The 144,179-nt window shown below is 37.4% G+C and overlaps 3 protein-coding genes, 1 long non-coding RNA gene and 1 other non-coding gene across 22 annotated transcripts; 1 reads left to right on the top strand and 4 right to left on the bottom strand.

Moving 5' to 3' along the window:
• Positions 1–46,617: 46,617 nt before the first annotated feature.
• Positions 46,618–49,914, bottom strand: LOC134198786 (uncharacterized). The gene is made up of 2 exons (XR_009972980.1): positions 49,459–49,914; positions 46,618–47,136 (listed from the first exon to the last, which is right to left on the bottom strand). It is a non-coding gene; the product is annotated as an uncharacterized LOC134198786 (long non-coding RNA).
• A 5,368-nt stretch (positions 49,915–55,282) lies between these two features.
• Positions 55,283–61,551, top strand: LOC101744476 (COP9 signalosome complex subunit 8). 13 transcript variants are annotated; one of them, XM_062668243.1, is made up of 6 exons: positions 55,283–55,513; positions 56,028–56,199; positions 56,274–56,344; positions 57,091–57,272; positions 58,098–58,348; positions 58,998–59,256. In XM_062668243.1, the coding sequence occupies exons 2-5, from the start codon at positions 56,146–56,148 to the stop codon at positions 58,346–58,348; spliced, it is 558 nt and encodes a 185-aa protein (XP_062524227.1). In that variant the 5' UTR covers positions 55,283–55,513; positions 56,028–56,145; the 3' UTR covers positions 58,998–59,256. The 13 variants fall into 13 exon arrangements, with proteins under 13 accessions (XP_062524227.1, XP_062524233.1, XP_062524232.1 ...); XM_062668249.1 differs by lacking the exon at positions 58,998–59,256 and adding an exon at positions 61,251–61,551 and having other exon boundaries at positions 55,286–55,329; XM_062668248.1 differs by having other exon boundaries at positions 55,286–55,329.
• Positions 59,096–103,952, bottom strand: LOC100884166 (chitin synthase A). 5 transcript variants are annotated; one of them, XM_038021719.2, is made up of 23 exons: positions 103,806–103,952; positions 88,456–88,560; positions 70,255–70,499; positions 69,162–69,328; positions 68,289–68,616; positions 67,981–68,180; positions 67,572–67,890; positions 67,270–67,490; positions 66,899–67,166; positions 66,561–66,823; positions 65,596–65,806; positions 65,234–65,434; positions 64,757–64,983; positions 64,290–64,457; positions 63,901–64,206; positions 63,590–63,831; positions 63,349–63,505; positions 63,122–63,274; positions 62,624–62,800; positions 61,238–61,405; positions 60,910–61,153; positions 60,201–60,346; positions 59,096–59,619 (listed from the first exon to the last, which is right to left on the bottom strand). In XM_038021719.2, the coding sequence occupies exons 2-23, from the start codon at positions 88,545–88,547 to the stop codon at positions 59,431–59,433; spliced, it is 4,692 nt and encodes a 1,563-aa protein (XP_037877647.1). In that variant the 5' UTR covers positions 88,548–88,560; positions 103,806–103,952; the 3' UTR covers positions 59,096–59,430.
• An 8,154-nt stretch (positions 103,953–112,106) lies between these two features.
• Positions 112,107–140,530, bottom strand: LOC101744621 (chitin synthase chs-2). 2 transcript variants are annotated; one of them, XM_038010652.2, is made up of 24 exons: positions 140,291–140,530; positions 139,987–140,095; positions 134,455–134,699; positions 133,418–133,584; positions 132,519–132,852; positions 131,588–131,787; positions 131,192–131,504; positions 130,423–130,643; positions 129,235–129,326; positions 128,549–128,700; positions 128,212–128,474; positions 126,293–126,503; positions 124,947–125,147; positions 123,423–123,649; positions 122,249–122,416; positions 120,810–121,115; positions 120,306–120,535; positions 118,837–118,960; positions 117,004–117,156; positions 116,298–116,474; positions 114,975–115,142; positions 113,772–114,003; positions 112,928–113,097; positions 112,107–112,305 (listed from the first exon to the last, which is right to left on the bottom strand). In XM_038010652.2, the coding sequence occupies exons 2-24, from the start codon at positions 140,082–140,084 to the stop codon at positions 112,168–112,170; spliced, it is 4,590 nt and encodes a 1,529-aa protein (XP_037866580.1). In that variant the 5' UTR covers positions 140,085–140,095; positions 140,291–140,530; the 3' UTR covers positions 112,107–112,167. The 2 variants fall into 2 exon arrangements, with proteins under 2 accessions (XP_037866580.1, XP_037866581.1); XM_038010653.2 differs by having other exon boundaries at positions 140,391–140,505.
• On the bottom strand, positions 118,462–118,534 carry Mir2779 (microRNA mir-2779). The gene has a single exon (NR_107356.1). It is a non-coding gene; the product is annotated as a microRNA mir-2779 (primary transcript).
• Positions 140,531–144,179: the final 3,649 nt, after the last annotated feature.

Genomic DNA, 144,179 nt, shown 5'->3' with positions numbered 1-144,179 from the left:
GTCGGTCCATCTGGTGTGTGGCCATCTCACACTGCGTTTGCCACTACGCGGTCTCCACTCCAGGATCTTTCTGCCCCATGGGCCATCCGATCATCGCGCTATGTGGCCTGCCTACTGCGACTTCAGCTTGCTAATCCTACGGGCTATGTCAGCAACTTTGGTTCTTCTACGGATCTCCTCATCTCTGATTTGGTCTCGTAGAGAAATACCAAGCATAGCTTTTTCCATAGCTCGCTGCGCGACACTAAGCTTCCTAAAAAGATCTATGGATCTTTTTGGCCACATGGTGATATACATAACAGAATTATATAATACCACTTATTATTTTCTCTGTCATAGGTTACTTTCAAAATTCTCCTTATATTAAATACCTTCCGTGCGTTTCCGATTTAAAATTGGACCATATGTTCTCGTGCGTAAAAAGCGTCTAAGGGAATTCTTCTGACTACCATCTTATGCCAACGATAGTATTCCCTATAGAGTTACATCAGGGGGACGACCGGTCTTGAAACTCATGCCATATCCCTACGATATAAACAATTTCAATCTATGAATGAATTAATAGCGGTATTGGCTTAGAACGCAGCGGCGTCATTAAGTCAGTACGTCAACAAATTTAAATTGTTACTACGTTTTTTTTCCACAAAATAACTTTGGCCTACATGTTGATTTATTGATAGACCATTATTATAATAATGGTATAATCAAATTTATAATTAATACACATATCATTATGCGTAGCCTTGCCGCTGGCGTTTGTAGGATCCATGAGTTTTGCTACTGGCTCTCAATTGTAAAGTTAAGTGTTAAGCATTTCGAAATATAGCAATAGCGCAAGGTTAAAAGTAAGTATGTAATTAAATAATTTCATTAAATAAACGGCAGTTTCAGATTAATGACGTTATGATGCTAAACCTATAGACAATATAGCACGCTACAACGAAAGGAAAAAAATGTTTTTTTTTTGCAGTCGGTGGGATCCAGGCTAGGAATCTACCTCGGATCCTAGCCTTCGACGGTTTTCGGATCCCCTGCAGATGCCGTTTTTGGGACTGGTAAGGGAGACCCAAGAAGATGACGTGTAAGCTGCTCCAAGCCTGTCTTGCGATTGAGCAACCGGGTAACCGATTACTGCACTTCCTAACTCACGTTAGTTTTGATCTAGTGATATATCATATCCCAGGGTACAAATTGGTCGCGCCACCTAGGCGGGACACGGGTAGCTTGACTACTGCGTATGGTCTTGATGGCGATGACTGTCGGGCTTTTTTTGTGATTGAGGGATTACTGGTCGCCTGGAGGCCTTTCCAGTTTCACCAGGACAGGTGGGCGGGCAAGAGATCAGCCAGGAGGGATGGGATTTGCCAACAACTACCCGAGCACCTCCAAAGGAGACCTAACAACTCAAGAGTGACAACTGCTTCGCGAATGAATCTACTACCGGATTGGAATTGATACTGCGTTCTGCATGCTTAAAAAGGTAACTCAAATTTCTATGCACTTGGAACAGCGCCTCTAGCGGTAAACGTTCCAACTCCATACAAATTTCAATTAACATTGACGCTATCGAGAACGTTAAAAAACTCGCGCTATCAAACTGTAGGGGTAAGATGGCGACGAGTCATACGTTCCGCGAAATGCGAACGTCCGGTGACTTCCTCCTGATCTAAAACAAAATAATCCATAACTTTCATCCGTCTGTAGAAGGTGAAAAAAAAAAGATAATTTTGTTTCAATTCCGAATTTTCATTTGGTTCTTTTTAATCTCCTGCATATTCTCATTACATAGAATCATACAATTAATTGACGACGAATGACGACGCTTGTAGTTGAAAGTAAGTATTGTTCTTTTTGTCGAAGCATGTTGCTGATAACTCTATTTCTGTAATCTGACGAAGCATGTTGCGGATAATAACATGTACTTTTAGGTTAGGAATATTATGTTATTTTTTTATAACTTCTAATTGTTTAAGAACTGTCTCATGAACTCATCTTTGTTTAATACTTCACCATTAATTGACTAAATCAAAACAACTTAGATGAAAGTTTCAATGCATCATTACAACTGCAATGATGGTAACAAAATCATCTCAAGTTTTGATCACTCACGAATCTCCGGCTATCACGCCATCTCCTCATCCGTGGTACATTTAATTTTCTATTCAATCTCTTATCTCCAGTCGAGTACGGTGAGGCTGTATTTGTGACGTGGGAATCGTCATTGACTGGCTTCGGATTAAGTAGATGTCTATCTTCCTAAAGAATTAATGATAAAGATTGTGTCTGTTGTAATGCGTTACTGTGCATCCGAGATATCACTTTCTTATTTTGTTAAATTACTCTCGTAACGATGTATCGAATTACTGTACAAAATTACGAATAATGAATTTGACGAATTGCAATTTTTAAGTTATTTATTGTACATACATATATTTTAATGTGTGCGATGCGAATATTATTTATATGTATGTTGGTTATTTATATGTATTTTATTACGTTACGAATTTCATTCCAGAGTGTTATTTCACGAAATTGATACAACAATAATTTTCAAGTTTTATCGTTTGAACAATCCAATAATCTCGTAAGAAGATAGCAGTTCAACGTTTTACCGGATTCATCCTTGCGAATAAATACGAAAATTTACGATAACTTGCCTAAAAAAACATATTTATATATTCATTCATATTTTTTTTAATGCATGAGGACGTCTTTTCTTGACCTTAGCGTTTATGAATTTTGTTTGAACTACTAGTAGAAACTCGCATCGAGTTAATTAAAAATATATATATTATTATTATAAATAAAATGATATGTATCAACATTGTAATTATATTAATTACATACTTTAAAAAGTTTAAGTGTCAACCGTACAGAGTGATTAAATAAGTCGGAGCGTAATAATAACAAGGAAAAGCTTTTATTTTCATTTAAGTTCATTGTCAATTTAAAATTGAAGTAACTTATAACAAGCATTACGAGGGCAGTTCAAGATAGGGTCACCCGACCTCGCCGCAGAATAAATGCTGTAATTAAGTGAAATTATTATAATTCTGTGCAGAATTAAATGGATGTCACAATGCAGCGCCCTTAAGTAACAGTGAATTCATTAAATATTCGGTAGGTATCTTGATTGTCAACAATAATGGTGTCGCATGTTTATTACGCGTTTTTTTAGCAAATAAATCTCGGCTTTCGAGTAATTCCTTCAATTTTTTTAAAGTTCATAAATTACTTTGTAATAAAATGAAAACGATTTTGAACGATTATTTATATTTGAATGCCATTTATGCTTTAATTAACGAACACCTTTTTTTTTCTTACCTATGCCGATAGTCTTGAGAGGCTATTTTAGCTCCACCCTAGCATGTAAGTGAGCTCTCGGGGCTCAAACTCCCGGGCTAACACTGGCCCTAGCAAGAGCAGTGCTTCGCAGAATCTACCAGCGGATGGGAAACGCAACCCACTGAGAAGATCCGGCGAGAAACTCAGTGGGCTGTGTCTATAAGTTAATTTACTCGTCGAGACCTTCGTCGCAAGCAACGGATTCGGCGTGGACGGTGACCGGGCGAACAGTTGAAATAGTTCCGTAAAATCAAACTTTATTATTCTCATATTAGGATTTTTACATTGTCAAAGTTTAATGAGTAAACAATAATAAGAAACTCATAGTAAAGCTCTAAATTCTTGAAGTAGGTAAGACATTTTAGTCGTAATGTTTATAGATATAGTTTAAAAGTAGAAATCAGAAGCGAAAAGGCCAATCACATCTGTAATCAGTCCATTATGGCCGCAAACAAATGATGCAGCTTAAAGGTTTTTAATCGGGTGAGAGTCGTGAGTCCCCGTTGGAGTAATTAGCCGCGCTGGGTACTGTGCCGAGTGACCTGTTACACAGATTAATTAATTACACAAATAACAGAAGGAACACAGACTTCATTTAAATTTTGGCATTTGAGAGATTCCTATAGTTATTGACAATAATTATGTGTGTTTATGACACCTGACAATGAAAAAAAAACAGAGTTAAGGGGAGGTTTTAATGTTAATACATTCAAAGGGTTCGGTTCCACTTAACAAACCTGCATAGTGGTTTCGACTGCCCGTCTCTACGCCACTAAATATAAGTACGGTGAATGAATATTTTTTTAATTTAATTAATTTAGTTTTTTTTTTGGGATTATATAATTATATATCATATATACTAAATATATCTATATAGCACATAGCCTAAGTGTATTTAAGAATCAGATAAATTAATTTATCAAGTAATTTTTTTTGGAATAGGAGGATTTTGGGAACTCGCTGGCCTGTCAGCTTCACTAGGATGGCTGGGCGGTTTTAAAACAGCTGTCCGAACATCCGAACATGACTTAGCACAAGTGGTTGATAAAAATCAAAAGGAAGTGAACTTCTTGATAGAAAACAATAAGAGTCGGAGTAGAATTAGTAACATAAACTACAATACTGTAATGTATGCATTATATTAATTTTTAAGGCAAAATTATAATAGCCTTTAACTTTGCGGACTGAAGTAAACGATGTCATAACATACATTCTCCAAATTTCTTATCGAAATATCGCTTCGCTGCATGAAATTATCACCCAACAAACCTGCTTTTGCTACTAAAATATTCAGTTACATTATTGTGATATAAATTCATATACCGTGAGCAATTTTTTGTCAATCTTCCTGAAACAATACAATAATTGAAACTCAATGTCAAAATTTAAAAAAAAACGGACATCCAATTTCGGTTAGTTTCAGAAACTCTGTAGTGAATGGACAATAAAATGAGTTTGGTCATTATTTTAATTAAGTTTTCACTCGCGGATATGTGTAATCACCACGCCAATATTCAGAGATGACTGTGGCATAAAGATTTATAAGCTTGTGCAACAAACTAGAGGCCTAGTTTAATAGCTTTGGTTGTTTATTATTTTTTTATTTAATTATTATTCTTGAAAAGACGGATGAATGAGCTCATGGCCCACTTGGTTTTTTTTATTGCTTAGATGGGTGAACGAGCTCACAGCCCACCTGGTGTTAAGTGGTTACTGGAGCCCATAGACGTCTACGTCGTAAATGCGCCACTCATCTTGAGATATAAGTTCTAAGGTCTCAAGTATACCGGAATGGATAAGCATTATGCGTGCCGTTACCCAGCTTGAGACATCAGAACTGAGGCTCAATTGTACAATACTAGCGGTCATCCAGTGGTCGAAATTCGACTGCAATTAATTTAAATTATAAGTTTGAACATCATTATAGTTCTATGGTCACATATCTATCATCAATCATCATTTCTATAATAATCATTTTTCTATAATCACAGATTTCACCAAGGCTACATTATAGACAAATTATATTAAATACAAACAATATGTATTAATTTATTCTCAATTTGACCACAGACTTTATCAATAAACAAAAGAGTATAAATGCGTGTGTTTTATGCATAAAAAATACATCATATTTAAAAAATATTGGCTTTCTGCACTCCTTCTCTATATAAACTATAAGTGTGGGAAATTTCATACTCCTCCGTCGGCGCAATTTTCCTAAAAAGGGGTACAAAGTTTTTGCTTCACGTATTAATATAAAAAGTAAACCGGAATGCATGACTACTACAAGGCATCTGTCCGAAGTAGAGATAGCACTGTATGTGATGCTGTCTACTCCAGTAGCCATCAGCCTCTTTCCTATAACATTGAAAATACGACCTCGCGTTTCATGGGAACAGTGGCGTGTCTCTATAAGGCTTATGTGGAGCTACTACCACATAACAATAGGTAAGCCCTAAACTATGTTGTTAGGCTAATGAAATAAAATGCGCAGCTCACGTGCGGTTGAAGGGAAATATCTAGAAGTATTCTAAAGTAATTCCAATAGATAATCTATATATTAATACGTGAAGCAAAAACTTTGTACACTTTTTTACGAAAATTGCGCGGACGGAGGAGTATGAAATTTCCCACACTTATAGAGAATATAGAGGAGAAGTGCAGAATGCTCATATTTTTTTAAAAATTATGCATAAAAAATACAATAAATCAATAAAAATTACATTACACACACTACTACTACTATTTGTTTATTGTCAAACTTTTCTTATTGCTTACAGTCTGTGGTCAAATTGAGAATAGATTAAATATCGTTTGTCTTTATTAATATTTGCCTAAAGTGTAGTCTTGGCGAAATCTGTGATTATATAATTTGACAATAGAATCATAATAATGTTCAAACTTATAATTTCAATTAATTATAGTCGAATTTCGACTACTGCTGGACTACTAGTTCCAATAGATGTACATCTTTTTTTACTTTCTTGTGCCACTTTTTTTGTTTCATACAGATTGAAATTGTTAATTATAATAATGCCTAGAAAAAATATATTTCAAAAAATCAAATCCACCACAACTAAAACAAGAACTCATTTCAAATCTGAAACGAACTTGAACGTCTGTTAATAACGATTCTATGTATGCTTTTAACCGAAAATATTGTCAACTTGTGACAAATTACGCGATAAGCCTATAGAGGAAAATAAATTTATTTTGTCGTGTATTGCGTATTCCCGATCGCCGGCGGCGGCCGTCGCAGTTGTTCAGAACGAATGGTGTGAGAGCAAACACTTTTGTCACTCCATTAACGAAAATATACTTTTTTATGAGTCAAGAGGAAATAATAATATACGTTACATCTCATGAGATAAGTAGCCATTAAATTCGTTGTATTTATTGAAATTACATTTTAAAAAGAAATTTAAAATTGTCTTAAAATTGGTTTATCTGACGAACAGAGACGTTTGGTAAAATGTTTTTTTTTATAAAAAAATATGTTTCAATTTCCCTGGTTCTAATTAAATTATAGATTCTTTATTTTTTGTTTTATTTAATACGACAAGTTACTTGTTACTTTTTCGATTTTTGTATTAATGAAACATATTTATGTATTTTCTTACGACAAAACTTTTAATTTACTGATGTTATACGATCAACATTTTTGTTATTTATTTATTATTATTATGCCTATGTTCTAAGAAAATTTCCTTCACTTTACTCGATTATTAAAAGTTTCATTGGTTTGTGCGTAAGTATGGTATGCGGCATTGGTTCTATGAGAGATTCCACCGAAGTCTGTAATCAACATTACCGCCTGATGCAACTACTTTGAATACGCATTAGCTTCGATTTACTGAAAATAGACTCAGCATGACTCCGATCAACTCCGATCCGCCTCACGCTTCCTGTATTAGAAAATAATGCTCGTGTAATATTGAGATGAAACAATGCAGTATACATATTAATAAATACTAGTGGTCCCGCGGTAGTCGAAATTCGACTATAATTAATTGGAATTGTAAGTGTGTACACTATTATGATTGTATTTTATACTTCTATAATCACAAATTTCGCCAAGACTACACTATAAAAAATATTAACAAAGACAATCAATATTTAATCTCAATTTGACAACAGACGTCAAGAACAAAAGTTTGACAATAAATAGTATCCATGCGTGTGTGCGTCAAATACATGGTATGTAGTATGTGTAATGTTTTCTTTATTGATTTAATGTATCTTTTATGCATTATTTAAAAAAAAAATTGCATTGTGCACTTCTTCTCTATATTCTCTATAAGTGTTGAATATTTCATACTCCTCCGTCCGCGCAATTTTCGTAAAAAGGGCTACAAAGTTTTTGCTTCACGTATTAATATATAGATAATTGTCAATTGCATCAAATATTGCATTTAATTTATGCTTCATTTAACCAATGCATATATTCAGTTGGTTTTCAAGTCAACGTATTTAAACGCGTACCGTTTTCGATCGCGATCGAACGTGAATAGGCGGTTAGTTAACGTTAGCATAATGATGAAAATAAGTTCTTTTATCGGTGCCCTGGGTTAGATTTCCGTAATGCGCGGGCGCTGTGCACGGCGGCGCGACGTGGCGCGATGAGCGTGTGCGATACCATTCATTAGGCGGCGGCGGGCTGCTCACGCGTCAAATTAGCTGCAGCCGCGGTTAATTAGACAGAACAGCCTGTAGCCTCTGAGACCCGGTGCACTCGCCTGCGTCATTGTCAACTTGTACATGCCAACGATCTACAATACCGACATCCTTTTACATTGTAAAGCTCATTTACCGTCGGCTACAGTAAATATTACTGCTTAGTTACTACCGCTAATCTATGCATTGAATGTTTGAAATAGATATGACATAAATTTAATAAAGTCGGTAAAAACAAGTTTGCCTTTTTAGTTGTTTTTTTTTTGCTTGAAGTTATTGGCGTAGTTTCCTCTAATCCGCCACAAAAAAAAAATCAAGATGCCAGCCTTTTAACAGCTTCACTTTCCTCCCTTTGCCTCTTGAGTTCTGTCTCATGCGAGGTTTGGACGTTGGTTGTTGAGCGACAGGAGGTTTTAGTCAGTTCGACTCTGACATGCTCCGCCCTCCATCCTCAGTGGAGGGCGGAAATCCGGCGATTTCCTCCTGACCAAAAAAAAAATTACCTTTTTAACAGTCCCGTTGACGACACGTCAGAATTCATTTATTTACCCTATAAACCACTTTCAATTCCATTAATCGAAATAAAATAGTTACATCGTTTTAAAACGAAACGCATCTTTTGTTATACGGCTAATATATGAACACGTTAACGCTTCGCTGGTCTTAAAACCTGTAATATTGCAATTACATTTTTTTTTATCGAGACGCTTAATGCTATTGAGCTTACCGTTTAATTAAAGTGCTATAACAACGATCAGCTGCAAGTCGCAAGGACCGTTAGGTACGCGGCACGCGAATCGTCGCACACAAGCCCTGTGTGACTTAGGTCAAGAACACTGAGCGATCATATCAATTATTATCCTAACAAAATAATTGTAACGCCCCGTCTGTCAATTAGTTACGACCTGTGTTATAGGAAAGGCTGACAGCCTCTTGCCTGTGAACCAGTCGGACTGGTGAGCACGCGATAACGATGCTATTTAAAGATGAATACTGCAATAACTTTCGATTAATACGTTATTATTTAGCTGATCTTTTTTATAATTTATTCACGAACGCCGATCATATCGTACAGCGATTAATATTTAGCATAGCCTATTATAACGTGCAACGTCATACCTAGTCTCGGTTATAAATTAAGTTCTACTATTTAAATGAAATTGATTAATAAGGCCTTTGTCTTTTACGTGTTATTTATGTGAATATTAAGTTTCGTTTAAATATAATATTTAATTTACATGAGTTTTTGTTAGGCAAAAATGGATCTAAAACTTATATTATTAGAATTACTATTAGACACTATTAACTATAGCTATCAGAATTCTCAAGGTTTACCTTCTTCGTTATCTACTAGTTTAACCTGGTTGTGCTCCGTTTGCCCCCTCTCCTTTGATTTGCAATAATACCTATTTTATATTTATATATTTTATATATATTATTTATATGTATATTAATTATATTAAGCTGCTCGTGCACCACCTTTTATTCGTAACACTATCGCCTAAAATTTCCCTGAAGGGTCAAAAGTAACTGTACAAAGTTCCAGCCCCTTCGGAAGTGTCACTATTTTTTGTCTCAATGTCTTCCACATACATATTTCGTTTTTAGGACATAACAATTACTTACCTATTTTTATGATGAATATTTCACAGTAACAAACAGACATTGTACACAGTAATTTAAATTGTGAACTGCTATTTTGATACAAAAAACTACTCGACAATCAAGTATTTTAGTAGGCAGCTATATCTAACTGATAAAAATTCAACGAATGTAAGTACAGTCGAACAATTAACGTAAATACGAAAACGGTTTCCACTGGCAGGTGTAGGACTCGGCGACCACTCATAATTCCTAGTAACAAAATTGCCTTAAGCCTTAAGGTGATATTAGGGAAACGTGTCAGTAAAATGACTCGTTCAGTGCAAAACAGAACGATGTAGGTAATCCTAAGCAACTTACCTAGATGATTTTAGTCGTGAATTTCACTAAACAGATTTAGAAAAACAATTCGCTTCTAATAATATGTACTAGTTGTTCCCCGGTTGTCTAAATTCGACTATAATTAATTGAAATTATAAGTTAGAACATTATTATGCTGGAGTCATGGTCCAGACGGCTGGCCGATCCTTCGGCTGGTCGTAGGACCGTCGAGGCGATTCGCCCGGTTCTTGTGAACTGGGTGAATCGTGACAGAGGACGCCTCACTTTCCGGCTCACGCAGGTGCTCACTGGGCATGGTTACTTCGGTGAGTTCCTGCACCGGATCGGAGCCGAGCCGACGGCAGAGTGCCACCATTGTGGTTGCGACTTGGACACGGCGGAGCACACGCTCGTCGCCTGCCCCGCATGGGAGGGGTGGCGCCGTGTCCTCGTCGCAAAATAGGAAACGACTTGTCATTGTCGAGTGTTGTGGCATCGATGCTCGGCGACGACGAGTCGTGGAAGGCGATGCTCGACTTCTGCGAGTGCACCATCTCGCAGAAGGAGGCGGCGGGGCGCGTGAGAGACGCGCAAGCCCGCCGCCGTCGAGCGGGGGCCAGGGAGGCGGATGTCACCCAAGCCCTGGCCCTCTAAGTGTTTCGGGTCCCCTTCATATGTCGGTCTGGGGACCGGCGAAGGGGGCCTAAGAAGGCGACTCTGCACGCGTTTTACGCAAGAGCATCCGGGTGATGGAAAGCCGGCTATCCTCGACCCACGCTGGTTCTGACCCAGCGGGGTATTCCGTAGGATAACCTATTCTAACTGGCGCCATCTAGGCGGGCTCCGGATAGCCTGCCGACCGAGAGGGCTGGTGGTCGTGGCGCCGACGACCGCTGGTCCGGCGTCCCGAGGGGGAGGGTGATGGGAGAGATGTGCTCCGCACTAAACACTTCACTTTCCCCCCTTTGCCTTTTCGTGGGTTCTGTCTCATGCGAGGTTCGGACGTGGGTTGTTGAGCGACAGGAGGTTTTAGTCAGTTCGACTCCGACATGCCCCGCCCTCCATCCCCAGGGGAGGGCGGAAGACCGGCGATTTCCTCCTGACCAAAAAAAAAAAAAGAACATTATTATACTTCTCTAATCACAGATTTCGTTAAAACTACACTATAGACAAATAACATTAATGACAAACAATATTAATCTATTCTCAATTGGAACACAGACCTTGGTAGTATGTGTTATTATTTATTTATTTAATGCATTTCTTATGCTTAATTAAAAACAATTTGCATTATGCCTCCTTCTCTATAAACTCTTATAAGTGTGGGAAATTTCATACTCCTCCGTCCGCGCAATTTTGGTAAAAAGGGGTACAAAGTTTTTGCTTCACCTATTAATATATAGAATTAAATGTATGTTTCATTGTTTGACTTGTAACATAGCGACAGGTGAAGTGAAAACTTAGCTAATCGTCTTTTAGGGCGCTGTGAACATTAAAATAAATATTCGTATAAATAAATAGGTGTATTAATGTTTTCTTTAGAAGATTTGCCAAATTATTGAATTGATTCGTATCTTATTTTAGAGAAAATAATTAATTCCCCTTTTTGGGACAAATATTGTGAACATCAGTCTCGAGATTTGATATTTTAAATAATTATTTCCAATTTACAGGACTTGTGCTCTCTTTTTTTCTAGAATAAATTACTAACTAATAGTTGAAACATGCATAAAAAATTCGTTTACCCTACATCTTTTTTTTTGGCTAAGTACAGTTTAATTTTGAATGGAATTATTGGAATTGGTATAATAATTTTTGATAACAACCTTCTTTTATGATATTCAAAATTAACCTTTACGAAGATCAAAGGAAAACAATAGGCAATTTAAAGTCGTAGTTGTAGATGTACTAAAAGATGTGACTATGCCGGTTTTCTCATCCCGCAGGTAGCATTTGCATAATATTTATGATTTTACGTCAGTATTGTAGGCCCGCACGGGTATGTAACGCCTTCCTATATATTATTACTAGCGTGAATCAGACATTCGTTCCAGTTTGAAGTTTGGTACCAAGTCATTATACAATAAGGCTTCGACATCACGCCCCAAAGTTGATGGCGGCATTAACATTGTATTGTCTAATCACTTTAATCACCACTGAATACCATCCGTTCCGAGCTCATTTACGAATGTAGGCAACAAAAGTATAAATTGTAAAATTTAGCACTTATAAATTAGCTTATGAAAAATATTGTGTAATAGAAGCAAACGGATTGTAATGTTTCATTGTTCTCGTGATCCGTTCGCGCTCTGTTGGCAAAATCTCGGTGCACATAAATTTACCGGGTTCCGTTGTGAAAGCCAATATTCTTTGTGGCGCTCTCGGAGTCTATTTCTAACATTAAATAAATTACACCGATATTACAAGAACGAATCGGCAGAACTTGTTTTAGTCGGACGTGTCTGGTCTAGACGTTGCATCTCGAACATCAATTTCGTCTTACCTATTACGGCTGCTGTTTTTAATACTTATAATTTATTTTACGACTGACCTTCGTAATGAAAATTATGGAAAAACGTTTGGTTTTCGGCTATAAATGTTAAGTGTATCCTTTGATCAATCAATATGTTGATTTAAATTCGTCGTGACATAATGATCATCAATCACTTGTTGGGAAATTAAAAAACTAAAAAAAAACGATATTGTAACACGAATTCCGGTTTTTGATCAATTTGTTAAGTGTTTCTTTAAGTACCTATACCTAATTGCAACGATTGTGGATACCTATGTTTGAGATTGCGAAATAATCTTTCGTCAGGCTGTGGTCTATTTGCGTCAATCACAAAAAATACTGATAAGATCTGCAATATGCACTTTAATGATTTCTTTTTGTTTTTTTTTTATTCCTGTGAAATCATTAATTAAAGCTGTACTGTAAATTCTCGATATAATTTCAAAAATCGACTAAAACTGAATTCAAGTATCGAAATCATCGGAGTCTAAGAATTGATATAATAATCAACCGATCAAGGTCATGTGAACGTTTCGTTTTGATGAATCATAAAACTATAAAAACGTAGATATCGTTCGATGTTCGAAAACTTCTTTTAATTAAGCCAGAATTAAAAAAAAAAATGTTTTTTCAATACATACATAGATCGCGTCAAAAGTTAATGAGAATTAATTATTACATGGATACAGGTGCAAAAATATAATCGCTATAATGTTTTTTTATCCATATCTATAAGATTAGTGCCGTCCTCCACGCTTTTCATACCATATATCAATTACATGCTGCCTATTAGTGGTTGATGTAGTTCTTGGTTTATATAGAATGTAGATGCGGAGTATTGGCACTAAGAGTACTACGATTCTTTTGAAGATAGATTCCAAATAGGCTATCGAAGCTTATGTTTAAGATAGAGTAAATTAAAATCACTTTAATTTAAGCTACACGAACAGATCGTTTTTTAAGTTTACTACGATGAGAAACCCGTATTTTAAATATCAATACACCCCAAATATTCTTGCAATTAAGGTGCGTGCGTGCGTTTTTTTTTTCCTGCCTATGCTGATAGCCTTGAGAGAGAGAGCTACTTCAGATTGACCCTAAAGTGTAGGTGAGCTCACGGGGCCCAAACCGGAAATATTGCTAACACTGGCCCTAGCAAGAGCAGTGCTCCGCAGAATGTACCACCTAATCGGAATCGCGACTCACTGAGAAGATCCGGCGAGAAACCCGGTGGGCTGTGTCTATGGGTTAATTTACTCGTCGAGCTTTTCGTCGCAAGCGACGGGTTCGGCGAGGACGGTGACCGGTGCTTGAGGTACCTAAAAGCACCTTGCGAAAATAGGTTTGCATTCTTGTAGATGATATTTCAAACGGTGGGTACTTTGCGTAGGGTACATCTCTGGACCGGAGATTCCAAATAACAGCCAATTTCATACAGAAAATAAGCCCTTGAATGTTTTAAATTGTATAATATTTACAATAACATCGTAACTTCACTTTCAGCTCTGAATTTGTTTCAATAGTATCATAGTTCACTGGGTATAATTTACTACTTTTGACGGAACACACCTTTATGCAGATTTTTATTTTTAGTGCCCTTCTTGGAGTGTGAACTTTCAATCTTTAATGAAATATTTTTTGAAAAAGATCGTAGTTTTCTATTGTCTGTAATCGATTAGAACTAATTACAATTAGAAATGTTGAAATCATGGATAGGTGACCTCTGAATTTGAAATTTATATGACATTAGGCATAACGTCATATAAGTTAACGGTAAGCAGCGGCGCTTGGTTCTGCCCCTGGCATTGCTTTCATGAGCGACGGTAACCACTCACCATAGAAAACCAATTTAACTAAGCAGATGTGTTTGTCAATTATTATATTTTTTTTATTGCCCTTGTAGGCAGACGAGCATATTCATGAGTTGTTAGGTCTCCTTCGGAGGCGCTCGGGCAGTTGTTAGCAAAGCCCACCCCTCTTGGCTGAGCCTTTGCTCGCCCACCTGTCCTGGTTAAGCTGGAAAGGCCTCCGGGCCACCAGTAATCTTTCAAACATAAAAAAAAAGAAAACGAGCATACGGCCCACCTGATGGTGAGTAATTACCGTCGCCCATGAACTTCAGTAATGCCAGGGGCAGAGCCAAGCCGCTGCCTACTGTTAAAAACAAAAAAAATAGATTGTCAATGGAAATCGCTAATTACTGAACAATAAAGATGGTATTCTGCATTCGTCCCACGTTTCGATAGGCTGTGAAAACAATGTTTCGTTACTTATAAAGTTAACGAGGTAGTTAGTGTTCTATTGCATATCAGTACGAATAATGGGAATGCTCTTCCAATTACAAAGGTGATGCTGGCGTGCCCCGGAGCTAAATGTTTCACAATAATTTGTATAAACAACAGTCGTTACAAAACGGCTGTTTAATTTGTACGATTTTCATCATTCTGCAGAACTGTTTAGCCGCTTGAATGGCGTGTGTTCGTAGAACAATTGCCAGTATTGCTTTTAGGGATCATAGATAATTAATGGATACGAACAAGCACGCTTTAAAACTTAGTGTGTTTAATCAGGAACAATGCGGTTTGCGGAGGCAGCGCTCAACCTCATTTGACCCAAAAAATCTATGCAAACGTGTTAAAGAACAATTGAAAGCGATTTTAAAACACATAAGAAGCTATTTTTAAAATTGGAATAAGAGAAAAGGGTCAACAGAAATTTGAAGACGATTATAAGCATACGTAGGTATATTTCATACAAACAATTTACAACTGTAACAAATAGATAGTGGTGGCCAATTTTAATATTTTTTTATGTATATACCAGTCAAACATGAGCCGCTTTGCTGAACGATCTTTGATTTGATTTTGATACAATTGCTGCCAAACTTCACAGGATCACCGCTTTCAGCCAATAAGAGATTTCCTGAAAATGTCATCGAAATCGGTGCAGCCATTTTGGAATCAACATTTTATGTCTTTGCCTGTACTACACCTAATATATTTGTTGCAAAGTACGAACGCGCGTTACCCCTTTATTTGTAGTTGTAAACGTAAATACACATTTTCGTTAAAGTGTGCACCCGACGGAGCGGTATTTCTTTTTTTCCCTCATTTGCTGATAGTCTTGAGATGCTATTTCTGGTTCTCCTTGACGTGTAGGTGAGCTCACGGGGCTCTAACCGGGGTGTTGCTAACACTGGCCCTAGCAAGAGCAGTGTTTCGCAGAATATACTGCCGGATCGGATACGCGACCCACAGAAGATCCGGCGAAAACTTAGTGGACCGGAGCGGTCAGTAGCTACATTAGCTACAATATCCTACATTGACGCGTAAACAGATTGGTCACTCACACAACTAAGGGCGGCGCGCAGTCGTACTTTGCAACAACTATTCAAAGTAGCAACAGTTCACTCGATAGAATTCTACAAATGACACTCTACGGACAGCGAATACATAATTTAAATATATCCATAAAACTGTACAATTAGCTATGGACAGGGGCCCAGTAAAGCTATCTATTATAAGTATTTCATATGACTTCAGTATAGCGACCGAAGCCCGCGGCTGTGCCTGCACTCCCGCCCACTTTACGATCCACATTCAAACTATCACTTACAAGATTAATTTATTGTGTCTATTATAAACGAAAAACAAACCGTGCATTATATAAATCTTTACGATCTTATTCGCACCTCCGTAAAACCATTTAGGTGATGGTTATAGTACATGCTTTAATATTTCAGGTGTGCAATTAATATGTATTTAAAAAATATTTTATGGTTATTTTCCTTAACATTGTTTTTTCATATTTCCTTTTCAAGCTCCGTATAGATTAAGAGTTCTATTAATCTAATTATACTAGTAAAATTATAGTTAATATAAATATTTACATTATAGGTAAAATGAAAAAAGTGCTGTGCGTAGGTAGTATTTTATTATGTGTAATTAAATAAGTAGTAAAATAAATGTGAGACGTTGTTTGTAATAACACACAGCTTCTTATACAGACACACACACATGAAAATGAGTATAATTACTTATAAAACCTCGATGAGAATAAACTACCAAAATTGGATTTTCAGTCTCTCTTGCTTTCTATTTTGAAACTAATTAGAACGCTGTAATTGATAAATTCTTTCATAAACACACCCAAATAAAGTTGTTTTAAAAAAAATACAATCTTCTTTCATACACAAAATATAATTATTCTGAAAATACAATAATCACATTACATAAATTTTTCAAACATACATTATATTACTCAATTTGTATAGTTTATCAAATCATAAATCTTGAGCTGATTGAGCCCATCGATAATATTCCCAGTTGTTTGTTGTTTAATTAAACTCGTAGTGACAATTTTACAAGAATTACGATTTAGGCGAGAACCATTTGCGAGATAAATCTCATCCTATGAATAAATTACCAACGATTATATTAACCAACAAACGATCACATCCTATATTTGACAAAACAAATTCTTACGATGAATAATGAATTATTAATAATAATTAATATACAGGCCTATTCGTCCTGCTCTAGATCCTGTTTGGAAATACCATACGTCTATCTATATGCATTATTAAAACGTTTGTATTCTATTTTAACAGTTCTAAGATTGACGTGTTAATATAATGCAACCTCTTTAATGAATATTAAAAGTCACGTGTTCGTTTCTCATTTTCTTGTTTCAAGATCATCGCGAATCTTTTTGTTTCGACCAATTTTTTTATGTACATATATGATGAGAGAGTATCACCACACACATATAACGTTAAGTACTTTCCCAAGGGCCTGCACCTGTCAGTTTTTCACAAGGGCCCGTGACTGACCACTGAATCAATGGCGATAATTGCTCACGGAACCCGCTGGCAGCAAACAGAAACCGCTCGCGGTCGCACGTGTTTAATAAGCATTAAAATAAACGCGAGGCGGTTTTATACAAAGTTAATTACGATAATAAGACGAAAATATGGGGCCCGTTGTGGCCGTGCGTCGCGCTTCACCGCTCCCGACAATTTGTGACGTCCTGTGAGCCACCGTACAGGACGATCATTTTTATTAATGAAAAAGAATGAAACATTCCAATTTATTTACAAAAGGTAAATTTCAATTGCATTGCCGTATAATGATCAAAGATCTCGACCGCGTTTACGAGTTAAAATCGCAATCAAAACGTATATCTTTGTTACATGATAGCTTTACCTGAAAATCTATGAATAAAAATTTAATTGGTAATAAATACCGATTTATAACCAATTAAATTGACGTTTAAATTTGTAATGTGCATAATGTCGAGTTACGATACTCCACAGTCGGATGTTCGCGTACGCAATAGCTGTTTAATCATCATTTCGGTAATTTATCAGAGTCTTGCGACATGTTTTATATTCGATGCCGCAAATGAATTAAATTTGATTTCAACGACGCCAGTATTCAAATTTATGTAATCAATCATTGAATTGTTATGAAAGTGTGCGAATACAAGACGATTTCTCGGACGAATTCTCATCTCCGCTGAAACTAGGTTGAATACTTTTAATTTTATTTATAGAGATTGTTTCAATGAAACTCAATAACAATCGTACAGGCGTTCCTTGTTCCTTATAGCCGTCTGAAGCAACGTGATTTGGCCAGGTGTTAAGTAGTAAATTTCGTTGCTTCAGACGTGTTAATCGATTGCTTTTGCACCGTCGCAGTCGTACGAGGAAGTAATTTTTAATACGATACGTATTTTTATATTCAAAAATATGTTTTTTTATTCACTGACGTGAAAACGACACTGCGAATGGGGCTTAATAACTGAACTTTCATAGCGACAGCAGTGTGCATCGCTAGTAATAAGGTACGATTATCGAGTCTTTACTATCTATGTCTATGAGGGTATTGGAATATCGGGAAAAGTGCGAAGGAACAGTTAAACTTTGCCATGAACTTCATTTTTAAAGAGAACAGTGACAGTCTAAAATGAAACAAACTAAATAAAGTACAGTCTTGAGGAATAATTTATGGAATCTATATATCGTGATGGCGCATGGCGTTTAGAAGCCTTATAACGGAAGCATGATCAAATGGATTAAGATTGGACTAAACGATTACCAGTTTTTATAGTCTATGTAGACAGATGAGCATACAACCTACCTGATGATGAGTAATTTACCGCTCATGGACATCAGTAATGCCAAGGGCACACCGAAGTCGCTACTTATTGCCTAGTACTCCTCGTAAGCCTCGTTTCAAGATATGTATGTAATGGTGCTCGGGAAACACTGTAGAGAGAAGTTGATTCCAAAGCCGAACGGCAGAAAATATCTCTGAAAATGCACTGTGGACGCAATGGTTCTAAATAGTATGGATGAACTGTACTTAGGTGGCAGAGCGATGGTAAAACTTAGATGTGCTCATCTCAAGCAATTAATTCGTTAGAGCACTCTCCATGGAACATACGGCACCAAGCACAGAGAGAACTGAAGTCTCTTCGCAGACCCAGAGGCTCTGAATAATCCGTACGAATGAGATTATCAACATTCTGTCAAACAAAATGACTTATCATACATATAAGTATATATCAATAGCCAGTTTAATAAACTTTTGACTAATACCAAGCGAATAGAGAACTTAAAAAAATGATTGGCTGAATATCTATATTGTGTAATGCTATCAAATTAATTCAGTTTTGTATGACTCGACTACATTTTAATACTAAATTAAGTAACACAAGAATATCTTACAAAGATTTTTGCCACAATCATGAAACACAATAAAAAATAATATGAGAATTACAGGATAGATATTCATACATATTTTTTAACAGTACTTATGAGGTATTGCGGATACGCATCAATCGAGTTTTTAATTTATACGCGTTTAAATGTATATACTTTATAGACACATACCTATCTCTACGGCATCACGCTTTTCAATCTGAGAGTGAACACTTATCATCCAAATACATCTTAAATATTAAGAAAATAATAGCCCTTAAAAGTATTACTAAGGGCGACTACAAACACTGACTACCAATGACTCGCAAACACTGAACAAAATACTAGTTTAGTTGATATTGGTATACTTCTTTGATATAAATATTTTAACTAAAACTTCCGAAACTGCCACAATCTTAACGATCCATAAAACTTCTTAGTTAACAGTTCTTCATTTTATTAATTGGCCGTCCAGTTTGAAAGAAATATTTGTAATTTGTTCCACTACTGTAGTTTAGACATCCTATATCCCTTTGATAAGATAAGTTGCAAAATTATCATGTAACCAAACACCTTACAACAAGAACGTGCTGTGAGATAAATGATCATTACTTATTTATTCACACACTAAGCAATACAAATAGAGAATCAAATTTAATCGTATTTCGTGAGTTTCCAGTTCTCTAAGTATGTTTACAGTACTTTGTTTATGTGTTAAAAAATGACTTAAAATTGCTTAAATATCGACGAATATGTAGAATTAAAACTAAAATCGTTATGTAACTGTAAATCATGCTCGATTAATTAAATTTGGTTGTCATAAAAACTAAATTAACTAATTTAATATTCGGCGTTACTTCAAAGCGTTTAGATACGAATTATTGCGAGAGTTTCTCACAAGGACCTCAAGACAAGTTCATTTCTCCGAATTAGTACAGTAAACATTGACACTTATCTCTACAAATGAACTATTATACTAGGTGACTTGTTATCAGAGTGCAGACGATCTATTACATATTGTCCTATGCATCAGTCATTCGCAATCTTATCTGTATATCGTGGGAGCGGACACTCCCAGCACAGCCTCTACATCTGCTGAATTAATGTGCGGCAAATTGTCGTCCGTGAAGACCCGACCGAAATACCCACAGAATTTTCATACTTATTAACATATTTTATAGACTCGTTTGATTACTACGTTGGCAAATTTTAGTTTCGATATGTACTTAACTAACTGGTTAGTAATTTTCGATCACAAAAACATATGCATAATTCAATATCATTAACGACTTTATCAAGGTAGAGCTACCGAGAGATTGTGCATAGCATATGTGGTGCGTGGTTCCAGTTATTAATTAAATACTGATGTAAATATTTTATTTTACAAAATCTATTTCACTGATTACATTTTTTATGTATATTTTTAATAAAATCGAACCTCAAATTTGGATTATAAAAATCCTGTTTACAAAAAAATATAAATAAAAATTGTTTAAAAAAATTATCAAAGCACACTTCATTAGTTTGTATGAATAATAATCATAGTGTAACGACGCTTCTCCGTTAGCATGTACGCATCAGTCAGTAGCTAGCAGCACCTCGTGGGAACTCCGTAATTGATCTTTTTAATCTCGTCTATCGACTTACGAACAGCTTTTGGTAATACCCTTTACACTACGGTTTTGATCTAAGAGATTTGAAGCACAACAACAAATATTAAATATTTCTTAACTACAATTACTTCTTTGTATATCCTAGTCCATATGTTAATTACTTGTTCGTCAACATTTTTTAAGAATTAACAGTAAAGTAATCGGTAGAATAGATGCGAAAAAATTTGGGCTTAGCATTGTACCAACGACTTATATGCCACATATAGAAGAAATTTCTGCCTTACCATCGAACCTATCGGTCGAGTACCTGTGGGGGCGCCACCACGCCTGGCACCTGACAATCCCCACGGGATCCTCTACCAGATTGCCAAATACCAGATGGCCTGTCAGGAGCTCCAATTCTCTCACATCAGGACTACAGCCGCTCGCAAGAAGATACCCGGCCCCACCTCGCGACGTGGCTCACCACGGGTATTCTGTTCACAGGCACGCTTCGAGAGCATGCCGTGCGTCGTTGTCCGTATGCTTGTACTGGTAGCAACCTAGGTGCGGTTCACTCCCGGTAACTCTCCATTGGTACCTCCCGAAGCATCTGGGTTCGAGAACACTTTGGTGAGCCAGAAAGAGAGCGCGCCGTCCCACCTATTCATAATTGAAAGTTCTCTGTGTTTATAAACACCAAGAAACACGAGCCGACCTCTTCTTATATCAGTAACAAAATGAATTCATACATTGCACATTAACATCTCTTTGACTGCTATATACAAAATATTTACATGTATCACACTGGGGAATGGGTCTTTTTAAATATTCATATTAAGATCCGATTTTGCTGCAGCTTACAAAAAAAAAACATGGTCACCCTGCTGTTTATACCGGTTGGATTGTATTTACATTTTTGTTATTAATATATGTTTTCTGTAAATGATTATTGTCCTCTTATAAGAAATTAATGTCTCTAAACGTATCTCATAACGATTCTAGTAAAAGTATCGATAATCAATCAGAAATACGTTAGAATATCGATAACAGAGTATACGGTAGCTTCTATCGGTCAGTAACGGACCGTGAGAACTCGGTAATTGATCTCAATAATCGTATCGATCTACTTATGACCAGGTTACGCTAATACTCGTCTAGACACCGCACTCAATTACGATGACATTGCATACTTACTATTTTTAAATTAAAACGATCTTGAACGTACCTAATTGACGAGTATATTTTTTATTTTAAATAATTCACAGCACACTAAAAAACATTGCTATTTGCTCGCCCAAATACAATTACGAATGCTAACTTAATGATATTAGTTGAGTGTTTGTAATTAATCGTTATACAATCTATTATACGTAAAATTTTAGTGTAAGTGATAATGAGGATCCTGTTTTCGATTATCAAAGGGCTTCCATTACACAAAGATCTCATCGTTTAGTGGTTGGTGACTCGGAGTACTATGAGATCTTGGTTTGATTCACGATCGGTGTGTGCATCTTTTTTTTACTCATTCAGATCTCATATGTTTCCAGAGCAAGTAACATAGGAGAAACTTCTCCCTTAGTTAAATGTTTTTATTACCTTCTTGCGAGCACATCTGATGTGATTCGAAGTGAGTCGTCACCACTGCTCATGGATATCCTTAATGCCTAAGAACACACCCAAACCCTTCACACATGATAATTACATAGATATTTAAAAACACCTTTTTATTATTATCTTTATTTTTAATATTCATTAAATTTTGCCATTTATTTTATACTAGCTGACCCGGCAGACTTCGTAGTGCCTCAATCGATAAATAAAAGACCTAAACTTTAGTATAAAATAAACATAAAATAAACAAAAGTATTCCGTCCGACGGGGGACACATCAAAGGAAAAACAAAATTGTTCTTTTTATTTAATTCCGAGCATTTTCATATTTATCTACCTTTTAAACCTTCTCTGGACTTCCACAAATAATTCAAGACAAAAATTTGCCAAATCGGTCCAGGCGTTCTCGAGTTTTAGCGAGACAGCAATTAATTTTTATATATGAGTCGTCTATTATCAAAGGTGGCAATCTGTGCATTTGGACAAAAAAATGTTATTGATATGTCAATACAGATTGATTTGAATATAATCGTCTCCTTCAAAGAATACGGTTCAAAACCTGCATTAAATAAAGGTTAATAGGTTAACCTGTTATTTATCTAAGATGTCGTTCCGAAGAGTTTTGTGACTGCCAATGGAATACAAAGTCAATAATTCGTTTTTCTGATTTACCAATAATTATCCAAAAGTCAGATTGCCGGCTTTGATAATAGTCGACTCATATATAGATTAATTAACGCGACATAAAACCGTAAAATTAGTTTTAATCGAGAGACTACGCATAAACCGACGAAAATACTAGATTGCAAAAATAATTATTATAAATGTAGTCTTGCCAACTTAATCTAAAAATTATCAAACAGGTTGTACTAAACTGATCCTAAACAACTGTATAAATTATATTTTAATTAATGGCTTAACAATTTGAATAATTCGGTGGTTGAACTGTTAATATTTTCATATCAATAATTGCTTCGGAGCTACGCTTCTATATTTTTTTATAAAAAGTAAAATTTTGGTTAAAAATTTGCTACAAAAGGAAATCCCTTACTAATTTTTGAATAACAGTTCTGAAACAGAATGCTAATAAAATTTTTACTAAAAGACCATTCTTTAACTATGTATATATGAACACATCTAAACACATTTTTACTAAACTATACCGTTGGAATCTTTACATTATGAATTGATTCTTAAGGTAGTTTTCAGCATCAAGTATCAAAATGATTTGTTATTAGTTCAACAAAGCGAGACATGAAATACAAATGACTTGAAACACAATAGTCTCGACGTAATGACCTAAACACATAGTTTAGATTTAATAATTCGACTAGATCGATTACGTTTCGACACTCAAAAATTATTATAAAGTTCCCATGATATACAAAAATAATAAGCTTCACAACCTTGATCGTATCTATAGTTAGCAATCTAGTGTCAGACCAACAGTCCGGTATTCGCGTAACGACTGAACGATCGGAGCGGACTTTCATAATCTCGTGTTTAGTCACCTTCGATAGCTAGGTTAAAGGATTACGGTCGTATAATATCTAATGTACGTATACACTATTAGTCACTTAAAATTTCTATAGAAAAACATTATGCAGATATGCATTTTTGACCACGAGATGATTGATTATGAACAGTTATGACAACTTTAGATAAGCTAGATTGGTTTTTGTTTGAGAATAACGTAGTGGCTATTACACGTTAATGTGAATGCGATGCTTATATGTATGTATTTTCGACTCTAGATAATGTAGTATTAAAAACAAATTTAGGGTTGAATTTCGCATTCGACTGATAAAACGTTTTCTAAGGTAAGTATAAAATTTAAAGTTATAAAATACATAGGTCAAATTCAATTCAAAAATTCAAAATTACATATTTCACAAGGAAGCCCAACAAAAACATGAAGTATTCTTTATTTGGCTACGACATGTAGAAACATTGCGAGTACCATTAATGATGTCGTTGAAAAACGAATGTGCAATACAACTATTATATTATATTAACATCAACTGTTGTTAATGTTGACGGAAACGAGTGACCGCAAAACTCATCGAGTTCCAAAAAAATCCGACCACACAGGACATGACGACCGCACGACCTTGTTGCGTTAATGCACCCTAATTTCACCGCGGCGAGTATGCACCGAAAGCCGGCATGTCGTTTTGTTTGCACGACTTACCAATAAATTAATACTGTCTGAGCGCTCCTGTCAATATGACACGCACGACCCTCGCACAACTCATCCTGGCGCACAGCACGAGACGTCGGCACTCAACCACGCGACCAAAGCGGCAATCATTCGTGTTCGCGCAATAAAAAAAAATCGCTACCAAGAACGCAGTTAACTGCAGCCACAATTTCACCGATTAACTCAAAATGACAAACGAAACGAATTCCAAATATTTACGTGAAAGTCTCAAACGTCTCGACCATCCCAGTTTAGGTTCATACTTAAACTTACTTTATCATGACGGGCTCTGTAAATAAGATTCAGGGCTGATTAGAAATCGATCGCATCTTAGGCCGGAGGGCAAATCGCGATAAGCCGCCGATGTTGGCAGCGCATGCGTAATTAGAGATAAACAGAAAATAATTGGCCGCAATCACGCGCAATAAGCGAACGTGCTAAAACAGTTGGGCGGCTACCCACCACAACTAGTTCAGCGGTTCAGTTTTAACTGTTTTTATTTTATTTATTTTTCCGTTTTATCTTTCTGTTAAAAAATACACATGAATAAATAATTACACAATCTAAAAACTAAATAACACCACAAATTGAGAATCTCCATATTCTTCTTATATTAATTCTTATTAGATATATTCGTCGACAACAATATTTATCTAAATTACTGGGTCTCGCTAATAGCGATTTCTTCCAAATAAAATATAAATAAAAATAGTAAGTGAACTACGTTATTCTATGGATTGATATTATAACATTCTTACCTGAACATAAATGTGACAGAAGATATAATTAAACAAATAAATAAACATTAATTTGCGCAGGATAATAAGTAAATTGTTTATATGGTTAGATTCTATACTGAACTTTCTTCACAAAGATCGCCACATATTCAAATCCTGAATCTACCATGTTTTCAGGAGTTACTTCCACGACGACTAACAACCTCTTAATAGGAGCAAAATAAAATCCGCAATTATTATTATTTTATAACAGAAATGGCAAGTTCACGGGCCATGTGTCAAGAATACCCTTAGACAATATTGGTGTAATGTCGTGAACACACATGAGCAAGTATCCCCATCTTACATTTGCCTGCCTGCATCCAGCGGATCCCTGCGAACCTGAATATCGGTCCATCTTAAAGTTCTTGGACAAAGGTTATTCCAATACAATTAGAATTTAGATGCCATGTCTCAATAAATAGTCAAAATGCAATGTGTATGACTTCCGGCGACCTGTGATCATATGCTTATAGTTTTATATTATTAATTCACTATTTACAATTTTTGGAATCACAGAGAAGACCGCTAAACATTATTTTCCAATTACGAAATTTGAATAAATCTAACTATCTAATAATAAAAAAAATAACGTAGTGATTTAAAAAAAAAACAGAACACACAGGTCAAAATGTAAGCATATTTATACCTAACGGATCAATGTGATTTGATATTTCATTTTCCCACCCCAGGAATTTGAAGTATTTGAATATCGAAATAACATTAAATAAATGCAATAAATGTGAGATTAAACCGATAAATTTGATTTAATATTCTGCGGCTCGCGAATTTGTACGACAATTTAATGCACTAATATTTCGAATGTAAAAAAAGCCTTAATTTCACATTCGATATAGCGTACCAGCCAAAAAAACCAAGGCAAAAGCAGCGAATTCTCATCATGAGCTCTTATGTAGAACAAAAGTGAAGCCGCCACACATTGTGTGTTTCATCATTAATTTTAAAGCCAAGTCCAATGAACCCGAAAAAAGCAATTATATCAAGTCGTTTTCTCTCGCACCGATGACCTGACTCGCGGGCAAAATCATTGTCGTCCTTTAATTTGAATTGAGTAATTTTGAAATTACCATTGTAACCTCAATATTTCGATCACCTCACAAGATTGCGCAAACTTAACGGCTGCACCCACCAGACGTTATTAATGCGAGTGTAGTTGTGATTATATGTCGTTATTTTTACAGAGATACGTGAGGTGAACCTCCAGTGTCGGGTCCCACTCAGCTCGGACTTGGCTTAACAACGCAAAATCGATGTTTGTACACGTACGACCTCTTCTAATAATTGGTGTAGATCGATTTGCGAGTCGGCAAATTGCTACGATACTTGAGAAACCAACACACTAACGTTCAAGCAATTTTGTCTATGCAAATGCTTTAATTGGCAAATGTCTTACACTGAAATTTGTTAATTTGCGCAGAATTCAAAACCATCACAGAAAGGAACCATTCTGTTTCATTTTGCCGTGAAGTATTTATTGAGTTCTCGTTAGTTAGTTAGCGTTAGTACGTTAGCATTGCAGCTATTGCAATACAATTAAGACTTATATCTCATGTCTCAAGTTGGGCGGTGCCACATTGGGTACTGTTAGTCAAAGATAATGGACCGAAACAGTTCAATACGGTTTTATTACGGAAATTGATAACGGTTTTTCGGAATATCCTTCCTAATGCGACAAGAAGAGTTTGACGTAGTTTCAGGCATTCTATAAATACAAACTTGGTAATGTAAGGTAAAAGAGTTAGTAAAGTTAGGCGAGAGCAGTTACTACTTAATTAAGTATACGATGAAACTGTAATGGACGTGATACAACTCTAGGTGCACTCTTGGTAGAGCCAATTAGACCATCCGCTGTCTGTTTCTATCGCAAAGTAACTATACGTTTCGACTTCAGGGAGCAATCATAGTTTCAACGCTTTCAATATTAACGATATGTATTTAAATTTGAAATTGCTTAGATACGGAACGCGTTTTAATTCGTAGATTTTTTTAAGGTTTTTACGAATTTTAAATATTGTTAAAAACTTTTACGATTTATCCTCATAAACATATTAAAATGGTACTACATATAAAATTATTACGAACTTATTTTATTTCAACGCAAACTGAATATAAATTTTATGTACATAATTTCAAGATTTTTTATTTTTATTTCCACTAATTTTCGACAAGCTCTTACCTCCACTTGAATTGATAACTGGATATATGGACATCGACAATGTCAGTGGCAAAGCTCTTAGCTGTGAATTTCGTGTTCATCAAAACGAAACACAATGATAGGCAGCATTGATACGATAATGCTTGTATGAGTATGTTCCATAAATCCGCCTACTTCTACCGCAAAACAGTCATTCCGGCGTAAATGGTGAGACAACCGTTAAGAATTCATAAGCATGTACTAATTACAGATATAATTCGATATAAGAATTAACTGGGGATGGCGGGCGGGGCATGTTGAAGTCGAACCGACTAAAACCTTCTGTCGCTCAACAACCAACGTCCGAGCCTCGCATGAGACAGAACTCATGAAAAGGCAGAGGACTATTTTGAGACATGTGCTTTCAGTTTCTACAGTAATTTTTCCCCTACCTGTTTGCTGGTAGCCTAGGCGGCTATTCCAGCTACGCCCTGACGGGTAGGTGAGCTCACGGGCTCAACCTGAGAGAATTTGCTAACGACGCGCATTCTGGCTTCACGGCAAAAATGGGCAATCTGGTAGTACCTGTTCGTACGGTGGTGGAACCTCTTGTGAGTCCGCACGGTAGGTACCACCACCCTGCCTATTTCTGCCGTGAAGCAGTAATGCGTTTCGGTTTGAAGATTGGGGGCAGTCGTTGTAGCTATACTGAGACCTTAGAACTTATATCTCAAGGTGGGTGGCGCATTTACGTTGTAGATGTCTATGGGCTCCAGTATTCACGTAACGCCAGATGGGCTGTGAGCTCGTCCACCCATCTAAGCTATTAAAAAAAGTACGAGCTCACGGGGCTGTCTACCATCCGTAATTACGCAAATTACAGTTTATGCGGGTTTGATTTTCATTACACGATATCATTCCTTCACCGTGGAAGCAATAAAATCGTGTAATAAAATAACATGACGTCATTAATTAAAAATAATAATCAAACGGCACTTATTTACCTCAGAGCTTGTAAAGCGATAAATTGCGATGTTTCAGCGCGGTGGTGCAATGAATCAATCCGGCCGACGGAGGTTTTACACAAACATGTCCAAGCACTCAATCCACGCCCGACGGCGGAGAGCCCCTTAATTGACATGTGTCAGAATGTGTGCGGTTGACCCTGAGGTCGTGCGTAAACATAGTTTATCCTACTCTACGGTTAACTTTCGCTAACACTCGCGCCATAGCTTAGAAGACGATATCGTTTTATACTTTACCCGACCCAGTAACCTGTTAACGTGTATCTGATTTATTGTCACTTATCTTGTTGCCAACAAGCTAGATTGGCCGAAGATATTTCAGATCCAACATCAGGTTTTCGTACACTAAAAGCGCTTTGTCTTTCCTTTCTAGTATTGGTCGACGTGCTCATAACGTATCTTATAGGCGGATACGTGTAGTTTAAAGACACCACATTATAGATGCCGCTGCCCTGCATTGAGACAACCCTTATCCTACCATTCAAATAAGGACGTAAGATTGTTTTACCGATACACAAGTACGGATCTGTTATACTGTGTGGGTACATACAATTAGTGAAAAATTACACGAAGTACCGCTTGCAGAATAAATCTTTAGAAAATGTATTGCAGAAGTAAGTTAAGTATCTTCAATTCTTAGCCGAACATCGCTTAAGTAACATAATCCGCTTTGTAACGCAATGAGCTACTAGCACTAGAAATTACACTATACTTTTTTTTTTTTTTGTTGCTTAGTTGGTTGGACGAGCTCACAGCCCACCTGATGTTAAGTGGTTACTGGAGCCCATAGACATCTACAACGTAAATGCGCCACCCACCTTGACAACGTAAATGCGCCACCCACCTTACTTATACTTCTGAACGGGCCATAAAAATTGTTGTTCGCCGTAACTAAGATTAACAGGTAAATGTTGTTATAATACACCCGTATCTCAGAAATGTCAATTTATATAGTGGTTAATCGTGATTTTGTGAAGAGGTTATAGATTGTGCAGAATCTGAGCGCGCTGAGCTCGCGTCTCCGCGCCCCAACATTCCTCCAAAGTCCTGAACCCTGATGAACTTTGCTCTTATTGTCAATTCGTGCTCACCCGTGCGTCGCACTCCTAAGCATTATATACTCATTTAAGAAGTTAGACAGGAGATAAGCGATTTCAATCGAAGGGTGTCGCGGCGTAGCGGTTCCTATGAGATGTACGATCCACAGTAAACAATGAGTGCCGGTTTAGAAGACTGTATTGTATCATCCAAAATATACTGGCACTTCGAGACAAACGTTAACATGTTTGTGCGAAATTTATTACTGTACAAAATTCTCTTCGTTTTCATTAGTTTGTAGCTAATAAAACAAAAAATTACTTTGTATTGTATTTTACTGCTTTTAAGTACTAGATAACAAAGTAACTTACATGTACCATCGAATCTTGTACTAAGTATCATTTTTTCTTAAATAAAAAAATATATATATGTTATTACATACATTAAGTTTTTTACAAAGATAATACTCCTTATACTAGTGTTATAGGTTCGAATTTACTTGCAATGTTATGATATTTTACGATATAGGTTCAAGTTTGAAACTTGCTTACATTACGATAATTATAAACACCGCAGTGATTTGCTGCAATAATGCGGTACAAATTCAATTCATTGCCTCAAGGCAGACGCTACGTTGACGCAACACAAAACAATGGAGTTTCGGTTCAGTGACCTTTCGGGATCTGTGACATCGCCGCGAAAATATGGGCACAGTTTAGTATAGCTAGAATATTGCGTATTCGTTGAGCTGTGTCTAGCTCACGGGAGAGATGACGCGATTGAATGCATAGCACACCGCTCGTGCCGTAGTACGCCCCTTCAGATTAGCGGGCCTTAGCTGTTGAATTTCAAATGAGTTGGCTTGTGTAATTGAAACGATGTTACATATTATCTTGGGCCATGACATGTTATGTTATTTGACGTTTGCTATGTTATTGAATCATTAAATTGAATCACAACTACATTTTCCCACCTAAAACCTATCTTATTAAAATGACGAAATCAATTCAAGACGTTTTATGTTGCCCCGACTCAAGTTTTTGTTAAAATTTACAACGATTTTGTAGTTGTACTACAACTAGCTTTATCAATTTCTGGGTCAGCTGTCGAGCGGACGCGAGTTTAGGTACGAGCCTTGGGCGATCATATAATTCAGGCCACGAGGTTCAATGAGAGTAATGTAGTCTGTTTACCACTCTATGCAACAACGTCTTATTCAAAGCATAATGCAGTCGTACAAGCTTCAAATTGAGGGCTTTCAGAGCGATTATCGTCGCCATCTAAGTTGAGCTTAGCAGCGTACCGACCTGTTCTACCTATTTTCACACAAATCAAAATACTCAAATAAGCCGCTCACTTCGTCTCAAGACTGTAATTTTCGAATCTCGTTGTGTTGATAAATCATGGTGGTCTTCCTATCATAAATATGATTTATATTGATAAGTGAAATCGTGAAATATGAACTTGTATTGAACGATTTCGTAGTCGAACCAACCTCCACAATGAAATGGTACATTGCGAATTTACATAGAACCGTTACTTACGGGTCATTGAAATCGCGAAAAATATTTTATCAAAAAAAATAGTCTACTAAATTGCAGGCTGCAGGAATATTATTCGAAGCATTTCACAATACTATTGTTCGTGAGGTTGAAACACAATGGAACACCAAGAGCGGATCTGTCTAGAGAAGTAGGGCGCGCGAGGAGCGTCGCGGTGGTGAAATGCGCGGTGGGCGGCGTCGGACACGCTGCCCCGCCCAGCCCTTTCACCGCCGCCCGCCGGCGCTGGCGTACCGCCTTCCTACCCTCGAATACCTTCCGCACGGCCAAACTTACGTAAACTCGGCACGTATATTCCCAGAATAGAAACACTCACCTCAGGGCTTGCCCCGTTGAGTTCATAATGGAAAACGATTCTTACAACACCGCTGCACCTTGCAACCCTCCCTCTCTAAATCAAGTGTCGTGAATTAGCAAATAGGCAGTTATCGTGCACGATTACCTTATAAATCGTTTACGCTAAACTAAATTTATAAATTCACATGACCTCGTAATTACAGGCTATTATTGTATTTAGATGGTATGTTTAGTTGCATTAGACGTTGCTGTTTCATTTTCATTTCTAGACTTGCGCTGTTTGTATCGAAACACCAAATTGCACGTGTAATTTAACACGTGTATTTCAAAGTAGAATATAGGTAACATACATAAATAATGTTATTGATTTTAGGTTGCGATTTCATCTCACCCAGGTTGAGCTTCGTGAGCTTATTCATTTATCAAATCGAGCGCATCAGGAATGGCCCCTTGAGGTTACCAGCGAAAAAACCGATTTCCTAAATGCACTTGTATACCTACAAATTGGAAACTTTAAAGCTTTAGTAGTAAGGTATGGTTAAGATAACGTCAATAACCCAAGACGATACTCGACGCTAATATCTAAATCAAACAGTTTGGACGAATTCAAATTACTGTTGCCCGCTTGTGAAAATGTCCTTAATCAATGCCATAGCCGGTCATTGTGAGCGAACCTTAATCGGAAACAATGACTACTTAAGTACTCCATTAAGTTTATCGTCCCTCAATGCTCAAACCCAACAAGATGAAAGGTTAAAAAGCGCAAATAAGCGTGCATTAGGAAAGAGGTGGCCCCTAGGGTCGCCGTTAGAATGCAAACTGCCGCCCGTACATTAAATCTGCTACATTCGAATTGCGAAGTCGTGATTTGTCAAAGTATAAAGTAAGGAATCCCGATATTTGCACATCGTTATTGTTATCAAAAACAAAACAGCTTCCAAATATTTAATTTGTCACGAGAATCGAAGCAGCCATTCGCGTTCTAGTGTTACAGAAGTTTAAATTAAATTAACTAATACAAGTACGTAAATCATTACATATCATATTATACGTAAGCACAGAGAATGCTTGAATATGTTTGGGGGTTTATTTTTTTCGGTCAAAGCTGTAATTTTGTAAACTGTGACATGTGAAGTGTGAAGTAAGTAAGCAGCTTAATTCTCTGTTTTCCTCAAAACTTCACTACATAGTATAAAACAAAGCCGCTTTTTCTGTCCCTAAGTCTTCAAAACTACACGGCGGATGTCGATGCGGTTTTTTTTAATAGATAGAGTGATTGAAGAGGAAGGTTTATATGTATAATAACATCCATTAAATAGTGGAGAAATCAATAATAAATTACAGTTTCCGAAGCGAAGCGAGGGCGGGTCGCTTATATGATAAAATCCCTAAATGTTGCTGTGTCTCCGTGGTTAATTCTCTTTACTGATCTTAGTAAGAATGGAGAAGCGATCTTTTTTTTATTTTTTTTATTGCTCTTGTAAGGAGATGAGTATACCTGAATGGTGAGTGGTTACTGCCGCCCATGGACTTCAGCATAGCCAAGCCACTGCCTACCGCAAATCTTTTGAAGCACGCATGTTTTAAGGACTAAGAAGACCAAAGAAGTTGTTTTATACAAGCTCATTTCCACAAGTCGCGTGTGCGTTAAATAAACTGACGGGACATAAATATTCTCGTGCATCGTATTAAAGATGTTCGGCAGTGTTACCGATGCCCGTATCGAGGGTTTAAATTATTTGCCCGAAGCCGCGATGTAACCGTTACGACGACGCGTTCCGATAAAGCTTTGATTTATCACTACGAATATTTAATGACAACAGACAATTGAAAATTTATAAGGTGCACCGCTTACCGCAACATTTACAAGGCCTTGCTTACGGTCCTATTTGTATTGTGTCGAATTGAATTTAAAATCTGAGAACAGCAACGTACGAATTCAACAATACGGGACTCTTATTTAATTTCAATGTTTTTTAATCAATTTTGATGTTAGAAAGAAGAATAAAATCATAACCTTTATTACAGTTGGTACATTTAGGTACAATAAATTCGAATATTTAATTTGATTATCGCATACAAGGCGCGGTTCCTAAAAATACGAGACGAGTGTACATTGATTTCTGACATGATTACCATAAGCAGCTTAAAACTTAAATTTCATAAATTTAATTTTTTATTTCGGGTTGAAATGAAAAAATAAGAAGGAACCTATTTAATTAAATTATTTTTAAGGTTTAATCTCGCGTTTTTTTTGTAAATATAGTAAACATTATTTCTAACGTTTCGGATACTTTAATAGTTTTCGTCGTAATTTCCGACTAAGTTATTACACGTCAATATTTGAATAAAGAGGTAACTACCGTGAATTTTTCTACTTAATTATTCCATTCTAGACTTTAGTAGACATTGCTTTATTGCTTTATCTAAGCCATGTATTACATCAAATGTCCCTCGTATGACCCCTTTGTGTTCGACTGCATCTATTACAGGATAAGGTGCAGAATTCGAGGTAGCGCATAAACAAACAAAGGTCCCATATAAGACCTCTGGAATAATTCAACAACAAATTCATAGAATCGCATTAGCTTTGTAAACATAAAGTGCTCGGTGCTTTATACTCCTGCTCAAATATTAATATAAACCTATTACTGAACAATGAATCGGAGGCTTCGGAGGCCATTCAAATAAGTATTGGATCAATTTTATTAACATGTACATTCATTCAATTTCAAATTATAATCCTATTACAATAAAAATGAATGTTTGGAGTAATGGACAAAGGGAAGATTTTCTACCGAGCGAATGAAATTGTTCGGTAGACCGACGTTCTAAATGATTGGAACTTGCATAAATGTAAACTTTTCTTAAGGTCAAGCTAGCGCTATCTAGGTATCTGCCAAATATCATATAACATATAAACACCAAATACATATTAATATCTCAAGATGGACAGTATAGCTTAAGTTGTGAGTATCAGACGGACGTGAGCTTGTGAGCTTTATATCAAAAATTAGTCAATATCAATGCTATTTTACTTTGATGTGTGTCTTTAAATTTTTAATTAAAATGTTTAATCAATCTTGCATTGTTTAGCCAATTATCAATATAAATAATAATCTCTAGATTTTTTTTTTGTTCGAGAATGATTGATTTTGCACATCTGTAATTAGTACATATTCTTTGGTGGTAGCACCTCTTGTGAGTCCAAACAGGTAGGTACAACCGCCCCGCCTATTTCTGCCGTGAAGCAGTAATGCGTTTCGGTTTGAAGGGCGGGGTAGCTGTTGTAACTATAATGAGACCTTCGAACTTATATTTCAAGGTAGGTGGGGCATTTACGTTGTAGATGTCTATGGGCTCCAGTAACCACTTAACACCAGGTGGGCTCTGAGCTCGTCCACCCAAATAAGCAATAAAAAGAACATTATACGAATTATAATTATTTTATTTACATTTCCTTGTAAACGAATTAATCGTAAGGCAATAATCGCTAAAAGTAGCTGTTGTCTGTTGCAGTTAATTAACAATTTGTGACGACATATTCTGAAGTAATTTAACAACGGGTCACAATAAATTGGTACGTTAATCATTAAAAGCGTGAGACCGGACTACCCTAGGTGAATCGTTCCAATCGAAATTACAGCGAGCACGAAGCACGACCGCGTGCGATATCGCACTGCGACGGAACAACGACGCTTTAGTTATTTAATTACATATTTAATATCATTTAATTACAATTGAAAAACGCGATAATTCGAAAATCATTATTTCTGGCTTCAAAAGAGCTAAGAGATTGGTTCAATGCTCGATATTTTGCGGATTCCTTTAGCTAATAATTAAATTACCCGGAGAACAATTGCCTCGATTACAGCACAAGCCGACACGGATCGACGCCTAATGAATCTCTTTGCTGTCTAGTTATTTACTGAGATAAACTCTGTGTTTACTGGGTACATGGGCATGATTGCACGAGCTACCAATAAATTAGATTTATCAGCTACCTACGTTGTTGTACGTATAGTGTTATTTGAAATTTATTTCAGAGTTTCCCGTGATGATTGGTACAGTATTTTTGTACAACTTTATTAATTTAATGTCTTTTTTTTCTTCTCAAGGATAGATATGTCATATGTGACTTGATGATATTTACATTAGGACAATATAAAAAAAAAGGTTTAAAGCGTTAAATACTGTAAAACTATCGTTTTATTAGTTATTATAAAAAAAGCGGATACCGAATAGACTCGTTAAAAATCGTATAAGCATATATAAAAATTACAATAGAGGTGTACCTCTAATAGGTATGTATTGTATACATTGCCGAGTACCCGGTAGCATTGTGTTGGGTATCATTAAACATAATGATTCTTTCGTAATGCAAAAGTGAATCGATATCGGGTACTGACCAAGGCACGCGTAGACTGGGTGCACCGCTTCAATCAATAGGATTCAAACTCTGGTTCACGATTTCAATAATAATGTTATCGTAAATGAAATGTCAGATATTTTTGAAATAGTCGTTGCGTAAGACCAAATCAATTCATTCCTGTTCTGCTGTTCGATTCAATTTGTTTACGAAATTATTAAAACAATAGCAATTTGTGTTCGAAACATTGTAAGGTGGGGAACAGTTTAGAATCAGCTGCGTGATCTTTTTGTTTACCTTCCAAGCAGACCTGACGGCGTACTGTTGCAGCGTCTTCGTGGCCTACAGGATAAGACGTTCAGTCCATTCCTATCTAGCGGTGTTGGAATCCCGCAGGTGGGTACAATTTTTTCCAATGAAATACGCACTTAACAAATGCTCACGATTGAGTTCCACGGTGAAGGAATAACATCGTGTAATAAAAATCAAACTCGCATAATTATAATTTGCGTAATTACTGGTGGTAGGAGGACCTTTCGTGAGTCCGCACGGGTAGGTACCACCACCCTGCCTATTTATGCCGTAAAGCAGTAATGCGTTTCGGTCCACCCATCTAAGCAATAAAAAGAAAGCGAAGATGAAGACAATTAGGCTAGCCTGGCCCGGAGATAAGCGCTTTGACCAAGACCGATCGCGATTGCGAAATACAGTAGAAATCCTTTGCTCCACCTGTGCTTAAACAAACAAAACAATGGTGTACAAAATACAAAGTTACAAATCGATTAAATTATAAGCGACTAAATTATCGCTTCGAATTTGAAAACCGAAAAATGGGTTGTTTTTGCGTAAATTATAATCTACATTGATTCGGCAATTATAATAATCAACTTATTTTAGACGATCTTATTATACGACATACATATGTATGATATTAAATAAAATGTCGTCAAACGAAATGTTAACATTAATTAAAGCAAAACAAACTAATTGATAAAAAATAAAAATAAAACCAGTTCTATACTTTATTAACTCTGTGTACTTACTAGTGAAATGAAAATTTAATTTTTACATCTCCTCAAACCGGAATAATTATAAAACTTCTAGTAAAACGTGTATTATTAACTAGCGAAAATAACAACTAGAACTTTAACATCTAGAGCATAATTATTTTGTCTGGTAGACAATAAACAACGGTGCCCTAAACGGAGTGTGGGAGAGCAGGCGTCGGCTAGTAACTAGACGTTCAATATCTATTAGCGGTAATATCTTAGAGATGTTTCTGGCCCAGATCGCGAGCCGGTTTGACCAGTTCTTCGAGAATCCTTACGTAATACTACCGTACGGTGACTCTTGCAAAAATGCATTACAGATCTCCAAAATAACTTACGCCCCTTAAAAGCTTTCAAGAATTGCACTTAACAGATTACTACCGACCTCCCTCCGACTGACTACACGACAGAGATTAAATTCACGAGAGTTGCTCAATTTGCACCGATTTTGACAGGGAAAACGCAACGCAAGGTTTTTTATGAAGACAATATGAATTGTAACCCATTATATATTATTTTACGGTTGATTTTACAACGCTCTTGAAATTATATAAAAGATTTCATTAAAAATCTTCCAAAGCGGCACCTTATTTATTGCGCTTCTTAAGTATTGAAAAATCTAACAGAACTACTTTCGGAAAACGTTAACCTTGAAACTGTATCTAAGTGACTATAAATTGGATTGTATTCGAAAGTATTTTTAAATCGAATACTCTAATTCGAAAAATCGAGGGTCCGGTGTATCAATTTATGCAATTTATGTAATAAACAAAATAAATATTCGCACGAAGGAAATAAATGTGTCATTTACTCGTAATTTAGGTACGCTAGAGCGCGGTTATGCAAAAACATACGATTTAAATATTGTTGGTAATTTCCAGACAGCTGCTCGTATGCATTCTAGATCACTTCAACATTTTATTTATTACACATAATTAACTATGTTTTATATATACCGTTATTCTTGTTATATACAAAAAGCATTGTTTAGGTGTTTTGCACCTTAAACAACTTTACTAGTTCGATACTATTACCTATACTTAACTGTTCGACGTGACCATGTTAGAATATAATGCTATGAGCTATTATGGCTTAGTTAAAATCAGTATAGATCATTATGGTACACGACGAGTGTGTATCCGTTCCCATGCTACTAGGATGCCGGCACAAGACAACGGCAGTGCAACATGATCTTCGTGATAATTTCTTGGAGATGCGGAAGAAAGCGTGCTCTAAGGCCGACCTTATTGAATGATGCATGCATCATGCACGCCACCGCACCAATCGTGTTATAATATTTATAATAACGACCTGCAGTAATTGCTTTTGTATAACTAATGATTCTATAATAAACGAAAAACCTGTATCTATTGTTAAATTTTTTATTCAAAAACTTTATACTTGCATTTCATTATACTAGTAGCATAGTTCAACGTATGGTCAGATCACGGTCAGGTGTTTAAAGGAATATTAATGTGACGTTCGGTGCAATGTATCATTTTAATAATTGCCCATCAAAAGATATCGATGTTTATCGATAATGAACGAAATACTTTTATAATTACTACAAATACTGGTGCTATGAGAATGGAACGAAAATGTGAATGCAAATCGAACTATCAATGTTCGTTTTCCATAACGAAAAAATTTCATCAAAATTCCAGATGTTAAATGTGCGTTTAAATATTTCTTATTGAGATTCGTGCATGGTTGGGTAAATGTTTTTTTCGGGCACACATCACCATGATCAACAATCCATACTCATATCAACTGCTTGTAGCTCCATTAAGCTCGCAATGCACTGAGCCGTTGAATGTGGATACTTTATTGTAATGATTGTTTCAAACGATGTGTAAATAAGAAACTTGCTTGCGCCATATTTTGTCTGTTTCGATCGTGTTTGAAATGGTCTGTCAATCCAAAACACCCAGTGTAGCATAACTATTCCATGTTTAACTTATAAATAAGGCCGTAAGTTTTAACAATGGTAACTTAAAGCAGTTTCAAGTTATATCTAAGTATATATCATCAACTGCTGACGAAATAGTCGGTCAGCTAAGTTATTAAGGTGTCGTAGCGTAATCGTACAGCTTAGTGATTGTGGGAGTTAAGAGCTAACTTAATATTAAATGTACTACGTGTGCAATTTACCGAGTGATTGCTGATTGTGTAGCCTATGCGCAACTTTACCTGGCGTCTCTAAAATGTAAATAAAATTACAGGCTTTGTAACATACATTCATTACGATTATAAGCTGGCCTTAAAATGTTTAAATGCCCGTTTCTTGAACACGTTAATTTTTCATTTATTTTATAGGTTTTCAAAGATTGTGAACGATAATCGCTTATCTAAATCGGCTGGTTTTCGAATACGAAAGAAATTATGCAAGTACTAAGACAGGAATGGTTCGGAACATAAAATTCTCGGGTTCTCCGAGTTCTGTAATAAAAGCTGTCGTAGAGCTCAACAGGGTCAGCGGGAGACTCGTGACCAAGGGCCGCACGCCGGAACGGACGATCACGAGCTCGCCCTTGTCGCCTCAACTCCAAATAACATGACATTACTCACTAACCGTCGATTCTATGCCACGTTCTGACAACCAACTGGTGAATTACAAGCACGCAATAACATCTTCGTCATGAAGACTTCGGCATATTTTCCAATAAGCACAATCTACATAGAACATATACTAATACTTAGTCTGGCCATAAATACTGTTACAATTAAAAATAAACAAAATATTACATTTGAATTTGGAATCTGTCATTTTTATATGATTGCTCATTGAGTTTTCTCATTTTGGCGCCAATACATTGTACAATATTTTGCGATATTAAATGGAGTGGGGTGATAAAGAGAACCGAATCGCTGTGATTGCATTACACAAAGTAGGTATGGACCACATGCAATTTTTAAAACTCTCCATACGCTTGGTATTAGTAAAATGTTTATGTACCGGGCTATTAATAGGTGCAATGAGACCTCCTCTGTTTGTGACAGAAAAAGATCTGGCCGTCCACGTAGTGTTCGTACGAAAAAGGTGGTTAAAGCAGTAAGGAAAAGAATTCGAAGAAATCCTGTCCGAAAGCAAAAGATTTTATCTCGGGAGATGAAGATAGCACCTAGAAACATGTCGCGTATTTTAAAAGATGACTTAGGACTTGCAGCCTATAAGAAACGTACTGGTCATTTCTTAACTGATAATTTAAAAGAGAATAAATAGGGTGGTAAAATCGAAACAACTACTGAAGCGGTACGCAAAGGGAGGTCATAGAAAAATTATGGATTATGTGATTAATCGCGTTAGCTATACCGCACAAACGACTCACAGCATTGATGACGTGTAGTGAGTGAAAACTGCAAACAAACGAACGTCTTGTTCTTATTAGTTTGAAGGCTTTTGACATGGAATTTTTTATCTAAAAGATAAATACTGTGGTCACTCGGAAACTTCAACAACGTCGAATTAAAGGCCATAGTGGAAGCAAAAGATACTTAGTCTACCGCTGAGCTAGCAGCAGCTTTCAAAGTTAGCATCAAAACAATATTGGTCCATTTGCGACAAATTGGAAAATTAAAAATCTTGTGCCGCATGGTACCGCACGAACTGGATGATCGCGAGTGCGAGTCTGTTAAGGTATGCCTTGCATTGTTTAGCAGACCTGCAAATGAAGGGGTTTTGATTGGTGGATGGTTTAGTGATTACGGGAGCATTGTCACCTGCAATGTGGATTCTTTTTGCTAATCATAATGGTGATTATGTTGGTTAGACCCCGGTTAAACACCTAGGCAATGTCCCAAACAAAAAAATACCCAAAAAAGTCATTGTCACTGTTTGGTAGTCTAGTGCCGGTATAATTCATCATAGTTTCTTACCAAATGGCACCAGCATGTCTGCTGATATGTACAGTGAGGAACTGGATACAATGATGGAAAAGCTCACGAATCGTTTGTCTCCGCTGCTTCCATACGACAATGGTCGACTTTATACGTCACAACAGACGATGTCTAAGGTACAAGAGTTAGGGTTCAAAGTCATCCACCGTACTCGCGCCTTGTACTATTTCCTCCAACGTTTAGATTAGGTACTTCTTGGAAGGAAGGAAAAAATTCAACGCCTAAGAGAAAGTACAAAATGCCTTGGAACACTTTGTTGACTCGGATACACCTGACTTCTTCAGGAGGGGTATTGAAAAACTAACCTAAAAATTAGTCTATTATTATTATTGAACAGCAATTTCGTAGGTAAATATAAGCGATTAATAAAAGTATTAAATAAGTAAATTTAAACTTAGAGAGAGAGAGAGAGAGAGAGAGAATACACTTTATGCACACCAACACAATTTACATTAAAAAAAAAAACAGTCAAAAAGCACATATGTACAATAGGCGGTCTTATCGCTAAAAGCGATCTCTTCCAGACAACCGTTTAATTTACAGAAATTCTGTAAAATATAAATTTTTTTTTTTTTTTTAAACTTAATATAAGCGAACCTGTTAAGGTGTCTTTTTTTTTACTTTATTATGTATGTTATTAGATTTTTTTTGCTTTTACTATCTAATATATAAAATCAAAAGAGCCAGGGCTACATTCCTTTTAAGCATAGAACTATTTGTTTTTTTTTTTTCTCTAAAGAACAGATCAAAACGTATCTAGAGTTGAATTGTTTCAAACTTCTAATCGAATCGGGTAATGAAATGTCTGCTCAGAATTTCCGTTACGTTTTTCTGTTGTAAGTTACATTTTCGATGTAATATCGTCACTGTAGTTACAGTAATCGATCATGACAAAAATCTAGCATGACTGATGCGAATTAATGTCTACTTATACATTCACGTCACTATAAGCCTTTGAAAGCCTCAATAGGAAGCAAATCTGATTATAATTCGTTACCGCATCGCTTGCGGCATCTCTATTCAAATAAATTCGCGCAGTCATTAATACATTATTATGATGCGGCTTACTATATGTCTCGTGTGGTGAGAACGGAACACAAATGACCAATATCCAGTTGATATTTTTCTAGCTATAATTGTATTGATGAGCTCGCAGCGTACCTGGTATTATTGTCAAAACATAGTGGTTCGCAAGAGAACCAAAGTAACCGACATAGCCCTGAAGATTAGCAAGCTGACGTGTCGCAGAACTGATGGCCGATGGAGCAGACGTGTTCTGGACTGGAGACCACGTAACGGTAAGCGCAGCTTTGGGCGCCCCCTTGTCCGTTAGACCGATGACTTGCGGCGATATGCTGGGAAAGATGGGATGCGGAAGGCGGAGGATCGTTCGTTGTGGCGGACTATGGAAGAGGCCTACATCCAGCAATGAAGAGACTGATGATGATAGTGCTTAGCTAGCGATATGAGGTCATAGTCCTACTTTCTAACAATTATGCTTTAATGGCTTTACTATACTACTTATACTTCTTTAAATCGAAGTGCATGAAAAATAGACAGATACCACCATTCTGTCATCATTGGGAAGATGCTTCTAAAAACGTGTTAGATACGGATTCACATATAAAAATTGGTAATTACCATGAATATGAAACCTGGAATAACTCAATACAAATCTTTCATAAATTATTATCACCGATAAAAATTTTAGGATCGAAGAGGACAAGGTGTTTTAACAATAATTAAGGTTTAATGACACACTATATATACGTGATTTCGAAATTCATCACTATAATTGAGGATTACATTGCCGTTGAATATATTCGAAAGTATGTATCGAACGTAAAAGATTTAATCAATATCGGAATCTTAATTTGGATTTTTTTCACTGTCTCGGAATTCAATCGATACTGAATTTTTTTACTACAAAAAATATATTTACGAAGAAAGCATTTTTTTTTTCTTTTACGTAATGTATACGAATTAAAGGGTATTGTAGGTTTAGTGAACAAGAATGATTTGAAATTAATTAATGTTTGCCTAATTATACAACAAAGCAATCACAATTCTGGGGTGGCTTGAATAATGGATTATCTATTATCACAATGTAATTTCAATGTAATGACCGTTAGAAAACCATCAACTAACAATTGCATAATACTTGACATCTAATAAGATACATACAGTCAAAATCTGTTATAACGACATCGAAGGGACTGCTCATATTCAGTCGTAAAAACCGATAGTCGTAACAACCGGTGATGTTTAATGTGTATCGTGCAAGTACAAACAACTAACCGGCGCCATCTAGGCGGGCTTCGGACAGTCTGCCGACCGAGAGGGCTAGTGGTCGTGGCGCCGACGACCGCCAGTCCGGCGTCCCGAGGGGGAGGGTGATGGGAGAGATGTGCTCCGCACTAAACACTTCACTTTCCCCCCTTTGCCTTTTCATGAGTTCTGTCTCATGCGAGGTTTGGACGTTGGTTGTTGAGCGACAGGAGGTTTTAGTCAGTTCGACTCTGACATACCCCGCCCAGTATCCCCAGAAAAGGGCGGAAGTCCGGCGATTTCCTCCTGACCAAAAAAAAAAAAAAAACAAATCGATAGGGAATTATTGGAAAAATATATTTACATAATACGCGATTTTTCTTCAATATTAATTTGTTTTCTTTTTCTTTGCGACATTTTGAAAGTTTCACGAATAACTCCACAAAGTTTTGGTGCGTCTTGTGTATAGATAAGTAACAAACTAACTGAAGAGATATGAAGAAGCGGGCTTTGACTACCGCATGCACGTGTTTTGTTTCTAATAATTAGAAAAGACCCTACACTAAACTAAATCCTATTGTTTTCTTTCCTGATTTTAATAGCCATTGAAGACAAATGTGGATACCTATTCAAATTGTTTACAATACAGCTTGGCCGGTCGTTCTAACAGATCTAATTCTCTGAAATATTAGTTAAATGTGGTCGTTTTATTAGGTATGTCGTTATTACCAATGTCGTAGAAAGCAATATTTTTAATAAGGCGGTCATATGGCATTCAGCCGGGACCTTTGTTCTAGGTTATTATAACCGGCATGTTGTATTAAACGATGTCGCAGTAAACGGTTTTGACTGTATATACTTATGTCATACCTATCTCATATATTCATAAGCAGTAGTAATTTTTTTTAACACAACATCAGTGGATTTGAGATTACTGTGTACTTCGAAATTTGTGGTGGGTAGTGTATTCTAATCCATGTCGTGGCCTTAAATGCAACGACCAGTTTCATCATATAACAATAATACATTTATAAGACGCCAACATGAAACTGATCACGTACCAAACAAAAAACTGACTATGTTTTGCGGATCCAATTAGAATCTATTTTGTTACGATTAAAGATAATCTCACGGACTATTGTTTGGTGACAATGGCGGCGTCGGGCGGCTGGACGGCGATCGCTCACGTACTGACAGGTGGTAATGGTCAAACCCTTGGCACATTAGCGGGGCCACTCCATCATCGCCAAGCCATTTTATTAAACGTCTGCCGATAAAACACTAAGCATAAAATACCGAGCCTCACCATTTCGACATCTTGTTACTCGTCGTGAACACGTATTTCTGCTATTGTTTTCTCGTTGTCAATAACACAGACGACATTGAAAACTTTTCGAAAGCCTCGTTGTACTCCTCCGATGTGTGAATTGCCATTGTTATTCCTACGATATTATTATACTAGTAATCCGTGGCTTATTTTTTAAAACTGTTTATTTAATTTTCGCACAACAACATGAATTCCTGAATTGTTTTTACCACAAAGTATTTTTGTTTTTAAATATCATAACGTTTTGTCCGGCACACAAATAGCAAATATAGCATTAGGCTTTAAAATACTACACGTTTAGTAAACGAGAATTTTACATTGTAAACTAAACGACTTTCGGCAAACGAGATGTCGCAGGCCTTGAACATACAAGTGTTTAATAAATATGTATACCGTTGTCCACTAAACACTATCTCACAATTATTTAGATTAACATAAATAGCTCCATAAATATCCATGTTTACACTTTGCACATGCATAAGAATATTTAATGGACATCTCATATTTAAATTAGCCCTTCGTTTTGAATGTAACTATAGGCAAAGTTATGCAATTTTGTCGGTTTGAATATATATCCTACTTATCTGGTCTCCTCAACTTTATTCCTCTTCTTGTGGCAATATGGTATCTGATTTAAAAGGTAGTATTGCTCGCACGTTTTACAGTATAAATGCCTTCCGATTACTTGACTGAGACTAAAAAGACCATAGAGAGCATTTCTGTGATCATTGAACTAAAAAGTTTTTTTTTACATTCTTTCTTCATTACGTAGCTTGTGTGTGTATTTTCAATAAATGAATGGTGATCATATTTTATTTCGCGATAGGCATTGCGAAGCGTAGCCGGGTTACACTAGCTGGTAAGGTTAAATTTATACATTATCACCATATTTCAATAGCATAATTTTAATTAAGTATAATTTAGTGCCTAGCTTTGTATGCTGGTTATTGAATTAAACTTATCTGATGAACTTTTTTTGTAATTCTACGCGTCAGCTAAGTCAGCATACTATAACATCACAGCTATAATGCGTTATTTATACTCAAAAACATAAAAAACCGTTATTCTAAATATTACATGAAATAATACATAACATCTTGTAAGAAAAATCAAACTCGCAGAAAAATAGAATTTGCGTAATTACTAGCTGGGTGGGGCCATTCAAGTTGTGATATCTATGAACAAATAACCGCTTAACACCAGGTCGTGAGCTCGCACACACATCAGTGGCTTGTTTAGATAAGCTAACTGTAAAAATGGTATAAATATTGCATCCTGTGTTTTGAACATCAACGTACCTGTGGTGAGCCCCACAAAAAATATCCTAAACCAGTTTTATATTTTCTTTTAAATAAGCATTCATCATCATCATCATACAGTAAGTAGTGTTCTCGTAATATCTTTATGAACTGGACCGTTTTCTCTTTCTTCGAAATCATGCAAGTGCCGCACAATAAATCAGAAGTGTTAACTTGTCTCGATTTACGATCATTATTTCTGTATTTACGTACAATTTGCCGAGGGCTAATTGTATTAATTAATGCCCATTAAGTTTTGATGCGTTAAAATTGGTGTTATTTTGCCCCTTTTTATCTTGGCCTTATTTGGTGTTGCACTGGAAAATTTAAGTGGATATCTTGCTTTAATATTTATGTACTTAGGCTTAATTTAACATATTACATGCTCAAGTGAGAACACTAATGTAAAATTAACCCATTTATTGGAAAGACTGGCGCGCTTTTTCTTTCACATTTGTGGTATTATTCCAAAAATACCAGCAATAACTATAGATAAAAAAAAAATGGCGCGTGAACGCATAGAGCATCAATATAGGACAAAGATATTTAAAATAATCACTTTAGCTAAGAATGCTCTTTCATGTCGTTTATTCACATGTTAATTTAATACGTTAGATAGCGGTTCCTTATAAGCGTTAGGTTCGTAAATCTAACACACTAAAACTAGTTTTACTCGTAGTCCTAAGAGATTAGTTGAAGAAAAATGTTTTAACAAATAACACTTTTAATACTAGCAATTACCGAGAAAAGATTTTGCGGTTAATTCTCAAGAAATACACTTTATGATTAGTGATAGAAGTCACATTTTTTATTGTACTAATTCCTAAGAAAAGGTGTAACAGCAGCCCTCATTATTTTTTTAAATGCATATGGATTGATTTTTTTTCAGTACCTTTTGAAACTCACATTGACTATATATACTATGCAAATAAAAGACTTAAATTAAATCTGTAAGAAAAAGACAGATTAATTTTGGAGTTCATAAAACAAGGAAGAGCTTCTTAACATCTTTATTACTATTAAATTTAAACATTTATTGTATTCAATTGAATTTAATGTATGGTTAAGTAAAGTTTTAGCGGTAGGCAGCGGCTTGGCTCTGCTCCTGGCATTGCTGAAGTCCATGGGCGACGGTAACCACTCACCATCAGGTGGGCCGTATGCTCGTCAGCCTTCAAGGGCAATAAAAAAAAAGTAATCGATGACAGTTAGTAGTTTATGAATATTAAATTCAATTAAACAACTTCTTTGATAGTCTATTTGGAACACGTTGTTTTAGTGACAATTGTTTAAGCTTTGGCTAGATAATTTACATTTGTTTTGTAAACGTTTTAGATGCGAGTGAGAAACGACGTGTGGCGAGTCAGACTGGATGTAATTAACAATTTGCGCAGCTCTGTCGGCGAAGCAGCGATGAAACCTGGTGACCTCTCGTGGCAGGTCAGTCGGTCCCAGCCCGTTGACCGCGTTGCACCATGCAATATTACTGGAGTAAGCCTTTCATGCGCCGACACTGTGGATGAAACATTTTACGACTTATTTCAAGATAGCCTTAAGTTCTCGTTTTATCAATATCTAAGATTCAACATTACAAGTTTTCATTTAAGATTGAAAATAGTTTATCACTGAATACCGTAATTTAGAATACATTGTTTTTTTTTTTATTTGTTTGGCGACATCTATCTGCGCTAATGCAACGACGCAACAATATCAAGTTTTGTTAAAAATCAACCTATACGTAAGGAACTCGAGGCAATTAACGTCCACGTAACACTTCAAATTATAATTTTTTCATATACAACTGCATAACTGACACACATAAATAACGAAATTAAATCTGATAAGCATAGTTTTTTAACCGAAAGATATTAGTTAGCAGTGGTGTAACTAGTAAGGAATTGTTTTTTATAAAATAGTATGTTTTTTTTCGCTCTTTTACTAAATATAAAATTTCTTAATTGGTAATGAAAAGAATGTAACGTAATTTACTAACAAAAAAATGAAACTTCTCAATAGGCTTACAGTAATAAAATCTTTCTTGAGAATTATTTTCAACAACAATATTTTTAAGGAGTAGGTATAAAGGTTATTTTCTCCCAAATATAACATTTATCCATATCTTCAATCGATAATGGGTGATGGCGCTTGACGTAGGACAAACAAGGCTGTTTTTAATGATGATACAGAAAGATAGTAATTTTTTGGTATTTTTAATTTTTATTCATCAAAATATGCACCCGTTGTATCGATGCATCTCAGCTAGCGCAATAGTGATTTTTCAATGCCCTTCTTGAAGAACTCAGATATACGGGAGCCAACAAACTCTTCAAAAGTATTTTGTATCGCCTCCCGCGTATTGAATTTTCTCTGCTCCTTCAAGATGTCAAAACTCCGAAAAAGTCGAAGTCAGTCCACGCGAGGTCTGGTGAGTACAATGGATGATCCAAAACTTCTAATCCCAGCTAGCTCTTGTAGCTTAGAGATTTGCGAGCTTCTCTATTATTCCAAACAGTACCCATCCATATCTATGCTGGTGCCAATTGGTAAGGCAGCAGTAATAAATTATACCGGCACTAGACCACCAGACAGTGATCATGACTTTTTAGAGGTAAATTTTCGTTTGGGGCATTGCGTAGGTGCTGAACCAGGGACTAATCGACATGATGGCTGCTTATGATGCGGTTCAAAATCCCTTCGTTTCTGTGTCTGATCTGTATGTTCGTCGCGGCAAATGGATCAGCATTGTTTTAGCGCTAACGTTGCAAGCTGCAACAAACTCAGCGGTATATCGAGTTTCATCAGTTTCCCCTAGAGTTTTTAATACGTGGTTGTTGACTTTAGTTTTCGGACGACCACGGAGTCAATTTTTTAGACAAGAATTTCTAAGTCGGAAGCGTTTACGGAACGAGCCGTGCGTTCGTTTGTAGTGTTCACTCCGTACGCGTCATTAATGTTGTGAGCTGTTTTTGCGGCATTGCTACAGCAACGGAACTCGTCTTCCATAATTACTCGTTTTTTTTTATCGAGTCCATATAAAAAGATAAAAATATAGTATAAACAAAACAACTAATCAATAAACAAAGGGTTGGATTTGAAAAAGACTTTATTCGTTGAATTTTGAATTTATAGCCAGCCATACATAAATTACGTTGGCCAATATTATAAAATGGAAACTTCATACCTATAATATACAGTAGTACTACTGCTACATCATATTATAATTAGTTCCATTAATTCTTACTTAAGATGAGATATATCAGTGGAATGCGTACCATTTGCAAACTATAATACAAATAATATAATTTATGTGAGGACACAGTCCTCATGGTGGTACCATTGCCACATAATCTCTGTTCAGTTTCATAGCACGTGTGACGGCACTACTATTATATTATATTATTATCATAATCTTTTGTATTAAAGCATTATTACTTTTTCATTTATTTAAGACATTTTTTTTGCATGTATTTCTTTACTTATCACAAATAGTTTTCACAAATCTCTAAAAATGTTTATTTTGTTTTTATTTACTTTTGACCATATACCTTACTTTACCCCTCCTCTGCCTTATTTTGCTAAAAAGCATTATTATCTTGTGTGAACAGATCCTACGCCCACGTGTAGACCAATAGCGCTCATAAAGAGTAATATCGCCCAATGGTCATTCGTCTGGGCGTAATTAACCTGTTAGTCGACATTGTAATTGAAAGCATTTTTTAATATTTACCTATATACTTTGTTTTAAAAATATTAACGAAATTATATGGTAGTTACGTACACTACAAATTAATCCTAAAGCAACATAAGAAATCTAATAAAATAATAAGCAACTTACAATTTTGTTTTCACAGCTTTTATAACAGCGGCTTCCGTAGCCGAATTCCTGGAACCACAGTGCATAATAGTGACTCCCGAAATTCTTGTTTCTGCTGGGCGTAGGTTATTTCTATTATTGTGTCCTATGCATGAGTAAGCCTTGGCGCGGCTGACTCGATTAAAAGTACGACTTATCAAGTCTGAGCATTATTTACTGCCTGACTCGGTGGTGCAGTAATTAGAGCCCCTCACTGTTACGCCGAGGGGCGTGGACTTTAGAACCTTAGAACTTATATCTCAAGATGGGTGGCGCATTTACGTTGTAGATGTCTATGGGCTCCAGTAACCACTTACAGCAGGTGGGTGGGCGTGAAGCTCGTCCACCCATATAAGCAATAAAAAAAAAAACGTTATGATTTTAAAGTATTTTTAGAAATAATTTTTTATCGTACGGATCCTAGAATTCTTATGTCTCCTCCATCTTAGTTAGTTACCAGAGTCCGTAGATGTCCTAACACGAAAGCCATTAAGCCATTATATTAAAATCTGAATGTTGTTGTAAAATGAGATAGATGCAGTTTGTTATTGAGCTTATGGATTTACTAAAAAAAATCCTACCCCCTCATTGGTAGCTTGAAGGCCTTTTTCTGCTACGCGCGTGCTGATAGATCAGCTCACGGTGATCACCCTAAGAGAACTTGCTGAGACCAGCAATTCGATTCCCACAACGGGTAAACATTCATGTGATGAACAGGTTTGTTTGCTCTTTGTCTGGGTGTTTATTATCTATATATGTAAAGATTTAAACGAATATAAGTATGTATGTCCGTCTCTGGTACCCATAACACAGGGAAATCTAATTTGTGGCCGGATGATCATGCGTGATTTGTTCTCAGTTATTTATTATTATTATTTAATTACTGGACGTTAGTTGCTGTACCTACTCTATCTGACTCTTACTTTGGTGGTAAGATATATAAATAGACGCAAAAAAACGAAACGCCAATAAACGGAAACCAACGTTCATTAGCTTAAAGCCATCGAATATCGATGCTTAAAGCATATAGATACTAATTTCATGTAGGTTGTAAAACAAAGTCAGCAGCTAGAAATATTAGCCACGCGACTTCTTTTACTCAGAACATCATATACATCTTGTACGTATGTACCAGCTTCAATTGTCTTATGTACCAGCTTCAATTGTCTTTAGGCTTATAGCAAACTAGCGACCCGCCCTCGCTTCGCTTCGGAAACATTAAAACACACATGAAACCAAAAAAATAAAATAAAAAAAGTAGCCTATGTTCATCAGAGACAATGTCGGCTTCTAATGGAAAAATAATTTTTCAAATCGGTCCGTAGTTTCGGAGCCTATTCGAAACAAACAAATCTTTCCTCTTTATTATTCCTCTTTATAATATATATATAAAAAAATATAGCAAATTTGATCGAAATTAGTTTAGCAATTTTTGTGAGATGTTAAAAAAAATAAAGAATAAAAAAATGTGATGTAGATAGGTATTGGTGACACTTTTTATTACGTCTGGGTACAAGTTTGAAGTTGCCCGTTTCGCGGTGTGGCAGATCGTTTACTTCGCCAGAGAGCTCAGTGTAATACTCTCGACTTCAAAGGATTAATGCTCATGACGTAAAAAACTTAACGTCTTCACATTAATCGGTCACGATCGGCAAACGAGCTTTTTGCATAGTTGATGCTAGGTGATTATCGGACATCATTAACATCATAACGAGAATATCGTTATCCGTTATGAAGGCCACCATTCAAACCAAAACGCACCTCTATTTTAAGGTGCCGACCGCAGGAGGGTGATACCTACGCATGCTAAAAATACCATTCCACCAGTGACTTTGCAAATTTAGAAATTTGCATGCTTCACTTTTATTACACGATAACATTCCTTCGTCGAAGAAGGTCTTGGCAGACACGTGTTTTGGCTATGCACGTACTTGGAAAAATTGCTATTTGCGTGCCGAATTTGAACCCAGGCATCATTCGCAGCACTAGATACACCGGGTATCTTACCTATTAATAATTTGGTTAATATAAAGCAATTCAATATGACAAGGCCAATTTAAACATTCTGTGCACGGATTACAAATATAATTTTCGATAAACAGAAGTAACTAGGTATTGTTTCGGGTCTAGCGAAGCGTAAATTGTAACATAAAATATCACGATAAATTTCGCAGACATTCAGTCTTGTTTAATCAGCGCCCAGCCGTGAAAAGCGAATAAATCAAACGCTAAAGATTTTAATGTTCAATTGCGTCGTCCTAACACGAAGGACGTTGTCCATCATAAGATCGCAAATTGAAGTGCACGGCATTGTCGTGGCCACCTGGGCTGGGACCGCAACACGCCTCTGCTGCAAGGCGGGGCTGGAAGCCTACCCATTGGTTACTAGCAGAGCGTGACATGTTTCATTGGACAAACCGACAAATAGTGAAAGTGACGAACGCTCCTTGCTCGAAGCACCTTGCGCAAAATAATTATTCCCTCCATGAATGGGGTCAATTGCCATGCTCCTTCGCTATTCAGTAACTATTGGGAAGTATAGGACATTAGTTGCGTTTGAATGCGACATGTTTTAAAGCAAATTATAAAATGATTTACCTTTACGCAGAGTTTGTGACGAACATTAATTAATTAATTTAAGATGCAAATATTGTACGTGCCTTCTTTAATTAAATTGTACTTAATAGGTTTGCCACCGATAAGTGGCAATAATCCATTAAATGACCATTTATTTTCAATAAAATTAATTATCTCGTCTAGGCAAGCAAAGCAGAAGTATTAATTAATTTCAACACTTATCAATAATTACTTACGAAATATTAAAAAGGAGGAAACGTGTGGAGGAATTTGCCAATTTGAAAAACAAGCTTAAACGTGACAAATAATTCAGTCTTAAAATTAGCCACTTAAAACTGTGGTCACACTGAATTGGTAATATTTTTTTATAATTTAGAAAATACAAACTCAAAGTAAATAAACATTTCTCGGAATGAATAAAAAATTGTTTGACATAGTGACAAAATGAAAACAATTTATTGTAAGTAAAGTATTATTCCTCCGTGCAAGAAAACTCATTAAAATGCAAATTGATACAAGCATAACGAGAAAATTAGCATTAGGTATGAGCGACAATATTGAAAAGTGACTCAGCGACCCAGTCCATCACCTCCGGTTGAGCCTACTATATTATTATTATCGACATATTGTGGGATCCCAGAATTTAAAATTGTCACAAATTTCCTGATTATTTCAATTTTGATGTCAATTTATATAGCCTACATAAATCAACTTATGGTATGAGGAAACTTCACTGTACACTTAATATTTAAGAGATGAGTTGATTCTAAGATAAAATGTAGAATAAGTGTTAAAATATAGAATAAGTAGGTACAAATTGTAACAAACTAAATGACATATTTTAAGTGCCCTCTGAAGCTTTTCTAAGAAGCTACCTATTACATAGCGGGGACAGTAAAATCTGAATTTACTAAAATGACGATGCTTTACTTATTAAACGAATAGGTACTATTTTCTGTGTGCTTAGTGCGAGTTTTTAACGTTCTCGATAGCGTAAAAGTTACCTGAAAATTGTATGCAACAGTACAAACTATATAGGCAAACGTTCCACCTCCATATAAATTTGACATAACTTTTACGCTATCGAGAACGTTAAAAAACTCACACTAAACACACTGTTTGTGTTATGGAAATAATTTATTCACATTTTGGTTTCGTGAACCGCCTCTTCATGTCTTTTAGGACTGGAACTTTTATTCTATGTTTACTTTATACATCGCAGAATCTATTGTGAGAAAAAAATTAAAAAATGGCTCCACGGTGGTGATGTGTTTTTAAACTTCTTTCATTGGTCACACTCAGTGACGCAAGCCATAGTGAAATGGATCGACAAGTCGACTAGCAAGACCGCCCAAACCCTTGATCAATAGCCGTATAATTCGATTAGAAAAATTGAGGTTGCATAATCTTAACTGAACGTTGAACTCGAAATAGTTTGGTGCTCGCAATGATTATTCAGTTTATCAATGGACACTTTTAATAGAACCCAGAAAACTGCCGACCTAATATCGGCTTCAAAAAAAAAAACGTGATATAAAACATGAGACCTGAATTTTGCTTGTAATAAACAGAGCTACTAACCTATTGGCATCGGCCATCAACGGCAAACGTGCTAACGATTTAAACGAATCACCGTACATTTTAAACTATGTTAAGTTGAAACATCGGATAGTAGCAAAACTAATAATGATAATTAATTCACGCACTTTCCTTGTGGAATTAATAAAGAAATGTCGTCAATGATAAATAAAAATTCGCAACTACCATTTCATGGGATCTAGAGCACGTTTCTCCAAAATTGACCAGAAGAATAAAATAAAGCTATGTACCTATAACCAAGCGGCTTAATATCAGAAATAAACGACCACCAATCTTCTGCTCTGATAAAGTGAGAAAGCTTTCCAGCCACGCTTAAAGGGATTACGATATGTTGTCACATATCGTTACTGACCCTTGCTGAAAGAAAGAATGTTTATAGAACATAGATATGGTTCATCTTCTCAAGAATCATAAACCTCAAGAAGATACACCTAAATCAACGGCTAATACTTTTTTCCAAAAATCTAGCTCATACCCTCCTCAATAGCTAGCATTCCACGAAATTATCACTGAAACCAGATAATTCCGATAATCTTCCCTATTGACAAATTGAGCAGGTTCTGTAGAGCTCTAAGTTTAAGCTTGGTAATTAATTGTCTATACTTCTATATACTAATATTATAAAGAGGAAAGATTTGTTTGTTTGTTTGTTTGTATTGAATAGGCTCCGAAACTACTGAACCGATTTCAAAAATTCTTCCACTGTTTGGAAGCTACACTATTTCTGAGTGACATACATAGATTATACACTTAATATTTTTGAAAAAAATAAGGTTCCTGACTAAAAACCCAATAATGTAACCAAAGGTGTAAAAAAAATACCTAAAATATTTATATTTACACCGCGTACCCTGCGAAAACTATTGTTAATAGAATAAAATAATGTACTACGACTTTGTAGAGCACATTATTATTTACAAAAAGTGTCGCGATAGCATATGACTAACTATTATAGTTATGCCGTAATAACTGTTATTTTATTTAAAAAAATAAAACATAATTATAATATTAAATATCGTTGAAAATTTTGTTAAAGACCAGAGCGGAGCCGGAGCAGGCCGCTAGTCCTTAATAAAATTTTATAATTTTTCTCATCGATTTTTATTCGGTCACGCCCTTTGTGTATTCCGAAAGTTGTTTTTAATTTACCTCCATTATTTTAAGATTCAAAATTTATGTCATATTTTTAATTAAGCAACATGCTTCTGGAAGCTGAGTCGTTTCATTTCTCTAGATATATTTTTTTTGCTTTCGGAGAGGATGTATTTGGATTATTTTCTTCACTACTTTGTTCCCATTCATCAAAGAAAAAATTAACGTTGACATGCGAAAATTGGTTCAAATATATATATATTTTTTTATTGTAAACGTATTTATGGCTAGTCTTCCAATAGAGAACGCGGGAGGTGAATTGTAAAGTAACTGTTAATTTAGTCTTTTTTCAGGTTAAACCATCTATTAATGGGCCTTACTCGTATAAACTGTTTAACACCTGTTTATTACTTTTCATAGTACAACAAACAGTTGCAATTGGATAAAATAGACTGTATGATATCATTTCTGTTTCTTTCATTTTTCCTGTTTTAGAAAAGCAAAACCATATCTGCCAAGTTGACACTTGACAGATTCTTTTAAAATGGCGTGTAAAAAACTAGAGCTCTTCTAAATAATTTTTCAGTATGGCAATTGGTTTTCTACGATCCTATTCCAAAAGTATCGAGTTTAAATAAAATACATCAGACAATCAATCATTAAAATCAATTCAATAATTAAAATTTAAATGCATACATACTTTGTAACAAGAAAAATACATCAGACGGAAATAAAGTTCATTTATTTGAAATTGTAACCATTACCGATGGTAATGAGTTGAATAGTCAATAAAATAAATTAATACAATATGAGAGGAGATGAAATAAAATAATCTCCTCCTATTTGTAATATAATTAAAAATCTAAGATCTCCTCTATCTTCTTCATCCAAATCTTAGAATTTTAGTGAGTCTTCACTGGTGTTTGGGCAAGAGCCCAAGAAGTCACATCCAGTGACTGTTTAATTTTCTCACACTTATCATCACTTAAGATGCACAAATATCTTACGCAAATATTAAAAGACCGCTTTTTAATTTAATAATAAGTAAAGTAAATATATTTGTCGTGTATTCACTTCCATTTAATGAATCTAACTTTTTTCAATCTTCAATGTTATAAACGTAGATTAGTTAAAGACAAGCTTGAAGCTATGGCCCCACAAACTTTTGTTTGTATTTTTGGTACCTCTTGGTTTTTTGGAATTTGTGAGGTTATTGAATAGTATTGTATCTCTAATTTTATTATTAGCCTCTGTGGTTAATGTTTATCATGTTCTACTTCTAGAGTGGCAACAAGAAGTTTACAATTTTCAACAATTTTCTATTAGGACTTCTTAACTGGTGCATTATTAAAATATCAATTCGTATTAATTCTAGTGTTGCATGATAGTAATAGAGACAAAATGATTACGAATTTCGATAAACTTTGTGCTGATTTGGAAAGGCAAGAACTTGAGGTAATAAGTATTTCAATAGAAAAGCTTATCCCGTTTTTACTACAACAATTTTAATCCAAATTATTCCATTGCAGACACCAAATGGAATAGCCAGTCCCTCGACTTACGCTCAGCTATTAGCTATTTATTTGTATCAAAATGATCTGTGAGTAATTTAAAGCAACATTCACTTAATTTCTTATCATAATATTCTTATTTGGACGGAAAATCACATTTATTTTTTGAAAATAATATATTTATCACCTACAAAGCATATAACGCTGTACTAAGTTAATACCAATTTACCAATACCAAATACCAAATTATTTAGTAGTACACTTAAAAAGCTTTTAAAAGTCTCGGGGAAGTCTAGTGTGAAAGTTTACTATATCTTGTTTCTTGGCCTGTTATAATCAATTTATTTTGTTTAATAATAAAATATTTATAAAATAAAATTTTGTTTTAATGACATAAAGTATTTATGTGATTATGATTAAGTTAATTGTTTCATATTGTGTTTATTATTATTATTTCCAATGTTTCAAATACTTCAGTTTTCATGCTCATTGTTTACCAAGTTAGTGAGATTAGTAATTAAAAGTAGTTTAATTTATTCTATTATCACTATGGACCTGTTGTGGTTGAGGTGGCCACTCAAGAAGGGGTAGTGCCTTAGTATCTAAGACATTTTATAATTTATAAGGATATAAAGATGTTAGTATAGCTGTATAACTAACACTATAACTAACAAAGTAGTAAACTCCACTAAATAAAAACTTGATAGCTAGTAGGCAATTGGTTGATTAGTATTGGTAATAGAGAAGATGGTAAAGCTAGTGGTTGATAGTAGAGTATATAGATTCATATACAATATTATCCACACTAAATTGAGTATGTTACTTTAAATTGCAGGTGTAATGCAAAATTTTTATGGAAGAGAATACCACAAAATGTAATGAGTAGCTCCCCTGAAATAGTTGCAATATGGGCTATTGGACAGAAACTGTGGAAAAAAGATTTACCTGGTACATATGAGGCATTAGCAGCTTACTCTTGGACAGAACCAGTTTCCAACATTATAAGAGCTTTGGAAGGTAACAATATTTATGAAACGCTATGAATAACTCATACATTCATAGAAATTTCTGATTTTTCTTTATAATCAATTGCTTTGCTTGCTATTCTATAAAATGTTTGTTAGTATTATTTGTGTGCCACTTGTCATATGTGAATGAAAATATGCCAAAAATCTGCCATATTAAAAAGCAAGAATCTTGGAAAAGTAGTTTCAACTGAATAAGATAACATGTAAATTACAAAGAACATTATACCAAAGAAGTATTAATATTGAAATTTTGAAATATGACGTGTCAAATTAGGTACGAGTGTAAATAAATTTTAACAGACAATACTATGAAGACTATCAGATTCTAAACTTAAAAATACCATTGTACTAAACACTTCTTCATACCACTATGATACATAAATAAGGGGCTTAATTTGATAGGGATTTCTATATTTGTAATAAAAAAAATGTTAAACTGTGCTGAGTTCCAAAATCATAACTACACAACAACAAAAAAAAAAACAAAAAAAAATTTTTAGTTTTGCTACATCAGGACCTGGGAAATTCCTGAAAGGAATGATTTTTAGGAAATGTTTCCCCTAAATGTTAAAAAGGTTTACTTTTCTTACACAATGACATATGAAAATGAGTATTATGTGAGGGAATATCCAGCAATGTGAAATGAGTGTTATATGAACATCGTCAGTCCTTTCCGACCTTTAATCACCAGTCAGTATTTACTTGTAATTTGGGCTTAAAATTTACCACCATCCATTCTATTTCTGTCTTGACGCACATTGATGAAGTAATCTAAATAAAAAATATACAATCACATTTTTTTTCATCTTCACAGAAAATGTTCGAGAAAGGACTCTAAACCTTATCGGAAGATCGTACAGTTCCATAAAAATAGATAAACTGATCTCAATGATTGGTCTCAGCAGGGAAGCCACATTACAAGTCTGTCAAGATCGCAGGTGGACTCTACATGATGATGGCATGACAGTGAATCCCTTACCCCCAGCACAACCAGCCCCATTGCATACTTCTAGTGAAGATCAACTTTTCAAACTAACAGAATTTGTGTCATTCTTAGAAAATTAAGTAAGTTTCGAAAATAAATCAGTTTCTAGATTAGATCTTAATTAAAATCCCAAAGTTGGCTTTGAAGTAAGCAACTCAGCCTGTAGAGTCTAAACCTTAACTCTCAACCCCTTGAGGGAAAGTGGCATTAGCTATGATAGTTAATAATACTAAATGCCTCCATTTTGTGTCATCAAATTACTTCAAGAACTGCAATAAGTTAATTGATAATTTGTTAAAATAAAACATCTTATATAAATTGCAATACTATTCTGTTTTGCAAGTTATCTTTTGCAAGTAGGTGGTGTGTTTCTAAATACCCATAAACTTTTTCAATATGAACATTTTGAATTGTAATTGGTATTAATAATAATATATCATAGATCAGATATCTATGCTATCTTTTTTAGGAAAATATTGTATTAAATAATAGATCTATAAGTTTTAGCTGAAACCCAAATAATAATACAGAAAAATAAAACACTAATCCAAATATTCATCAAAAGCTAATGAAACTTGGATAAAAAAATTACTACATAATTGCACACAAAGCAGACGGTTCTCTGTTGCATACTTCAAAGCCTGCTCTTAATCGAAAGCTATTTAATCATTCAAATATATAAATGTAGTTACAACAAAGGCACATTTTAACTAAAATTTCTGGTTTTAGGAAAATATTTCGAATTTGAGACTAAATTTGGTCTTCAGTTCATTCAATTGCGATTGCAATATCCAAAAGAACTTAGAGGTTAAAATAAAAGAATGTCATTTATATTTAATCTCATTTATTAACAAAATTGGAAGTCTATAATTGGTAAAAAAAAATGGTTTTCTTAACTTCTACTGAGATTATAATGGAATAAAAAAAAACGTAAAATAAGTTGGCAGTGTAAATTGAAAGAGCTAAATAAATTCTTAATTAAAATAAAGCTATTAATTCTAAAATAGTTTTCAGTGACTCCTTTTTACTCCAGTCACACTAGTAAATTCAAAAAGATTTTTAAAATATCACAAGCAGTTATTTTTAATTGTAATCTCATAACTCCTATCCTTTTTTAAAGTAAGAATAAGTCACTTGGGACGATTGTTTTGGCAACTCTTAGTTAAAACCTCCCTTGGAATGAAACTTGGTTTTGTCTTGGCTGAAGTCGCATGGAATTTGAGTCATCGTCGTCCCCGAGTGAGGCTTCGTAGGCCCTGTTGATCTGTCCTCCGTTGGGCTCCGAGAATACATCCTTCACTGAAATATTAGCATTCGATGCTCTATGACGAGGTCCAACGTTATTATTGAGCTGAAAATAGTACAATCATTAGAATACCATGGTTACGGAAAAACTTAATAACAATATAAATCATAAAACTAAATAATAAAATAATTAAAAATATAATATTGTTTAAATACTATACTAAATACTGATGGAGATATTTGCGGCAGGGATGGGTTTCACCATTCTGCCTATTTCTGCTGTGAAGCAAACATGTGATCCCGTGCAGTTGTGTGGTAATGTCGAAGTGTTAATACCTCATATCTGACGCATACGTGATGTTGATGGGCTGTTTTTTTTTAAGCTTAGGTGGACGATCTCACGGTCCATCTGATGTTAAGTGAGTAAGTGCGGGTTTCATTTTTATTACACGATGTTGTTCCTTCATTGTGCAAGTCAATCGTGAACATTTGTTGAGTACGTAACTCAGTACAAAAATTGGTATCGGCCTGGAATTCGAACACCGTTGCATCGCAAGATACGAATGCACTGGACGTCTTATTCTTCAGGCCACGACGACTTTAAACAACTTTAACTATTTACCACGACAGTAGGCGGACCCTCTGCCCATCTTCAGCAAAAAAAACAGCATGTTAACTATTTCATACCATTCCAGTAACACCGTATTCATTATTAGCGCCAAGTGTCTGCATTTGCGACTTCCTTCTTTCTGCCATTACAGAGTTACGACGGGTCTCTAAAGCTTTCAATGTCTCCCTTCTCAATGTCATTTTACGATTTAAAACTGGGGTACCTGAAATAATCATAAAAAGCCCTTCAGTGCCTATTATAATTATGAACACTTAATATTATAATAGACATTAGTATGGGATGAGTTTCATATCACCCAGGACGGTGCACGGTGGCGCAACATTACAAGAAAGATACTTCTAGAATGTGGCGGTCACAATTCTTATAAATGAGGAATGCGACTTAAGCAGGACGATTATTGGAGATGTGTTCTTATAAACTGCCAAGGAAATGAAAGTTCTACGTGGTGTTGATGGTGTCGGATACCCAAAAGAATTTTTTTTTCTGCCAAGAAAATGAAAGTTCTTCGTGGTGTTGATGGTGTCGGATACCCAAAAGAATGGACGTCGGTAGTATTTACTCTCATGAAACGAAAGACCATTTGCTTCTTAATTATTCGTGAACGTGGTCAGGGAACGACAATGTAAGGACACTGATTAAGAATTAAACCAATTTTACAAAAAAATCGCGCTTATGATTCGCCCAAATTTAGTTTAAGAATGTTATTGACAATAGCTTATCAATGGCAATCACTCAGCCGGTGACAAATACTTCGCTTTATCTTACCCGGACCATCATTAGCATTCATATTGAAGAATCGTTTCTTGAAAGCCACATCTAGTGTTCCTATGTTACGTTTCTTCTGTCTAGCTTTCTCTAAATTGTGTATTGTCTTCCTTCGGCCGACGTTGTGTGGTCCAGATCCTGAATCGTTATCATAATCATCGTCCAGACCGTTTAATTTCTGAAGGTCTTTCACTATTGCTATTGCATTCTTATCCAAAAGCGCATCCTGTGACAAATCTTCCGACTGCAAAAAAATATAGAAAATTTAATTGAAGAGCCAATTTAAGTAATTTCATTTACTATAATAAACTTCCAGCTCTGTACGTACTTTCTTTGAACAGAACCAGTTGAGATCCGTCGATGATAGAATATGCGAAATAGTTCCGAATCGATGGAACAACATGGCCGAAAATTGTATGACCAAAATCAAGGCAAAGAAGAACACAAATACCAGACCGATAGGCTCTAATTGCAAGTATTCCTTCGAGATGAGAAGCTGAAATTGCAAAATAAATGTTAATCCACGTTTTTTTTTTATTATGTTAAAACTTGCAATCACATTAAAGTAGATAAATTTAGAATGTTTAAAAATGCCAATGATTCGTATTGTTCCTTAATAATAAAGTTCAAATTTCAAAATAATCAGTTCGTTTTATATACCATATTATTAAAAAACAATAATAGTTATTACGTGACGTGCAAGTGCTGGATTAAATACAAAATTCAAGACATTGTACGTGTACACTAACATCATGATGATAGTGAGTAAGTATACGTGATCTAGTGTTTCCACGTAATTATCATTCACAAGAAAAGGATTTCAAAGATTTACAACAACATCAAACACAACCTGAACACATAAATCGCAGTCAAATTAAACAATCCACCATTTTTCAGGGATGTGTGTAGTTATTGTACATAAAACACCAGTGAACCTGTCACCTCGTTTAATAGAAAAGACACCGCCACCTTAATAAACAGTACAGTCGTTAATTTTGACTCTTGGGTGTATAGGTATAGTCCATAGTATTGGATAAACGTGCGTGAGTATTCACTGATAAAATTGTTGTAATTCTGCTATTTGAATACTGCCTTTAAAGGAATAAGTGTAGATATATTATATATTTTTATTCATTTTATAAAAAATATGTTTGTTATTAATCAAAATTATTCAGACAATAGGAGTGGGACTTAAAGAATTTTTCGTATTATTAGAAAATGTGAAACCAATAGTGTAGCCAAAGTTATTTAGGTTTCGTGTCTTCGGGATTTCATGCTGTTGTGCCATCCAAAGACAGACCAGACCGGTTAGAAGAAGGTCGTTAGACGTGTGAAGTGACACACATTCTGTGGTAACATTCGGCTGTACCTGGCCTGTTTCCTCCATGTACGTAATGTTTGTCTTAACTCCCAAAGGCCAGACCACGTGAAGCTGATCTTTATTGAGTTGTAATAAAAATACTATCAATATAAATAAAGCATTGAACATAACAAATGCGAAAACTGATTTATTGCGAAGTTCTAGTAGATCGCCTGCTATGCGAGCCTGTAAAATTTAATAAAACAAAAATATATGATACATTGTAATCAACTTTCAAGGGTGACTGGGATTGGAACTTGTTCGGGCAGTTCAAAGGTTTGAGAGAGGCGTCGCGAGTCTTGGTCCCGAGTCATCGTTGAATGATGATCGCTGTGTAGTGGAGTTTGACGTTACCTCTTGTGAGACCTCATCATAGGTAATGTTAGTCTTAACTCCGAAGGGCCATTTAATGTGAAGGTTGTCCTTGTTCAATTGTAGCAAAAATACAATGAGCACAAAAAGAGCATTGATCATAAAGAATGAAAATACAGAAGAATCTCTCAGTTCTTTTAAGTCTCTCGAAATACGTGCCTAAAATTAGGGGAAGGTCAATATAAAAAATACAATAAATGGTTTTTTTTTTCTTTCCCTGAAATAAAATTTGCATTAGTGTGTGTACCAAACATTCATATTAATAGATTCAGAGTAAAACGCGTCGGCTTCTTTTCTGAAAGAAAATATTAATGTTATTTTTGTTAATATGTAATCAATCGGAGACAAATAACACAGGGTAATTTGGCCCCTAATTAATTAGGGTCCTGTTTACTATGAGACACCAGAGACAGAAACATGCATAGTTGCATTGTTTTTTTTTTTATTAATGTTCGTAACTCGAAAAATTTTCTAATTTACCTTCTCGTCCTTGTCTTCGTCAATAGGATATAAATACTTGTCAATAAGGTCTTTCCAGAATTGTACCTCGGGCGGGCTCAAGAAATCTACTTCGCCTTTTTTCAAGCCGGGATCCTCAATCCAATATGGATTTATAAGATCATCTCGTCGTTCCTGAAATTTAAACGTGCTTCTTATTCAATGTTTGCAAAATACAACAAATCTATGAATCGTGTCTGAGCTCTTACCCTTGGTTCAGTGGATAGAGTGCCGGTGTCGGAATCGGAATCGTTTTCTTCTTCGGGGTCCTCATTAAGAGCGTCCAACTGGTGGTCTCCGTTAGTGCTACCACGAGGGCCTAGCGATAGTTTGCGACTTCTGGATAGACCGTGCGGATCCACGGCCCTGAAATTGAAACATAATTTGTTTTAATAATTTCGAAATTAATGTTTCTTTTTTACCATTAAAATTATATTTCTAACGACTGACTTCTCGACGTTTTCAATTTTCTTTTCCAATTTCTCAAGTGTTGAAGCGATATGCATGAGCTGTACTTTTTCTTCGTTTCCTTTAGGATGAGTACACAGTAAACATTTAAAAAGACCAGCAAACGATAGTTCTATGGAGCCTTCCTCTTCGTTAGAATTGACACCCTGCAGGAAACCAAGAAGGGACTTTTGTTTCGCCTTCTTTTTCGCCTCTTCGGCATCTTTCTTTTCTTGCTCGATTTCCTAAAATAACAAATAGAGTTATGCTCTGCACCACGGCATCGAATTAAAACAGAGCAAGATATAACCCACCTTCTTTGTTTTCTTGGTTTGCACTTCTCGCGTACCCCACGATACTACATTCAGATTTATAATAGAATACAAAATCAAAAGCAAGTACATAGAGGGTATAGATAATAGATAAATGATACCGGGAACGATACACCAAAACTCCTGGGGATGTAAACAGGCCGCTATAAAGAAAGAACTTGACAGTGAAATCAAGAATATAGCGGATGGGGATCCGATACCGTCCTCGCCTAATTGCAGTGCTGTACCCACAATTACAGCCATCATTATCATAGCATAGGCCGTTGATAATATTTGCGCGACCAATAACTGTAACAAACACCATGTCACATAAAATAATATTCAGTTTTTTTATTATATCAAATACTATGACACACTATTTTCGTACTCACTTGATATTCTGACTTCATTGTGAAACAAACAAACATAAACAACATTATAGGATATAGATTGTATTCGAAGGATGTCCAATTATCAATTCTAAAAGCGGCCACAAAAGCACCCACCAACATAAGAAATATAGTTCCAGGTCCCAGAATCGTACCGCCCATCAACATCATCTGTAACATTACATTAACGGTAGTTTAAAAAAATACAGTGTATTTGATATCAGATTTATTCATAGAAGCTTACATTACAAGCTTACATTACATACAAACGAAAGCTGTGAATGCGGATGCCCAGAGAAAACTATACGCCACATTGTCATGGAATGCCCACTAACGAAATTCGCAGGCCAAGTAGAAGATCTCAAAAATGTAACAGAAGAAGCTATCGATTATTTCACAAACTGTAAATTTAAATTATAGCCACGCAGTGTAAACGAATGCCATACGATAAATAAAATAAATAACATTACCTGGTATGCGATGTACGGTGAGGAAATATTGTCATTGATTTTAATGGTATGTTTATAATCCACAAGCAAGTCCATAATGTTAGCAATGGTCGAAGGCACCCATCTACGTCGTTGATTGTAGAACTCGCTAAAACCTTCAGGGCAATGGGTGTAGGCGTCCGATGCAGCTGAATATTCTACACGATAGCCACGTTGAAGTAGCAGAGTGCATAGCCATCGATCTTCTCCTGTTTATAGTAAAACATTAATCACAATGAGAGGTTAAAATCATATACAGAATCAAATTATTCAAACTAAAAAAAATTCTATTACACTAGTCTGCCTTAAAAATTAAACACTAAGCTTGCCTTAGGAACTTTAACGTAAAAAACAACAAACCAGTTATCCTTATACCCTATGCTGAACTCACAAAATTGACTTTTTTGGGTACACCATTATCCCATAAGACGATTTAGTTACAGATATTCCCATATTTACCCTGATCGTATTGTACGTAGTGACGGGCTTCGTCAGATTTCAAAGTATATTTCTTCATAACGTTGTCGTCCATCAGAGCCTTTCCTCTGAACAGCGAGAAGCATCCGGGACTACAGAGCACGCAGCCGATCATGTGTTCGGTGGCCTTTTGCAGCCAATGTCCGATAGCATACTCGAATAATTGATACCACACCATAGGTCCTGTGAAATTAGGTACAACAAACATTGAAAAATTAGATCTGCAATAAATAGGTTGTTGTTAAAGTTTTGGGGTCACGGGATTGGGTAAGGAAAGGTTGGATTAAAAAAAAAAAGAATAAAATTAATTAATTTCGCTAGGAAATCTGTTTGAAATAACTTACCAGATCCAACAGGGTGAATACGCCCGCAGGCAGCTCCGAGGTTCTTGTTTTTCTTCATTAAATCAATGAGTAATCGTACAGCGTGAGGTTGGAAATCGATATCTCCATCGAGTGTAAGCAGGTAAGTATTCTCAGCCATAACTTCTTTACGATCAACCGAAATAGGCAATTCCATTAGACGATGACCGAGAAGGTAGTACATGTACATCACCTAATCATGAAAAAACAATTTATTTAATTATTTTTTGTGCGCCGTTTATATTTTACACTTAGTATACCGAATGAACATAAACTGTTAGGACTGGGACTTAAACAAGTTTTGCTGTCAGCTCCTGCACGAGAATTTGGTTACGGGGCAGGATATGTCGTAAGGTTACACGTTGAACTCTTGCTCTTGTTCTTGCTTGTGACTGGCGCTTGGAGTGCAGAATGAAAAGCGCTGAGAGTTGTGTGCTTAGTGTGAGTTTTTTAACGTTCTCGATAGCGTTAAAGTTAGCTGATATTTGTATGGAATGGGATCGTTTGCCTACTTTACCGTTAGGGGCGCTGTTCCAACTGCATACAAAATTGGGTTAACTTTTACTTACTACTAACTTTTTCACTATAGAGAACGTTAAAAAACGCATTATGCACACTGATCCGTTAGGACCTGCTTAGGACGACGGCGACTGTGCGTGGCCTTGTCGTCTGGCCGTATATAATTAGAAATGTATACCGATATAAACAATTAGAAGCCGATATAATTAGAAGTTCAAAAAATTCAATATTCACCGTATACAGTATACCAGTTGTAACTATACTTGAGACCTTAGAACTTATATCTCAAGGTGGGTGGTGCATTTACGTCGTAGATGCTATGGGCTCCAGTACCCACGTAACACCAAGTGGGCTGTGAGCTCATTTAATCACCTAAGCAATAAAAAACTGAAAACTTCGAAATAAAGAAATGTATGTGATTACAGCACCTGAGACCAACGTTTCCTGTGTCGAATCTTTGCCTTATCCTTCAAGTGACAGATCATTTTAGTCTTTCCTGGTAACACCCATGTCAGTCTACCTCCGTATGGCGCAGGATATCTCTTCGGTGGACGTATACGAATGTTCGTTTGATGTACATTAGAAGCAGCTTCGTCGATGGTATCTACCAGAAGCTTGACAAACCGGTTTACTTGAGATTCGTCGTCACTATGATCCGAAATTTCGAAAGCGTCGTCCAAGAAAATGTGAGCTGCAAACATAATGACTTAGTTAATACAAAAAAACAAAATTGCTCACCTACGTCAATTGTAAGAAATTTTCATACTTTCGAATTCGTAATAGTCAGGATCTACTACACGAAGATACTTCTGAGCGACGCGGCGAGCACACTGATCTTCATCGAGACGAAGAATAGATTTCAAGAACTCCATCATCTCATCTTTGGTCTCGTGCCACATAGTAGCACAAGCATAAATCCTCGTGATCTGGTCTGATGATTTCACAGTCTTTGGGGAAGATCCAGTATTGTCTGTATGTACTGATATTGTTTCATAGTATTCATCACCTTTTTCCTTTTCGATTTCGGCAAGATCCTAAAAATAAATATTTTCAAAATTATATTTTAATCGAATAAGTTAAACCTTCAAGCTCCTAAGCTTCGTTAACTATATGAGGTGAATATGTATCTATGCTCACTTCTGTTTTGACATCCTTATGGTCATCTCTTTTCCTATTCAGTGCCATACTTTGGTCTATGAGTAGACCATTGTACATAGGCAACACAAACAATTTCTCAGTGGAAGCTAAACGTTCTGCTTTGGGGGTCCAAATATGAATAGTGATCCAGGTTTGTGATAGCAGCCATAACAACCAAACCCATGCCATTTGTCGAGAGATGAAATCGCTCAACGTAAACACTGAAACCACAATAAAAATTATTTTCATTACACATTGTGACTGTAGTCAATACATTTGTTCTTCAAAAGAAACAGTGTTACCTGGAGGGCTTTCGAAGAATAGGTAGTCCGGTATCGTTCCGTGGAAGAAACAGGTGTCGCCATTTCTGATACCACAAGCAGCAATCAAAAAGTTCACCACCAAAGGTATGACCAAGTTTATCGGAAAAGCGTAACTGAACCCTTGAATAACAATTTTGCAAGCAAATTTCCCAAAGATGTAGCAGATGTAGGCTGCAAATATTTGGATCATCATGACGTAGACGGCGGACTTATGTACAGCCGCGATTTCGACGGAGTCTCCTGTAAGGGTTATGTTTGCCAAATCTGGAATAACCGTTCCCCCGAGTTGGATTTGAACCTAAAAAGAGAAATTAATATAATAGTACGTTGCCAGTTTGAATAAAATATAATTGATCCACTATAGTTAAACCGGGTCTAAATGATTTACCTCTTCAACGACAATGCTATGTGGCCCAAATCCAGGATTGAAAAGTTGGAAAAACATTGCCGGTTCATCTCCGTCCAACCACATGAAGAATAGATTGCAGAAAAGAAACAGTAAAATCTTCCACACGGAGATGAATCGATACGTAAAGTAGCGAGTAAAATTTAATTCCTCTTTTAGTCTCCCCAGGCTTTTGATTATTCCTGAAATTTTTAAATTTTTGCAATTGAAACTATGTATCTTAGATAGTAATGTCTTGCTTTCATACACAGGCATTGAATTTTTAAAATGTGATATTTGTTAACTCTTACCTATTGGACTTTGTCGTGTCACATAGTTTTCCCACCAACCTAACGAAATACATAAAGCAGAGATCGGGATCAACCACAAAACAGCTTTGTTTTCCAACAGGGGCCAAACTATAAAACCGGTCACTTGCGCAACTATAGCGGCCATATCGACGATGACTTTGACAAATCGTTTCGAGTCTCGAGAGTTTCTTGACAGCAGACCGAGCACCGCGGGAATTATACAGAGACAGTTCGTTATCATAGCTCCTTTGACTACATCTAATTCAGGCAGGATTTTAAAGAATAGTAAACCCATTCCTATGGTATGTAAGGACTCAGCGATAAAGACCTGAAATAGAAGGATTAAATCATTAACTAAAGATATATACTGCGGCGTTGAATAGTTGATAAATACAATGTCTGCGAACAAGAAGATTTGCTTATATGGAGAACGCTAGTTGACGATTAATGAGCGAACGGCTTATACATAAAAACTCCCATAACATTTACAAATGTATGGCGTGAGTACTTTTGAATGCATTTCATCACAATTAACATAATACAAACATTGAATATCTAGTGGTACGGACACCTCTTGAGCACATGAAGTATCAAGTACCTTTTTTGTACAGACGAACTCATTACCCAACACACGTGAGGCCCTTATGAGTTCGACGTCTCAATGCTATCTGTCACAGCTGTCCTACAGCACGGAATAATATTATTGCTCATTGGAAAAAATAAGCAAAACGATTAAAACGTACCAGTACTTTCTCAAAAACCTTCCTTTATTTTGTTTTCTTTGCACGAAACATTGTAAAAGTGTTTTTATTCGAATGTAGCATTTAATATAGTTGAACTTTCTACAAGTTTTCATTGACTTTTAGTACTTACCACAGAAAATTGTACAAAACTCGGCTTCTTTGATGTTTTGAAGAAGCATATTCTTATAGACCTGATCATCGTTCCTAATTCCGGAATAGCAAAGGCAGCTAGGATAGCCCACATCCAGGCAACACGCTCCTCGTCTGGTAAACTCACCACAAACTGCTTATCTCGACCTGAAATGATATTTATTTATAAAGTACAACAGCCTTGTTTTTCTTTTTTTTTCCTACCTATGCTGATAGCCTTGAGAGGCTATTTCAGCTTCACCCTAACGTGTGTAGGTGAGCTCACGGGGCTCAAACCGGAGAGTTGCTAACACTGACCCTAGCAAGAGCAGTGCTTCGCAGAATCTACCACCGGATCGGAAACGCGACCCACTGAGAAGATCCGGCGAGAAACTCAGTGGGCTAACAGCCTTCTAGAAACTAACATTGTAACAAAAAATAAAATCAAAACTCGGATAATGTTTCAGTCGTTCACATAAACCACATTATATTTCAATGTATCAGAAATGGAGACATCGTTTTTTTTAAATTGTAAGGATGACAACTGCAAAAGTAACTTTAATTAAATCTCGCGAAAAAGTAATGAAATCTACGAAGTTCTTTGTCCCAATGGAGCAGGTTTTGAGTGTATTATTCTTATTAGTCTTAGTAAATCCATTAACTTTGTAAGGTGAGCTCGTTTACGCCCCGTAAGCCATAATAAGCTCGTTCATCCATAGGCAATAAATAAATGGCAAAAGGACTCAAAAATATAATTAATTCTAATACTCGTAGGTTCATGAAATAATAAACAAAGTGAATCTCATTAGACTGGTGTCATTGAAACGGTGTGTTTAAAATTAAAATAAAAACCAGTTAAATTATATATACCTACATATATTGTGGGGTCGATTCACAATATTTGCCGACGGTAACAGTCACTAAGGCAATGAAGCGTTCACAATGTCAAGTTCGTGTCACCATTCGCAATGAGTCAAATGGTGAAACTTTGTAATTAGTGTACCAACCGTGAAATAAAGTAAAAACCAAATCCAAAAACTGAATCCTGTAGGTATCTACAGCGGTTTTTTTTAAATGTAAACGCTCAGGCTTACCTAAGTTTTTATTGCAGAATTCTAATCGCTTGTCTTTCCTAATTTGTGACGTCATGAACAAAATTGTCCCCTTTGCGATAACTCCTGATCCAAGGACCACGATGAAGGTGACCAGGTAAGCGACCACTTTTAACATTCGCACTGTGAATTCCAAACATTTCTGAGTCTCCATGGACACACTGTCCTGTTTCGGCGGAAATTCTCTGAACACGTCCCATCCTTTCGTTTCTTGTACTGTGCGCTGACTGAAATGGAGAAAATATTTTGATTAGAAATAAAACTACGAGAAAATTAATAGGACAACCAGAACAACCTATTCCTTACATACACCCGAGACAATTTTCGTTACCTCATGTGAATATTATTATGAAGATAGGACAATTAATAACATCTAAGCAATGCAGAAAATTGTTTAAACTTTCTCTATTGCACAATAATCGGCATACCTATCATATAGTGTTTTGTTTAATTGTTACCTATACATAGTCAAACTCGAGTGTCTTAACAGCTTTGACAGATAGTGCTATAAAAATAAGTAATACAATGAGATAATTGTAGCTAGGTAAATAATAGATATTAGTAAAAGGAAGTATCTAATAACTAGATGGGTGGATGAGCTCACGGCTCTGTGATTAAGCTATCGGAGTCAATAGACATCACCCGTGAATGTCGCCACCCACCTTGAGGTGGATTGATGGCTATCATACCATTTAAACCAGAAAAGACGATTGCATTGTGGGTGAAAATACAGAACGAACTCATAAAACTCCCACACTAATTCTATATCAAGGACGTTTATTATAGCTTTTTTAATAAGACTTTTTTTTTCGTTAATGCTCCTTGGTTCTCCTCCTAGCTTACTGGTGGTAAGACCTCATGTGAGTCCGCGCCGGTAGGTACCACCACCCCACCTATTTCTGTCGTGAAGCAGTAATGCATTTCGGTTTGAAGGGTGGGGCAGGCGTTGTAACTATACTTGAGACCTTAGAACTTTTATCTCAAGGTGGATGACGGATTTACGTCGTAGATGTCTATGGGCTTCACTAACCACTCTTAATACCAGGTGGGCTGTGAGCTCGTCCACCCATTTAAGCAATAAAAAAAACTGTCAACAACGACGGAGAAAAAGAACTTTCACGCAACGCTCGGTGATGATGTAGAGAAATCTTGCGCGCCCACATTGAACAACTCGAATAGCTACGAACAACTTCCTTCCGATTCGTTTCTGAAAATCGCAACTGTGACCTTCGCGTGTTTAATATCATATACCTTTATGCGGATAGAAAACGAATACTGTGTTCTGTGTTTCAACACTTGCCACGTTCTTGGCGTACTGGTTGTGACAGTAGGGTTTACGTAAGACAAAGGTAACATGAATTTAGTAGCTTAATTGAATGTTGATAGAACAATATGACGACTGCTTTAACCTCGTATAACAAATATTTACCAAGAAATTTACATTAAATAATGATTTTCCAAAGTTAATTAAGTGCGCATTTCAAACATAATTTGAAATGTACGAGTATGAATGTTAGAAAATTAACAGATATGGCGTTTTGTGAACCCTCACAGGTACATAATACAGTTTATTTCCACAAATAAATTACTTCTGCGAAGTGTGGTTCGACATTGGGTTTTCGTATATCAAGGTTCCTCTATCATTCAGGTCGTGGTATCTATGTCTTTGTAATCACTTAACAATAAGCGCGCCGAGAGCTTTTCTGCCCGTTTATAGAAATAAGGAAATGGTCATATAAAGAATTGTGAGTTAATAATTAAAAATACCTAGTATATGCACTTATATAATTACTAAGCCTATGCCTTAGGTATCACCACGTTCTTTAATTGTAAAGACGATGATGTGTTACAAACCATAATAGAAAGTTGTTGATTGAGTACGATTTAATTAGCCATGACGACAGCGTCAACATACACATAACGTTCACACATACACCTAATAAGTACTTAGTTGTTATGTACATCAACATTTTTAATCGTTTTCTCCCAGTCGCGAACTGAAATACTTTGCCTTCTAATCATTTTTTTTTTCATAATTTCGATTAATATTAATCTAAGTACCACTAGCATTCTTATCAGAATGCGACTGGGTCACGTTTGCTCTCCTGTCCAGCTGTTCAAATTCAAAGTAAGAAATACAGCAATATGCGACTGTGGATCCGAGGAAGGTACTGTGGATCATATATTCTTCAACTGCATTCTTAACAATAATTGTGATTCCCTATATACTTTATTAAAAAACATAATCCCCTTCCCCATCAACATGAACTTCCTATTAACTTTCCCCAGTAAAAAGGTAGTCTACTCGCTTGCATCTTTCATAGACACTAATAATATAAAATTGTAGTTCCTACTAACTGTTAAATACAAAAATTGTAAAACTAAATAGGTAACTCTATTTTCAGTTCATGCCTGTAAATGTTATGTAAATGTCCTAGCATAATTATGTTGATACCTCCACTACCCGACGTTGGCAAAATTGTACTTTAATCTAAGTAACAAAAGCCAGAAAGAAAAGAAAAAAAAAAAAAAAAAAAAAAAAAATCTTTTTATGTATTTATGCTTATTCCATGTATTTTTTGATTCACTAGAGTATTTTTCGGCCGCTTGTGCAATAAAATTGCATAGCTTAGAGGCTAAGATACCTCTAGGTCCGTAAGAAAACTCTCATTACCTGTATATGCTACAGTAATGCAAAGTTCCATTACTGTATATCGAGTAATTGTTATTTGGAATGTAAACGACTTCCTCCGTCTCCTCGTTCTCGTATTGACTCCTACGTTCTTGTTCACTCATAATACAAACAATCACAGCACTGACATCGCAAAAATTAAAAAGAAATTTGGTGAAAGTTGAGGATTTTTTTTTTGTGACAGACAGATGTCCTGTCCGTCCGAATATTGTTTAATAACTCATTGCTTATGAGGACAGGCAACGGTGCGATCGCAATAGTGACTGTTGTGGGGCGATGCGCGTCCACCACGCTGCCCAGTGATTCGCTATTGTTCTTAGACGGACAAAACGTGAATATTAATTTAAACGAATGAAGGTATTTTGCATGAATGCTAATATTAGTACTTACGGTAATAATACGTGTTATGATTTAATAAAAACATTGTCATAAAGTGATAATTTCGTTTTGAAAATAAAAGCAGCTGAAAATTGTGCAATGACCTCCGAACGGTGGCCGGCAAGAGGTGGGTGAAGAGAGCCGAAACCGGGCTCACTGGTGTGGATTGGGAGAGGCCTATGTCCAGCAGTGGACAATTGTGGGCTGTGATGATGAATTGTGACATAACTTTAACTGATTTGTGCCAGCATACATTCCTTGCTTCTATCTCATAGATAGAACAGATGTAGCTCGAATGATTTTAAACTGTAAACATGAAATGTTAAATAGTTTTGTGACATTAATGTGGTATAATTACTGGTGCACTGATTAAGGAACACGTTTCAAGTTCTGGGGTGTTCTTCAAACTCTTACCAACTTTTCAACAATCTGGTCCGTCAGTGCACGATTTTCTTCTAATGGTATTGACTTTATTTATTCATAAGGTTTCATGTTAATTGACATGGACGTACTGAATAGCAAGTATTATATTTCTACTTATGATTTAATGACGAATCAATCAATCAAGTAAGATTTAAATAATTGTTCGCAAGCCGAGAATATCAATAAAATAGGACTTCCGCTACATTACGGAGAATTTAGCACCGCATTATTACTTATGTTCCTATCCCTCTATATATTTTAATATTTTCTATTTGCAGACAAAATTAACCTTTTATTTAGAGTGTAACTGATTTACCACCAACGTTATATTAATGGCCAAAGCCTCTACCAAGTGTATCCATAGCTCTCTATTATGCACTTGGCCCAACATTTGATGTAGGTACTCATATTCAATAAACCCAAAAAACAATTTTATGTTTTGTCTAACGTATAACGTTCCCACTGTGCAGCGGTATCTTGGTTCTGCGGCACTGGTCACGAGAAATTATATCGTCCACTCGTTAATTGCCGACATGCCAGTTTGCTACGATAGCTTCTCACACACAAAAGCGATTAAATAAAAAAATTAAGTCGAAAGTCGAAATTTATCAAATCAGCATAAGTTTAATTTATGTTAAGCGGTGCGCTAGATTAAATGGTTTCTGCGCTTGGGTGTGTCCGTTTTTTAATGGCGTAGAGTTAGGTGTGCAACGGATGATGGTACTTATGCTGCGTTCAAATAATGGGCAACTTCTTCAGAAAGAATTGGCGAAAACATCGAATAACTAGACTTGCAATATTTTGAGGCTTGTGGAGAGTACTTAACAGTAGGCAGCGGCTTGGCTCTGCCCCTGGCATTGCGAAGTCCATGGGTAATGGTAACCACTCACCATCAGATGGGCCGTTTTTGTTTATTAATTTTTTTATTGCTTAAATGGGTAGACGAGCTCACAGCCCACCTGGTATTAAGTGGTTACTGGAGCCCATAGACATCTACCGTATGCCATATGCTCGTCTGCCTACAAGGGCAATAAAAAAAAACATAGTCTTATATGTCTATCTGTAATTTTTGAGATGTCTGATTAATGTAACATAAAAGTATGTAACTTTATATTATTATAATATTGTGTTGTATATTATGTACATATATACATATGTATGAATGCTTTTTGTGTTGTTTTTTAATTGCCTATTATGATTTTCTATTTAAAATAAAAGTGCCTCTACCAAAAACAATTCGTGACAGCACTAGCACCGACCACTCTTGGGTTTACTGGGAACGCCTTAGGCATTAAATTAGCTATTGTATCTTTGTTCGTAATATAAATAAAGTAGTGCTTTGAGAAGTCCGGTGTTTCATACCTGTATCTTGCGAAGGACTGGTTAATGAAAAGATATGTAGTGAATCAAAGTAGTTTTTAGCTTTGGGATAAATGTATGTGTTTAGATTAGTAATACTAATATCGGGACGGCATATTAAGATCTTCGAGCGATAAATTTATAATACGTAGGCGTACCAATAGTCTAAATATATAAACTCAAAAAATAACACAATTTAAAGAAATTTTGTTATTTACTTTCTATCACGAACTGTAGTCCTTATTGTGTTTTGTAAACCATTAAATGGATTGTAGTTTTATCATATTATTATATAATTGTTTACGAGTATTTATTAACTCTACAATCTTTTTCGTATATAAATGCTTAAACTCATTTTAGTGCCTTTAACTTTTGACATATCTTTGCAACATTCACACAGTCGCTAACATTTTAGCGAGGTCGCAATTCGAACCTAATCTTGGCTATATTTAAATATAGCTGTGACCTTAAAATGCACACGATCTAGCCTAGCGCATTATGCCTTGAGGCGGATCGAACTAAACTCCAGGTAAAACAATTTACTTTAAATTTGGTTTTTTTAAATAGTTTGATCAAACGGAATAGCTCCAGTGTGCGAGTTTTTTAACTTCTCGATCGCGTAAAAGTTAACTCAAATTTGTATGGAGTTGAAACAGCTTCCCTTCATTTGCCGCTAGGGGCGCTGGAGCTCGCACTAAGCACACTACGCACACAACAAATATACCCTAAACACGTCATTACGGATCCTCCCGATCCATTAACGGTGCTTTTAGGTATCTCAGGCACGACGAGTAAATGAACCCATAGACGCAGCCCACTGAGTTGCTCGCCGGATCTTCTCAGTGGGTCGCGTTTCCAATGCGGTGGTAGATTCTGTGAAGCACCAGTGCTAGCAACACTTCCAGTTTGAGCCCCGTTAACTCACCTACACGTCAAGGAGAAGCTGAAATAGCCTCTCAGCGCTATCAGCATAGGTAGGAGAAAGAAAAACAAATATTAGCGAATAATATGTAAATAAACCACACCGTGAAAGCCACTGCTTTCCAGGTATATCGAATTTCCAGTTACTACAGTTGCATTAGATAATATAGTACAGATATTTCGTCTTTTACCGAGAGGCCAAGTGATTGCCATACCGATAACCACTGGCCCAACGACCTGTATTGTTAGGATGGTGGGGAGAATATGCTTCATGCTTAATGTGTCTGTTATCTTTTCCCCTTGTCTGCCTCTTCCGAGTTCTGTTTCGTTAAAATATGCTATATTTTATTTAAGTAAGTTAGTGCATACATTAAAATTTTAGCCATAAATACTGAAATGAATAAATACTAAAAATAAATCAACACACTAATTTTTAATATGGAGCCCGTCATATTCACGTCAAAATTAATTGTGTTTTCTTATTTTCGCGCCAATCTTTGTTAATTTTTGTTAACGAATTTTAAACAAAGTATGTACGGAGCAAATGGCAATTTTTTTAATCTCGATCCGCTATGAACTTTCTATTACTTTAGTAACCGGCTACTGATAGAAATAATAATCTCGGATTGTAACAGAAAACGACCTGGACCTCCAGGTATTAGTCGTACTAAAGGGCAATTAAATCAGTCAATGAAATAGTCCGAAGAAGTCTTGCTCGAAAGCAATATATTTTCTCTAGACAAATAAAAATCTCACCGAGAATCATGTCACGTGTTTTAAAAGATGACTTGAAACTTTTTGTTTTTAAGAGGTGTACTCGTCATTAACGACCGATCGATAAAAAATAGGATGTAAAATGAAAATTACTTCAAAAGCAGTACGGTAAGGGAGTGCATAGATTAAAATAAACCTAATTTTTTTTATTCAACAACATTTTAACGACGGAATTTATGATCAAAAGTCTACAGAAACTTCTCAATAAGTCAGTAAAGTATAACTTGGACCTTATTCGATTTCAGCGTTAGTTTTGTGAAGGTTGACGATTAAGTGGGAATTGAGACATATGCTTATTAAACGTATAAGCGTGTGTCAGATTCTTGAATGCCATGCTCTACAACAAATAATGGTACTTTAAGCAACAGCGTTTGCAGAATTAAGGCTAAGGGAAATCATTTTCATTGTTTTTCATATTATTATTTAAAATCATTCTAAATTTAAACAAAACGAAAACGTACCGTAGTAACAGATGTTTCATGTAATAGAGAAATTACGTTGTTTTCCTTGTATCAAAAATAATGGCAAGCTTATTTTATTATCGACCAAAATAAATAAAATATAAATACATCCACAGTTTCTTTGAGTTCTATCACTACTTTTCTATCGGTCCGCAATGGTATTATCGTATTGGTATAGCATTCTACCCTCAGTTTTGAGTATTAATTTTAGGACATATGTGTCTACGCTCTACTGTATTACACCGTATTGCGTATTTATCGCATTTGAAGTGAGAATAGCGACTATTCCAATACAATAGAAACTTTGAACTATAGCCTTAAGGTGGCTCTCATCTTCTTCTTCTTCTTCTCGCTTCGGTTTCCTCAATACTGAAGGCTGTGACCACCTCTTTGCAACAAGAGCTTATTCCGGATCATTCCACGCCATTTGCTCCTATCTGTCGCCAAGTGTAAATCATCGTGAACTGTGATGTCGAGAGTAGTGCTGATCTGGTCAGTCCAACGTGTCGGGCCTCTACCTCGTGGTCTTCTTCCGTCCACCTTGCCAGTCACCATTAGCGTCTCCAAGCTGCCGTTATCCTCTCTTGCAATGTGGCCAAAGTATTCCAGAACTCTACGTAGGCAGATGGTAGAAAGCCTCCCATAACCGTATAAAAATAGCTATGCCGTGAGATCGTCTGCTTATCTAAGTGAAATTACATACTATTGATTTGACATTCAATAAGAATACTAACACAAGACTCGCAAAAAATAAAAGACATACTATATCAGTTGGATGGGAAAGGCCTCCTTGTTGAACAATAGATCACTCAATGTCGTTCGATCTCACGAGAACTTACGAAAGCCTCCGACACGAAGCCATGTACGCTAGACATAAAGTGTTGTGCAAACGTTATACAAGTTTAATATGTGGTCACTTTGTAATTAACCACCAATCAAACTGTGTCGAGTTAAAATATATACCTAATTTATAATTAACAAATATAATACAGCTGCTAAATATAAATGTAAATAACAGAATTGTGATCGAATTAAATTGAAATAAAATTGAGACAATTTGACAAATTTCTTTTAACATTTTTGTTTGTTTGCTACATTTCCACGTCACTAATGCTTGTTTTGTATGCGAAACACTTACTGCCGAATGCCCATCGGTCGAGTTCATTGACCATGGGGCCGAGAAAGACTACACACGTTTATACTTCACTTGATAATTTGGTTATGGTGTTTACAAAAATGTTACGACAAACTCATTTTGTAACACTTTAAGTAAAGATTAAAAACCGCTATTTTTGTTATTGTCTTTTAAATTTGCAAATACAGATTATAAGTATATTAACTTTAATGTGCTTGTGTGGAAGAAAGCACTTTATAGGTACAAAATTTATAATTTCATATGGACCATTATTATTACATAAAATTACATGTACCATTAGTATATTAAGTGTACATACTAGAGTACAGTTACAAACTCAATTCAAGAAGGTAAAATAATAATAAACATATAGAACTATATATTAATTATGAAAATGAATAATGAAAATTTCTACTATATACATATTTTTGTCTGGTAAAAAACTAATGGCGTTGGCCCGACTGACCAACGATAGAAACTACATACTAATTCACGACCATTTTATGACCTTTATTCCATTACTTTATTCTGAGCACGCACGACCCACAGGTCTCCAACTAAGCGGTACCAATAACAAGGCTTTGAAAACGTCTAAAATGCGCTATTTTGAGCTCTCGTCTTGAGATTCGACGGTTCTGTTATGCTTAGATATTTTTTGTCTAGAATGTTCGATAATTTTATTTACTACAAAAACTCCTTGACAATAATGAGGACATGTAAAATAAAATTCAACTATTCAAGTTAAACTGTAAAACGGTATTATCCATATCGGTAGGCAGCGGTTTGGCTCTAACCCTAGCATTGCTGAACTTCATGGGCGACGGTAACCGCTCAACATCAGGTAGGCCGTATGCTTGACTAAGGGCAATAAAAAAATCTATGGCCCACAAATTATCTTAGAAAAGAGTATTAAATATATATGTTATCAACGTGGTTAACATTTCTATGGCGGCCATTCGTGTTTCACAAAGAATTTACGATAGAAGTGGGGCGGACGCAAAATGCGGCGCATTGGTCGATCGATCGAAAGTTGTGTCGTCAGAGTTGACAACCTTGGCATTTGAACGGGTTCCGGGCAGCGCTGACCGACGACCTACCTCCTCGTCCACCTCTAGCTTATATTACTATTTCAATAATAAACTATTTTAAAAACATTGTTGGTATATATACATATATACAGAAGAGTCAATACATTTTTACTTGAAATTTTAGTTAAATTTCCAGAAAACCACAATAAGTTAATATTTTAGAGGACCTTAATAAAGGTACCTTAATAAAATACATAGTTTTATCTATTAATTTATTTGTTTAATATAAAAATAGATATAGTAAAAATAAATATAATAGAAAAAACTATGGGCTCCAGTAAACACTTAACACCAGGCGGGCTGTGAGCTCGTCCACCCATCTAAGCAATAAAAAAAAATTATAAAAATGGGAAAATTATAGAACTACATATTAGAATCAGCTGCGCATACTCAATGCTATGTTAAAGACAAAACAATAATATGTATCACTACATAGTATTTTAAACCAAAGTCGCTTTCTCTGTCCCTATATCCCTATGTATGCTTAAATCTTTAAAAGTAGGCAACGGATATTGATGCGGTTTTTTTAAATAGAGTGATTGAAGAGGAAGGTTTGTTTGTTTAATAACATAAATTAAATAGTGAAGAAATCAATAATAAATTACAGTTTCCAAAGCTAACTAACCCATTTATTAAAAATATTTTAAAACACTATTAATGACATTAGCTATTTTTGGTATCTTATTTTTGTACATAAAAATACGAAATCGGGAATACAAAGTCCAGTTAGGAATGTTTTTGTTGTAGAGATTTGTAAACTGGTGAGTGAGAGTCGTTGACTGAAGAAGCGGAACTGATGCGTGTCATCTCATTCACTGCTCGATTGCTTAAGACTACTGTCATAATACAGGTTCGTACTTAGTACCATTTAGATTTAATTAATCCTACTTTATTATTTTTATTTTATTATTTTTCTTGTATCAAAAACTAGTTTTTACGTTGATAGGCGACTAAAGTGTTCTACTGCGTTTTTTTATTTATTAAAGGATGTGGTGACATTTTAGTTTATTTATATACAAAAATAAATTGAGATTTCTCTGTTTGTTTTACTTGGACCCTCATATTTACGACTAGAGAATCCCAGGAAATAGATCATCATCATCATCAGCCTTTATCTATCCACTGCTGGACATAGCAAATAGATCACCGTTACTCTATTCAGCTGGTAAAGTTAAAACGTACTAGAATTTAAAAAAAGTCGTATTCGTCATATAAGTTACATATAATACATCTTTTGTTGGTGTACAGTGTAAAGAATACTTTTTTTTTTTTTTTTTTTTTTTTATGATTGAAGGATTACTGGTGGCCCGGAGGCCTTTCCAGTTTCACCAGGACAGGTGGGCGAGCAAAGGCTCAGCCAGGAGGGGTGGGATTTGCTAACAGCTACCCGAGCGCCTCCGAAGGAGACCTAACAGCTCAAGAGCAGCTGCTTCGCGAATGAATCTACTACCGGATCGGAATCGCGACCCGCTGAGAAGATCCGGCGAGAAACTCAGCGAGCTGATTCATGGGTTAGGTTGCACGGCGAACTCTTTGTCGAGTTCGACGAGTACGGTTACCGAGGTCCCTAAGCCTGCTCCTAGAGCTGAAGGCGTCTAGTGCGAAGGTTATTGGATCTGATGGATCCGTAAGGACGTGTCTAGGGCGTCGACGGTGACTGGCTCCTGCATGATCAGGATTCGGGGAGTACTCAGCGGCGGCTACGATAAGGCGATTATCATGACGCATAGCCTTATCGAAGTACCGTTCCGACGCTGACTTCATGTATTTCTGTATAGATTCGAGGCCCAGGTCGTCGTGTAGGTCAACGTTCCTCACGAACCACGGAGCTCCGACGGCTAACCTGCAAAAGCGGGATTGTAGAGATTGAAGGGTGTCCATGTGCGTGCGGGCCGCGTGAGCGAACACCACACTCGCGTAAGTCATGACGGGCCTTATGCAAGTTTTGTAAAGTGTCACCTTGTTCCGAAGGGACATTTTACTCCGCTTACAAATCATGGGGTAGAGTCTACCGAGAATAAACGCGGCACGGTCACGGACTGATTTTATATGCGGGCGGAATGTCATCGATGCATCCAGGGTAACGCCCAGGTACTTGACCTTCCTGGCCCAGGGTATGGATTGACTAAAGAGAGTAATCGGGGGTGTGAGATTCCTCCTCCTAATACGGGAGGAAATCCGTGTGGAGCTTCCCCTCTGAAAGAGCACCGCAGTACTTTTCGCTGGGTTGATGTCTATGCGCCATTTTCGGAACCACTGTCCTAGGGCTAGGGCTGCGCTCTGAAGCTTCTTCGCGATTAGGGACTTGTTTCTACTGGAATAGTAAACAGTCGTGTCGTCGGCGAATAAAGCTAAATGGGTCGGCGGCGACCGGGGAATATCGTTAACGAATAAGCTAAATAGGAGGGGTGAGAGGACAGAGCCTTGCGGGACTCCAGCTGTGAGAGGTCGTGGGGAGGAGCGGGTTCCCTCGACTCGATATCGAAAAGAGCGGTTCGACAAGAAGTCCCGTATGATGAGCACGAGACTATCCGGCACACCCATGTTGAATAGTTTGAAAATCAAACCGTTGTGCCAGACTTTGTCGAACGCTTTTGCGGCGTCGAAGAAGAGAGCTCCCGTGTATAACGGTTTTGGTCGATTAAGCCCCACAAGAATGTGCTCCGTGAGGCGGTGCACCTGTTGAACGCATGAGTGATTTGTACGGAATCCGAATTGTTCATCGATGAGAATGCCCTTGGATGAGACGAAGTCTCTGAGGCGTTTGTAGAGCAGACGCTCATACAGTTTGCCTAGAGACATGAGGAGGCTAATCGGGCGGTAGCTCGTCGGATGATTTTTTGGTTTACCGGGTTTATGTATGCCGATAACGTCCGCTTCTTTCCACACCGCGGGAAAGATACAGTTCGCCATAGCGGCATTGAAAATAGATGCCAACATCACGATGAGTTGGACGGGTAGAAGTTTAATAACGCGGTTGGATATACCGTCGGAACCGGGAGCCTTGCGAGGACGTAGGTCTTTGATCAAGTCTTTAACTTCCATCGGGGTGACGGGTGGTAACACATCAGAGGGTGGCAAGGAGGCTCTGCGTTCTACCTCACTGTCTACTAATTCTACATGAACAGGGTCCACGGATTGAGTGCTGGGCGTGCACTGGGTTTGCAATGTATCGGCCAGCAGCTCTGCTTTTTCGTCATCATCAAAGGCCGCGAGTCGGCCTGAGGGGCCTACGAGGGGGGGCATAGTTACTACCGTATCCGATTTGAGAGTACGAGCTAAGCGGTAGTAAGACCTTTGGGAGGGCGCGAGTCCTTCTAAGAAATCAGACCATCTGGCATCTCGGACTTCGGCGATGCGAGACTTTACGTCGCGTTGTAGGGCACGCATTCGAATACGATTTTCCGCGGTAGGATACCTGTCGTAGGCGCGTATCGAGGCGTTCTTAGCTCTAAGGAGTTCCCTAATATCGTCGGACAATTTGAAGCGGTGAAGGAAGTCCTCCGCTACAACTTGTTTCGATGACCTATCTAATGTCGAGGTGATGTGTGACGTTAAGATGTCTATGGCTTCAGCGGTATCCTGAGGAGACGGGGTAGAGTCCGGGCTAAACGGTAGCGATGGTGGATCAGATTCAGCCAGGCTGATGCCCAGCGTGTGCCAATCCACCACAGTCCTCGTGACGGGAACGGAATCGGGAGCGCGACCGAGCTTCATAACGACGGGACGGTGGTCTGAATCTAACTCTGAAACTACTTCGATCGAGTGTAAGCGCAGAGTTACGTTTTTTAATAACGCTATGTCGAGTATATCCGGGCGATGCGCGATATTTAGCGGGTAGTGAGTCGGGATTAGCGGAGCGACGATATCGAAGGCGAGATTATCGACTAACGCGTCAAGCCGCCTGCCGTTCGGGGTTGTGGTGTGTGAGTTTCACCTAATGTGTTTACAATTTAGGTCGCCCGCCAGAATGACAGAGCTCCCCATGCCGAGCAGCGCCTCGATATCACTGCTTAGAACGATCTTATCCGGTGGAAGATAAACGGACGCGATAACGATCGGCGCGTGTCCCGTCAGTGAGATTCGGCACACTGATGCTTCGATATTAGCGAGCGTGGGAGGATCGAGTGGGACGCAATGCAGGGCTCTTCTATAGTAAATGACGGTACCACCACCACGAGCAGAGAGCCTGTCGTTCCTGACCATGTTATAGTTCGCGATTTTAGGGTCACGGCGCGCGGGCTTAAGTAGGGTCTCCTGCACTAAAAAGATATCAATTTGATGGTCACGCAAAAAGTCAGAAACCTGATCACGCTGATTTGCGAGACCGTAAGCGTTAAAAAATCCTATCGTTACGGATAGGGGCTTTATTCTACTTATATACGCCATTGATTACCGGCGGAGTGAGGGGAGGACGTACGTATTTAATGACGCGTATACGTCGGCGTATTCTTGCACAACCGCGATAAAGTGTTGTGCAGTGGAGGCAGAGCGAATGGCGTCGCCCAAAGCGTTAACGCGCTCAAAGTTGATCGACTGAAAGAAGTCGATCGCTAAAGCGAGATTGTCGGACGCGGTCGGAGGGCAAGTCGCGGGAGAGGGACGAATCGCGGGGGCGGGACGAATCGCGGAGGAGGGAGTTGTAGCCGTGTTCATGTACGGCAGCGGTTTCGCCCAGGCCGAGACACTGGGCACCGGCGCCGGAACGAACGCTGGCTTAGCCTGCGACACAGAGGGTGCCGAGGCTTTGATGTCTGGGCCGGAAGCTCGGAGGCGGTTTTGGCGGGCGACGCGGCGATTTATTTTCGGGGCTCGGGGGCATCCGCGGTAATTTGCGGGGTGACCCTGTGTTCGACACAGGACGCAGCTAGGCGGTTCTGTCGCGGTTTTTTGATCGCGAGTGCATAGGGCCGTGGCGTGATCGCCTAAGCACTTGACGCATCGGGGGCGCGCGTGACAGTTACGGGAAGAATGCCCGTATAATTGGCAGTTATGGCACTGGCTAGGTGTGCCTTTCTTGTGTGGGGTTTCGACTGCGATTCCGGAAAGGCTACAGACCGTTCGGATGTTGTAAAGAATACTCTCTCTCTGTCTATAATACGAACTAAAGAAATTTTACACAAACATAAATTGTTACTTTTTTGTTCGTATTGAATTGAACAAACATGAATTAGGATTTCGTGACATACTTACTAAACATAATGCTGCACTATTTAATAAAATCACAATGTACCCTGAGAGTGTTGTCTATTTACTTTTAATGATGTGTTCAATTCAATCGGAAATAATTCAATTAGACAATACAGTTCAATATACCTAACAGATGAAATTTCACTGAAATATACTATGAAATATTTCGAGTTGTCTTTATTTAATACAATTCAGTTTTTAGTGCGTTTATTTTATTCATATATCCGTACACGGCGTGAATAACTTGACAAGTCGACTAATATCAAATTTTAAGTTATAGCAGAATTGTCGTCCAGATTACTTGTTTTATATGGGGAATAAATGAGTAACTCGATTCTCTCACGTATTTTTGGGATATCGCACTTGTGAATTACTAAACAACTTTGTTTCCAACGAGAACATGATGACATTTAGATATATCTAAACATATTAATGTTATTTATTTAAATAACTCAACACGTTAAGTTATTTACGCCACATAATTAAATGAACTAACAGAATACCTTTAGATGATCAATTATTCACATAGCCCATAATTGTGTTCGCGACTATACATATCTTGTTGTCAAGTTATTAACGGCTTGAAAAAGCATAATAATATTTATTTTTTTTATTTTTTTATTGCTTAGATGGGTGGACGAGCTCACAGCCCACCTGATGTTAAGTGGTTACTGGAGCCCATAGACATCTACAACGTAAATGCGCCACCCACCTTGAGATATAAGTTGTAAGGTCTCAGTATAGTTACAACGGCTGCCCCACCCTTCAAACCGAAACGCATTACTGCTTCACGGCAGAAATAGGCAGGGCGGTGGTACCTACCCGCGCGGACTCACAACAGGTCCTACCACCAGTAATTACGCAAATTATAATTTTGCGGGTTTCACTTTTATTACACGATGTTATTCCTTCACCGTGGAAGTCAATCGTGAACATTTGTTGAGTACGTATTTCATTAGAAAAATTGGTACCCGCCTGCGGGATTCGAACACCGGTGCATCGCTTCAACACGAATGCACCGGACGTCTTATCTTTTAGGCCACGACGACTTCTTAAAAAGAAAGGATAAAGATGAAGCAAAGTGCAACTCATCCATTCGAACATATACATATGATCTTCAGCAGTGCTTACCCACCCCCTATCTTAAAACTTCTGTTTCTTTTTATAAAAGACCGCTATGGTCCTACAATCTCACAATCCATGATTTAGCAACTAATAAGGCTACATGTTACATGTAGGACGAAACCATCGGTGCTCGTCAAATCGCGTCGTGTCTGTGGCATTTTCTTCAGAATTTGCCTTCAAAAGATGAACAGGTCACATTTTATTCAGATACATGTGGAGGCCAAAACAAAAATAATACGGGTGCAATGATGTTCATGTATTTACTTCATGTGTATCCAACGCTAGAAACTATTAATCACAAGTTTCTTGGATTGTGATTCACATGGAGTGTGATTCGGATCATGCCTTCATTGAGAGAACCAAAGAGAAAACGCGACTTAAAATTAACTACCTATTTTAATGACTGGGTGTAACTTATAAGATCTTGTAAGATTAATAACGCATATGCCGTTGTATCAATTAAGTGCGAAAATTTTCTAAATTAAGTTCAAAAAAAGAGCCATTCACGATTTAAAAAAAAGACAGTTCCGAAGATAAATTCTTGTGGCAAACTGTAAAATGGCTGCAATACAAAAAACCTATTGGAGAAATACGTTTCAAGATTTGACAGTGAAAGCTCTTTTAAGGTAATCAACTTTCAGAAAAGGAGCAAATATAATATAGACAACGTCCAGATAGAAGTTGTCTCTAAAGACATCTTGCCAATAAGTAGAGAAAAGAGAAGAATTTGGTGGATTAATTACCTTTAATAGACACAGCATTTCACGATTTTTATAAAAACATAAAGACAGACAACCCACCAAAAAATGCCACAACTTAGATACTGAAGACCCTGATTTAGAGAGAAACGGAGAAGAACAGTAAAGAATAATAGAATAGTAATTCCAGAAGCAGAATAATTTAAGTTTCTTTTAATTAATAAAAAATATAATTAAGTACAAGTTTTGCGTTTTAGTTTGAGATTGATCAATTCAAGTGGCTTATTATTACATCATCATTCTCTTCCCCTTCTCCCAGTCACCTGGGGTCGGCGCAACTTGTTGTCTTCTTCCATACTCCTCTATCATATAGCATTTCTTCGCTCACTCCCCTCTTACACATATTGTCTTTCACGCAATCCATCCATTTCAACTTAGGTCTACCTCTTCCTCTATATCCTTCCACATTTATAGTTAACACTCTCTTACCAACCTCATTTTCATTTCGCCCCAGCACACTTTTTTTTTATTTTTTTTATTGCTTAGATGGGTGGACGAGCTCACAGCCCACCTGGTGTTAAGTGGTTACTGGACCCCATAGAAACCTACATCGTAAATGCGCCACCCACCTTGAGATATAAGTTCTAAGGTCTCACATGTCCATACCATTCCATCACATCCCATTCCATCTCACCATCCAACCACCATCAAATGGCTATTACATATTTATGTATATTTTTTAAATCTATGTTATCAATTTTATTGCTTTTCTCGGATTTTAATAAATTGCTTAGGTGAATAAATTGACAAGTCGTCGGTGAGCAACATGATATGTCATTTTTTTCTTGATTAAAACGTTAATTTATTATTATACTTACACTGTGTGAAAATTCGGATGAAATTACTTAAATACGCATAAAAATTATATCAAAGGATAAAAAAATAGATTTACCAATAATATGTAAACTTACAAATGGCTGCCCTGAAAAGTATGCATTTTCGACTTGTCAATGTATTCACGCCGTGTACGGATATTTTCATTAAATTGTTTTTATGATTGATACTGAAAATACCAGTAATAAAATAGATCAAAAAAATCAACTTGATTAGTATAGTAAATTTGGATTGTGAAAAGTAAAATTTCTTTGTTTGCATAACAAAATTTAGTATTTAAATTTAAATCATTAGTTCGATAGATATATTTAGTAATTGGTGACTAATAAAAAACAAGGTATCTTAAAAAATGGAAACTAGCAAAAACAAAACAAAAATATAAATTCATCGATGCATGATTATCTCTAATACTGAAAAAAGGCTACAAGTAGAATGAGTCAGCTTAATTCATTTCCTCCTATGGTGAATAAGCACGGACATTTTAAATAAATAGTGTAGAAATGCGGAACATTATCACACGGTAAAACTTTTTATCGTCATTGTGTATTTTATGTTAACCTCAAGGTACAAAGAGAAGGGAGCGTTAGACTTCATCTTGACATTTATTGTATCTGTAATAGCTATTACTGTTGTACATGTAACATGACTCATCACACACACGGAGAATACCTTAATAAATATGATATAATATGAGATATGTGTGTGAGAGACTTTGACGGTCAATATTCTTTAAGGTTTGTTTTCATTCGAGCAGAATTTTCGATAAAGTTCAATTCGACCTTCAATCGTCTAGCTATTATTTAGCATAAACATGTCTTGCTTGATGTTCTTCGGTATAATATTCAAATTCGAAAACATTGAGTTTGGAATAAATTTTATTAACAGTTCTTTCTAGTACCAGAGTTGTTTTCGTATGTGAAGGCCAAGATTAGGTGTCGGCCTGATGTGACCACGAGAATAAGTAAATATTTGTTATCACGATTGATTTTATTGCTTCAACTGAATGATTTAAAAAAATAATAATAATAAGAAACGTGTTCATTACCTTCCACCATATATTTCGTTCGCCAGGGGTGTGAGTTCATCGTCAGAGTTATCGCTACCCTCATCTCGCCGTTTCCCTCCAGACGTCGCCATCTTGAATTAAGTTCTGAAAAATAAAAGACTATTAAAAAAAAAAGGTTTTTAATATCCACGATGTATTTTTAGTGTTTATTGTGATTTTACAATAATTATATATTTTGTTAAATTAAAACAAATATGTCTGAATATACTTTATAGCTGTAAATGTAATTGAATACAGATAGTGGTTGTCTAAAAATATTGACAAAAGGACTACTAAAAAATGTAATTCTTTGTTTAATGGTAAAGAAAGTAAAATCCAACTGATAGAATTATCATATCGACTGGCACATTCCTCGTACGAGTCTCGACCTTGCGGTCATTCATCCCTTGAGTTACGGACCTTATGGTTTGTTCAACCATTGTGTTTTTGCACTTTCTGTTGAAATCACATTCTAAATGATTAGATTAAATAAAAATTATTCGGAGATTATTTAAGGAAATGAAAACCAATTTGAGGAATCTCTATATCAAATAATCAAGATCACACTGATGCAGTGAGTCATTTGCACTCTATCTAGTCCTTTTTGTGCTTTTATTCTTGGTACATTTACTATGTACCATGTATTTCGAATTACGCACGATTCAGGACACATTTTCGGAACCTAAAATATGTATATATTTATAGACCAAATTGTGTTGTGTTCAACACCTAGAGGTGGCACCGCACAAGTACGTTCTACTTTTCTGTTTATTTCTGCCACCAAAATGATATTTCGGTTTGTAGGGCTGAATAACCATTATTGAGAAGCTATTGAGACCTCGATGTTACGTCTTAGGGCATACACCATTATTTATGTTGTTCGTGGACTAGGCTTAACATTAGGAACGTGATCTATCCGTGTACGCAAATTATAAATAATCTTGTAAATTTAATAAGTGTTTGGAATAAGAAAACGACTATTATAATATATTGGTCAATAAAGAGTATATCGAATCTAAAGCAGAGGCGTGTTAGACTCGCCTTCAACAAGGTCGACGACTCTGCGACTGTACAGGGCACCTCACCCTCGCACTTCTATTGTGCTATTTGTTTTTCATACTTGAACGACTGTGGTTCAAAAGTGTACTATTATTTTATTCTCAACGGATACCATACCTTTCTAACTACTTAAAAGCGTCTCATTCACTGTAATAACTGTTCATGAAATATCTATCTAGAGTAAAAAATATTCAGTGGTATCATTATCATGAAAACAATCCCGAAAAACAAATTTCTTCATTTAATAAAATAAGGATTTTTTTAAAAGAAAATTGGATAATAATAACATTGACACTGTAGTCCTAATCGTGCATAGTTTTTTACTTGAAATAATAGTTGTATGACGTAATGAAGTAATGCGGAAATGATTAACCGTGGCGACTTCAAACTTGTAGCAGAGAACAATTAAATGTGAAATCAATCGATGCAAATACAAAAATATATAATATTAAATTAGATATCCTTAGTTAAATTTGAGAAGAGTAGCAAAGTATTAAGCGGTAGGCAGCGGCTTGGCTCTGCCCCTGGCATTGCTGAAGTCCATGGGCGACGGTAACCACTCACCATCAGGTGGGCCGTATGCTCGTCCGCCTACAAGGGCAATAAAAAAAAAAAAAAACAATTTGGCAGTAATTTTTATAAAAAATCTTTATATATTATATATTTCAATCTTACCCTTCCTATCCAAAGTGCTCGAGATCTGTGTCCATAAGCAGCTTTCTCGATTTATATTTAATAATTCCCTAATTAGCCCTTTTCAATCTGGGTTTAGACCAGGCCACAGCACCATTTCCGCGCTTCTGAAAGTGACAGGTGATATCAGGGTGGGCTTGGAAGAATCCAAAATCACTATACTAGTTTTGGTTGATTTCTCAAACGCGTTTAACACCGTTTGTCACGATATCCTTCTTTCCATCCTCTCTCATCTCAACGTCTCAAAAGGGGCGTTGGATTGGTTCTCTTCCTATCTTCAGGGACGTCAGCAATCTGTTCGTAATGACGAACTCTCATCAAACTGGTGTAATCTTGAATCTGGCGTCCCACAAGGCGGTGTCCTCTCTCCTCTCTTGTTTTCAATTTTTATAAATTTTCTCACCCCTGAGCTACGGTGTGCATTTCATCTTTACGCCGATGATCTACAACTGTACGCACAAACCGATGCTGATCACATATCGGATGCTATTACCAAACTAAACAATGATTTAAAATCAATCAAAAATTGGTCCGATAGGTTTGGTCTGGCGGTGAATCCTACCAAATGCCAGGCGTTAATTGTTGGTAGCCATCGAAATATGAGTAAGATCAGTAATTTTAAGCTGCCGCCTGTTGTTTTCAATGACATAATCATCCCCTTTAGCCGAAACGTGAAAAATCTTGGATTACACATTGACACTACACTTGGTTGGAGAGCGCAAGTAACATCCATTAGTCAAAAAGTCATCAGGACCTTGCGATCTCTCTATCGGCTAAAAAATATGCTACCATCAAATGTAAAGGCCATGCTTGTGCAGACTTTAATTTTCCCTATGGTAGACTACGGTGATGTGTGTTACTATGACCTGAATGCAGATCTCCTCAACAAACTAGACCGCCTTCTCAATAATTGCATTCGATTCGTTTTCAATCTTAGAAAATATGACCATGTGTCCGCGCATCGAACTCGTCTGAAATGGTTACCGATCCGTCAGCGTAGAGAGGAGAGAGCGCTTACTACCTTGTTTTCTCTTTTGGACTCTGCCTCTTCACCCTCTTACTTAAAATCGCATTTTAAATACTTGAACGCAAGCCATGACAAAATTCTACGTTCTTCACATAATCGTCTCTTACAATGTCCTATCCATCGCTCAGATTTTTTACATTCTTCTTTCTTTGTACAGTCCATAATATTATGGAATTCGCTTCCCAAAGAAATCAGGATGATCAGCAATCGCTTTACTTTTAAACTCAAAGTTCGCGAACACATCCACAAAAAACTGGAAGAATCATCTCCAAACTAGTTTATTTCATTTTTCAATTATTATTATTATATTATATATATACCTAGTCAGGTCATAAATTCTGTCACATGTTTAATGTAAAATAATTGAAACAAGTTTATTCATTATGTAACCATTCATATACCAAAATGAACTTAACAAAACATAGATTCTTATGACACTAAAGTTTATTCAAAATGACCTCCGGGATTTTGAATACAGGCCTTCAATCTGCGCGGCCAGTCGTCTATCGCAGCACGAACGAGGTCCATGTCAATATCGGCGGCTGCCTTAATCAAGGATGTCTTGAGTGACCCCAAATTGGGATGAGGCTTTGAGCACGCCTTTTCCTCCAAGTGTTGCCATATCTTGTAATCGAACGGATTCAAATCTGGACTGGAGGAGGGCCAGTCTTCGTGCCAGATGAAGTCGATTTCACGCGCCGCTAGCCAGTCTTGTGTGCTCTTCGCTCTATGAGCTGGCGCCGAATCTTGTTGGAATACCCAGTGCCAGTTATTGAACATGGTATGAGAAACAGGTTCCACAAGGTTCGTCAGGACTGTATTTTGATACACAACTGCATTCGTTTTTACACCTTTCTCACAAAAATGTACCTCTGTTAAGCCCCAATAAGAAACTCCCAACCATACCATGAGCGAGGATGGAAAACGACCTCGTTGGACACGCGGAATACGGTTGTTCGCTTCTTCACTACTGTGTGCGTACACCTTATCATTTTGTTTGTTGTAGCTCTCTTCTACGGTAAAATTTTTTTCATCCGAAAAAAGAATTTCCCGATATTTTTTTCCCGCGTACCGCCTCAACAAAGCGCGTCATCTCTTCAGTCTCAGGTCCATTAGACGAGCATTCAAACGATGTCCTGTTTTTCTTCGATATGCCCGAAGCCCTAAGTCTTCATTTAACACCCTTTTCACCGTGGTTCTGCTTAACCCCATCTGAAGGGCCAACAGTTTCTGCTTACGTTTGGGATTTCTTTGAATTCGCGCCTTCACAGCTTTTATCACTGCTGGAGTCCTAACAGACCGAGGGCGACCACTTCTTGACCTGTCATCTACACTAGAGTCTTCATTGTATCGTTTGATGGTACGATAAACGAATCTTTTGGTTATATTCAAATTTTTCAGTATGTTTAAAATTTGAATTGGCGCGTAACCGCAACGATGCAACGCAATAACTGCAACACGGTCTTCTTTAAGCGTCCACTCCACATTTAAAAATGAGTAAAATTCTAAAAGTATACATTTTTATTTTCATGAACAATTCGAAATTCGAATTCAATAAACTTTTTTGTGGCCAGCATTCTAAAAGAAAAGTTTTTACTGTGTGACAATACTTATGACCTGACTAGGTATATTTACTTTTAGCCATTCTTAACTATAATACTAAATTGTGTATTTTCATGTGTATATTATTGTGTGTAATTATGTGTATGTATGTATTTTACTATTTTATACATAGGTATATTGAATTGTAGTATATGTATTCTATAATACTGAGATATTATTTTAAGGAAGATTTTTGTTTTGAGTTTGTTCTTTTTTTTTGTTTTGTTGTTGTTTGTTATTTTTTTTGTCAATGCACCTACCATGCATTATCTCTGCACCACCCTATGGTCGACTGGAAGAGAATGCCCATGGCATTAAGTCCGCCTGTGTACAAGTTTTGTTTTGTGCATAAAGTATAAATAAATAAATAAATAAATAAATAAATATATTAAACATATATTTCTTTTGTGCGTGTGTCTGTCACTGAGCTCCTCTTAAACGGCTGGACCGAATTTAATGAGTTTTTCTGTGTACCCTCAGGTGGATTTCGAGACCATTCTTTCATTCTTTACATTTACAAATCAACCCGGCAGATGGCGCTGCAGTCGGTATCTAGGTTATTTATCTTTCCTAGATATAATTTATATGGCAAAACGTTTGCCGGGCCAGCTAGTAATTTATATTGTCCACCCGTCTTATAATATTATATGACGAGTAAGTTCAGCTTTAATTATAATAATTAAAAAACAAGTTTGTTCATTGAACACTGTCATCTATCTAATAAGTAAAATGTATGTGATTTCACATACTAATGAATATATTTGAAAAGTACAAAATTTTTTGGAAAATATGTTTCGTTGCCCACTGCCTCGTTCATCTAGTGGTTAGCTATTAAGACCATTGTGCCATAGAGTCTGAGTTTGGTTCTCGGTCGGAATCATTATGAACGTTAATCGATTCCGATCCGGTAGTAGATTCATTCGCGAAGCAGTTGCTCTTGAGTTGTTAGGTCTCCTTCGGAGGCGCTCGGGCAGCTGTTAGTAAATCCCACCCCTCCTTGCTGAGCCTTTGTTCGTCCACCTGTCCTAGTGAAACTGGAAAGGCCTCCGGGCCACCGGTAATCCTTCAATCATAAAATGAATGTTAAGGATATTCGGTATTCAGGGTCTTGATATATTTTTTCTCGTTTCGACTCTATATTTTCTTTCGGTGCAGTTAAATATAGAAAGTTTGTTGTTTTCTTTATCGTACCTTTTAGTTTTGAGTCAAAGTAAATCACGCGGCCTCTTTTAGCCTGATGCTTCATATAAAAAAATAATTTGATGCCAAAATTGTGTTTATTAACATTATTATTGGACTTGATTGAGCCCATAAATTTATATAATAATGATCTAGTAAGAAATGACTTAAGCGCCGTGATATTATAGCATTGCGAACTACATCTTATGGCTAATGCCTACCATAGTTATTCCGTCAAGTAAATCCGGAATGGCGTTGAGGGCCGACCAAACTTACTTTCACTGTTGACGGCCGCCAGCTGGCCGCACTCCCCTCCCCCACAACGCAACGTTACTCTACACTCATTGCTTTATTTAGCACAATATTTGTCTCGATAATATCATGAAGAAGTTAGATACGTTTTGTTCATTTCCAAAGTGTGACTTTCGCACAGATAACACACAGTGAATTTCCTTTACAGCGACGGCTATTATATCCTTTAGCTTTTCACCAAAAGTAAGCAAGACGATGGTGTAAGACTTGAAGACTCAAAATTCTATTATGATGGCTCCCGTTTCAATACAGGCCAAACTAGTATTCCTGATAGTAAAAATTCACTGTCTAAATGTCTTACATGTTAAAGTGCTGTTAAAATATATATAAAAAGGAAAGTGTAGGTATAGTGTAAACGTTTGCGAAAATAAAATTAATGTCTATATGTGTACTTATCCTTATATAATAATAATCTGTCCTAATTTATTTAAAAATTTATTCATCATGCGAAACTATCAGACTAAAAAGTCCTTTAAAAACTGTATGAACTTTTAAAACTTTGAAAAGGGGTAAATAACTATAGTTTGTAACAAGTAAAACTACATTAGTATACCTAATTTATTTTTTTGTTGTTTTGATGTGTGGACGAGCTCACAGCCCACCTGGTGTTAAATGGTTACTGGAGCCCATAGACATTCACAACGTAAATGCGCCACCCACCCCGAGACAAGTTCTAAAGTCTCAAGTATGTTACAACGGCTGCCCCACCCTTCAAACCGAAACGTATTACTGCTTGACGGTAGAAATGGGCATGGTGGTGATGGTCGTGGTATTAATTAAAGGAATCGTAAAGTACATCCTGGTTTTATGTCTGTAATAGTTTAGATATCTGAATATAAAAAAATACTCAAAGTAATTAATAAAAAAGATTTAAGAAAACGTATTCCTATTAGCTATTGGTAATTTGGCAGGGACCATAAATCCATCAAAAAATAATAAAAATAAAAATAAAAACCTCAATCGTTATGATAATACAGCAAACGGAGTATAAAATTTTAACATTAACATACAATAAATCATACACTACGAACCAATAAGTCAAGTGGAGACGTAATTTACAAGTGTAACAAACAACGTGCCAGAAAATCGACGGAGCGTGGATCGAGCGGGCACACGGCGACCTCGTCATTCTACACTCACAACTTAACGTGTTAGCATTCGATTTAATAAAGACAACGTAAAATTAGGGCGTAAAATTAAATTAAAAGTCCTTTAGAATTCACTAAAACAGAGGAATAACGAATCAAATCAATACGTTCAATGATACCGCTGAAAAAATTCCTTCATAGCGATATTCCTATAAGAGTTTGCGCCCGGTCATCGTTCTTATCGAACCCGTCGCTTGCGACGAAGGGCTCGACGAGTAAATTAACCCACAGACACAGCCCAGTGAGTTTCTCGCCGGATCTTCTCAGTGGGTCGCGTTTCCGATCCGGTGGTTGATTCTGCGAAGCACGGCTCTTGCTAAGGTTCGTGTTAGCAACGTCATCAGGTTTGAGCCCCGTGAGCTCACCTACTAGTTAAGGTTACACTGAAACAGCCTCTCAAGGCTATCAGCTTAGGTAGGAAAAGAAAAAAGTTTGCGTAACCTTTTGTTTCTTACTTGTAAGTTACAGTTTCACACCCGCTCTTTGGATCGGTATTGAAATTAGTGGGTAGTTAACGAAGTTGCAAAAACCTATTCATAGAGCACCAAAGTAGTTAAAAACTTTTGAATTCCCTAAATGTCTCGACAATGTTCTGGAAATTTGACCATTTTAAGCTATTTTACCGAACGATCGAACATTCCGTAAATGGAGTCTAACTATGACATGTAGATTTTTGGAATGGTATACCTATGTACATAAAATTTCAACTCAAGAAACCATAAACTCAAGAAATATATGTAGATGAATTATACGTTTATTTTGTGTTTCTTAATAACATCATATTATGTAAAATTATTTCTTTTTTTGTAACTTAAATCAAGCGTTTTAGTGGCATATCTCTGACTATTGTACAAATGGGGAAACATCATCATTTCCTTATACGAAAGACACACCAAAACCGTGTCGCAATTTCAACTGTAATACCGCCGTATTTTAATTTAAATCACATGCTAAAATTTTAAAACGGCATAACAATTGTTGCGTTTATGTCCTCTTTGACTTTTAATGTGAGTTCTCTTAGCTTAATTTCCACGGCTTGATGCCATCGTCTCAGTTAATAGATGCTATAGTGTAAATAATCTTGTGTTCCGCGTCGAAGGTTATAGCGTTAAAAGGCAGGAGAAACTAACGTTTGAATTGGTATGGTGACGTCGGCAATTGTAAATTATTATGGTAATAGTTGTGAGCAATTTCGTAAATTCTCTCAAATTCTCGGTAAAAAAATGGACTACAACATTCTTTTCAGTTTTCTGAAATATAATTTATAGCATAGTTATAGGAAGTAGCCTAGGGTTGACAAAAAATATGTTATTTATTACACTTCATGTAAAATTTATATTGGCGGACTTAATGCCTAAGGCATTCTCTACCAGTCAACCAAAGGTAGTGCAGAGTAAATAGTGGTAGGTACAATGAAATTTATATTAAGTTTTAAGTTACGAATATATACAAAATCACATATACATATACATACATACATATAATAGATTATACAGTATTAAGAGGTTATAACTTTTAAGACGCATTTTCGTCACTTGTAATCTATAAAATATATAACCATATAAAAGTGTCTGCTAATACTCGTACATGTCATGTTTTGTGATTATTGTATTTGAATGAGCGCACAAAAAAAAAATTGAAGCATCGCATGCATAACTGTAATGTGTGTTTCTTTTTTTGTTAAATACACATCACTGTGTACCGATTGCAAAATAATATAAAGCAATAAATCGTGTTTCATTATTGAGTCGTATTAAATATTTCAATTTGTTGCTTTGTTACATTCTTGATTACCATATTGCTTCACTATCGTTCAACGCATGAAGGGGTAGACAAATATGTTATATGAAACGGTATAATGAAGTAGAAAATCAGTGTGTTTTAGACAAGAATTAGAACAACAGAAATAAAAACCAACAGAAAACGCTTCTAGAAATATAGAAGCATGTACAGGTTGAAACAGGCTTAGTACTGGTTGAAAATGAGCCCTCTAATTCAGTAGATAATATAGTCTATAAAATAATAATATCACCACGGTTATAGGCGCGACATTAAGTAAAACAATTCATAACGAATCACGAGAAATTCTAAACGAAAAGAGAAAGTGGGTCTGTTAACGCAAGATTTCATTCAATGAACTTGACTTCTTTTGCTAAATTGTGTGAGAAGTCATTGATATATTTGTAAATTTTTTATTCTTTATATATTAGGTACTAGTGGTAAGAATTATTGTAAAATCTTTTACGTAGATACTATCCTTTCCATTTCTACCGCGAAGTAGTCAAGCGTTCCGGCTTGGAGAGTGGGGCAGCTGTTAAACAATTGAGACTTTGATCTCATGTCAAGAGGGATTAAAGAAAAAGTATTTATAATTGACTATACGTATATTTTTTTCTAGTTAGTCTTTGTTTATATAGTTAGTTTCGGTTATTTCCAGAGATGTTTTCTAGAAAATTCTAGATTGTACCCAGCTATCCAAAGGGAAATATCAAATTCTATAGGTATCTAGGAACTAAAGCGTGCATCATAAAACTGTGTAATTTCGCAAATTAATACAGTTAATACAGTTGATAATTATTTACGAAAAAAGGGATAGTGAACTCCTCTCTGTCTTTTTCCGAAAATAGTGGTTGTTTGAGAATTGACTCTACATAAGGATTATCGTTACATTATTTTACATACATATTAACATAATTTTTAAAACAAAACTTTAACACTTCTTTTTCAGCGTTCGCCCTTCAAATATGAAAGTTCCAATTTTTATTACACAAAATTGATGACTATAACGAATAATAAACAGAACGAAAATATTTTTGCGTCACTATTTATGAATCACGCTTCATTCATTCAAAAACCACCAATAATTACGTCATCATTTGAATATTTTGGAATGAATTCGATACATATGTATCTCTCACAATAAACCCATAATTTTGTTCTACCCCCGCCTTATTTCCAATTATATAATATAAATAATATAATATAATATATAATATAAATTCATTACCTTTGTGACCAAATATTCATTTCATTCACATAAATATACCTGAATACACAATCTATACAATTTCATCAAAAGTGTGGGTAATCACATCCTAAAAATAGTATCTTTTCTTATATGCGTCAAGAGATATACATACATATATGTAAATAGAAAAAACGCTTTCTGTCTGGCCTGAATATCAAACAACACTATCAAGTTTATTTAAATGATTGTATGGTGTATTATGTTTTATCATTGTCGTTTGTGCTACATATCTTCTTACCCATATTGACTAAAAATACTTAATTTAGCCGCATTTCTATTCTAGTTTGACCTACAATATATTCCTAGTCGTGGCTCGATCTTCTACTAGGTACCAATTCTTAATAGTAGATAATGTGACTAACACGTGTTTCCGAACTCCTGTCACACTGAAGGAGCATCTTTGTGTATTAAAATTGAACCTACAATTTTTTTAATGAATTTCTTACTAATGAGTTATCAAGGTTTGCTATTTTATGTGAGAAAAAATGCTATAGTTTAACACATAAAATTCATTGACCTAAATTATTAGATAATTTTTTCAACATTTGCAACACTGAAGCAATTTGAGCACAATAGGTGAGCGTGCGTTGATGTCTTTTATAGAGCACTGGTGAAACTCGGCCAAGCTCGGCTGTGATTCGGTATATATTTAATGAAATACACCAAATTTATATAAAGTATTTTGATGGTAATATACTACTTAAATTAAGTTAACGAATAAAATAAAATAAATACCTAGAATTATTAGATTTTATATTTTTGAAGATCAAAGCAAATTAAAATTAAAATTACAATTACAATTAAAATTACATCATGTATATTGTGAAATTCAATGCAAATAAATATATTTCGAGCTTACAGTAAGATAGCCGCTTGTAATCTTTTCCGTAATAAACTCGTAATTACTATATTACGTGGTAAAGTTACGTAAATCGTACAATTTTTAAGTTTAATGCTATTAACCGACATTTATTTTGGTTCGGGTCGGTCGGTCGAAAATACTGTACACACTTTTAGCGTACTTTAGCGTACAGGAAGCAAAGGAGTCGTTTCCGAAGACGATAATAATTGTAGTGAAAGATTTTATTATTATTTTACTAATGATTTTTTCACTGGGCAAACGTCTGTATCTACAGATACGTAGTTGCGACCTACCCACGGGAAAATATGGCTTGGTGTTGCTATATTGCACCAGAAAACTAAATTACACCATAAATGTAACGATAGTTAAGAATTTTTATCGTGCGAGATCATGAGCCTGGTGTGACGCGAATCAAACGCAGTAATGACTTAGCTTAGAACTTGATTTGATATCGTTAATATATCGAAGTAAGAAGTATATATATGTATAAATAAATGCATGTTCTTTTTTCATATCACAATAAGCTAGATATAGGTACACAAGTAATAAAATCGAACTGTATTCAGAGATATTATTCTTGGAAACATATAAATTATTTATTAAATGAACGGATTACATTAATGAGAGCAGTATTATTTCATCGATTTTTTATTTAAATAATCTAATAATGCCATGCAACTAACCACACCGGACCTAATAGATAGGCTTAAAAGGCGACAAATTCTAAGTCTTGATAGACACGGTTGACAGAGTGGAGCAGTCTCGATTGAGATTTTGCTCTGACCGCCTGACAGCTCTCAACACATCTGCTCATAGTCTAGCTGACTGATTGCAAGATAAAGAAAATATATACTCGTATTGTGTTCGTAAATAAATTGTAACTGTAAATATAATGGATGACGACGTTGCAGCACATACGCGACTTACATGGTGATGCCAGACAACTTTCTTCCGGCTCGACGTTATCAAGGCCTCGTGCAACAAACCGAATCTAGTCATAGAGATAGATTACACATACTATTATTTATAACGACATGATTTTTTTTAATACTGAAAATCAGTTCATTTCTAGTAAGTTTCTAGTAAGTTGTAACTATAGGAGACCTTAGAACTCAAATTTCAAGGTGGGTGGTGGCATTTACGTTGTAGATGTCTATGGACGCCAATAATCAGTTAACACCAGGCGGGCTATGAGCTCCTCCACCCGACTATGCAATAAAAATAATAATAAAAAAACGTAATGGAAGCAGCAGTGAATGGAAATTATATTTTCATTTTTACATTTCAATAATTTTATGGATCTTCTGAGGGCTACTAATTATTTAATATCACGTAAACATGACAAATATAGTTACAACGGCTGCCCCACCCTTCAAACCGAAACGCATTACTGCTTCACGGTAAAAATAGGCAGGGTGGTGGTACCTACCCGCGCGGACTCATGAGAGGTCCTACCACCACGTACGGGTGTATCAATATCTATTATCCTACCCATTACTGCCTCAAAAAAGTCATGCGTTTCGGTCTACAATATGACTAAGGCATTATACAAAATACATATAACAATAATTGAGATTACCGTGTTTCAAACTCACAGCACATCGTCTAATCTGATTGCAGATGGAACAAAAGAAAAACATTCTCTTTTAAGGTGGATGACGACACTTATATTGTGTTGATGTCTATTGGCTAACCCCTTTACACCAGGTGATTCTAGAGCTCTTAAAGCCACCAGTGCAACTAAAGTGAAAAGCAATTTATTATATAAAACTTCCACAAATATACATTATTTTATAGCCATAGATGTAACACACCTCAAAATGTCAAGAGTCAGGTATGACATTATACGTATGTATGTGACTCTTTACGCACATTCTTCGGGTTTTCCATGATTGCCAACAAGATTATGGTAATTTTACAGACGCTAAAATCATCGGTGTGATTCATTGATTTACTACGAGGAGACATATTTGTATTCTTTCGAGTACCGATCATGCTTTTCCGTCTTAAATGGTGGGAAGGCCTTTATACAATGCAATTGAGACTTCGACTTCACACCTCGAAGTGGATGGCGACGTTCACGTTATGATGAGAAGCAATCGCCTGTCCGTTGACAGCAATAAGAATGAGTGTATAAACCTATTAAGTTTTTCGGGAATTTAATAATAAAGATCTCTTCCACGAAATCAGATAACAGACGAGAACAAAACGTGTTTAGAAATCTTTGAATAGTGACTGAGTGCTTAATAATACGACACACGATTTCGCCTACTCGTCTTGAAGATCCGCATGTAGTACATACAAATGCGATATAGGTATGTATGTGTATAATGCGCGGTCGTCTGGATGAAAGCTAACAGTTAATTTTTTTTTATTTCGACCATTTAACATATTCACACCGAAATATATAAGTATAGAGTCATTTCCAAATGATATCGCTGGTCAATTAAAGACACGTCTTTTAGATATTACGTTTTGTTACGATTTGTACATTGTACTTTTTTTTTTTACACGGTTTAAATTCTAATTTATAATTTCATTCGATAAAAAAGGAAAAATTAAAATATTTTTAGTTAGCTATCTCTACGTCTCGCGAAAACGAAAAAAATACTGACCTCATCAAATATCCATGACGTACTTTCGTTTAGCTTAAAGGTACATTCTGAATGACGTCATTCCAACTTAGTTACGATTTAAGAGCTAAGAAAGTTTATTGCTAAAATAAGACAAGGTTACTAATATGGACGAAAGATTTCGAATAAAAAGCAGCAGCTCAAGGATTATTCTCAAAGTGGACAGTAAAATTCACGTTGTGATATTGATGACCATTAAATTAGATGGTTCTTGAAGTTCAAAACAGCGACCGGAGTGAACTCCGTGATCTTCTGATCATTATCCGTTCTATCATTCAAACCGGAAAGCAAGTTTGCTTCGCAGAGTATTTCTGCTGGTCGGTCGTACCCACCCGTGCTCGCTTACAATAAGTAATACCAGTGACTTTTATCTATCTGACTTTATTTTTAGTCGTGTACTTTGAATAGTTATTGTGAGTCGTAGGTTATAACTATAATTGATAACAATTTTACGTTTTAAGCCATCGATTTTACGATCACTGCTTAAGCATTACGACTAATAATGTTTCGAATACGCACAGTTTCTGTAGTTGAGTTAGTTACGGACATTTGGACACGTGAAAGTAAAAGTGCTTTTAACCAAATGTAACAATGTCTTTCTGACACATAAACTAGAACGTAGGTTTCGCAATAAAGCGATAAATATATTACATTTTTCAATTAAGCAAATTATAATTTTGCGGGTTTGTTTTCTACTACACTTTGTTATTCCTTCAACGTAGAAACCATTCGTGATAAGTGCGTATTTTATTAGACAAATTGGCACTTGCCTGCGGGATTCGAACACCGACACAGTCGCATCGATCGACACGAATGCACAGGGCGTCTTTATCCTTTAGGCTACGACGATTTAATTAGGACTACGGTTTATTTGGGCTACGTCAAAACCGTTTTTATAGCGAGAACGGCCCTTTGACGACACGGGAAGTGCGCGAGGCCTAAACGTTTAAAAAAAACGGTATCTAACGTGTTTTACTTTTACAATTAGTCTACATTAGAGTTTAATTGTTTAGGTCATCAGTTCTGATTTATTGTAATGAACTGTTTGATGACTTTTGACATGATATCTTTGAGTGTACAGTTACACTCATTAAATTATCAAACTTACTTCGAATTGTGGTTCGGTTCAATCAACATTTTTTTTAACGAATATTTACTTTATATGCGTGCATTTGACACGGTTCGAAAACCTTCGTGTAATATTACTTCAAGTGTGAATATTATATCTTTCAATGTAATCGCCTTAACGTCGGTATTTAGAGGTCAATCAATGATTAGAAGTGAGGGAAGTGACGATTGTCTTTGTTTTCCCACTCTCCCATACAATCCACCTACGTTCACTTTTGTTTACAACAGAGCCTCAATTCCGAAACTACTATTTATGACTCGATTTTTTGACTGATGTTGAAAACATAAAGAACAAGTCATTTTAGCGCTCTACTGTGACTGTTACTTTGCATTTATATGATTACGAAACTTTCGAAAGAGAAACTGTTTTAAGTGTTACACGTAAACGAAATATTAGCGTGTTACTTTGTATAACTATCATCAAAAGTACATACGCACGAATAGATTTAGGCAATTGAATTAATCGTAGGACGACTTCTATGTAAAACTTATGCAATACTAATAAAATAAAGTAACAGATCCGTGCCTAAAATTACGCAAATGAACAGGTATTGCAGTCACCCTCGCATACTTTCGCAGCTGATCTCGCGCGTAGCCCCGAGTTTCGCGAAAGGTCAACCCCGAACTTAACTATGAGATAATATTATTAAGTATAAAATAAAATTTTGAATTAGCTCACCGTTTGAGTATAGGTTTGTGTGTAATCCTGAAAGTCTGTCACTTCACAATGTTAAGGTGAGAGTTAGAGTACACTCGCGGTGCTGTGTCGGTGCGCATGTTGCGCGCTCGTGTGCGGCGCGTGCGGTCGGCGCGCGGACTGCGGCGCCGCGCGATCCGGGCGACCCGCGGCCCTGGTTCACCTTAAGCTTGGCTTACACGCACCATCTTGATTACGCATTTCAAATGGTACACTTTTTAATGTTAGCTCCTTACATATCGACGCTTGAAAGGCAAACTTGACTAAGCGACAATAACTGCTTTGTACATAATATAGGTGTGTGGCGCATTTACGCTGTAGATGTCTATGGGCTCCAGTAACCACTTAACACCAGGTGGGCTGTGAGCTCGTCCACACATCTAAGCAATAAAAAAAAAAAAAAAAAAAAAAAAAACATAAATGATAGGCAATAACCATATTCGATGCGCAAAAAATATATATTTCTAGGTCTATTAAATTCATTTCAATCCTACAACTAGATTCGTTAAAATAGATTATTTTTCAAGTATTTCAACTTTAATTAGTCTACTGTAAAGTTCACGCATTGTCGCTTAGTCACGTTTGCCTTTCAAGCGTCGATATGAAATTGACGTTCTGTCGTACTGACCACTTTGATCAGAAATATCTACTCTTTGGTTAAAAATTCCAACTGAATTCCACTGGATGCTGAGTTTATTGATTCTCGCCCCCATGGTTTTTTTTAGTAAAGGGATCAATGCACTACTTATGAGATGGCAAAAGTGCATAGATAACAACGGTACATACTTTGATTAAATAAATATATTTTACAAAAAAAAATTACTTTATATTCCTCCCGTACAAAACGCCAATTTCATATCTATGGACCTAATAGTTTTAATACGTCATAGCAGCCACATGAGCAGGCGGAGAGACTTTGTCTCTATCCGTGTCCCATACTACTGTCAAGAACTCTGAAGAATTTCAACCTTATTTACTGGAAACAAGTAATCATCTTTACCGCATCCTATCCGGCTTTATAATGAACTTCTGGTTCACGGTATTTCCCGGATGCCATCACATACATATCCCTCTTCAAACGAGATCAAAAAATGGGCTTTTGTGATAATTACCTGGAATTACTGATATCCGTGAGCAATATTGACCACTTATCATTTGTAAATCGTCTGTCTACCTGTGACGGCAACAAAAGTCTATGAATGACTCAACGATTTTTGCCATCGTTTCACATATGAACTCCGCGCAAGCAACAGCATGTTAACGGACTATGAGTGCCATCAAAATCCGAATGATATGAGTTTTCATAGAGACGTTCTGAGAATTTTGTTTAATAGCGTTTTCGCATTATAGGTACTCTAATCCTTGTCTGTTATGTGAGGTCGTTCGAGTTCTATCATTAATGCTTTAGACCGTTATTACACGAAAACTAGATTTACATGATAACAACAAAATATTATTTATATTTTTGGTAGATATACAGTCGATTTTATAATAAACTGACATTCCACTTGTATATTCGTCTGGTTTCACTATTTTTTTTTATTTTTTTTTATTGCCTTTGTAGGCATACGAGCGTACGGCCCACCTGATGGTAAGTGGTTACCGTCGCCCATGGACTTCAGCAATGCCAGGAGCAGAGCCAAGCCGCTGCCTACTGCTTAATACTCTCCACAAGCCTCGTTTGAAGAAGGACATGTCATAGCGCTCGGGAAACACCGTGGAGGGGAGCTCATTCCATAGCCGGATGGTACGTGGCACATTCCATAGCCGGATGGTACGTGGCACATTCCATAGCCGGATGGTACGTGGCACATTCCATAGCCGGATGGTACGTTCACTACACTCTATATCGGCTTAGGCGAAGACTCGTGCTCAATTTGATTAGTCCGAGTTTTTTAACGTTCTCGATAGCGTTAAAGATAACTCAAATTTGTATGAATTTGGAACATTCGCCTAGGTTTGCCGCTAGGGGCGTTGTTCCAACTGCATCCAAATTTCAGTTAACTTTTACGATATCGAGAACGTTAAAAAACTCGCACTAAGCAGACTGGAATGAAAGACAGCCTCTCGTTTTCGTAGGGCTCGCATTATTCCCATGCCGAATTTCGTCAAAATCAATTCTCTAGTCGGGCTACTTCAGTTACTGATCCATTCAATAGAACGTTTGGCATTTAAAACCATGTGCGTACTAATGCAGAATCTTCGAAATCTAGTCTAATTTCAAAATCGATTACAATAGTTAAATAATATATACCTAGTCAGGTCATAAGTATTGTCACACAGTAAAAACTTTTCTTTTAGAATGCTGGCCACAAAAAAGTTTATTGAATTCGAATTTCGAATTGTTCATGAAAATAAAAATGTATACTTTTAGAATTTTACTCATTTTTAAATATGGAGTGGACGCTTAAAGAAGACCGTGTTGCAGTTATTGTGTTGCATCGTTGCGGTTACGCGCCAATTCAAATTTTTAAAATACTGAAAAATTTGAATATAACCAAAAGATTCGTTTATCGTACCATCAAACGATACAATGAAGACTCTAGTATAGATGACAGGTCAAGAAGTGGTCGCCCTCGGTCTGTTAGGACTCCAGCAGTGATAAAAGCTGTGAAGGCGCGAATTCAAAGAAATCCCAAACGTAAGCAGAAACTGTTGGCCCTTCAGATGGGGTTAAGCAGAACCACGGTGAAAAGGGTGTTAAATGAAGACTTAGGGCTTCGGGCATATCGAAGAAAAACAGGACATCGTTTGAATGCTCGTCTAATGGATCTGAGACTGAAGAGATGCCGCGCTTTGTTGAAGCGGTACGCGGGAAAAAAATATCGGGAAATTCTTTTTTCGGATGAAAAAATTTTTACCGTAGAAGAGAGCTACAACAAACAAAATGATAAGGTGTATGCACACAGTAGTGAAGAAGCGAGCAACCGTATTCCGCGTGTCCAACGAGGTCATTTTCCATCCTCGCTCATGGTATGGTTGGGAGTTTCTTATTGGGGCTTAACAGAGGTACATTTTTGTGAGAAAGGTGTAAAAACGAATGCAGTTGTGTATCAAAATACAGTCCTGACGAACCTTGTGGAACCTGTTTCTCATACCATGTTCAATAACAGGCACTGGGTATTCCAACAAGATTCGGCGCCAGCTCATAGAGCGAAGAGCACACAAGACTGGCTGGCGGCGCGTGAAATCGACTTCACCCGGCACGAAGACTGGCCCTCCTCCAGTCCAGATTTGAATCCGTTAGATTACAAGATATGGCAACACTTGGAGGAAAAGGCGTGCTCAAAGCCTCATCCCAATTTGGAGTCACTCGAGACATCCTTGATTAAGGCAGCCGCCGATATTGACATGGACCTCGTTCGTGCTGCGATAGACGACTGGCCGCGCAGATTGAAGGCCTGTATTCAAAATCACGGAGGTCATTTTGAATAAACTTTAGTGTCATAAGAATCTATGTTTTATTAAGTTCATTTTGGTATATGAATGGTTACATAATGAATAAACTTGTTTCAATTATTTTACATTAAACATGTGACAGAATTTATGACCTGACTAGGTAGTTTTGAGAGTAGTAGATCCAAGTCTGCAGTTCGCTGTAGCACGTAGGTGGGCAGGATCGACCGGTGAAACACTACCCTCTCACAGAAAATCAGCGTGAAGTGGGGGCCTCCTAGAGGCCACCGCGTTTCGACTGGTGAGTGAGAGTCCCGGCGCCCTTATCCCTCTACCTCGGGGCCCAAATAGCAACTGGCACTTTCATTATACTACACGTATCGCAACAGATTTTCTAGGGACTGTTGCGCTGCGTGTGGGAATGAGTATCAGTTGGCCCCTTCCTGTCTTTTTATTCCCTGTCCCACAATTCCTCACCCTCTATGACCTTTCTCCTTCCCTTTCCTTCCCCACCCCTTATGCTATTTTTGATTTTTGTGATGGCGACGAGTGATACAAATAAAATACCCCAGGAGGGTACCAGTCTCTTAGAGATTGGAGAATCCCTCTCTGAGCGAGAGCGAGAGATGCTATCCTCTCGCTCTGGCTCAGGCTGCCCATCGTATTCTGGGGGGGCACATCAAGCGTCGTTTATCACAGCTGCTGGGTGCAAACTGAGCCCAATAACGAGGAAGTCCCCCTCCACTTTAGCAGTGGATTTTTCTAACATCAGGGGACTTCACTCAAACTTAAATGCCGTCCACCACCATCTCGAGACGGAAAGGCCAGATTTGCTTTTCCTGACGGAGACGCAGATTTCCTCCCCAACTGACACTTCATTAAACTGACGTGCGCCGACGTATCGGAATGGCTAAAAGTGCGATGTCTCAGCTACAGAAGATCTGGAAGAATAGAGGGATAGGCCTGAAAACTAAAACCAGACTGGTGCGGACTCTTGTTTTCTCTATCTTCTTGTATGGAGCTGAGACATGGACGTTGAAAGCAGCAGACCGAATGCGCATCGATGCTTTCGAAATGTGGTGTTGGAGACGCATGCTAAGAATTCCGTGGACAGCCTTCCGGACTAACGTGTCGATATTGAAGCAACTGGGCATCAAAATCAGACTGTCTACTGTATGTCTGAAGCGGATCCTCGAATATTTTGGTCACATTGCGAGGAAAGACGGCGATAACCTGGAAAAACTTATGATCACAGGGAAAGTTGAAGGCAACAGATCTAGAGGCCGCAGCCATACTCGTTGGTCCGATCAGATCCGCACCGCTTTGGACAGTACAGTGTACAGCGCGCTGCATGACGCCGTGGACAGGGGAAAGTGGAAAAAGATCCTAAAAGTGAAGCTCATGGGTGATGGTGGTCACGACCCTCAGACATGAGGAACACGACTCGAGGAGGAGGAGGACACTTCATATCTAAAGTACCCGGCCTATAGCCTGGAGCACATTTTTGTACCACGCGCCGGCGTGTGTGTGTACATCAGGGAGGGAATTTGTTACCGTAGGCTCAGCAGTCTTGAAGGCAGAGACCTGTCGACCCTTTGGGTGCGCGTCGATTGTGAGGATCACATTCGCGTCTACGCGTGCCTTTATAGGTCTCATAGCGGAAATTCGGAAATTGACCGGCTCTTCGAGCATCTGCAGGTGTCCACTGACAGAATACTTGAGCAGATTCCTACCGCAGAAATTGTGGTTTTGGGCGACTTTAATGCCCACCACTCTGACTGGCTTGGGTCAACACGTACTGACCATGCGGGAAGGTCTGCTCACGATTTTGCCATTGCCAATGGTCTGACGCAGATGGTACCTTCTCCCACACGTGTGCCGGATGTGGAAGACCATTCGCCTTCCTTATTGGACCTTCTGCTGACCTCTCGCCCCGAACCCATTCGGGTATGGGTCGATGCTCCTCTCGGGTCATCGGACCATTGCCTAGTTCGGAGCGTGGTGCCTCTCACCGTCTCGTCACAACCACTTCCATCTGGTAGACGACGTGTTTGGTACTACAGGTCAGCAGACTGGAACGGGATGCGCTCTTTCTTTGCATCCTACCCATGGGGGCAGATTTGCTTCAAGTCAGAGGATCCTAGCACCTGCGCTGACTCGGTTGCCGGCGTCGTGCTGCAGGGCATGGAATTATTTGTTCCTAACTCAGCGGTGCCTGTCGGTGGCAGGTCTCGGCCCTGGTTTGGTGGGTCCTGCCGTGACGCACATCGTCGCAAGCGGGAATGCTACCAGGCTTGGGCTAGGGCAAAGGCCGCTAAGGATGTAAACTCTGACTCACTCAAGAAGAAGTACAACTCTGCTTCCAGGTTCTTTAAGAAGCAAATTGCATTGGCAAAATCAAATTACGTTGGGAGAATTGGCGAGAGACTGGCGCGCCTGCCATCTGGCTCTCGTGCGTTCTGGTCTCTCGCCAAGGCTGTCCAGGGTAATTTCTGTCGGTCGACGCTTCCACCTTTGCGCGGGGAGGATGGTTCATTGGCCGATTCCGCAAGGGAGAAAGCCGATCTTCTTGGCTCTATCTTTGCGGAAAACTCGACTCTTGACGACAGGGGGAACACTCCTCCTACCATCCCGAGGTGTGAAACCACAATGGCGGACGTCCGCTTCACACAGTGTGCTGTGCGGAAAGCACTATTCTCCCTGGATGTCAACAAGTCGAGTGGGCCCGATGGAATATCTCCTATTGTGCTGAAGGTGTGTGCTCCAGAGCTGGCACCGGTTTTAACGCGCTTATTCAGACACTCTTATGTCCTCGGCGTTGTCCCACATTCATGGAAGACGGCTCTAGTACACCCGATCCCTAAAAAAGGCGACCGCTCAGATCCGTCCAACTACAGGCCTATCGCTATCACCTCCTTACTCTCTAAAATTATGGAATCCATAATCAACCGCCAGCTCATGGGCTACCTGGAAGAGCACCAGCTGATCAGCGACCGCCAATATGGCTTCCGCAAAGGCCGATCAGCTGGTGATCTTTTGGCTTTACTAACTCACCGTTGGGCGCAGGCGGTTGAGAGTAAGGGTGAGGCACTAGGCGTTAGTTTGGACATTGCGAAAGCCTTCGATCGGGTTTGGCATAAAACCTTACTATCGAAGCTTCCTTCCTATGGGCTTCCTGAGAGACTTTGTAGGTGGATCGGCAGTTTCCTTGCGGAACGGAGAGTTAAAGTCGTCGTAGACGGCTCATGCTCGGACCCCCGGACCGTAAATGCTGGTGTTCCCCAAGGCTGCGTGTTATCCCCGACATTGTTCATTCTGCATATCAATGATTTGTTGCATACCAGTGGCATTCATTGCTATGCGGATGACAGTACCGTGGATGCACTGTATTTCGGCCGCAGCAATATCTCTCGGGATCACGTCGATGAGTGTCGGAACAAACTTGTGTCTGAAATCGAATCATCCCTTGTGAAGATTTCCGATTGGGGGGGACTAAATCTAGTCCAGTTTAACCCTTCTAAGACTCAAGTTTGCGCGTTCACCGCTAAAAAAGCCCCCTTTGTCGCATCGCCACTCTTCGGAAACACCTTTGTGCCAAGTCGAACATGGGCATTCTGGGCGTAGACATTTCGAGTGTTGTCCAGTTTGGCGGTCATTTGGAGAGCAAGGCTAAAATGGCCTCCAAAAAACTCGGAGTACTCAACAGGGCCAAACAGTACTTCAAGCCGCCTCACCGCCTTAAGCTGTATAAGGCGCAGGTGCGGCCTCACATGGAGTATTGCTGCCACCTTTGGGCCGGGGCTCCGGGTTATCAGCTATCTCCCTTTGACCGAATCCAACGTAGGGCATCTCGGATTGTCGACGATCCTGTACTTGCCGATCGGCTAGATCCTTTGGCACTGCGTAGGGATCTATCTTCCCTATGCATACTTTACAGAATTTACAATGGGGAGTGTTCCGAGGAGTTGTTCAATTTAATAGAAGCCGCTGATTTTCGCAACCGATCGTCTCGCCGGAACTATCATCCGCACCATCTGGATGGTTGGCGTTCCACTACAATGCGTTTTAAAAACAGTTTTCTGCCACGCACAGTAAATCTCTGGAATTCGTTGCCATCAGCGGTCTTCCCCAACAACTGCGACATTGGGTTATTCAAGAAAAGAGCATATTCTTATCTGAAGGGTAGGCAACGCACTGGCGTAAACGCTGGTGACCGTGGGCGGCGGTGAATCACTTACCATCAGGTGACCCGTCTTGCTCGTTTGCCTCTTAGTTGTTATAAAAAAAAAAAAAAAAAAAAGAGTATACTAGCTTTTTCCCGCGACTTCGTCCGCGTGGAATAGTTACTTTGGCATAACGCAAAATTTTACCCCCACTTCAAGTGAAAATATTTTGAAACGTTCTTTATTGGTGCTCCACTTGTATCGGTCTCATGATGTTACATAGCCTATAGCCTTCCTTAATAAATGGACTTTCTAACACTGAAAGAATTTTTTAAATCAGACCATTAGTTTCTGAGATTAGCGCGTTCAAACAAACAAACAAACTCTTCAGCTTTATAATCTAAATACTAATATATAAATCTACAGTGGTTTTTACGGATGTTCCGTTATAACTACTGAACTATGAATGTTCTATGAACTATAAACTATGAATCCGAATGACTTGAAACTTGATATCCATGTAGAAAATACATGTACTTAATGGATAGGCTAATATTTATATGAGTGTTGGACTCCCTAAACCAGTTGCGGGGGCGTTAATGATGAGATACTTTGTGGGGGTGAGAAATAATCATGTTAATTTTAAATGCCCAGCAAAGCGGACGGGTACAGCTAGTATTAGTATAGATATGTACGAGTATATCGTGGGCAGTAAACAAAACCGTTGCAATGAAAACTGTTTTATTGAGTAATAAATATAAAGGCGTTTTTCGTTTGGATAAACATCATCCGTAGTTTTCCCTGAAGCGCACAGTGCTCCTTCTCGGGTGCGGTCCCTCGTCATCGTCGCTGTCGAATGCCGGTTCGTATCCCTTGTTGATGTACGTGCTCGTCGTAGAAGCGCGACCTCCCATATCGTTCATCTACGAAAGTAAGAGAATTTTCAACGCCGACGAAAAAAACTATGACTTTTCAACCCTTATCAGCTGTGTTTTAAAAAAAACTACCGTGCTTTAGACCACACGACTGAGGTAAAACTTCTTTAGCTCCATCTACATGTATGTATATATATTGTATGTTAATATACGCACAGTATACATGTACATACATATATTAATTTTCTATAAATATTTAAATTTATTATGGGTTTTAATTTAAGAGAAAGAGAGAAAGAAAATGTGTGACAATATCGCACCTCTCTTTTGCCCCTAGAGTAATATATGAAACGTAACTCTGTCTCTTTCTATCTTCACTAACTTATATATCCCTCTCAACTTCCCATCGCCTCGCCCGATCACACTTTTCGTAACACTCTCGTCACGCATTACAACTTTACTCCCCAAGTCAATAGCGAGTAAATAAGTTTTCCTTAAAAAAATCGAAAACAGCCAATCAGGTTGATTCAAGACATTGAAATCACGGCTAGCTGGAAACGAATTGACTGTGTATTATTCCAGTTTGAAGAGCGGACGACTATTCTATACATTAATATATGGACTGTAGGCACATTAGCAATATAAAGCAATTATAAATATGTCTCCGCACCGTTCCTTTGGGCAGGTCGTACAGATACCCGGAGGCGGAGTCCCGGGCGTTTTGCAACTGCGATCTTCTCTTCTCGGCCAGCAGAGAGTCTCTTCTGGTCTTGAGAGCTCGTAGAGTCGCGCGACGTGTTGCGTCATTGGCGCCCAGCGATGGAATGCGAGTTGCTACATCTGTTCCATTAATGTTAGCGTTCGTTGTACAGCATCCATGCGTTGCGATTTATGAGGGTAGGGACATAAAAATTATTTGATCAGTACGAAAATATGCGGTATTTCGATATGGAAGTATTTTATCACACAATGGGCCTGATTCTATTATTTATATAGTCACGTGGGGCCTCTATATTCGATCTACAAAGCATTTTGTGGATATCATCGTAAGGACCCGCTAAAATGCTAAGTCAAAAAATGCAACACGCACTTAGTTAGCACTTTAGTTTAGAACTTAAACTTTCAGATGTATTATATCTCATTATCTTTCAAGCTAAATCCTATAGGTCTATCTTTGTCTCTTTTTAGTGTCGCTTTTTCGTTTCATCAAATGACAACGGTCCTAGAGAAGTTTTCAATTAATAAATACTGTCTGTACCATTTTTTTTGTTGCTTATGTGGCTGGACGCTCCTGGTGTTAAGTGGTTACTGGAGCCCATAGACATCTACGACGTAAATGCGCCACCCACCTTGAGATATAAATTCTAAGGTCTCAAGTATAGTTACAACGGCTGCCCCGCCCTTCAAACCGAAACGCATTACTGCTTCACGGCAGAAATAGACAGGGTGGTGGTACCTACCCGCGCGGACTCACAAGAGGTCCTACCACCAGTAATAAACCAAATGATACTAACTCGGATCACCCTGCTGCAGTATGGTGAGCCGCCTCTTGAAGTTGGCGTCCAAGTTGATCACGCTCTGTTTCGTGTGACGCGACTTCTCCAGGTTATGCAGCGTTTTCCTTCGGGAGAGATTTGACTCGTCGATGCCGCGTCTGTCCAGGTCGTCTGTGTTCAACTTCTGTAGATCTTTCGCTATTTCGATAGCGTGCTTCTCCAGTAGAGCGTCTTCTGACATTTCGCCGGCCTTAATATAACATTTTTGATCATTACTTTGATAAATCACAGACTAGTGTTGTGTAATAAGGAAATCAAACATTTTTTTAAATGTTCCGTTATTACTTACTGATCTTAGTAGGTATATTCGTACGATTAAGTATCATCGTCCCTAGCCTATTTCTGTTAGAAAAATGTACGTATATCTGATTACACTAAAATAGTTTAAATAGCTGTCGATTTATAGCTCGAAGGTGGGGTATCCATGATTTCAAGATTTCGTCAATATGTTGTATGATATAATCTAGACAAGAATCTAAAAGCAATTTTGATTTAAAGTAGTTTCGACTTTATTCCTTCTTTAATAAAATATTTTTTATAATGGTTACCGATAAAAATTCAGTAGGGCAGTTCTGTCTTTTAAAATTACAGATGATATTAATGCTAACGTCTGATGCTACCTAATAGGGGCAATATCAATAATCATTGCTTTCAGTATTAAACATTAGAATGAGCCATCAACAACTCTTTATTATTGATTACATGTTATATTGTAATAAAAAAAAGTGTTATTTGACACGTTGACTGCCATGCAGGTCACTAGCGCTCTACTGAAGTAATTATGTCGATTTCTTTTACTAAGCACCTGGATTGCCTAACTTTGCCTTCATTTGTTTGTGAATGTATGTTTTAGTCTTTTAAGGTATCTTAGAAATATATTCATTCTTAGTATCTTCGGATTAGTTTTTCCCAGAATCTACTAGATATTCGGGCGCCTTAGGAACAGAAATCGACATAATTACTTCAGTGCACCACGTAAGGCAACGGTGACCTGCATGGCAGTTAACAAGTTATGTCAATTCCTGATTTAAATAAAAAATATAGCGAAAAAAACAGTACTCTTAAAAATATTAACTACCTAAACACAGCACTCCTATAGCACATATTATAATAAATCATTTAGTCAGTTCCTAATTAGGTTTAAAATAGAAATACACTTACCCTTTTAGTAAAGTACCAGTTGAGATGTACGGTTGACAGCAAATGTGTTAACGTGCCCAATCGATGGAACAACATGCCGACGAACTGAATCATCAATACGGTGCCGAAGAATATCAAGAAAATCGACCCGATAGGCTCCAAGGTCAGGTATTCTTGCTCGATGTTGATCTTGGGACGTACAATATGCATTGCGTGAAACGAAACCGCACGCTTTTGTTAATTCACACAATGGGGCCCGTCTATGACTCTATCTTTCGATTTAAAGGGCAGCCGTTTTAGTGTTAAAACTGACACCTTAGCACTCATATCTCAAAGTAGGTGGCGGCATTTATGTAGTAGATATCTATGGGCTCCGGTAACCACTTAACAACAGGTGAGTCGTGAATTCGTCAACCCACCTAAGCAATAAAAAAAACTTATAATGAGTGTGAAACTTATCATTGACACTGCTGTATGAGCCTGGCTTGACCCGTCAGTGTGCTCAGAGCGAGTTTTATTAACGTTCTCGTTAGCGTAAAAGTAAACTCAAATTTGTATGCATTTGGAACAAGGCCCCTAGCGGCAAACGTAGGCAAACATTCAAACTCCATACAAATTCGAGTTAACTTTTACGCTATCGAGGACTTTAAAAAACTCGCACTAAACACACAGTTTCCGTACCGTAAAACACGACTACGGGATTCACCGGAGAACGGACTCGTGTCTTCTAAGTATTATACCAAAATACTACGAATGCCAAACATATCCCGGTAGGACGTATTGTAAGTCCGCACGGGTAGCTACCACCACTGCCCGTTTCTCTAGCGAAGCAATCATGAGTTCCAATTTTAAAGTTCAGTTAAACATTAAACAAATCGCTTCAATGAGATAAACCAAACGCGAACGTAGAAGTTCTTTCTAATATGATTAGGGTTGTTCAATAGTGCATTCCAAGTCTCAATATAAACAATGCTGAAAAAAACATGATACTAGAGACTAATTTTACTGATGGACCTCTTGTGAGTCCGCGCGGGTGGGTACCACCGCCCTGCCTATTTCTGCCGTGAAGCAGTAATGCGTTTCGGTTTGAAGGGTGGGGCAGCCGTTGTAACTATACTTGAGACCTTAGAACTTATATCTGAAGGTGGAAGGCGCATTTACGTTGTAGATGTCTATGGGCTCCAGTAACCACTTAACACCAGGTGGGCTGTGAACTCGTCCACGAATCTAAGCAATAAAAATAAAAAATAAAATGTAATGTGAAAGGAATCGTTCATTCCAAGTCTCAATATAAACAGTGCTGAAAAAAACATGATACTAGAGACTAATGGTTGAAATACTCACAACGTTATTCTCATTGTCGTATTCGATGAAGACTTTCTGTCCGAGCGGCCATCGGAAGTGCAGCAGATTTTGATTGAGTTGCAACAAGAATATGACGAGTATGAACAAAGAGTTCAACATGACGAACGCGAACACCGTTGTGTCGCGAAGCTTCTTCAGATCGTTCTCAATGCGTGCCTGGCGAATTCAAATTTTCGTTAATTTGTTGTTTAGAAAGATTAAAAAAAATCAGTTAATTTCGTTTCAGATTTGTGATCATTTGTTTTGACAGACGTAAAATTACATACAAATTGAAATTTAGAAGTTGGAATGCTTTTTTTTTCAAGATGGGTACTAAATTAATTTGTCTTCACCTATTGATATAAAGATTCAATAGCATTGTTTGCTAAGGCCTAGTAACTACAAAACAATAATAAGCCGTAATATCCTCTATTCGGCTACAGCGATGAAGACAAAGCGTCGAGAAGTTTAGCTTAGGGATGAGTTCGAAGAACCTTCGGTGCCTGGCCTACCACCACCCTGCCTATTTCTGCCGTGAAGCAGTAATGCGTTTCGGTTTGAAGGGTGGGGCAGCCGTTACAACTATACTGAGACATGGAAACCTAGAGACATTAAAATATAATGGATTTATAATATGTATGAGATACAGGAAACATGGAACTTAAGGCATAAAAGAATAGTAGTTAAATTTAAAATAAAGATTTACCTTTTCTTCTTTATTTTCTTCGATGGGCCTCAAGTAAACGTCAATCATGTCCTTCCAGAATCTGATCTCGGCCGTCGTCAAGAAGTCCACTTCGCCCTTCTGCAGGTCCGGGTCTTCGATCCAATATGGATTGATTAGATCGTCGCGATCTTCCTACAACGACAGAGGGCCTTTTAAATAAATTTTAAAGTAGTTTTTTTTTATTGCTTAGATGGGTGGACGAGCTCACAGTCCACCTGGTGTTAAGTGGTTACTGGAGCCCATAGACATCTACAACGCAAATGCGCCACCCACCTTGAGATATAAGGTAAAATCCAAGGTCTCAAGTATTCCAATTGTTCCAATTCCTCCAATTGTTTTTCTTTATGTCACACTTTCACAAAATATTTTTTATGCCCCTGTAGGGAAACGAAGCACGCGGCCCACCTGATGGTGTAGTTCCGTTGCCATGGACTTCAGCAATACTAGGGGCAGAGCCAAGCCGCTGCCTACCGTTATGTAATCTCCGAAAGCCTCATTTGAAAAAGGACATGTCATACATAGCACTCGGGAAACACTAAGTTTAGTGAACTTTAATTACCTTGAAAGGTATATGTAGATAGATATAAAGATTTCTGTTAGAATGTGCAAGTAGGATACTCACAAAACTAACGTTGAACACGAACGATTGAATTAAAAGCAATATTTACGGATCACATTAATTCGATAGACTTTATAAAAATTCAAAACTATAATTTAAATTAAAACACAAAAATTCAGTGCCGGCGTATGAGTTGTCTGCGGCCAATCAGCTTAATGTAATCGAATAGTCAGAAATTATAAATTTCAAAAATATTAGACTCATATATAATCCAACAAAAATCTTCAGGATGGCGAAAGCGATTCCATAGCCTGTTTGATGCTACTACAGACACTTAGACAAAGACTTATGTATACATTGATTATAATTATTTACTTAAACGAGTCTGGATCCGGTATTACTTTAAGATGATCTTGTCGTATCCATTTGACTATTGCATCGACCATCAATGGAACCGATTTAATTCCCATAGCCTAAAAAACCAATTATTCTATTCCATTCATTCAAAGTTCGTTTTAAACATTTTTGTATTATAATTGTGTTATGTAAATGCAATCGGGACCTCGCTTCTTCGATTCCCCGAGAGTTATGAAACGACGGCTTTTCTCAAACGACTTTGACTTCACGGGATTTCCATGAGCATCAGTAACCATGAGGTTCGTATGGGTTCGACTATAAAAATTCGGTTACTTCGATTTCACATTTCAAGCGGTGCTAAGACGGGTGTTCAGTTACTGATCGTCAAAATGTCAATGAGCGACATCCACCATGACACCAATCTCCTTTCAAATCCAGCCGCCAAAAGCAATGCATCAATTATATATTTCTCTTACATTAAGTATTTAATTTGTCTTATAAAGGTACAATAAATATTTCAAAATAACAAATACAGTCCACGCTCAATTACCACAACGCAACATATGGTCCTTCGAGCCGGATATAAACCAGCAACCTATGGGCTCACAACGCAACACGGGTTACTGTTTTTCTATGATTGACGGATTGCTGGTGGCCCGGTTTCCAGTTTCACCAGGACAGGAGCAAAGACTCAGCCAAGGAGGATGGGTTTACTAATAGCTACCCGAGTGTCTCCAGAAGAGACCTAACAGCTCAAAGACAGCTGCTTCACAAATGCACGCGTTACTACTAGTAGAGCGTAATGTGATTACAATTGAGACTTCGACCCAATGGCTTGGGGTGGTTGGAGGAATTAGCGTCGTAAAATTCTAATAATAGTAATCATATTTCCGTACCCGTGGTAAATCAACGGACGCTTCACTGTCCGGATATTCTTGCAACATGTCGAGCGAGTCCCGACGCAGGCCCATCGACGAACGACGACGCGGTGGAGGGGACTCTGACATTTCAGTTGCACCGCTAAATAGTAAACACTCATATCACATTTACTGATGGTGGGACCTCTTGTGAGTCCGCGTGGGTAGGTACCCCCTTGCCATCTTGCCTATTTCAGTGAAGCAGTAATTCGTTTCAGTTTGAAGGGTGGAGCAGCCACTGTAACTGTACTTGAGACCTTAGAACTTATATTTCAAGATGGGTGTAGTGCATTTACGTGTAGATGTCTAAGGACTCCAGTAACCAATTATTAACACCAGGTGTGCTGTGAGCTCGTCCACCAATCAGAGCAATAAAATAAAAAAACATATATGAGGTCATAGGGAAAACCGATGGTGGAACTAATGATTCGTAAGACAGTAGTTACTCTAGATTTTTTTTGGTAAATCGAAAGCAATGCGGCAATGGAATACGTTAAAAAAATCAAGTAACGCATGGGGTCAATGGTCTCGAAAGAACGCGGAGGTGTTTACCGTCTTTGATAAATTAAATGAAAATTCGAAATTTGAACACAACACCGTTTCGGGAAGTCGCGTTTCTTAGCACCCTACATTTTTCATTACAAACCATTTGGCCAAGGCCATTTTGTTAACATTTCTGTTAATACGCTACATTTATCTATGTAATAAAGGTCAGTTTTATTTGGTATTAGTATCAAAAGTTGGACGGTTTTTAATTGAACTTCAATTATGTTTATGCCATTCAAATATCTGAAGTAGTTTTTTGGTCAAGATCTTTTTTCCAAAACTTTACTTGAAATGGCTCTCCTGTAAAGTCGCGAAAATGTCGCTTAAGCCTTTCTTTCACCCGTCGATATGTATATCAATTCGTTCGTATTTTGGACCTCAACGTATCGTTTATTAGCTAGAATTAAAACTTTTTAATTTTTGTCGAAACTTCACGTCGAGTTTTTCTTATATGGTACTTATTTAACAATATACGAAAGGCACCGAATAGTTGCAACCGACAACTTTATCATTAGCCTCAAAGGAACGTGGTCGGACATGTATATATATAAAAATAAATTGCTGTCCGTTAGTCTCGCTAAAACTCGAGAGCGTTTGGACTTATTTGGCTAATTTTGGTCTTGAATTATTTGTGGAAGTCCAGAGAAGGTTTAAAAGGTAGATAAATATGAAAATCCTCGGAATTAAATAAAAATAAATGTTTTCCCTTTGATGTGTCCCCCGTCGGACGGATTCCTTTTGTTTGTTTTATGTTTATTTTATACAAAAGTTTAGGTTTTTTATTTCTCGATTGAGGCACTATGAACTCTGCGGGTCAGCTAGTCATTAATAAAAAATTTGAACGACAAAAACTGTTCCTAGTGTTTAAAATGTCAGAAAAACTAAACAATCACTTTACATACAGTGCCAACAATTTCTTTTCAATTTTCTCAATGGAGTTGGCGATCTGCAGTAAGTGCAGGTCGTCCTTGTGATCCTTCGGGTTGGTGCAGCACATGCACCGGAACAAACCGGCGATACCGAACTCCAATGTACCCGACGTCTCGTCTGCAAGTCCAAACTTTTTCAATATATTCTGGCTGTCCATTTTCTTCTTTGCTTCCTCCGCAAGTTTCTTCTCCATCTCTAACATCTGAAATAATGCAAAAAATATAATACTTCTCCGTGCTTGGTTCAGTAGAAAACCCGAAAAATATTCACACAAATCCTTTAATAAACGGGGTATATTACCGTTCACGAGAAATTTTAACATTTCTTTCTTACATTTTTTTTCAAAGTTGATCATATTCCTCAGCGCTAGATATCAGCCTGGCATTGCTCATGCTCACAAGAGACGCTGAACTTTTTGTTGACAGAAAGCCAGAAATAAAATCAAAAAAAAACACTTAAAATAATTTATTACGTACCTTAGGAGTTTTCTTTTGTTCGATTTCTCGAGTACCCCACGAAACATTGTTGAGATTGCACAAAGAGTAAACAATCAACAACAAATACATGCTCGGAATTGTAATGTAGTAGATGCAAATGTACATCAAACAACTGATCTCTTGGGGATGAAGCGCGGCCGTTACGAAGAAGAGACCAAACGTTGCAACCGTGAAGATACTAGATGGCGCTAACCAACCATCTTCGACGATCTGTAGCGCTATACCAATTATCACTAACATCATTATCATTGCATACACGCATGTGATCATATTAGCGAACATGAGCTGCAAAAAAAGTATCACAGAATCAACACTTATTTATTCAAATTTATGCTTCTTATTATTGTTTTCTCTAGACTAGTGGTCGTCCAGTTGTCGAAATTCGACCAAAATCAATTTAAATTATAAGTTTGAAGACTATTAGGATTCTATTGTCAAATACTATACTTCTATATTCACAGTTTTCGCCAAGACTACACTGTAGGCAAATGATATTAAAGACAAACAATAATAATCTATTCTCACAGAATTTAACAATAAACAAATAAGTATATATGCGTGTGTGCGTCAAATACGTGGTAGTGTGTGTAATATTTTTTATCGTCTTAATGTATTTTTTATGCATAATTAAACAAAAAAAATCATTGTGCACTCCTCTATATAAGCTATAAGTGTGCGAAATTTTATACTGTTCCGTCAGCGCAATTTGCGTAAAAAGGGGTATAAATAAAGTTTTTGCTTCACGTATTAATATCTTTCATTACATTACATTACTGCTCTACATTAGTGCTCGAATTCCAGAGCTTGAGATATAGAGGTCAAAGGCTCAATCTTATTATAAAATGTAACAGCCGTCTTACTCTTCAAAAAAGAATGCACGGCTACTAAACAAGATGGTGTAACTACCCGCGTCGGCTTCAATAATACAAAATTTACTGTCGGTTCGATTTTCATGTTCATTACACCATGTCCCTTTATCGTAAATTTACATAATTATATTCCGTTGTCGTAAGTCATCTCTAAGTATTTATAAGATTGTGCTACGTGAATCCATGTTGTTGCGGTTTACGTAAACAATCGATTTTTGATGAGATGCTTTTAATGTAGAGAATTTCATTAAATATGAAAAACACAGACATTGAAGGAGACATTCGTTCCGGTTCTAACAGTGGGGCAGTTCTAATTGAGTACTAAAATATGCTGTAATAAAAGAAACTGTTATTAAAACTACTTTTATAGTTTATCTCGGTTTTTTTTTATTGTCATTATTTTCAAGAAATGTAATACGTTTCATGATTTTTCACATCGTCTTAACGCAGGACACCTAACGCTATCCTGTTCTTCTCTGCATCTTTCCAAATTTAGTATACGTATTATGTGTTATACTAAAAATAGCTGTATTAAAATATTTTTGTTACCTGTATTTCAGATTTGCAAGTCAAACAGACCGCAACGTATATGCCTATCGGTATTAGGTTCAGTATTAAAGCTTGCATGTTACTCATACCGGTCACAGAGTTCATTGCACCGACCATCATGAGGAAGATGGTACCGGGACCCAGTATAGTGCCGATCATAAGTAAGGTCTGTGAAATTGACGCGTGTTTAATGACATATTAGATGAGATGATAGCGACCCACAGACACCGGAGCAACGCACAGCCGCCGTCCCCCTAAACGCGTCATGTCAGATCCTTCCGAACCACTCTCGCTTTTGCTTTTCCACTCCAAACACCGATCACTATACTTTTATTTATTTATTATATAGGTGGCTGGACGAGCTCACAGTCCACCTGGTGTTAAGTGGTTACCGGAGCCCGTAGACATCTACAACGTAAATGCCGCCACCCACCATTACTGCTTCACGGCAGAAATAGGCAGGGCGGTGGTACCTACCCGTGCGGACTCACAAGAGGTTCTACCACCATTCACGTCGAACTCGTCTAATGTGACGAAAAGCTCGACGTGCTACCTGGCCCATATACGACACAACCCACTGAGTTCCTGGCCGGATCTTCTCAGTGAGTTGCGATTCGGATCCGGTGGTAGATTTAGCAAAGTACTGCTCCTGATATGGCAAGGGTTATCAGGTCCTCTCAGGCTAAGCCCCTCGAGCTCATCCACCAAACCGGTGAAACTGGAATAGCCCCTCGAAGTTACCAGTGACTAGGTAGAGAAACAAAGAGGTTATGTCATATATTTTATTATAGCTACGTAGGGTACACTGAAAATTTTGCGTAGCTCATTTGACAAATTGAATGGAAATTAATATGTACTTTTATTGTCTTTCAAAGTACTCTCCGTTTCAGAATTTCATTCGTTTCACTCCATTTCAAAACGTAAGAGTAAGAGAAACAAGCCTATTAAGACCGCGTTAATTTCATGACGTATACTCATGCATCGACGTGGCTGGATTCGGAAGAAAATTTTCCGGAGGTCTATGGAAACGACTTTTTTATTGCCGCGGAGCAGTCATGCGTAGAATCAACCATGTCTTACTTTGACTTATGTGTCGCCATTTTTCGTTTTATAAATCCCATAAAGTTGTTTTTTTTTTGCGACACCAAAAGGCAGTGACTTAGTTCAAACTTACCTGATAAACGATATACAGTGTGGAGATATTATCATTCACTTTAACGGTGCGCTTATATTCTGCAAGCAAATCAAAGATGTTCGCCAGGGTCGAGGGAACCCATCGTCGTCGCTGGTTATAAAATTCTCCGAAAAGCTCTGGACAATGCGTGTACGCGTCAGATGCGGCTGAATATTCAACCCGGTACCCGCGCTGAAGGAGCAGTGTGCAAAGCCAACGGTCCTCACCTATTTGAAAATGATTTTAATCTATATTTATATCGGCGCAATGTCACTATTTACTTAACTAAAAATAGTTAAGGTTAACTGTTTCCTTAATGGTTAACACCGGACTTTTTAGCGGGAACGCGAGGAGTGAAGTTATGTGATTTATTTTATTTTCTCTATTTAGTGTTTCTTCAGGTTTAAATGTGTAATAACGGTGGTTTATTAACTGTTTTATATCTGTGAAATTGCACAAATGTGGGAAAATGAAACAAAGCCGCTGGACGTAACTTCTCGGAATCCTCCAAAAAGTCCACTGAAAAAATCTTAGTAAATGACCACCATTTTACTGAGGCTATATTTCATCCCATCTCATCTCATCATCTCATCTCATTTCCTTTAATTTCATCCCAGTTGATTAATGTCTCAAATTAATCATCTTCATTTCATTTCACTCTATATCTATACTAATATTATAAAGAGGAAAGATTTGTTTGTTTGTTTGTTTCGAATAGGCTCCGAAACTACTGGACCGATTTGAAAAATTATTTTTCCATTAGAAGCCGACATTGTCCCGGATGAACATAGGCTACTTTTTAAAAAAAAAAATTATTTTATTTTTTTGGTTTCATGTGTGTTTTAATGTTTCCGAAGCGAAGCGAGGGCGGGTCGCTAGTTTTTTTATAAAAATTAGAATATAAATTAAAATAAAACTTCACTTAAAGGTCTTAGTTACCAGGTCAGAAAATCCCTTAATTTTTTTTTAAAAAATGCTACACATGTCAACAGTTAAGACGGTATTAAAAAGAATTTTATTCAGGACTAAGCTACCTGCACTTTCTACTAAATTAAAAATAGAATCCATTCTCTGTCGTTTAAACGAAATTCCTTTTTGAATCAGTTATACTGAACTTATCGGACCTAACTTGAGAACAAACATAGACTATTTTATATACTGGTTCATTTAAATATCTTCTCTAGAATTATTAAGGAATCTACAAAGGCGACCAACGCATTTCAAATGGAAGAACTAGGCACAAAAATCTAAAGGTCTTATCATGTTTATTGGTGTTACGGTGTATTGTTGTAAGCATGCTTGGTGGAAACCCCTATCCGTTTTTGGTGAAAAAGTGGGACAACCATTATGCTCAAACAATTGAGCCGTAGGCCTGACGTTTGAAGGTCAATGGCGGCATTAACATTGTGATGTCCATGGACTGCGTTAACCGCTCGACACCAGCAGCTCGTTCACTCGTCATTGGAATAATAAAATCAGATTAGTTTATGATTCGATTTGGTTTTTATTTATCAAAACACTTACCTTGATCGTATTGCACGTAATGCCTCGCTTCATGGGAAGTCAGTGTGTATTTCTTCATGACATTGTCGTCCATCAGAGCCTTTCCTCTGAACAGCGAGAAGCATCCGGGACTACAGAGCACGCAGCCGATCATGTGTTCGGTGGCCTTTTGAAGCCAGTGACCGATCGCGTATTCAAACTTCTGATACCACGTCATGAAACCTAAAATTGTAATTAAAACATAAGACTTCTAATTTAAGTTGTAAGGTCGAAAATCCAATATCCAATATTCCAATTAGGTAATTGTTTTAAACTAGTTTGCTCGGTGATCAAAATTCGACTCAATTACTAAAGTATCGACTGAATTGTTGAGGTTCATTTCTTTTTTCAAATTATCATTTGGTTTGTTATTCACATTTTGTCCTGTACGTCATCAATAGCTATTAAACAAAATCAAAGAGAATCAGGCGACGAACACAGAGAAAATCTACTGAATCGTATGTTCTGTCTTGGTCAATTTATATACAGATTTACAATTACAGTGCGTTTCCAGAGATCTTTTTTGCCACGTACCATCCGGCTATGGAATGAGCTCCCCTTCACGGTGTTTCCCGAGCGCTATGACATGTCCTTCTTCAAACGAGGCTTGTGGAGAGTATTAAGCGGTAGGCAGCGGCTTGGCTCTGCCCCTGGCATTGCTGAAGTCCATGGGCGACGTTAACCACTCACCATCAGGTGGGCCATATGCCCGTCTGCCTACAAAGGCAATAAAAAAAATAAAAATAAAAATTAGTCTTAACATATAATGTAAACGATGATTTTTGATTACGTGACCGGAGACTTCGAACTCATATCAGTGTGCTTAGTGCGAGTTTTTTAACGTTCTCGATAGGGTTTTAGGCATCTGTCAATTGCGTTGTATGATGGCTACCCGCCACAGCGTAAAAGTTAACCCAAATTTTTAGGCAGTTGGAAAATCGCCCTTCGCGACAAACGTAGGCAAACGTTCCAACTTAATACAAATTTGAGTTAACTTCTACGCTATCGAGAACATTAAAAAACTCGCCCTAAGCTCACTGAGGTAGAATTCAAGCTGTGTTCTTGTATTACAATTTATCAGTGAATTCCTTGAAAAGAAAATTCCAATAAATAACCAGTGTGCTTAGTGCGAGTTTTTTAACGTTCTCGATAGCGTAAAAGTTCGCCCAATTTTGTATGCAGTTGAAACAGCGCCCCTAGCGGCAAACGTAGGCAAACGATCCCATTCCATACAAATATGACCTAACTTTTACGCTATCGAGAACGTTAATTAACTCACTCTAAACACACTGGTCTTAAGGAACGTTTTTATGACGTTTAACACATACCTGAGCCGACTGGATGGATGCGGCCGCACGCGGCTCCCAAGTTCTTGTCTTTCTTCATCAAGTCGATGAGCAACGTCACTGCGCTCGGCTTGAAATCGATGTCGCCATCCAGGGCTAGTAGATACGTGTTCTCGGCTATAACCTCCTTGCGGTTAACGGATATCGGCAGGTCCATCAAACGGTGACCGAGGATGTAGTACATGTACATAACCTAAAATAGTTTAGTTATTACTGGTGGTTGGACCTCTTGTGAGTCCGCACAGGTAGGTACCACCATCCCGCCTATTTTTGCCGTGAAGCAGTAATGCGTTTCGGTTTGAAAGGTTGTAACTATACTGAGACCTTAGAACTTATATCTCAAGGTGGGTGGCGCATTTACGCTGTAGATGTCTATGGACTCCGGTAACCACTTAGCACCAGGTGGGCTGTGAGCTCGTACACCCATCTAAGCAATTTACGGGCTCTGTACTGGTGCTGTGATAATTAGCGCCCCTGACCGTTGCGCCGAAGGTCGTGCGTTCGATTCCCAACTCGGGCGAACGTTGTGCGATGAAGATTTGTTGGCTCTTTGTCTGGGTGTTTATTATCTATATATGTATATACATGTAAAGAAAAACCTTTTTTATTTAATTTTTATATAAAACCTTTGAAACTTTTTAGTTTAGAAAAAAAAAAGATTTTTCTTTTATACATTGACTATCACTATCTGTCATTGAGTCTGATACTTCATTCAGTAATACTGTGTAAAATAATAATTTGTGGAAAATAAAGGCTTTAAATGTTGTTTTCTTATTATTGTACATAAAACGCAATTAAGTCTTTTATTATGATTTTTTTATTGATTTGCGTGGTTCAACCATTTTTAGAATATTCCATATCATTATAATTATTATATACGGTTAGATAGATAGTAGATATAGTTAGATAGTTTTAATTTACCGTATCTCCGCAATTTTAATGTTTTATATCTGTTCACTATTTCACTGTTAATTAGTGGCACTAATCTTATTATCAAATTAATTATGTTATTATTGTTGGAGATAGAGAAGAGATATTTTGTCGGCTTACCTCAGACTTTTCAGGGTAAACACAGGTATATACAATACAGAGTATCTTAAAGTGGGACCGGAGGACCGTGTGTGATTTGTTACCAATTAGTTATTGTTATTATTATTAGGGTATTTGGGGTCTTGCGAGCTTGCAAGTTTACGTACCGCCACCCTACCTGGCGGTTTCTGCCTCAAAGCAGTTATGGTTTCCGGTTTCAAGAGTGTAGCAGCCGATATACGATAAAATTTGATAATGTCTCAAATAAGCTTAACGAGTTGACAACTACCCAATAAGCCCTAAGACAAAAATACCATCCCTCTGAAATACGACCGATATAAATATTACAATTCAATGTTGGTCAAAGAGCGCAATATATGAAGAAGTGATCACTGGTGGTAGGACCTCTTGGGAGTCCGCACGGGTAGGTACCACCACCCCTCCTGTTTCTGCCGGGAAGCAGTAATGCGTTTCGGTTCGAAGGGTGGGGTAGCCGTTGTAACTATACTGAGACCTTAGAACTTATATCTCAAGATGGGTGGGGCATTCACGTTGTAGATGTCTATGGGCTCCCGTAACCACTTAACATCAGGTGGGCTGTAAGATCGTCCATCCATCTAAGCAATAAAAAAATAAAAAAATAAAAGTGACATCACGTTTTATGGGCGCAATAAAAATTATACAGTAAAAGTCTGAAGTAAACCGACAAAGCATCCCTTTTCTATCCCCAACAATAATAACATAATTAATTTGGTAATAAGATTAGTGCCACTTTTGCTTGAACATGAAAATTGCGGATATACGGTAAATCAAAACTATCTATCTATATAACTATCAATGTTAAAATTTAATCTGAGCTCGTTTGAATGTACCTGCGACCAACGTTTTTTGTGTCGAACTTTCGATTTGTCTTTCAAATGACAAATAATTTTATTTTTTCCTGGCATAGTCCAGACCAATCTGCCGCCATATGGAGTCGGTATTTTCACAGGAGGACGAAGCTTAACGTTCGTGAGGTGGACTTCTGAGGCCGCTTCGTCTATAGTGTCCACTAGACACTTCACAAAACGATTCACTTGAGAGTCGTCCGCGCTGTGATCAGATATTTCAAAACCATCGTCAAAGAAAATGTTACCTGAAAAAACAATTTACAACCATATTTTAATACAGTAGTGACATATCTCAGTCAGACACTCCCAAGATACTTACACTCCAACTCATAGTAATCAGGATCAATGATTCCTAAGTACTTCTGAGCAACTCTGCGAGCACTCTGGTCCTCGTCGAGTCTCAAAATAGACTTTAAGAAATCAACCATTTCATCTTTTGTTTCGTGCCACATGGTCGCACATATGTAAATTCTGTAATTAAATAAGCTTTACAATTATCAACTTGGCAGTTTTTTGTCTCCTTCGACGTCGAAAGTATTTTTTCTTGGCCAGAAAAGTAAATGTTATGGTCATCGACAAACTCAGAGCACAACCAAAAAGTTACCTAAGGCTTTTTTTGCGATTCTAGGCAGTCAGTCATACGGACCACCTAATGGTATTGCAGGGGCATAGCCAAGCAACTGTCTATTATTGAGGACTCTCTTTAAGCCTCGTTTGAAGAAGGATATGTGTGACATTTATGCGTTCATTTCAAAGCCGAATGGTAAGAGGGAAAAAAGATTTCTGGAAACGCACTGGATGCAGATGCTTTGGATGAAGTATGATCAGGTCGCGGACGGTGCGATATAGGTTTATGGATCGAAGTCGAACCATTTCCCAGAGAACACTCCATGAAAAATTAGCTGTATCAATAAACAGCAACACTACTGCGCATGGAACAATATATATCTCAGTAAGAGATTAAACAAAAACATATTTATTTATTTTATAAAAAACTATTCACACCTGCTGATGCTGTCGCTTGGTTTAATATCAGTCATGTCACTCATGTCTTTTTCCGAACTGGCTATGGATACATTGTCGGCGTCTTTAGAATTCTGAAACGGCAAGAAATAATTTTGATCATAGGAGAAGAATGTAAGGACAAAGTCATTTTTTTCACAAGTTTCCGACTGCTATCCTATGTATTCTTAAACAAAATCATATTTTCGGGCAGTATTTTTTCGATTATTTCCTTGACTAATTTGATCGTCTTTTAGTAAGACGTCCATATTATTTTCTGCCACAAACAGATATCATTATCTTGATATTCCGATAAGCAAATATTCGAATACCCGTAATACCAATCGAATTGAGTTTAAAAAACAAACATTTCATTTTTCTGAATAAAATTAGATTCTCATCAATGGCTTCATTTTAATGTGACATTAATGCTTAATAATAGGAAAGATTGGCGCGAAAATAAGATTCCAAAATCAAATGTGTAGGTATTGTATTGTATATATTGAGAAATTGTACTTAAACTCAACGATTTAGCTTTGTTTAGTGTAGTAAAATATTTTCTAAACAAAAAACCTAAATCTTTTGCCATTATTTTTTTTTCTTTGAATTATTCATCACTTTTAACGATGGCAAGGGGCAAGCGCAAGACAGAGTGAAATAGAGACAACTTTTGAGAGCCCTAAATACCAGTGGGGTACCCTAGGACTTGTGAATCCACCCTCACCCAGTTCCTTCCAAAGCTTTAGAAAAAGTAACAAAAAGAAAACAAAAAGCAACAAAGTGCGCCTAGTCTCGAAGCAGCACTTTTCATATAAATAACTTTACACTAATAACATTTTACTGGTGGTAGGATCTCTTGTGAGTCCGCACGGGTAGATACCACCGCCCCGCCTATTTCTGCCGTGAAGCAGTAATTCGTTTCGGTTTGAAGGGTGGGGCAGCCATTGTAACTACATATACTGAGACCTTAGAACTTATATCTCAAGGTGTGTGGCGCATTTACGTTGTAGATGTCTATGGGTTAACACCAGGTGGGCTGTGAGCTCGTCCACACATCTAGGCAATAAAAAAATTAAAAAAAAGAATAACGCATGTTGGTCATTGAACCACAAGGGGTTCTAGTTCTTATCGGCGCTGTTAGGTCAACATTTTTATTTTAAAAAAGGAATTATGTAGTTGCAAAAATCTTACCTCAAACCCAATATCGGCATCATCATCTTTGGTTCTATTCAATAGGAGCGATTGATCTATCAAAACCCCGTTGTACAAAGGTTTGGCGAACAATTTGTCGGTAGCAGCGACACGCTCACATCGTGGCAGCCAAGTATGCCCAACGATCCACGCTTGGGACATGAGCCATAGCAACCACACCCACGCCATTTGACGTCCGATGTACTCACGTAAGAAGTACACTGTGATAAATTATAAAGTTCATAAATAAAATTCAATGTGTATTTATCATAAATGCGTTCCTAATATATTCACCAGGTTGTGATAAATATAAAAATTCAAACGTGATAAAAATAAAATCATAATCAACAATTAGATAATATGCAAAAGTTGTTCCCGACACTACTGATATAGATTCTGTCATAGCATCAATAAAGTACAATATGTTATTTATTCACAGAGGAACGTGATGGGGCACACCAGTAAGCACCTACAAGCTCATAGCCCACCTGGTGTTGAGTGGTTACTGGAGCACATAGACATCTACGACGTAAATGCAACATCCACCTTGAGGTAGAAATTCTAAGGTCTTAAGTATAGTTACAGTTATAGTCTTTAAGGCAAAGTTTATTTTTCAATGTACGCAGTTTATGTTACACATTTATTCCTTCTAAATAATATATAAACATTCTTGATAAGCTAATAAAACTATACGATATAATGATTAAATGAAACCAAATCAAAGTTAATATTTTTGAATTATAATAAAACGTTTGCTCTTTTATCTCACCTGGAGGAATTTCGTAGAACAAATAATCGGGAATTGTTCCGTAAAACGCACACGGGTCCGCGTTTCTCAAGCCGCAAAGGAATATAAGGAGATTTATAGCAACCGGTCCGACGAGTGTCAGAGCAAATGTGAAGCTAAAATTTTGAATAAGAATTTTACAAGCAAATTTGGCGGCTCCAAAACAGAAATACGCTGCTGTAACTTGAATAGCGGCCACCCAGAGAGATGTAGACCAATAAACTGGCAGCTCTAACGTCTTGCCGGTCAAGGTATAGTCTAAGCCGTCATTGGCATCGCTGAGTAGCACTTGGACCTAGAAGAAGGTTTCTTGCTGCCATGAAATGCGTTAATATTAAAAGTTTACAATAAAATATATTTTCATAAAACTATCAATACCTCATTGACCACGTACAATCGCTCACCAAAAGCATCTCGTGTTAATTCAAAAAATGAAAACGCATTATCACCTTGTACTTGTAACGATATCAAGACACAAATGAAAAATAATGTAATTTTCCAGAGCGGTAGGATCCTGTGCGTATAATAACGAGTCTTTTTGAGATTTTCTCTCAATAGTTGTAAATGATACATTACATCTGAAAATATATTGTTAATTTTTCTATTTATTTAATGTAATACCTATAATTATAAAAGACCACGGATTGGAGCATACACAAGTGATTTTTCGCCAAAGACAATTTTAAAATTGAAATCATGTCCTATTTTGAAATAAGTTGTAATTTTAATATTTCATTACGTATACAATAAAAACATAGTTCCTAGTTCGAAATGTATGGCACAAATTATAATTTATCAGAAAACCAAAATGTAAGTGTTCTGTGATACAAGCTGCGCTTAATACCGTCTAGAATATTCATTTACAGCATATGTCGGCGCAACGTCACTATTTAATTAACTAAAAATAGTCAAAGTTAACTGCTTCCATAATGCTACGCATGTAAGCAACTGTTTAAGACGGTATTCAAGCGAATTCATGACTAAGCTACCTCCACTATTCTACTGTAAATACGAGTGACTATTGTTGCACAAAGTATTCCGACTCGAGCAGCCGACTGAAGCGGAGCTCTCTGTGTTTATCGTTGTATACTCGAACTACAATAAATGGAGTTCATTGGAAAAGTGAGTCTTAATTACTGTCACTATGGAAGGTAACGATACTGATGAAGAGAATGGCGTCAGCGTCGCTGACGCCATCATTTTAAAAACACCATGGAACCAGCCTCTCCGTCACATAAGTTTGTTGGAATGAAAATACTAATACAGTTTTAATATTACATGGTTCATCAAAATAATAAATAGCGCTTACACGAGGAATTCCGATGGCAGCTGCCGACGTAATTCTCCCACCAGCCCAGGGACACCAACAGGCAAGCTACCGGTATTGACCAAAGTACCGGTTTACCATCTAACATAGGCCATACCACAAAAGCAGTCGCCTGAGCGGATATGGCCAGCACGTCAATTATCAATTTTATAGAATAACGTGAATCGGTTCGATCTCTCGAGAATGCATTCAAAATTCCCGGTATTATACACATAGCGTTCATCAACATGGCGCCGTTCACCACGTCCAGTTCGGGTAAAATGATCAGTAACAAAATGGCGATTCCGATTGTATGTAACGTTTCTATGGTAAAAGCCTGAAAATAATTAATAAAGAAGACTTCAATCTAAAAATGTTCTTTATGGAAAAAAACTATCGATGATTTTAAAAATCAATAAGATTATTATCACCACAAAATCAACCTATTGGTAAATGCATGAGAGCGTGAGAAGTTTTGAAACCAATGGGAGTACAATAATTCTCTTTTCATTATTATACTGCATAGAGGGAGATAAGAGGATTATCTTGATATCTCGCTATATCCTCATTAACACCGCACTACACACTATAATTATGGAACAACCCTTTTGTTGACCTTTTGAGATGTAAGTACCTGTACGATTGTAAATTCAGTTTTGTCATATATCACCAAGCTCTGGAATGAGTCATCATCACCAGTCCAGAGACGGCTTATATACGTATTTAGGACTATACATAAGTAGCTATAAATTATTCTTTAGCGGTAGGTAGAGACTTGGGCGGATCCTCAGCATTATTACCTTCCATAACAATAACTACTAAGATCGGGTAAGTCGTGTCTTCGCCTGTCTTCGATAACCGTTTTTTGTTTGTTTTATCAATGAATGCTTTTACATACTTACAATAACGAACTGAGATACTGAAGGTTTGTGGTGCGTCTTAAAAAAACAAATCCTGACTGATCTCACAAATGTGCCCAATTCTGGTACACAAAACACTATTGCTGCTGCCCAAAGCCATGTTATTCTTTCTTCTAATGTCAAAACCGTTACAAATTGTTGATCTAAAGCTAAAAAATATTACGTAATATTTTATTCACATAATGTAAATACGTGGAAGAAAACAACTCTATTTATGGCTCTTGTAGGCAGATGAGCATTCGGCCCTCTTGATCATGAGTTGTTACCGTCACTCATGTACGTCAGCAATGCCAGGGGCACATATATTTCGCTGCCTACCGCGGAGTGAATACAGCAAGCAGTACATACAAACAGTAAATAGAGTACTTTAGAATGGATTTTTATCTCGTCACTTATCATTATGTAGATTTAAAAATATAAACATTGCTTTACATGAGCTTAAATGTATGATTTCTTCGAAGTTGAAATGGTCGCGATGATGAAACCTGCCCGTGCGGACACACACTCGGTCACCAGCAAGTTTTCTATACTTTATACATTCATAGTTGGGGCATAAAAATAATTGGAAATATCCTCTAAGCTGCTCTACACTATGTCATGTTTAAAAGGTATGGTAGATTTGTGACAAGTAGTTCAATATTGGCTTCGTAATCTCACAAATACTGTAGTCATTAATTCATTCCAGATGATTTAATAATATTGATACCATTCCTAATATCTTAGATACGTATCCACTGTTATTTGTTCATAACAAGTTATTGAGACATAGAAGTCAAAACATATAATCATGATATCTATGATAAGATTTATTTATCATGTCCATAATTTATCCCTGTTTCCGAAACTTATAGTATAAATTGCAAATAGTAAAAGCGTGATTAAACCGTTATAAGCTAATTTGATTTAAACTCATCGTCAAATATGCAAATTCAAAGAAAAATCATATTCGCCCATTATACATCAATTTCAAGTGTATCCGGAATATGACGTCTGTAAAAAATATCATTGACGTCACTTACCAAGAAGCTTATTGCAATGCGTGATTTGTCGATCTTTTTTCAGTTGCGACGTGATAAAAAGTAGCGTTCCTTTTGCTATAACAGCAGATCCTAGTGTTGCAACGAACACTAGTATATAAGCTAGGAGTTTCAATAATTTGACGCTTATGTCGATCCATTTGGTTGAGGCCATCGACCCACTCTGCTTCTTCACGGGGATTTCGCGAAATAAGTTCCATCCTTTTGTATCTTGTGCAGTTCGATGGCTAAAAGTTAAAAGACAAGGATGTGAACATGTTAAAATAAGTAAAGTCCGTGTTAGCTTTGCAAAAAAAAAACTTTTAGTTAGCTAAATATTCCGGGAGCCAAATAGTGTGGATGGAGTTGGATCTGGCTGCAAATCGGGTGTACCGTAGGATGCCCAAGTTGGTCTGACGCTAGGGATCAGCACTAGCGCCAAGTATCGGACTGGCAAGGTCGGAATGAGTCCGGGGTGAGGGCCGGAGGAGGGAATACGCTCGTACGTCCCAGCCAGCCAGCGGCCTCCCCTTGGTGAAGGTCAAGGGGCGACCTGAAGGGGTAGAGGCCGCGCGACGCGCTACCAGCACTCTAGCGTGCTGCCAAGGAGATACGAAAGAGCGACCGGTTGGCGGTGTATCGCGTCCCGACCCGACAGGCTGGTTCTGGTCCAGCGGGGTATTCCGGGACACCAGCGGCACCGTCTGGGCGGCCTGACGGGCTGCCGTACCGAGACGGCCGACGTTTCGACGGCGAGCCTTCGATTCGCCTCGAAGGCTCCATCGGCTGGGCGTCCTTGGACTGAGCCGCGCTGTTTGGTTGTAGTGTTGACCGCGGTAATCCCCCTACCTCATCCGGGTTCTGACCTCGGAGGGGATCGGACATCGGGTGTAAGAGTGCAAGGGAGTCGTTTAGTAGGTGGGCCCTAAAATTCCTAGGGCCCGCGGTCTGCTCACAACACCATGCAGATCGTTGAGTCTCACAGGGGCGCGCGGGGACCTCGTAGGAGGTACGGCACCCAGCCCGATCGCGGGGTGTATGGTCGGAAGGCGAGACTCATTTCGGGGTCATAGTGCTCATATAGTAGTATCACTACGTACTTTACCCTTAATTAAATAACGCACAAATAAAACAGTTAAGTAACATTTTCTCCTCCGTTTCTCGTCAACCCATTTCCTTTTTTCTTTGTTTAGTTGCAATTGACGAGCTTAAATTTTATCAGTATTTATTTTGGATATTGAAAATTTACTCGGTGGTGCCGAAGTTAGCGCCCCTAACCTCTGGGTCGAGGGTCGTGGGTATCCATCCGCGGGTATCCCGCGTCGATTAAACATTAATGTGATGAACGTATATGTTTGCTCTTTGTCTGGATTTTTTTTATTTTATTTTTTTATTGCCTTTGTAAGCAGACGAGCATACGGCCCACCTAATGGTAAGTGGTCACCGTCACTCATGGACGTCAGCAATGCCAAAATGGTGTTTAATATCTTTATGTGTATATAGGCTTAGAGTTATATATAAAAGTGTGTATATCGTCTCCAGTTCCCATAATACAGGGAATCCAAATTTAGATGGCTGCGTGTGATTTGAGCTTGTAAATTCTAATACGATCGCTTTAGTCTATTGGTCTAGTGGGTATTGACTTTGATGACCGATTCTCGATCACAGTCAGCATTTTTGTTAAAGATATTTTGGTGTTCAAATCCGGACCTACCCGTTTTGTTCATCACCCACAGTACGGGTGAAAATCTTTATTAAAACAATTTCAGACGCAACGATCTGTAGCTGGGACAGCTTACAAAAAAATTAATGGAAATAAAAACATAAATATAATCGCTCTTCTTAATTTCAAATGTCAAATTTCAATGTTTTATTTTGTACGTGATTACCAACCTACAGCTTTTTATTTCATTATTTTGCACAATATTAAAATCAAATATTCAACATACAGTAAAAACTAATAGCCCAAGAGCCCACGACAGCCAGACCTTCGTTATTTTATAAAAGCTGAAAGTTTCTCTGTGTATGTCTCCAACACAGGTAAGAACAACCCGCGATTATAGAGTTTCGATTGTGGTTACTTGGGCAGGTAACAGGCAGTAAAGGTATATAAAATAGTACCTTAAATTCGTTAAAGTATAAAGGTTTTTTTTTTTAATATTTACTCCAGAATATCTCTAGAAATCATGATATCCGTTGCCGGACACTTTTTCCAGTTGTTACCCCCTGCCAGACACCCCTAAACTTTAATAAATTTTACTCATACTTTCGTTATACTATAAAAGCTAAATTTTATATGTATATGTTACTTAGGGACTTATAAAAATATGTTACCCCAATAGCCGGACAGTTTTAATGGTTCTTACATCTTGCCAGACACATTGAGAGCCCGCTGTAGGTGCGAGCGCGAGGTAGCAACTGTTCAAGCGGGTGTGAGCGAGATAGAGTGCTTAGTCTATTGTGATCTTTTAAGATATCCAATAAAAAATATATTTTATTACGTTCATAGCAATATTATAGAAAATAAAAAATGTTATTTTAATATTATAAAGTACAAACAAAATATTATATGTCAAAGAAAAATATTTAATCGTTCTTATAATTTTCCTCATTGTCGTCGATATTGAACTGATGAATAAGGCGATATCAATATCGCCTTATTCATCAGTTTCTGTAAAAAATTAAGAAAAATTATACAATTTGAATAAAAAAAAATAAAAAAATATGTACAATAATTTGTCATAATAATTACATACCTGATTGAGTTTTGAGCGAATCTCTAACATAACTCGGTAGTAGATCTTGGTGTTTGTCATCTTTCAATACCCTGCCATCATTATCCGGTTCCATATGAGGTTGGATTTTTTAGATGAGCATTATTCCAAATGGTATATACAGAATTTGATCGCAAAAATTGCTGCAATAGCTCGCTTTTACAAGGTGGTAGATTGCTAACGTCAAAATTTCGCAATTTCTTTCGGTCAAAAGCTTCGTTTACATTAGACACTGTATAGGAGTCGATGAATAATTGAAGTCGAGCAGCATCAATATCAATTACATTACGGACATTGTAAGCATTGCATATAGACCTCTATTATAGATGTTTTGTTGTTGATCTAAATTTTCAATTGATTCGCTGTTACGGAAATTTTTGAAAGCTTCCTGGTACTCTGGATATTTTTTAAATGTTTTGTATGGTTTTAATTTTCCTTTCCTGAAGAACGCAGGATAAATCCTTTTTTTTATGATTGAAAGATTACTGGTGGCCCGGAGGCCTTTCCAGCTTCACCAGGACAGGTGGGCGAGCAAAGGCTCAGCCAGGAGGGGTGGGATTTGCTATCAACTGCCCGAGCGCCTCCGAAGGAGACCTAACAACTCAAGAGCAATTGCTTCGCGAATGAATCTACTACCGGATCGGAATCGCGACCCACTGAGAAGATCCGGCGAGAAACTCAGCGGGCTGATGCATGGGTTAGGTTGCACGTCGAACTCTTTGTCGAGTTCGACGAGTACGGTTAACGGGGTCCCTAAGCCTGCTCCTAGTGTTAGAGCTGAAGGCGTCTAATGCAAAGGTTATTGGATCTGATGGATCCGTAAGGACGTGTCTAGGGCGTCGACGGTGACTGACTCCTGCATGATCAGGATTCGGGGAGTAGTCAGCGGCGGCTACGATAAGGCGATTATCATGACGCATAGCCTTATCGAAGTAACGTTCCGACACTGACTTCATGTGTTTGCGGATCGATTCTAGGCCCGATATTTATCGGCGATGCGCGATATTTAGCGGGTAGTGAGTCGGGGTTAGCGGAGCGATGATATCGAAGGCGAGATCATCGACTAACGCGTCGAGCCGCCTGCCATTAGGGGTTGTGGTGTGTGAGTTCCACCTGATGTGTTTACAATTTAGGTCGCCCGCCAGAATGACAGAGCTTCCCATGCCGAGTAGCGCCTCGATATCACTGCTTAGAACGGATAAATCCTATAAACGACAGCTGATGTGCAGTAAAAGATCACAATAGACTAAGCACTCTATCTCGCTCACACCCGCTTGAACAGTTGCTACCTCGCGCTCGCACCTACAGCGGGCTCTCAATGTGTCTGGCAAGATGTAAGAACCATTAAAACTGTCCGGCTATTGGGGTAACATATTTTTATAAGTCCCTAAGTAACATATATAAAATTTAGCTTTTATAGTATAACGAAAGTATAATTAAAATTTATTAAAGTTTAGGGGTGTCTGGCAGGGGGTAACAACTGGAAAAAGTGTCCGGCAACGGATATCGTGATTTCTAAAGATATTCTGGAGTAAATATTAAAAAAAAAATCCTTTATACTTTAACGAATTTAAGGTACTATTTTATATACCTTTACTGCCTGTTACCTGCCCAAGTAACCACAATCGAAACTCTATAATCGCGGGTCGTTCTTACCTGTGTTGGAGACATACACAGAGAAACTTTCAGCTTTTATAAAATAACGAAGGTCTGGCTGTCGCGGGCTCTTGCTCTATAATTGAATCTTCTTCAAACGCGCAATGAAAAACAAAATAAAAAACCTTATTTAGTCTAAAATTACAAACTTCATTGAAATTATCGAAACGCGTAAGTACATTTCATTTAATCCCTAATTGCATTGAAAACTGAATGTCGATATCGATCACAATTATTTTGTGTATTTAAAAACATATTTTTTCTCCTACCAGGCCAAAAGTTCGATAAACTACTACTAATTGAATAAGAACTGTCTGATGAACTCATCTTTGTTTGAACTTCACTATTAAATTTTATTGCCTTTTGTTTATTTCACTTTTACACTAAACATAATATTGCAAATTACCCGAGCACAACAATGGCGGAGAATTTTAAGTGCGTGAGAGCAGACGTAGACACTAACGCGCATGCGCACTTGTCAGTACCCAGGGAGGAAAAGTTAGACTTTCTTTCCTGTACAGCGGGAGGAAAAATTAGACTTTCTTCCCTGTACAGCGGGAGGAAAACCGAACTTTTGGCGTAGGTAGGAGAAAAAAATAGTATGTGCATCAAGGGAGAAAAGTTGGACATTTCCTCCCGTGTGTAAAATATGTACTATTTTGCATCATATCAGGAAAATACGAGAATAATGAGATATGTTTGTTCACCAACCAGTGAATAGTGAAAATAGACATTCCGCTGAGACCACCTAAACGTTGCTAAACATTATGTTGCTAATATCACTCGCGTACGCAGCACACCGCTAATTCTCCGACACATCGTGCTGCCTCGCTACTCTACTAGCCTGTGCTCTGGAAATGGATATACTCCATGATGGTTCGCAGTGATTTATAATTGTTGCTAGAAATTACTTAAGTTAATATTATTAATACCTTACAAATGTTTTGGTTATACTGTTAATTTGTAAGAAGACTAAAATAAATAAATAAATCACCACATGAATCCTACTACAGGCTTTGAACCACTATAAAATTAAAAAAAAAACTGAAATGCAATACGAAAAAATGTCAATGTAAATAAACAAAAGAAGGAAGTAGGTACTTACTCTAATTCATCAATATCTTCATAGTAACGTGTATTTTCAGAGTCCGACTCATCAGAGTCGTCGATTACTTGTTTGAACGAGGGCGCCGTGGCAACCATGTCTTATTTAACTAAAATATTTTGTGAAAACATTACAAGCACATTTTAATACAATTAACTGATAACAACGTTAGTTAAACACAAAGGAACTTTTAAACCGAACACGACTTCTTTGCCCTACAAAATTTACTTACTACTCAATACATCAAGAAAGATATTATGATAAAAAATAATCAACAAAACTAGATTAGGCATGTTGTACATACCATCGAAAACCATAATCCACAAAGCACTGATTTTCACAATATTTAATGAATAGAAAGTGTTATCATAGGGAAGTCAACTTTGCAAATATCAAAAAAGTACCTTCTTTATTCGTCATATGAAATAATGGTCATAACAAAAAATATCGCAACTTGATCAAAAAAATTATTGTTTATCACAGATCGCATTAAATTTGTCGTGATTGCGATTGAATTTTAATTCAATGTTATCATACAATATCACTTTGACTTAAAACTTATCAGTTAAGATAATTAGGATTATTAGTACTCGGCATTTGTTTTTATTTTATATACCTAAACCAAGATTCTTCGGACAATGAGTAATGAAAGGTTCCGTAGTATGTAACGGGCGTTATGTCCATATAATAATATACATAATTATATTACAATTGTAACTTTAGTCCCAAAAGGTGGGTTTCGATTTCTGGGCACCGGTACCTAACCAATAAAACAAGATAGGCCGTGAGTTCGTCCACCAGTAAGGGCAGTAAAAATAATCATAAAAAAAAATCGTACGGGTATAATTTATATAGCTAAAGAAAAAGCGGATGTAATAATTTATATAACCGAAAATACCGCATACCTTCAACCATTTAATACAACTTATTATTCTAGCTATTTTGTTTGAAATTCCTTTTTTTTATGATTGAAAGATTACTGGTGGCCCGAAGGGCTTTCCAGTTTCACCAGGACAAGTGGGCGAGCAAATGCACAGCCAGGAGGAGTGGGATTTTAACAACTGCCCGAGCGCCTCCGAAGGAGACCTAACAACTCAAGAGCAATTGCTTCGCGAACTACCGGATCGGAATCGCGACCCCCTGAGAAGATCTCAGCGGGCTGATGTATGGGTTAGGTTGCACGTCGACCTCTTTGTCGAGTTCGACGAGCACGGTTGCCGGGGTCCCTTTTCTTTTTTTTTTTTCGGGGGGAAATCCTCGTGGACTACCTCCGCCTGGGGAAAGGCGGAGGGGCGTGACGGACTCCTACCGGCTAAAACGACCCCGGTGTCCACTCACACCAGTGCTGGCCCGGTCTGTTCAGGCGTTCAGCTACTCCGTGCATCGCCTCAGAGGCACGCGCCGACACCCGCACGCGCCTCCATCGAATAGGGAGCAAGGGCTTTCCCAAGTCCCTCGCCCCTGGACCCATTCATGGGGGGCGGAAAAGGGCGTTGTCCGCCCTTCTCCTGCGCTCGGTGCGCCTTCTGCGGCCGGGAAAGGGAGATCTCGACTCCCGCAGTTTCCTTCTGCGACATCACGTCCTCGCAGAAGGACACCACGGCGTCTCACGACTCTGCGCTGCCGACCATCCTCCGATGTGGAAAGAAGCGGACGTTATCGGCATACATAAACCCGGTAAACCAAAAAATCATCCGACGAGCTACCGCCCGATTAGCCTCCTCATGTCTCTAGGCAAACTGTATGAGCCTCTGCTCTACAAACCCCTCAGAGACTTCGTCTTATCCAAGGGCATTCTCATCGATGAACAATTCGGGTTCCGTGCAAATCACTCATGCGTACAACAGGCGCACCGCCTCCAGGAGCGCATTCTCGTAGGACTTAACCGACCAAAGCCGATCTACACGGGAGCCCTCTTCTTCGACGTCGCAAAAGCGTTCGACAAAGTCTGGCACAACGGTTTGATTTTCAAACTTTTCAACATGGGCGTACCGGACAGTCTCGTGCTCATCATACGGGACTTCCTTTCTAACCGCTCTTTTCGATATCAAGTAGAGGGAACCCGCTCCTCCCCGCGACCACTCACGGCTGGAGTCCCGCAAGGCTCCGTTCTCTCTCCGCTCCTATTTAGTTTATTTATTAACGATATTCCCCGGTCGCCGCCGACCCAGCTAGCCTTATTTGCTGACGACACAACCGTTTACTACTCAAGTAGAAAAAAGTCCCTAATCGCGAGTAAACTCCAGAGCGCAGCGCTAACCCTCGGACAGTGGTTCAGAAAATGGCGCATAGACATCAACCCAGCGAAAAGCACAGCAGTGTTATTTCAAAAGGGAAACTCACCGCTTATTTCCTCGCACATTAGGAGAAGTAATATCACCCCCCCCCCCCCCCCCCCCCCGATCACCCTCTTCGGCCAACCTATACCCTGGGCCAGGAAGGTCAAGTACCTGGGTGTCACCCTGGATGCATCCATGACATTCCGCCCGCATATAAAAACAGTCCGCGACCGTGCCGCATTTATTCTCGGCAGACTCTATCCCATGATCTGTAAGCGGAGTAAAATATCCCTTCGGAACAAGGTAACACTTTACAAAACTTGCATAAGGCCCGTCATGACTTATGCGAGTGTGGTGTTCGCTCACGCGGCCCGCACACTCGTAGACACCCTTCAATCCCTACAATCCCGCTTTTGCAGGTTAGCCGTTGGAGCTCCGTGGTTCGTGAGGAACGTTGACCTACACGACGACCTGGGCCTCGAATCAGTCCAGAAATACATGAAGTCAGCGTCGGAACGGTACTTCGATAAGCCTATGCGTCATGATAATCGCCTTATCGTTGCCGCCGCTGACTACTCCGCGAATCCTGATCATGCAGGAGCCAGTCACCGTCGACGCCCTAGACACGTCCTTACGGATCCATCAGATCCAATTAGCATTAGACTTCTTCAGCGCTAACACTAGGAGTAGGCTTAGGAACCCCGGTAACCGTACTCGTCGAACTCGACAAAGAGGTCGACGTGCAACCTAACCCATGCATCAGCCCGCTGAGTTTCTCGCCGGATCTTCTCAGTGGGTCGCGATGCCGATCCGGTAGTAGATTCATTCGCGAAGCAATTGCTCTTGAGTTGTTAAGTCTCCTTCGAAGGCGCTCGGCCCGTTGTTAGCAAATCCCACCCCTCCTGGCTGAGCCTTTGCTCGCCCAGATGTCCTGGTGAATCTGGAAAGGCCTCCGGGCCACCAGTAATCTTTCAATCATAAAAAAAAAAGTACGAATAGACAGAATAGATTTGCATCAAATATGTCAGCGTAGGAGACTTTTGAGCCCGTGGGAGGCGAATTTCTCAATACATAGAGGCTTAAAGAAATAAAACTTATAACGCGCACATCCCTAATGGTTATTCCTTGTGGGCATTTGAGGGGCATGCATGCAGGCGGAGCGGTAGACGCCGCCAGCCACCACCAAGCTTTCCGAAAAAGTCAGTCCTTTCGTCAACATAGACAAGTGTTTAATTATGTTTACCTCAATTACTTGTCTTTAAGTTCATTCTTGATTGTTCACACATAATTAAACTATACCATAAACGATGATAGTTTCCATTCGTTATAAACTTTGATTCCACAAACGTTTGCGTAAACCCGCGCCTTAGCTTACGCACGCCATGCGAGACCCCGTACAATGCCACAAAACACGCCACCCTCGCGTAGAGGCAACGCACCATAAAGTTCGAGCGCCTCAAGTTTGGATAAAACTGGCTTAATGACCGGTCGCGTCGTCGCCACAAAACAAGGGGGTATTTGATATGAACGCGGAAGCATAATAATGGCACAACTTCACCTACAAAACAAGAAGAGTGCCACCCCTAAAAAATATATACTTAGTCTGGCCATAAATACTGTTACAATTAAAAATAAACAAAATATTACATTTGAATTTGGAAACTGTCATTTTTATATGATTGCTCATTGAGTTTTCTCATTTTGGCGCCAATACATTGTACAATATTTTGCGATATTAAAATGGAGTGGGGTGATAAAGAGAACCGAATCGCTGTGATTGCATTACACAAAGTAGGTATGAAGCCAAATGCAATTTTTAAAACTCTCCATACGCTTGGTATTAGTAAAATGTTTGTGTACCGGGCTATTAATAGGTGCAATGAGACCTCCTCTGTTTGTGACAGAAAAAGATCT

Source organism: Bombyx mori, chromosome 4 (genome assembly GCF_030269925.1).
Source record: "Bombyx mori chromosome 4, ASM3026992v2".
Lineage (NCBI taxonomy): Eukaryota > Metazoa > Arthropoda > Insecta > Lepidoptera > Bombycidae > Bombyx > Bombyx mori.
The sequence above is the reverse complement of the archived record's forward strand: the minus strand, read 5'-3'. Positions and strand labels throughout refer to the sequence as shown.

Bases quoted from the DNA above. Each gene is read 5' to 3' on its own strand.
- LOC101744476 (XM_062668249.1), top strand. From the start codon at position 56,146: ATGATTACGAATTTCGATAAACTTTGTGCTGATTTGGAAAGGCAAGAA. The intron at 56,200-56,273 runs GTAATAAGTATT...ATTCCATTGCAG, and splicing joins TGGAAAGGCAAGAACTTGAG to ACACCAAATGGAATAGCCAG. The intron at 56,345-57,090 runs GTGAGTAATTTA...TTTAAATTGCAG, and splicing joins TATTTGTATCAAAATGATCT to GTGTAATGCAAAATTTTTAT.
- LOC100884166 (XM_038021717.2), bottom strand. From the start codon at position 73,068: ATGAGTGAACAAGAACGTAGGAGTCAATACGAGAACGAGGAGACGGAG. The intron at 69,329-70,254 runs GTAAGCCTGAGC...ATATCATTTCAG, and splicing joins ATTCTGCAATAAAAACTTAG to GTCGAGATAAGCAGTTTGTG. The intron at 64,458-64,756 runs GTAATGTTATTT...GTAATGTTACAG, and splicing joins CACCGTACATCGCATACCAG to ATGATGTTGATGGGCGGTAC.
- LOC101744621 (XM_038010652.2), bottom strand. From the start codon at position 140,084: ATGGTTGCCACGGCGCCCTCGTTCAAACAAGTAATCGACGACTCTGAT. The intron at 132,853-133,417 runs GTAAGTATGTAA...AATTATTTTCAG, and splicing joins CAGTATCTCAGTTCGTTATT to GCTTTTACCATAGAAACGTT. The intron at 115,143-116,297 runs GTGAGTATTTCA...GTACGTCCCAAG, and splicing joins ACGACAATGAGAATAACGTT to ATCAACATCGAGCAAGAATA.